A 120,448-nucleotide genomic window follows, 5' to 3' on the forward strand; every position below is an offset into this window, starting at 1 on the left:
GATGAATATTGTTGTCCATTGTGTTTTAATATTTTCATAGAACTCGCTAAATGATAAACATTGGTTTGAAATAATTAAATGATGAATATTGCTTTTCATTACTTCGCATCGATTGTAATTGAGTTGTGTTCGGATTTAATTTCATTTCTACTGTTGTTGCGTTTATTGTGAAGTTGGTTGATTGGAAGATACGTGTTGACAAATTGTATTTGTTAATCGCATACCAACTAGCGGTATTGTCTTGTAGTGTTTATTGGCATTTAATGATAGCCTTTAACCAATCGAACTTGAGTGATCGGGTGAGACAGGATAGATTATACCTAGAGTGTCGGGAGACCATTTCATTGATTTACTTTACCTTGTAGGTTTAGGGGATTGTAGAGGGTGGAGAAGAATTGTGTGAGTCGGTCTCGTGTCGAACCAAAGCCGTAACAGCAACATTTTTATTATAAAGTCTTTATTAGTTTTAATTTCACTCTTTTATTATTTGCATTTAGTTTGTTTAGTTTCATTAATCAATTGCCAATTTCATTTCCACTACTCAAAATACATTAGGTTGTTAGTCTTGCTCCATGTGGATTCGGCCCTGCTTACTGCTAACTACGGTATTTAGGTTTAATTTTGTGACTATGATGACCGGTTCAACACTTACCAATAGCTCCTAGTTGTGCTGCTAGTTGCTTTGCTGAACCCAGGTAAGCTGCACACTTCATGGAACCTTGATTCAACATTTGGAGGAGCTGCTTCAAGTGGTTAATGCGAGATCGAGATGGAGAAGCAAATTTGTTGGCCAAGGCAAGGCAAGCCAAGCAAGGTGGGCTGAATTGAGACCATACACAAATGGTGCCACTTTATCAGAAAGAGTAGCATTAATCCAGCCTAAAACAAATTTATCCTTCCGATTCCATAGGAGATACTCAGGATTGAGAGTAGTTGTTGGTTTCCCTTGATCATCAATAAGAAACTGAGAGGGGCACGATAGAGAACCATCCATGAAGCCCATTAGATCATGACTTTTGAGAACTAGAACAATTTGAGACAACCACATCAGATAGTTGGTCTCATTCAACTTAGCCGAAACAAGTTGACTAAGATTGGGGGCAATAAAGTTGAGAGATGATGAGGTAGCCATTTAGACAAAAAAAAAAAAAACTAAAATTGAAGGATCAATGTAAACGTGCATGAGCAAAGTGGCTCTGATACCATGAAAGAAATAAGATATGAAAAAGGGTTCTGGCTTCAATGCAAAATCAGTCTGTGTATTGGTTTATTTATATAGCTCAGGTTGTTGTACAATGATAAGAATACATTTGAAATAACCAATAGATCAAGTACAAGATATGCAGAAGCAGAGTTTAAAATGGAATCAAGTTGTTGGAGTCAATAAGGTTGTTGCAGATGTCAAATTTGCTAAACCTGCACGAATAAAAAGAAAACCAAAAACGAGAGAAGAAATAGAATTTGGAAAGCATGTAGAAAATACCGGATGATTGTAACTATTGGTTGTCATTAATATTACCTAGTGAATTAAGAGAACCACTCATTCCATTATCTGCCATATTCAACTCTTCCAAGTTTTTCAAATATTTTAAACTTGCATGAAGAAGAGAGAAAGTAAAATATAACTCTTACTGCCTTGGGCCAACTACTAAACTACCTATTGATATGTTTGCTACGTGATTGTAATGTCATCTATTTTAATTTTTATTTGCATGATTGATAATTCATTCATTTTTAATTTTCCTTTGCATTTTTGATAATTCATTCCTTTTTAATTTTCCTTTGTATGCATTATTTTATATATGCACTTGATCTAACTTCTAACTTCTCTAAGTTTTCCAAATATTTTAATAGGCTGAATGACATTTTCTGACCCCCAAAGTTTGGTGAATCTACATTTTCCCACCCATGATCTTATAAAAAACCATTTCCCACCCATTATTAAAATTCTTACGTTAGTTTTAATGGTTAAAAGACATTCTTGTCAGTCTGCACAAATTTTATTACAGAGTTAATATTACTTACACCCCTAAAATACAAATAGATGGCAATTACCTTCATTAACTTGGAAATTAGCCACTTAAACACCTATCTTCAATTTCTGTTAAAAAATATATTTTTATTAAAAATCAGGTTATTAAATAAAAGAAAAGTTAAGTTTTATAAACAAAAGAAAAAATGTATAAATTAATAAATAACTAGTTTTTAATAATTAAGAAAAAAATCAAATTTAAAAAAAATATATATATAAAAAAATTGCCCCAGCCCCTATTATCTTTCTCCCACACACCACCGTCACAAAATCCTCCACCCCCAATATTCTATCATGAGTAATACTTGTTAGAGTAGATGCCCTAGAGCCAATCAATTATTGTAGAATTTACTTTTTGTAATAATATTTATTAATCAATAAAAGACATTTTATTCTATACCGTATAAATCATTATTATTGCAATAAGTACTGATATATGTCCTTAGAATGGTAGAACCGTGATGAGGGTATCAAGTGTTTCAAATCTTGATAGTGAGAACCTTATGAGCATATATGGTGGCCATTCTAGAAACGTCCGTAGCCCTAGTATTATTCTGAAGTAAGGGCACAGATAATACGGAAATGCTATCATAGTGTTGAATGACTTTGTTGAAAGGCAGTGACTGATCTCACTTGTCAAGGTTGTTTGGTGACAACCTGGTGCAACACATGGGTACTTGTAGGTGAATACACCGTAGCAAGTTCACTGGACTGACCCACCAAAGGATTCCATATGGATGGTAATCCCAGTGTCTATGGAACAAATCCTCTAACAAATGGTGGTGCATGTGATCCTTAGACTTGAGATCACCGGAGTGTCTTGTGCACCGATTGGCGCAGTTTGACACTAGCCTAACGTAATTCTATTCAAAGCTGTCAATACGATGGTGATTGGCTGCATCAAGGAGTGTATCAAGACTATGGTGGATTGACAGAGGATTCATCACTCCCGGGTATGGAAGAAGTTATCTCGTGGCACAATTCAGTATATGGCAATGACACTAAAACTATGGCCACAGTGGGATTGAGTTGTTGCTCTATTCGAATTATAATACAGGTCATTGGTCCAGAAACTGAATACATAATATCGAGAGTAACCGGAGGTTGACACTATTTCTATGCCTTCGTCTCGTCGAGATACAGTATGATGAAAGGATCGAATTGTACGGTAACCATATTATTGACAAGTAACTATTTTGCTGAATCCGAATCTATCGGGTGGCCATGATGTCTTGCTAGGGGCCAATCTTGGTCTGTGTATTAGTGAGACGATTAATTGGTGTTAATCACGATACTATACACTACCAGTATGATGAGGAGCCTATGGGTCACACACATAAAAGATAATTTAAGAGCCAAGAAGAAAGAAGGGCGTTTTCGTCTTTTTAGGCGAAAGGGTATTTTGGTAATTTTACAGTGTAATTAAATTTTCCGAGGTCGTAGCCTTTATTTAATTTATTAGAAAAATTAAATAAGTGAAATTACGTTTAAATATGTGTTCGCATATATTTAAATAAATTATCATTATTGTTAAATGTTAATATATATATTAATTATATATTAATTGATTTTAATTGAAGATAATGATGAATTAAAATAAATATCTAATTAGGGGGTGTTTGGAAACATGGGGTGTTTGGGTTGGAGCCCAAGCCCGTTCCATATGGGAATAGGGCAAGTAAAATAACACTATAAAAGAAAAGTGTTAATTGAAAAATGGAGAGAGTTTTTATTCATTCATATCATTGAAAAGTGAAAAAACCTACAGCCCCTTTTCTCTCCCACGCCAGATTTGGTTTAGCCAAAATCAAATACTCATTTCTTCTTTTTTAAGGCAAGGAGGATCTAGCAAATCCCTCTTTAGTTCCTTGCGATTATCTTTGTGTGGACAACGTCGGTTCGATTCTACACTGGGTGACAGCAAAATGTTGAAGGACAAAGTTGGAGGAGCCTCCAAACATGTGTAAGATTATTGAACCTTGAATCTGATTTTCTGCAGATTTAATTTATATATATTGTATAAACTATGATATTATACCCAAATCTTGGTTCTAAGGATCGATCCAATCATTTATGTTTGTTTTCCACGCGTAAGTGGGTCGTTACTAACAGTGGTATCAGAGCCTCGAGTATTAATTTCTACAGTTTATTGTATGATTTATAACATTTATTTGGTTGATAACATGTATTTTTGTAAAATCTGAAAAAATCTGCAAAATCTGCTTTTAGATGAATGATTCAAATGTAAATTGGTTTAATAATGGTTGATAGATGTTATATTGGTTGGTTGATGTCTTGGTTGAACGTTGTGCGTTCGATTCGATGGATTCGTGTTATTACACAAAAACTACAAAAAAACGTGAACTGTTCATATTGGGGATTTTCAGGTTTCGCTGCGGCGAAGTGCTCATTGGAATTTTTCGCCCTGGCGAAGATAAAACCTTCGCCGCGGTGAAGTCTATAGCTTTCCCAATTCTGTATTTTTCGTGAAGGGACCAATCTGCAGTTTTTAATAACCTTAAAGCCAATAATCACTCTGCACATAAGAGGGTAATTAATTAATAAACCCACCCAATTCAAAAAGATTGTTGTTTTGAAATGCATGCTATGTACTTTTTTCTATATTGATGGTGCGCGGTACATGAGCCTTAGACCTATGGTGAATGTATTAAAATTTTTAGGTATGTATGGTTGTAAATTTATTAAATAGGGTCTGCTGTCCGCCTCTATCTCCTCTTCTCAATACATCTCTTCTACATCTCATTCCCCTCGAAGTAAATCGAGGTTTCTAAATTGTTGATGTAAATTAGTTTAATATTAGTTTTATGTAAATTTAGAATGATATTTATGTAATGTACTGAAGGCGGAACAAAGGACTAGGCCAGCATACTTAAGACTTAAGATATTATTACGGACCCCTATGATACCCACCGATCCTCTAGGCTCGAGGAAATCGGTTTTAGTTGGGCCATGTACTGGCAATTTAATATTGTGTTTAGAATGCATGCTAAGGTTGAATGTTGAAAAACATGCCAAACAATGTCATTCTAACAAAAGAAATAATCTAGTGAGACATTAAAACAAACCCTAATTAAAGTATATAAGTCATGTAAGCCTTCCATCACCATGGTTTTAATCAACCACTGTTCGTCGAAACCTTGTTCACCAAAGTGAAGGGTACACTTCTACCAGTGGGAGGTAAAATGCATTGGAGTTTTCCTTAATGGTGATGGGTCGACTTAAAATGATGGTTTTGCTTGTTCGCCAAAGCCAAGGTTAAAACGTGTCATAGGCATAGTAGAGAGTAACACATATTATGTGTACGTGGTGACATGTAGTGTCCACTCTACTGATATTGAGAATCACACTTGAGGACAATGGTTGGAGCCATTGGATTGTGTGATTGGCTTGTTGGCTTTTTCACATTTGAGGTTGATAGTGGGTGCTATCAACTGGTGCGGATTAAGTTGTTGGCCTACCTAATTAATTCATTTTGGCTTGTTCACCAAAGCGAAGGTTTGAAATAGGTAGGATGGGATCTCGGTCACTAGGAAAGTCAACGGGCTTTCCCGAGTTAATAGTGAGGGCTATTGGCTTGAGTAAAATAATGGGAGCATCGTTTAATAAAAGACCATATTAAATAATAATGAACTTTATAATAACTTTATCTTTTCGCAAATGTAGATTCACCCAAATGAGCATTATGAACCTGCGATCGATAATCGAGAAAGAAAACAAGTTGGATGGATCAATTTCTCAAACTGGTATCGTAATCTTCGAATATTACTTAAGTCATAAAAGAAATTGTATATCCTTGAAAAGCCATACATGGCTGAGCCTGATCCAATGCATCAAGAAGTAAAGGATACTTATCAAAAGTTCCCTAATGATGCTAATAAGTACAATGCTTGATCTTAGCATCGAGAACCTATGCTGCAAAAGCAGCATGAGAATATGGATGCTTTTCCATTATTCTACACCTCAAGGAGCTTTACGAAACAAATGCTCGACATGAGAGGTACAAGGTGTCAAAGCACTGTTTAGGAGTCGTCTAACTAAGGGAGCCCAAGTTGGTCCTCATGTGCTCAAGATGATCGAGCACATAGAGAGGCTTGAGACTTTAGGATGTGGCTTGGATGTAAAATTACAAATGGATTAAGTCTGCAATCCTTGCTTGACTCTTATGCTCTGTTCATAATGAATTTCAATATGAACACGATGAAGAAAACCCTGTTAGAACTTTTGAACATGCTAGGACTGTAGAGTAGGACTTGAAAAAGTCCAAGTCTGTTTACTGGTTACTGCTAGTAAAGCAAAGGGTAACGGCAAGGGTAAGGCCAAGGCCAAACCAAGCCCAAGCCCAAGCACAAGCCCAAAGGACACGTAGCTCTTGGCCTGAGAGTGGCATAGGCAAGGGCAAGGTAGTCTGCTTCTTTTGTGGCAAGCCTGGCCACTAGAGGAAACACTACAAGGCTTTCTTCGCAAGCAAGAAAAAGTCAAAGGCTACGACTTCAAGTATTTTATGATTGAGATTAACTTCCTCCCTCAATATCTTGGGTCAGTGGTACTCACATTTATACTGATGTGCGGGACTAAGGCAGAGTAGAGTGCCGCCAGGGAGAGGTGGACCTTGAGTTGGAAATTGAGCACATGGGCTGTATTGGCTGTAAGGACTTATTGTTTATCTTTGCCTACGAGCTTGTTATGGAACTACATAACTATTATCACGTACCTTCTATTTCTAGAAATATTATTTCAGCATCCGCTTTGGATAATATAGGTTCTTTTGAAATATCTATGGATTGTTGTCCTTTGTGTGAATGGTATTCTATTTGGAATGCAAGGTTATATAATGGATTATATGTTCTTGATTTAACAATAAAGATATTCTCAATATTGAAATCAAGAAAGCTAACACATAGCGAACAAAACACAGCATATCTCTGGCACTGTAGTTGTGTCATGTAATAAGACCGCATTACAAAACTTCAAAGGAATGGAGTTTTGGACCCTTTTGACTTCAGTCATTTGAGGTGCGAGTCATGCCTGTTAGGCAAGATGACCAAGTCTCCTTTCACAGGACAAAGTGAAAGGGTTGTTGAGCTGTTAGGCATCATCCATAGTGATGTATATGGTCCATTAACAGTTGAGGCCAGAGTGGATATTCATACTTCATCACATTTACTGATGATTTCAGTAGATATGGCTATGTCTACCTTATGAGACATAAATCTGAAGCCTTTGATAAATTCAAGGAATTCATGAATGAAGTACAAAATATGTTGGGCAAAAGTATTAAAGCTCTTCGGTAGATCGAGGAGATGAATACTTAAGCTCAGGGTTTTCAGAGTACCTGAAGGAATGTGGGATAGTATCACAACAACCCCTCCTTATACACCCCAACACAATGGAGTGTCAGAAAAAGAACATGACTTTACTTGACATGGTTAGGTTCATGATGGTTTTAGTGATTACTGTATCGTTTCGGGTTAGCCTAGAGACTACGACTCACGTTTTGAACCGTGTGCCACAAAGTCTGTAGATAAGACCCATATGAGCTATGGAGTGGCGAAAGCCCATGTCTTATCTAAGGATTTGGGGTTGCAAAGCTTATGTTAAGAAATTGACTTCGAACAAGTTGGGCCCAAAATCTTGTAAATGTATATTGTGGGGTATCAAAGGAGACCAAAAGATACTATTTCTACCACCCAGAAGAGCGCAAAATTTTGGTTGCTGATCTAGTGTCTTCCTAGAAAAGGAATATTTTCTAAAAAGTCCTAGTGGGAGAAAAGTATAACTCAATGAAGTTCTAGAACCACAAGATATACTAGAGGAAGGACGGGATGATGTGCCATAGGAAGTGGTGAGCATCATAAGAAGGTTACTCCACAACTTGTGGAACAAAGTGAACACCTCAGGTAGCACAAGAACTATGTAGATCTGGGAGAGTATGCCATGAGCCTGAGAGATGCGGTTTTCGGACTCAACATGGTGACATACTAGTCTACCAAGACAATGAACCCAGAACGATGAAGATGCTAATTGATCCAGATTCCGTTAAATGGCTTAAAGCCATGAAATCTGAGATGGACTCCATGTACCATAACCAATTGTGGTCTCTGGAGGAACCACTTGAAGGGGTAAAACCCATAGGGTGTAAATGGGTCTTCAAGAGAAGACTGACATGGATGGCAACGTGCATACTATAAGCACGACTAGTTGCAAAAGGTTTCAAACAAATTCATGGCATTGACTATGAGAAACCTTTTCGTTGATTTCCATGATTAAATCCATCAGGATTATGCTTGCAATTGCTGCATATCATGACTATGAGATTTGACAAATGGATGTCAAAACTGTTTTCCTGAATGGAAATCTTGAGGAGGATGTGTATATGACACAACCTGATGGTTTCGTTCTTGATAGTCAAGCTAATAAGGTATGCAAGTTACAGAGATCCATTTATGGACTCAAGCAAGCTTTAAGGAGTTGGAACATTTGTTTTGATGAAACCATAAAAGAATTTAGTTTATCAGAACAACGATGAGAGCCCTGTGTTTACAAGAAAGTGAGTGGGAGCGCAGTAGCATTCCTAGTGTTGTATGTCGATGACATACTTCTGATCGGGAATGATATACCGAACTTGCAGTCGGTAAAGACTTGGTTATCCAAGTGCTTCTCCATGAAGGACTTAGGGGAAGTAGCCTACATCCTTGGAATAAAGATCTATCGTGATAGATCGCGTAGGTTGCTTGGGCTAAGTCAAAGTGCGTATATTGACAAGGTACTGAAAAAATTCAATATGGAAGAATCCAAGAAGGGATTTCTTCCAATGTCACATGGTGTTTATCTCTCTAAGGAATTGTGTCCTAAAACACAAGATGAGAGAGATAGGATGAAGAGGATCCCATATGCATCAGCAGTTGGATCCATCATGTATGCCATACTATGTACTTGGATTGATGTCTCATGTGCTTTAAGCACTTGTAGTAGATATCAATAGGATCCAAGTGAGCATCACTAGATGGCTGTCAAGAACATTCTTAAGTACCTGAAGAGGACTAAAGACATGTTCTTGGTTTATAGAGGGGAAGATGTGCTCATTGTAAGAGAATACAGTGATGCTAGTTTCCAAACTGACAAAGATGATTATCGATCGCAATTAGGGTTTGTATTTTGTCTCAATGGTGGTGCAGTGAGCTAGAAGAGCTCCAAGCAAAGCACTGTAGTAGACTCTACAAGGGAGGCTGAGTATATTGCATTATCAGATGCGGCCAAGGAGACAGTCTGGATTAAGAAGTTCATTACTGAACTTAGTGTGGTTCCTATGATTGTTGATCCTATAGACATCTATTATGACAACAATGGAGCAGTTGCTCAAACCAGGGAACCACGGTCTCATCAGAAGTCCAGACACATACTCAGACGATTCCATCTCATCAGAAAGATAGTTGAGAGGAAAGACATACAGATTAGTAAAGTGCATACTGACGACAATCTCGCAGATCCACTGACAAAGCCTCTGTCGCAACAGAAGCATGAAAGGCACTTGAGATCATTTGGTATTAAATACATGAATGATTGGCTATAGTGCAAGTGGGGAGATTGTTAGAGTAGATGCCCTAGAGCCAATCAATTATTGTAGAATTGACTCTTTGTAATAATGTTCATTAATCAATAAAATGCATTTTATTCTATATCGCGTAAATCATTATTATTGCAATATGTATTGATATATGTCTTTAGAATGGTAAAGTCGTGACGAAGGTATCAAGTGTTTCAAATCTTGATAGTGAGAAACCTATGAGCACATATAGTGGCCATTCTAGAAACGTCCGTAGCCCCAATATTATTCTGAAGTAAGGGCACAGATAATACGGCAAGGCTATCATAGTGTTGAATGACCTTGTCGAAAGGTAGTGACTGATCTCACTTGTCAAGGTTGTTTGGTGATAACTTGGTGCAACAAATGGATGCCTGTTGTAGGCGAATATACTGCAGCAAGTTCACTTGACTGACCCACCAGAGGATTCCATATGGATGGTAACCCTAGTGTCTATGGAACAACTCCTCTAACGAATGATGGTGCATGTGATCCTTAGACTTGAGATCATCAGAGCGTCTTGTGCACTGATTGGTGCAGTTTGACACTAGCCTAATGCAGTTCTATTTAGAGCTATAAATACAATGGTGATTGGTTGCATCAAGGAGTGTATCAAGAGTATGGTGGATTGACAGAGGATTCATCACTCCCGGGTACAGAAGAAGTTATCTCATGGCGCAATTCAGTAAATGGCAATGACACTAAAACTGTGGCCACAGTGGGATTGAGTGGTTTCTCTATCCGGATTATAATACAGGTCATTGGTCTAGAAACTGAATACGTAATATCGAGAGTAACCGGAGGTTGACACTATTTATATGCCTTCGTCTTGTCGAGATACAGTATGATGAAAGGATTGAATTGTATAGTAACCATATCATTGACAGGTAGCTACTTTGTTGAATTTGAATCTATCGGGTGGCCATGATGCCTTACTAGGGGCCAATCTTGGTCTGTGTATTAGTAAGACGATTAATTGGTGTTAATCACGATACTATACACTGCCGGTATGATAAGGAGCCTATGGGTCACACACATAGAAGATAATTTAAGAGCCAAGAAGAAAGAAGGGCGTTTTCGTCTTTTTAGGTGAAAGGGTATTTTGGTAATTTTACAGTGCAATTAAATTTGCTGAGGTCGTAGCCTTTATTTAATTTATTAGAAAAATTAAATAAGTGAAATTACGTTTAAATATGTATTCGCATATATTTAAATAAATTATCATTATTGTTAAATGTTAATATATATATTAAATATATATTAATTGGTTTTAATTGAAGATAATGATGAATTAAAATAAATATCTAATTAGGTGGTGTTTGGAAACAAGGATGTTTGGGTTGGAGCCTAAGCCCATTCCATATGGGAATAGGGCAAGTAAAATAACACTATAAAAGAAAAGTGTTAATTGAAAAATAGAGAGAGTTTTTATTCATTCACTATTCATTGAAAAGTGAAAAACCCTACAGCCCCATTTTCTCTCCCATAATCAAATACTCATTTTCTTCTTTTTTTCTTAAGGCTAAGGAGGATCTAGCAAATCCCTCCTTCGTTCCTTGCAATTATCTTCGTGTGGACTACGTCGGTTCGATCCTACACTTGGGTCGGTAGCAAAACGTTCAAGGACAAAGTTGGAGGAGCCTCCAAACATGCGTAAGATTATTGAACCTTGAATCTGATTTTCTGTATATTTAATTTATATATATTGTATAAACTGTGATATTATACCCGGATCTTGGTTCTAAGGAAGGTTCCATGTCATTTATGTTTTTTTTTTTTTTCCGCTGCGTAAGTGGGTCGTTCACTAACAATACTACACCCACAACCTCTTTTCATAAACTTTCTCTCACAACCCCGACGTAACAGCTTGCGATTGGTTAGCCATATTTTATTAGGAGGGACCCAAGTAAAACCCATTACGAGTTGACCAATTGCTAGTTGCCACATAGGGGTTGTGAGAGAAAGTTTGTGAGAATAGGTTGTGGGTGTAGTATTACTCTTCTTTCATAATTCATACCTACTTCTCACTTTCCTTCATCCCCAAAATCTAACAACCTCCCACAAGCCGAGCGCCCCACCTTCATCGTCTTTCGAAACCACTATGAACTCTAACAGGGCCACCTTCTTTAATTTATTTTCTTCTTTCTCTTCATTCTTGTTTTCCCTCTCTCGTTATTTGTTTAATGTTTTCATGGATTTATTCATTTTCAAGGTGAATTTGATGGTTGTTTGGGGCGCACTGGTTGCTTTCGTTGGGTTAATATCATGTTTAGCTTGAGGATTTTTGTTTGTTGTGGTAATGGTTTAAGGGTGCATTGGTTGCCAAAATCGCACCTGGCTTGGTGCTATTCCAAGCCAAGTGCAAACTGGATGGGTGGTGGAGGTTATGGCGACGGCAGTGGGTATGGAGGCTGACGAGGAAGGGGTGGTGGCGGAGGGACTTGTTACAACTGTGAACAGAGTAGTCAACTGGCTAGGGATTGTCACCAGGGAGGCAACAGCGGTGTAAAAGGGTACGGTGGTGGCGACAGATCTCTTTAATTGGTAAGATATCCTACTCTCTTTTATTATAAAATCTCTAGATGGGACAAAGTATTGGCATTTAGATAAATCATTTAGTTATATAAAATCTTTTAAATAAATTAATTGATATGTTTGTTATGTGATTGTTATGCCATCTATTTAATTTTTAATTTTATGCAAGAATACTTGTAATTATACTTTTTTCAAAAGTGATATTTATAGCATATCTAATATGTTACATACCTAAACTTTCTAGAGAGCTATTGATTTGATTACCACATAGATCCAAGCTTTTCAAGTTTGTCAAATTTGCTAAACCTGTACAAATAAAAACAAAACAAAAAACGAGAGAAGAAACAGAAAAATAGGTAGAAAATACAGAAGAAAAAAACTAAATAATTAAGGTAATATCTAAATATAAAATTGAAGCAATTGGAGAAGATGATTGTAACTTAATATTTTGATAGTTTCAGTTATTGTTACCTAGCAATGTTAGAGAGCCGTTCATTCCATTCTCACTCAAATCCAACTTTTCCAAGTTTCTCAACATTTTTAATCTTGCGCCAACAGAAACAATTAGATTTTAAATTGAATAATTAATTTTTAGATTTTAATTAATTTTTAATTTTTATTCATATGTTATCATATTGCAAAGAGTGCTTCGAAAATTTAATAGATATTGCATACTTAGGCTTGATAGAAAGTTGTTGATTTGATTCCAACCGAGATTAAATACTTTTAAGTTTGCTAAATTTGCTAAACCTATGCCAAACAATAAAAGAGATTTAGGGGGTATTTGTCTAAGCTTATAAGCTGGTTAAACTAACTTATAAGCTCTAAAATTAAGCTGACTTGTTTATTTATAATTTTTTTGGGCTTATAAGTTGAGCTTATAAAACAAAAAAAATAAGTTGGGGGGTAGATACTTTTTTGTTTTTTTTTTTTTTTTTTTTTTTTTTTTGTTTATAGCACTCTACTTAAGTTAATTTGACCAGTATGTTACCACATTATCCTTGTTTAATTTTAAAATTTCATAGTATACCCTATTTATGTAGTACCCTTTTAGTCATTTATAATAAAATGTACTTATAAGCCATATTTATCAAACACGTCAACTACTGATCAGTCACTTATAAATACTTTAACCAAACACGTAATTGCTTAAAATTTCAAATGCTTATAAGCTAATTTCATAAGCTCAGACTACCCATTTAGAGTTATTAAAAGCAAGATTAATGGAAAATTTAAGAAAAGGAAACCGATTTTAGAAATGTTATCTTATATATAAAACATTAATGTAAAATTAAAATATTTGGGCACTCCAACATGAACATTTATAATTTTATCTAAATTGAGTACATATTATCTTCCGATTGTCACTATATATCAATCATGTCATTATATATAAAAATTGTAAATTATTATATGTCATCAAACTCAAGAATTTTAATTACTTGGAAGAGAATTTAGGAAAATGACCCAATTCAAATATCATAAATTCATTCAACTATTTAAAAAACATATCTCAAGAAAATGATTATAATATCTACAAGGAAAATCCTCTAATATCAAGGTGAAGTTTCTAAACCCAATTTAAATTAGAATTTTAACTTTGAATAATTAAATATAATATAATTGCTTCATGGGAGGTACCTAGACTTGAAGGGACCATATATTTGATTACCGCTTAATCCAATACTCTCCAAATTTTTCAAATTTGCTAAATCATATATAAAAATTTAAAAAAAAAAAAAAAAAAAAGATAAATAGAAGTTAAAAAGTCATACATGAATCAATGATTGGAAGAAAAACATTAACCATATGTTCTCAAAGATTTTAGAGTAGTGATAAAAAGATGGTAACAATTTGATATATTGGTTAAAACTTTACAAATTCGAACATAATTTTTACACAACAAATTGAACAAATTGTAATATTACTTCCTTTATTCTTCTCTTTAAATCTATTAATCACCATAATTAGAGAAAAATATTCTCTTTGTTTATCACCTAAATTCTTTCTATAATATTTTACACATCATTATACAACTTTCATTGAGAAATATTATTATTATTAATATTTTAATATAAGAGTATATTAGTAATAAATTTAAACGCTTAGTTTAGAAACACATTATGTATCTAATAATTACTAGTTGTTAGTATTTAGAGGAAAAAAAAAAAAAAGGGCCCCTAAGTATACCTGCACCAATAAAAGAGTTTTTTTTTTTTTTTTTAATAATATAAAAAAAATTAAATTAATTAATAAGAATAACAATAATACTTAAACATATATACCTTGTTTGGCCGATTTTAGACCTTCTCCCATATTATTCCAATGAAGATCCAAAGTGATAAGTGAAGTTAGGATTTCAAGTAAGATAAAAGAGAGGCATTGAACCAACTGTCACTAATATCCAAGATCTTAGTTGTTTCAAACACTTGAAGTTATCATATGTTGTAAAGGTCGTGTTAATGCATTATCGACTCATATATTTTTATTTACTCAACATATTTATTCATTATCCAAAAATAAATAAAAAATTATGCATCAACATACATTATAGCTCAGAATAATTTGCATAGCTTATATAATCTATTTTTATCATCAAAACAGTACTTTAACAATTATACAAGTTAATAAGCATGTTTGTATTTAATTAAGGGTGTCAACAATGACTAAATTTTTTGTATGGCCCATATACTGAATGTAAACTATGAAAAAGTTTTTAAAATAATAAATATATATTGCTAGACTATTGCAAGTAATTTAATTGGAGCATATATTTTAAGCTAACTACTTAATAATATACATATCTTTATTCTATGCCAACCTTCAAAGTAATTGTAAGATAAATAAACGATTTTCAACTCTTCAAAGGATGAAACAAAGATAAATTTAGAGTTGGAAGTGTCATCAAGAGAGTAATATGAATTGAATTGCCTTGTTATTAAGGGAATTTGATGACATCCAGTAATAGAGTTGCATTGAACTCTCTTACAATCACAACAATTAGATATTTTACATCAACCCATAAACAAGAACTTTTTCCGCTTGAAAATCACTGACTTCTTTTATGAGGACTTTAAATCTAACAAACCAATCCTCTCATTCTCCAAACAACTATTGAATCAGATTTATGAACCAAAACTAATACAACCCAAAATGACACTTATTAAACACCCTTTCCATATAACAATTCTCTCTCTCAATACCTATCAATTTGCTTGTCACCCTGCTTTAAGTTTTTCTTTATTCCCCTTTGTGTTGATTTATATAGAACCAAATTGAAATCTCTATCAACTTTTGTGTTTCTAGTCATGACAATCTCAATCACTAATGAAGAATTAGATGCCATAATACTATTAATATGGTCGACAATCTCAACCAATTATGGGTCAACAGTTTTTTGTTTGTTTAGTTTACCTCAAACTTGAAAGGTCAAATCATTATTTATTAAGTAATATTAAACAAAAATGATTAATTTTTTATTTTTTATTTTTAATCAAATTATATGAAACAAAGGCTCGTTTGTTGGATTTTGGGAATACTACTTTAGTATTCCCAAAAAAGTTAAACAGTAAAATACCCAAAAACTCACAATATTATTCAACTTTATTCAACATTTTTTAAACCCCCAAATTTGTTAATCAATTAAATACCCCTAAATATTTTTAATGTTTTTGTTACGACCATCCAGCTACCCTCCGACGTGGTGCCGGCTGTCCGTATTTGAGGGTGGATTGGGGTGTTTTTGTTAACTTTTAATGTTTTATTATAGGTTGTTTTGTAAAAAAACAAATATAGGGGGTATTTATAATTTGTAAATCCTATATCGTAATACCCGCCCAATTCAACTTTTTTTTTAACTTTTTTCAAAAAACTTTTCTCAAAAACACAAAATTGTGAACCAAACAAAGCCAAAGTTTTTTTAAAATTTTTTTATTAAGGGGTAAACTTTTTTTTTTTTTTTTTTAGTCATGACAACATCAATCAAGCGGCGGAATAAATGGAATGGCCAATAATTTTAGTTTTGTTTTTCCTAACTAATTTGCCAAAACATTAATAGAAATTATTAGGCTTTTAAAAATTTTATGTAAAAAAATTATCAATGATGATGATATGGCAATAATTATTGATTAAATCAATTTATTACAATATATATGCACTCACTCACACACATGCAGGGCTTAATTACTTGACATTAAACATTAAACTTATATATCATAGAGAATTTTGATAACCATTATATTTATTATATATCAATTGATATTAAAATCACAAGGCAATTACTATTTTAGTCTTAACAATCTCAATCAATTGATGGGCCACACTTTTTTGTTCTTTCGTTTACCATAAATTTGAAAGCTCAGCTAAAGACTATCACATTATTCACACATCAACTTTTATTTTTTGTCATGACAATTTCAATCAAATAATTAATGGAATAAATTGAATGGTCAACAATTTTTCTTCCTCTAATTTTCAATAAAAAGGGAAAATTTTTCTATAACCCCATGGGTTTCATATAATTATCTAAGCACCCATTGGTTTTTGAAATAAATAATTATCTAAGCACCCATTGGTTTTTGAAATAATTTTTGTTCAACTACTAAAAGACATTTTTACCCTTTAAACTAAAACTAAGAATCTAAATTTATCCCAATCTTTTAAATGTCATCAAATTTTCACAAAATTTATCAAATTTTATTTTTACCTAAAAAAGCTTTAAAAATATTCCCTTTTACCCAATAATCTTAAAATCCAATTAAAATTATTAAATTCAACGTCTTTCTTCTCCTTCCATATCCAAACCCACCACAAAATCCGCCATATACCATTGACAAAGTCACATGCAAAACCACCATATATCATCATCACCATGTATCTTCGCCAAAACATTTCATGTAATATTTCACTTATAAATGGAAGTTGCTTTAACAAGACAACTGTGGTTTAACAATTCAAAGATAGGACAAAAAATTAAAAAGAAAACAATGGAAGTTGTCGTGTGGCCATGGCCATCACCGGAGTAGTAAAATTTGGCCGTTAACGTGGTCACATGTATGAAAATGAAGGGAGAATATAAAAAAAAAAAAAAAAAATTATGGTTCTTTTAGAAGTTGAAAGTCAAATTTACCTTTTTCAAAGAGATATATCAATTATACTTGTCTCAGTCCTAGTTTGAAAATAAGACCTATCATTTACCCTTTAACGGAATGAGAGTTAGGGTCCTATTTTCAAAACGTGGTGCTTGCTTAAACCATCTCCAACCCATTGCACCAAATTGTATTGGTGCAAGTTTCACACCAAATTGGTGTGATTTTTTGTTGAAACACTATGCATCTCCAACTCACTACACCAAATATTACACTAAAATGAATATTCTTTAGAAATTCTCTTTCTTTTATTGTAATAATCAACAATTAATCTATTTCATTCATTATTTTTGTATATATTAATTAAATTTGGGAATGATATTTTTATTAAATAATAATTACTTTGAAAATTATACTATTTAATAAATTAAGCCTTTATTTAATCAAATAACATAGATTAATAATACAGAAACATTACATCAATATAAATGTACCAAAAAAAAAAAAAAAAAAAAAAAAAAAAAAAAACAAGACACGACAACACAAAAGTAAAATTCCATATTGATAGTAATTTAATTTTTTGAATTAGTATATTCTTCCCACAAATGATCAATTAATGCATTTCGAAAAGCATGGTGAGCTTTTGCATTCTTGATTTGTCTATGTCGAGCAAGAAAATTTTGAAATCGGACATTTTCATCTGCGAAAATTTAAACTTTGGGAGAATTGTCCATTCAAGCTTTTAAGATTTGTGGCTTATTCAAAAAGATGTATTGTCCATTCAAGCTTTTAATTTTAGTGTTTTTAAATTAGTGTTAATTTTTATTTTGAGTTATTGTAGTTTAATATTTGCATTGAATAAAATTTTGTTTTTAATTTTTCATCATTTTCTGAATTATATAATTATTATGAATTTATTATTATAAATATTAATATAAATAATAATCAAATTAACTTAAATACAAATAACAAAATTTAAATTTTAAAAAAAAAAAATTTATTGTATGAACAGTGCCATGCCAAATTGGTATGCATGAACAGTGCTACACCAAATTTGGCGTGGCACTGTAGCGCTACACCAAATTGGTGCAAAAAATGGCTCTGGGTTGGAGCTAAAATTCAATGTTATTTTGGTGTTTTTACACCAAAATAACGTGGGTTGGAGATGCCCTAATAGTTAAAACACACGAAAAAAAATGTTAATAGTCAAGTCTTGCATAAGAAGAAAAAGAGGAAGATCATTGAAATCTATTCAAAGGAAAATATTTTTTGGCAAATTAAACAGAGAAAAATCATAGGTTGTTCAAATCACTTCATGAGTATGATAAAAAGAGATGACTTTAAGTGATCCATTTATCATTCATACAAATTGTTGTTTTGTATAATATAAGATTTCAAGCATAATTTAACGGTGAATAAATGGTCCAGCTTAATGTTGTTTTGAAAATAGTTTCCACTTAACTATAAAGGTCTCTATAAAAGTAAATTATTAGGCTTATGCTCTTAATCAATTGATGGAGTAAATTCAAGAGCCAACTATTTGTGTTTATTTAGTTTACCTAAAATTTACAAAGTTAATCAACTACTTTCATATTTTAGTCATGTCAATCTTAGTTAATTAAATATTGGAATTTAACAATCATTGAAATTTAAATAAATTTTTAAACATAATAATAAATATTGAAATTTTAATAACTTTATTCAATACAACAAAAATTATCCTCAATGAAATTTGATTTTTTTAAAGTGATTATTTCAATATGGTTAATCACATTAAATAAAAGAAATCAGACTAACATAATGAAACCCATATAAAATAATAATTTTCTAAAAGTAATCTAAATTAAACAAATCAATTAGAAGAGGATTTATATGGTAATAAGATATTTTTCCTACATTAAAAACATAATAATCAAGTTTAGGGAAAAATATAAACTTTATAATTTTTTTAATTCAATTAAATTTGTATAACATGGACCTTATTTATTTGTAATCTATGTATTGCATTTATCTTGTTTTTGAGTTTGACGATTGATTTAGTAATTTAGAAATTATATAAATTGATTAAGGTGTAATTGCAAATTTAAAAAACCTTGTAGATGTTTTTGAAAATTTCAAGGAGGGCACTGGCCCACCCTAGGTCAGTGCTGGTTGTGTCACTAGGAATTATTGTTTTTGATTTAAATTAAATGGAATCTCAATCAAACAATAGAAAAAATTGAATGGCCAACAACTTTTTATCCTTCAATTTGTGATAACACTAGTAGTCAAGTCTTTCAAAAAAAACAAAAAAATATTATTAGAGTCTGATTAAAGGAAAATATATCTTGATAAATTAAACAAAGAAATATCATATCTTGTAAATTTATCATTTAAATTACGAAAATGTAAATAATCAAGTCTTTTGTTAAAAGACAGAGAAAAATGGGAATCATATGTCAATACATATATTAACCATATATATCTTGAATGGACAAAAGAAGTAATATATTATCAACCCTACCTAATTGGAGGGTTTCTAAATGTTGAAATGTGAATATATAATGACAAATTAAACAAAGAAATATCAAATGTTATTCAATTCACATTATTAATTGAAAGTTCATTAAGATTTCAAGACTAAATAAAAAATTAGGTTTGAGATTTCAATTTTGTAGCTATGATTAAACAAATATAGAAATCATATATAACCTCAACATATATATATATATATATATATATATTAGTTGTATCATCAAAATCAAGTAAATAATGGAATTTGACAACCACTGAATCTTTGTTGTTAATTTGTGAAAATGTTAGTTTTTGTATTTTTTATTTGAAGACAAAGGAGGATATTTATATATAGACTCCTTATTGACAAAAAATTTTAAGTTTTTTTTAACCTACGTATTTGAAGGGCTTCCAAATGTTGAAATGTCAACATATATCTCAACAAACTAGATAAAGAAATATCATAAACCTCGAGGTGATGGATTCCTTATGAGTCACTCGCAAATTTCCTTCTTTTGGTCACAAAAATCTCAATCAAATAATGGAAAAAATTGAATGGCCAAAAACTTTTCATCCTTATATATGTGATAAAATTAGCTGTCAAGTCTTTCATTTAAAAAAAAAAAATGACATATCTTGCAAATTTGTCATTTAAATTACAAAAAATGATAATGGTCAAGTCTTTTATTAAAAGACAAAGAAAAACAAGAACCATATGTCAAATATATACTTTGAATAGACGAAAGAAGAAATATGTTTTCAACTCTACGTAATTGAAGGGTTTTTAAATGTTGAAATGTGAATATATATTGACAAATTAAACAAGGAAAAATCAAATGTCGTTTAATTTACGCTATTAATTGAAAGCTCATTAAGATTTCAAGACTAAATAAAAAATTAGGTTTGAGATTTCAATTTTGTAGTTATGATTAAACAAAAATAGAAATCATATATAACCTTAATATATATAAGCTGGTTGCATCGTCTAATTCAAGTAAATAAAAGAATTTGACAACCACTTAATCTTTGTTGTTTAATTTGTGAAAATATTAGTTTTTGTGTATATCTATATATATATATATATATAGGGCTTCTAAATGTTGAAATATCAACATATATCTCGACAAAGTAGATAAAGAAATATCATAAACCTCAAGCCGATGGATTCCTTATGGGTCACTCGCAAATTTCCTTTTTTTGGTCACAAAAATCTCTATTAAATAATGGAATAAATTGAATTGCCAAAAAAATTTCATCCTTTAATTTGTGATAAGATTAGTTGTCAAGTCTTTCATATATATATAAAAAAAAAAAAGATGTATCTTGCAAATTTTTCGTTTAAATTACGAAAATGATAATGGTCAAGTCTAACTATCAAGACCTTTATTAAAAGATAGAGAAAAAAGGGAACCATATGTCAATACATATCATAACAATATGTACCTTGAATGGACAAAAGAAGGAATTTATTTTCAACCCTTCGTAATTGAAGGGTTTTTAAATGTTGAAATGCGAATATATATTGGCAAATTAAACAAAGAAAAATCAAATGTCATTCACTTCACGCTATTAATTGAAAGCTCATTAAGATTTCAAGACTAAATAAAAAATTAGGTTTGAGATTCCAAGACTAAATAAAAAATTAGATTTGAGATTTCAATTTTGTAGTTATGATTAAACAAAAATAGAAATCATATATAACCTTAATATATATAAATTGGTTGCATCGTTAAATTCAAGTAAATAATGAAATTTGACAACCACTGAATTTTTGTTGTTTAATTTGTGAAAATGTTAGTTTTCGTGTCTTTTATTTGAAGACTAAGGAGCAGAAAGATATGTCAATATATATATAATGTATTGATAGAAAAATAAATATCTTCTTAACCTACATATTTGAAGGGCTTTTAAATGTTTTTTAACATATATCTCGACAAACTCGATAAAGACAGATCACAAATTTAGAGGTGATGAATTCCTCATGGCGTACTCGCCAATTTCCTTTTTTTTTTTTTTTTTTTTCTCACGAAAATCTCAATCAAATAATGGAATAAATTGAATGGTTAACAGCTTTTCATACTTTAATTTACGATAAGATTAGCTGTCAAGTCTTTCATTAAAAAAAATAAAAAAAATAAAAAAAAAGAGAGAGAGAGAAGAGAAGACATATGCTGCAAATTTATTGTTTAAATTACGAAAATGTATGTATTGCATTTATCTTGTTTTTGAGTTTGATGATTGATTTAGTAATTTAGAAATTATATAAACTGATTAAGGTGTAATTGCAAATTTAAAAAACCTTGTAGATGTTTTTGAAAATTTCAGGGAGGGCACTGGCCCACCCTAGGCCAGTGCTGGTTGTGTCACTAGGAATTATTGTTTCTGATTTAAATTGAATGGAATCTCAATCAAACAATATAATAAATTGAATGGCCAACAACTTTCTATCCTTCAATTTGTGATAACACTAGTAGTAAAATCTTTCAAAAAAAAAAAAAATATATATATATATATATATCATTGGAGTCTGATTAGAGGAAAATATATCTTGACAAATTAAACAAAGAAATATCATATCTTATAAATTTATCATTTAAATTACAAAAATGTAAATAATCAAGTCTTTTATTAAAAGACAGAGAAAAAAAGGAATCATATGTCAATACATATTTTAACCATATATATCTTGAATGGACAAAAGAAGTAATATATTTTCAACCCTACCTAATTGGAGGTTTCTAAATGTTGAAATGTGAATATATAATGACAAATTAAACAAAGAAATATCAAATGTTGCTCAATTCACGCTATTAATTGAAAGTTCATTAAGATTTCAAGACTAAATAAAAAATTAGGTTTGAGATTTCAATTTTGTAGCTATGATTAAACAAATATAGAAATCATATATAACCTCAATATATATATATATATTAGTTGTATCGTCAAATTCAAGTAAATAATGGAATTTGACAACCACTGAATCTTTGTTGTTAATTTGTAAAAATGTTAGTTTTTGTATCTTTTATTTGAAGACAAAGGAGGAGATATATATATATATATACACCTTATTGACAAAAAAAAAAAAAAAATCTCTTTTTAACCTACGTATTTGAAGGGCTTCCAAATGTTGAAATATAAACATATATCTCGACAAACTAGATAAAGAAATATCATAAATCTCGAGGTGATGGATTCCTTATGGGTCACTCGCAAATTTCCTTCTTTTGGTCACAAAATCTCAATCAAATAATGGAACAAATTGAATGGCCAAAAACTTTTCATCCTTAAATTTGTAATAAAATTAGTTGTCAAGTCTTTCGTTTTAAAAAAAAAAATGACATATCTTGCAAATTTGTCATTTAGATTACAAAAAAAATAATGGTCAAGTCTTTTATTGAAAGACAAAGAAAAAAATGAATCATATGTCAATATATATCTTAACAATATATAATTTGAATAGACAAAGAAGAAATATGTTTTCAACCCTACGTAATTGAAGGGTTTCTAAATGCTGAAATGTGAATATATATTGACAAATTAAACAAAGAAAAATCAAATGTCGTTTAATTCACGCTATTAATTGAAAGCTCATTAAGATTTCAAGACTAAATAAAAAATTAGGTTTGAGATTTCAATTTTGTAGTTATGATTAAACAAAAATAGAAATCATATATAACCTTAATATATATAAGCTGGTTGCATCATCTAATTCAAGTAAATAATAAAATTTGACAACCACTTAATCTTTGTTGTTTAATTTGTGAAAATGTTAGTTTTTGTGTATATATATATATAGGGCTTCTAAATGTTGAAATATCAACATATATCTCGACAAAGTAGATAAAGAAATATCATAAACCTCAAGCCGATGGATTCCTTATGGGTCACTTGCAAATTTCCTTCTTTTGGTTACAAAAATCTCTATTAAATAATGGAATAAATTGAATGGCCAAAAACTTTTCATCCTTTAATTTGTGATAAGATTAGTTGTCAAGTCTTTCATATATATATATAAGACATCTTGCAAATTTTTCCTTTAAATTACGAAAATGATAGTGGTCAAGTCTAACTATCAAGTCTTCTATTAAAAGATAGAGAAAAAAGGGAACCATATGTCAATATATACCTTGAATGGACAAAAGAAGGAATTTGTTTTCAACCCTACGTAATTGAAGGGTTTTTAAATGTTGAAATGCGAATATATATTGACAAATTAAACAAAGAAAAATCAAATGTCGTTCAATTCACACTATTAATTGAAAGCTCATTAAGATTTTAAGACTAAATAAAAAATTAGATTTGAGATTTCAATTTTGTAGTTATGATTAAACAAAAATAGAAATCATATATGACCTCAATATATATAAATTGGTTGCATCGTCAAATTCAAGTAAATAATGAAATTTGACAACCACTGAATCTTTGTTGTTTAATTTGTGAAAAAGTTAGTTTTCGTGTCTTTTATTTGAAGACAAAGAAGCAGAAAGATATGTCAATATATATATAATGTATTGATAGAAAAATAAATCTCTTTTTAACCTACATATTTGAAGAGCTTTTAAATGTTTTTTAAAATATATCTTGACAAACTCGATAAAGATAGATCACAAACTTAGAGGTGATGAATTCCTCATGGATTACTCGCCAATTTCTTTTTTTTTTTAGTCACAAAAATCTCAATCAAAAAATGGAATAAATTGAATGGCCAACAACTTTTCATCCTTTAATTTACGATAAAATTAGTTGTCAAGTCTTTCATTGAAAAAAAAAAAAGAAAAAAAAAAGACATATGCTGTAAATTTATTGTTTAAATTACAAAAATGTAAATAGTCTCGTCTTTTATTAAAAGACAGAGAAAAAAGGGAATCATATGTCAATTCATATCTTAATAATATATATCTTGTATGAATAAAAAGAAGGAATTTGTTTTCAGTCCTACGTAATTGAAGGGTTTCTAAATGTTGAAATGTAAATACATATTGACAAATTAAACAAAGAAATATCAAATGTGGTTCATGCTATTAATTAAAAACTCATTAAGATCTCAAGACTAAATAAAATAATGAAGTTTGAATTTTCAATTTTGTAGTTATGATTAAACAAAAACGGAAATCATATACAATTGAATCAAAACACGACTATAAACATTAATGTAGGCGGGACCTATTCCATACTTGGTGGTTAGCCTTTTTTTCGAATGAAAGATAACATTTTTTCTTTCCTTACAAATAGTTTAGTTTTTTTTCTTTTTCTTTGTCATTTTATGAAAGATTGTCTTCACAAAGTAAACTAAGAAAAATAAGTGGAGACATTCAATTTACAGGCAACCGGTCACAAACAAGAGCTTTGGCCCCCAACTGAAATAATTCTATCATTCTCTCCAAAGGAGTCCCAAAATTCATTGAATTCTACACAACTCTCTAGTACTGCCAACACGGCACGCCAATGTTTTCAATGCGAAAGCAATGATTTAGTGAACAAATACTAAGGCTTGTTTGTTACACCTGTTTAAAAAATGTTAATGTGAAAAAGTATTTTAAGTTGAGTTCAGATAAATCAAATCGAATTGGATTTGAATTTGAAAATATGTTTGGTAAAATATTTAAAAATTATATCAAAATTAGATAAAAAACCGAATAGTTGTTTAGTATATTTTAAAAAAAATATTTTTAAGACAGAATAATTGTTTGGTACATTTTCTGAGAATGTTTATTATTTGATTCGAAAACTTTTTTGTTTTTCAGTTTAAATAATATTAAATAGTTTGGTAATTTTTTTATCACTAAATTTTAAAAAAAAATCTCCATAATAATTTCAACTATTTAAAAACTAGATATTGAGTACATTACCATTTCGGTGCCATAAAGGAGTCAAAATAAGAAAGATACTCATACTGTATTATAATAATGATTACAATTGAAAATGAAAATGAGTTGATAATAATCATACTATATTATAATTATCATTACTTAGTACTTACAATCATTGGGATGTATAAAGATGAATATATCAAGGATCATATTCATATACAATACTAACCAATCCAATGGAAATTTGTGATTAATATTTTAGCCCATTTTTAACTACTGATGCCAATTCAAACAGTCAACCCTGTTAAAACCATTCGCATATCTATAATCCATCCATGAAGACAGCACCATGACCACTGGATTTCATAAACTTCTTCAGCAAAAGAACCAAAATTGCAATAGTAAGTCCACTAGCAGCCCACGTGAACAGGCGATCATCAGCAGGTTTTTGAACCGTCATCTCTGCCCTTGGCGGCAGAAGATGATCACTTGAGCCTCTAGCATAAATCTCTCCTGATGCTTTAACTCCTGAAGGGCTGGGATTAGCATTGGCAGGAGCCTCTTGTGATGCTCTAGCTACTGTCGGGCTGGGATTAGCATCGGCAGGAACGTCCTGAATTTCTTCAGTAATCCTTTCACCCACAGCAGGATTTGGAAGCCCTTGCTGGGAGGGCATACCCCCAGCATCTTGGGAACTTTCTTGGGCTTCTTCAGAGCAGTGTAGAAGGCTGAGTTGAGGAACAGGGGGTGCCTTTGCTTAACATATATTCATGAATCTGTCATCCAAAAGTTAATTAGACCAAATCATGCATAATGTTAAAAACACACAAGAAAGATTTAGCTAAAATATACCTCATCAATGAGCTTCTGACGTTCAGGAGTCCCAAATCTTTGGGCAGCTTCACGAGATTTGATAGCCAAAACACACCTCTCTTCCTTCTTATAAGCGAGTGATCCCCATGCACCATTTGGGTTGGTAGGCATGAATGCAATTAGTGCTACAAGGGCAGTACGCACAACAAAAAGACAATTTCTTTAGCCCAGAGCAAAAATTAAGAATAAACAGATGTGTGTGCATATGCCAAGTTGAAAAATCTGAGGCAGATATCTAACCAATCTGCTAGGAATTGTTTCTAAAGAAGCAGCAATATTCAATGGTTTTTTAAACAAAATTCTATCCAGGCTAACAATGGTCTACAGTCCGAATATATCAAGCTAAATGATTGACTGCATGAAAATGAGCACCACTAATAAAATGAATGCTACGTAACTTCACAAGACTTTAGAGAAAGTGGTATTTGCTAAGCTACTTCAAATGTAAGCTGTATAAGATACAAGAAGCACAGATATATCTTTATTCAAAATAGTTGCAAAAGGAAACACTGTTGCTTGAACTGCTTTCAATTGTTTATACTGCTTTTCAAAAGATATATACTCAAAGATATAAAACTTTGACAATAGATCCAACTTCATGATATTGTACACAGAATGGATCTTCGAAAAGACCACTCAAAATCACATCCACAAAAAGCCAAGAAAAATAAAATTTACCACTTCATGATGGTTGCCAGTGCTTTGGATGGTGATTTGAAATGCTTAAGCATATCTTAGTCCGGGTTTCAAAGCGCCCATTAGGCTGAAAAACAAAAAGCATATAAAAGGTAACTAGCACAGAATAACCAGGAGATGAGGAGCAATGCTTTTTAAGAGGGCAATATCCGTACAGTCAACAGCATAAATGATGGGGGCTTAAATGGATATTCAGCAGGCAACTGAATCCGTTCATGATAGATTCCACCTTCAAATTCAGTATCACGCGGACCCCTGATGGCGAATTGCCATTCAAATATATTCTCCTGTGAACAAAAACCATAAGCTTAACAAAACCAAAACCTTGCATAAAGCACAGAAACAACCAAAATTGAAAGGGAAGACTCCCTTTCAAAAGAAAACTTCACCAATCAAATTACGTATATTTTTAAGAAAAATGCTATGGACACCGACGCTTTGCATCAAATTTTTACACCGAACGACGTATCCATTGAATCAGACAAGCCACGTATTACATTAACAAATATTTCGTGAATGAACGGTCGTCCATCAAATATGGACGACCGTCCATTGTTATTGGACGGTCGTTCATTTGAAATAGACTCCCGTCCATATTATATGGACGATCGTCCACCTAGAATGGATGCCCGTTCATAGTTTAAACTAAAAAAAAATTGGCCTAAATAGTTTATGGACGCCCGTTCTCCTATGAGGACGGGCGTCTACACTGTAAAGTTTAAAAAAAAAATTATGGACGCCCGTCCAATATTCAATGGACGGGCGTCCCTCACTGCTTAAATGGACTAAGAATCTGCTTAAACGATCATTGCATAAACATGTTTGTTCAGTTTGGAATCTGCTTATGACCCACATTATTTGGAATCTGCTTATGACCCACCTACTAACTGGACTATAGAATCTGCACTGCAATTAGTCAATTTTCATCTTTCTTCTAACCATTTTCATTAATTCTGGTGCAATTACATATCCAATCATGTTTATCCTATGTATATATAACATACATGGCAATAAAATTTGCAGCATGAACTTTTTAATACACATGAGACTGCCAATGAGAGTGTCTTGTAACAACTGAGCAATCCTTATATACAGTTTTGAGCTACTTTTGAAAATCAAGAAACTCAAAAATCATTGATCCAGTTGAGGCTGTGGACATAAGTTATGAGCCATATGGAGCTGATGTTGCTACCTTCCGTGACCCAGAAGTGTCATGACTGGCAACAGGTTTGTTGGCCAATCGACGTTTGCAGCGTTTGAGAACAGATGCCAGATTCTCTTTTCCCTTTGGGAAAGCCACATCACTAGCAACAATGTATGTTCGTCCCTCTCGACAAGATATAGCAATCTCTACGTCCTTAATGATGTCTAGATCCATCGCTGTAGTTGTGCATTTCCCTCTTCTTGGTTTTGCAGAAGGGGACAACATGTTTGTTCAGTTTGGAATAAACAGGCTCTCATCCCTCATTGCAATGCATATCCTCTTGAAGTACTCTGTTTTAATCAATTTTGCTTGCTTTTGAGTAATAAAGAATAAATCACTCGTAATTAAGAGTAATGCTACGGACACCAAAATTTTACACCGAATTTTTGTACTGAAGGACATGGTAACCAGTCAGACTCGATCACGCTGGAGTCTTTTGTGAATAAACGGCCGTCCAATATTTATGGACGCCTGCCCATATTTAATGGACTCCGGTTCATATTGTATGGACGGGTGTCCATTTGCGTCCAAAAAATTTTAAAGAAAAAATAATGAAATTAGCATTACTCAAAAGCGAGCAAAACTGATTAAAATAGAGTACCTCAAGAGGATCTACACTGCAATGAGGGAGGGGAGCCCGTTTGCTCCAAACTGAACAAACATGTTGCTCTCTACTGCAAAACCAAGAAGAGGGAAATGCACAACTGCAACGATGCTTCTAGACATCATTAAGGACGTAGAGACTGCTATATCTTGTCGAAAGGGACGAACAGGCACTATTGCTGGTGATGTGGCTTTCCCAAAGGGAAAAGAGAATCTGGCATCTGTTCTCAAACGCTACAAACATCGATTGGCCAACAAACCTGTTGCCAGTCATGACACTTCTGGGTCACGGAAGGTAGCAACATCAGCTCCATATGGCTCATAACTTATGTCCACAGCCTCAACTGGATCAATGATTTTTGAGTTTCTTGATTTTCAAAAGTAGCTCAAAACTGTATATAAGGATTGCTCAGTTGTTACAAGACACTCTCATTGGCAATCTCATGTGTATTAAAAAGTTCATGCTGCAAATTTTATTGCCATGTATGTTATATATACATAGGATAAACATGATTGGATATGTAATTGCAGCATAATTAATGAAAATGGTTAGAAGAAAGATGGAAATTGACTAATTGCAGTGCAGATTCTATAGTCCAGTTAGTAGGTGGGTCATAAGCAGATTCCAAATAACGTGGGTCATACGCAGATTCCAAATAACGTGGGTCATACGCAGATTCCAAACTGAACAAACATGTTTTTGCAATGATCATTTAAGCAGATTCTTAGTCCATTTAAGCAGTGACGGACGCCCGTCCACTGAATAATGGACGGGCATCCATAAATTTTTTTTAATTTTTTTTTTTTAAACTTTACAGTGTGGACGCCAGTCCTCTTATGAGGACGGGCGTCCATAAACAATTTAGGCCAATTTTTTTTAGTTTAAACTATGAATGGACGTCCATTCTAGGTGGACGACCATCCATATAATATGGACGGGAGTCCATTTCAAATGAACGAACATCCAATAACAATGGACAGTCATCCATATTTGATGGACAACCGTTCATTCGTGAAATATTTGTTAACGTGATACGTGGCTTGTCTAATTCAGTAGATACATCGTTCGGTGTAAAAATTCGGTGCAAAACGTCAGTGTCCGTAGCATTTTTCATAAATAAATTATGCATGGAAGACTCCAATTTTTCAATTCAACAATAATCAAAACATCAACAAAAACACATTTCCAAAAAATCCAAATTTATTTAATAAATCTATAAAAATTTGAAATAAACAACAAAATTAAGTAATCCATACAAGCCACTGAAACTGAACAAATAGATCTCTATGCTAATTATTTTTTAAAAACCAAGAACATTTTAAAAAAAAAATACTGAAAATATATAAAATTTATACGAAATAGTCATACGATCCTTGAATGGAAGGCTCATGAAATCATCTGATGGATTAGATTGCATCTCTTTAACCTCCTGTGAGACTCTTCACAGCCGGATTCTTCAAATTGTACTTATCGTCCGCCATTGGATTTCGATCTTATTTATGATTGATCAACCACCACCATTTGATTTGAAGACTAAACTCTTCTCTACAACGAGAGAAAAGGAGAGGAGAGGGGAACTTATTTGTTGGCTGATTTTTTAAGCTCCCAAGATCAATTAATATTTTGTGAGTGAGAAAGTAAAGCTCAGACTAGTAATTTTAGTGGGTCTTGTGGGATTGAGTGTAACTACAAAGGATAAATAAATGAGTAATGATAAGTTCATAACCCAATCTCATAACTTTCTCTCACAATCTTTAACATGACAGTTGCCTGAACTCAAAATTGTATATAATAATATATATTCTTTATTCTATTTTTCCTTTAAGCACATTTAGACCTAACTTGATTGGTCCATTTGGCACTATGTTTGCCTAGTCCATAGCTCATCAAGTAAGGTCACTGCACAAGAATATTACCTTGTAAGTAATGACAGTCATTAAGACTGTAATCTGTTTTTATTATCTATAGTATAATTGCATTAAATTCATTTATTATTATTATTATTATTATTATTACTATTATTATATATATATGGAAAGACCACAATTAACATAACAAGCAAAAGTAATTAGATGTGTATCAATGATATTGTTCCATGAGTTACAAAACTAGCTAGCTACTTCGTCTTAATTTTTGAATGGGCGAGGTAGATTTAAACTTTCCAATTTCACTTCTAAAGGCTCAACGGATGGGGCAAGAGCTTTATAACACACATCATCATGAAGAGTCTGAGTCGACCCCTCTGGAGATTGTGGAGAGGGGGTAGGAGCTTTATAATACACATCATCATGAAGAGACTCAGTCGACCCATCTATAGATTGTGGAGAGGGGGCAAGAACCTTATCATGATGATGATGATGATGATGATGATGATGATGATGGCGGCGGCGGTGGTGGTGGTGGTGGTGGTGGTGGTGGTGTTTATTATAACATCTTGACCCCTCTAGAGAGTTCGCAAAAGAAGCAGAATATTCTTCATCAGCAGCTTCAAGTGTAATCATTATTATATATAATGGTTATGTATAAACAACATTTGAAATGCATGCATAAATTAACACTCACCAAAGTTACATTAAGATTAGTTCATTCTTACCAGAAAGCAAGAGGACCAAGAGCAAGAGCATGAATGAAAGCGGCTTTATCTCCATGATTAAGACTAAATTTGACTACGCAATAAGCAGTGGACAGGGGTATGGTTCATGATATGGAACAGACCCAGTATCTACAGGCATAAATGACATACTCTAATTGACATTATATTTATATATGGATACAGTAACGGATCCAGAAATTTCTGTTAGGGTGAATCAAAATAAAAACTAATTGTACATTAATATTTTTGTCCATTAATATTTTCTTTAGGGTGGGTCAAAATCTAGAAATTGTATATATTAATATTTTCAAAAAAAAAATTTGAGGGTAGGCCAAACTAGGCTAGATCCACCCCAGCATGGATAATTAATTAATTAATGTGCTATTAAGACTGTAATATGTGTTCTAGATTTTTTATTATCTACTACTTCATGACTGCATTAAATTCATTTCCATGTTAGTGTAACCTTATTTTTGAACTTTAATAAGAGATATATGTTTTTTTTTTTGTTAGTGACCGTAGTGTCCAAACCAATTTGTACATACCTTAACTAATCTCAGAGTTTATTGAATATCCTATAAGCTCAATATCATTGTATTTATTAATTTACTATTTAAAGAAACAATTCCTCAATAAATTACTTATATTTTTGTAGAAAATAAATAAATAATTAATATTACTATTTTTGTTTTCTCATCTAAATGCTTCTTATGACTGAGCACGTGTACAGCACGTGATATTAACCCATTCAGTTATCGTCCCACTACTGCTACAGTGCCACTACTGCATCGTTTTGGGCCTACTAAGTTAATGGCCCACTCAAAAGCCCATGAAGCTTTCATGAGCCCATTACATTAAATAATTAGGGGAAGTTTCAAATAATCAACAACTACAAATTAAACAAAAAAAAAAAAAAAAAATTTATTTGGACTGACTCGCTTCATTAGATGCCCTCATTTGAGGAGAACTCGATGATCTCAGGAATTCTTTGGGCGTATCCAAAGTATAGTCAGTGGGGATAGTTGACCCCACTGAAATTATTAAAAATATGTATATATTTTATAGTAATTAATAATTTTGATCCCATTCAAATTTATGTTGATTCGTTAAAATTATTCATATTTTATTGATCCTATTAAGATATTTTTATATTTTATTAATCCTGATATTCGAAAATACTTATATTTGTTTTTTTTACCAATTTAGATCTTTTAACCCCCATTAACTATAAATCCTTGTTATATTTATACGGACATTTTTTCAGAGACGATAAGGCCTTGGAGTCTGATTTTTTCAGAGACGATAAGGCCTTGGAGTCTGATTTCAACACCAATCCCAATTTCCAATACCAGATCATCATCAGTTTTTCTTGTAAATGAGGGAAATATTTGTGCATATAATCTGAACAGGCACCGTATGTTTATTTTGATTTTTGATTATCATTTTAAATTGTAAACAAAAACAGAGAAAATTTGTGGTCTCAATTCTGTTACAATCAGCATTACTCAGCTAGCTACTTCAACCTGAATTCATTAATCAAAACATGGTGGTGTGTGCAAGAATTGGAGGCCCAATATAATTCTTAAAGAAGCAGGAAGGTCGAAGGGAAGGATTGCTCCTGTGTTCATTCGACATCTTCAAACTCCTAAGTCCCAACTAGCAGGATTCCGCATGCTCATGTTCCGGGAGTTTTCTCTAATTCTATTTCAGCATCAAAAGCAATCTCACTCCATCCACTTTCATCTTCCAGTCATCCTGAAACATTATAATTAATCATTAACTTGATATCAGTTGCTAGTTCATTAAGAAAACTCATACAATGATGTGAAGGGTAAGGGTGTTTGCATCTGGTAAATCGCTAATCCTATTATGACAAAACTCATCAAATTCTGTGTTGCTTCTTTGATTGGAATTGTTACTGAGGAGGATGAACAGCTTGGAAAAGATAGAGAATGAAGCTCCATCATAGAGCTCAAAAGAAATGAGTTTAATGGTTAATGTAATTGAGATGCAATGGTGAATCTAGAGGGGACGAGTATTTATAGTGGCATTGATATGTTATGCCATTAATACTAATACTATATGTTAGATTATGCAATTCGGAGATCCATTTCTGGGAAATGTTTTGCCGACGACGTCCCACCATAAGTAACAATAGGAGATTATAGGGTCTAGGGTTTGGGATTAATGTTACCTTACTTGGATCATGGAATCATAATCTAATCAACTTTTTTTTTTTTTTTTTTTAACCAAAGTGTCCGGGCCAATTTACGCATACCTCAACTAATCCTCGAAGGAGATTAGAATATCAACCCACCGCCATGCAATCTCACTTAAAACCGCGGATGCTTAGATGGAAAATCGAACTTGAGACTGCTTAATCAACTTTCTTGAATCTCATCTACCTTTTACTCTCCACCGTCCTTGTTTTTAGGTATTGTAGGAAAAATGTCTTCTTCTGACAACATCTCTACCAACATAGACGAGAAACGATAGAAAACAAAATTTACTTGGACAAAAATAGTGTCGCAATCTTAACATTATTTTCTCTTGAAAATAATATCCGTAAACAACAACAACCCAACCTTACCATAGATTCAAAGTTTTGGTCTTACACTAATGTTCTAAATTCGTTTTAATGTTACAAATCAAAAGGCTTATTTTGGGAAGGTTATATGTTTTAAATTATTTAATTATATAGTCTTTATTTATTTTTCTTAAACACATGTAGACAAAGCTTGATTGGTTCGTTTGGACAAATAATTTGCCTAGTCCTAAGCTCATTAAACTGAGATGGAATTAGAGGATTACAACCTTGTAATATTAATGCCATTAAGTATGTAATTTGGCTTAGATTCTTTGTTATCTAATAATTTATTAAATATACTGAATTTACTTCCATCTTTAACCTAAATAATTAATAATTATTGAATTTACTGCCGTATAAGAAATTCAAAAGTTAAATGTACTAAATTTACTTCCATATTAGCTAACAACTTCCATCTTTAATATAAATAATTAACAATTATTGAATTTATTGCCATATATATAAATCATTAAATATACTATACTGGATTAGTATCTTATAATAAATGTAATTAATACAGTAATCTGTTGTGTAGATTCTTTATAAGAAATATATTAAATGCGCTTCCATATTTGGTGAAGACTTCTATTTTTAACAAATATAATTTATAATGTTCATATTAGGTAAAAACTTCAATTTCTTTTAAACCTAAGTAATAATATTGCACATATGATATATGTATACCATCTCTTGAATATGAAAACTGATTATGATTAATTACATTAATCACTCTGTGTTTTTAAGTCAATATTGTCAGGGACCTTAAAATAATTAACTTATAAAAGCTAATATAACATAACACACATAAATAGATTAAATCAATTGAAGAAGAAAAATTTATAAACTATTCAAAATAAATAAATAATTTTTAATGAATACTATCACAATAAATTAAGCATAGTAATTAGGGGTGGGTGGATTTGGGAACCCAGCCCAAACCCTTGGAATCGGAACCAGAATCTACAGGTTCCTAAGATTTAGGAACTAGAATCAAAACTCATCAGTTCCACCTCGGGTATCCGGACCTCGGTTCTGGTTCTGGTTCCTAAAGTGTGGAACCAAAACTAGAGTTGTACAGTATCGATTCCACCAAATTTGGAATTGGAATCTGAACCTACACCCCAACTAACTGTTGGTTGCAATTCTAGCCTGAAAATTTACACACCCTTAATAATAATACAATTTATCGGACCGACTATTGCTATTATACAGCCATATAAAAATACATTTTACAAGTGTTACGTTTTTAGTTTACAGATTTCATATCATGAGGTTAGAAATTTTACGTTAATGTATTTATTACAACACTATACTATAATAAAATCATATCTAACCATCTCATCATATTCTATAAAAGCCCATCTTGTGGAAGGACTTATTCACACACACAAAACAAAAAAAAAAATTGGTTTCAGTTAGTTTAGGAGGAGAAAATCTAGAAGACAAATGATGAAGAGGAAGAAAAAAATCAAGTATTTTTCTTTTATCGGATCAATGATTTACCAGATTAATCCACCAAACAAGGTTAAGTTCCTATCAATAATGGAAATAGTTGGACCGGCTAGCTTCCTGGGATGCCCAGTTTGAGGAAGATCTTGATCATCTCAAGGTTGGTGGGATACTCCTCCGAAGGTTTTTCTAGAGACTAGAAAAGACCCTGGAGTCAAACTTCAACTATGATAATTAAACTTATACCTTCCTCTACAGGCTTCAAGGTTTTTGATATAAATTCAATAGTTCTTCTGTTCATGATCAAGAGTTGAGGATAAGATGTCAAGAGTGTAGCTAGTCATAAGTAATCAATTCGATTTTCGAATTCGAGATCATTAGTTTAATTTTCTGATAAACGGGAAATTTATTTGTGCATATAAATTGCATTTTTTGTGAAGTGTGAAAGCCATATGTTATCACATACTATTATTAATGAAAATAATAATCCAATTCTACAGTCAACATTACTGAGCAAGCTAATTTAATATTTGAACTATGTTAAGTATCCTGAATTTTACAAATAAAATCAGAACTCTCTTGACTCTAAGAGTCTGTTCTTTAGAGTTTAAAAATAAAGAAGCAGGAAATTTAAAAGTCAATACAACGAAAAGATCTGTTTATTCATCCCTCACATTCTCAATGCTGAAACTTTGTTGAGGAAAAGACCAACCATACATCCTTGGCGAAGCTTTCTGTTTCGTTAATTTTAGTCCCACATACTTCCTAGAATCTTCCCTTTCAAGTTGTATATCTAATAAGTGTTGGACATGAACAGCAGGTGGATGGATGTGGATGGAAGGGTAGCAAAACTCTGGTAAGTTACTAATCTGATTACAACAAAACTCACATTCTTCGTTGCTTCTCTCATTGGAATAGGATTTGAGAATGAAGAACCCGGAGAAGATAGAGAAAGAAGATCCATGGAGCTTCTTGAGATGTGTAGTGGAGACATATTGGGCTTGTATTTATAGGCATATTGAAGCCTATTGAGTATTGACAACATGTTAGATGATTATTTGATGTCTAAAGATGCATTTCTTGGATAGGTTCCACCGATAATGCTCCGTGGTAAGGTACGGTGGAAGATCATCAGTCTGTAGATTCATTTATGGGAAATATTCTTCCGGTGACGCTCCGCAACAGGATGATGGTATTACAACTAAAGAGAGTGTTTTAAATAATAAGTAGATTTTCCATTTTGATCATAAACTAATGTTCTAAGTTTATTAATTTTGAATAAAGAAACTTATTTCAGGAATGTAATGTTCATTTTTAAGTCTGTTGCAACTTGCAATATGAAAGAAGACTTTCATCTTCAATTTTCACTTGAAGTTATAGCCTTAAGTTTTATTAATATTACATTAATACTTAATGGTCATAATTAGGGTATCTTAAGAACACAAGTAATTACAAGAACAATGACAGAAAAATAACAAAGTTGATAGCTAATAAAAAACGGGGTTAAGCACTTAATGAAGCTGACCTGATACTTAGACAAAAAAAAAAAAAAAAATGCTGACCTAATAACTAAACAATATATCGATTCACATTTGCTTGTGCCCTTTAATTTCATGGCGAAGAATTGAGGTGGTTCTGCTGCAACTTTGCGTAGGCGATGGATTTCGGACAGGTAAATGTAAAGGCTTTCGTCGCCGATGCATTTGGTAAATATAGATAATTATGTTGTAGTGAGCCGATAAGAGGTCGAATATGCATGCATGGCTCAATATCAAAATTGCATAAGGCCGGAATAAATATATGTTTGTTATTATGAAACTAGCCAGCTACTTCATCTCCATGAGTTACAAAACTAGCCAGCTACTTCATCTTAATTTTAATGGACGAGGTAGATTTAAACTTTTCAATTTGACTTCTGGAGGTTCAACTGATGGGACAGGAGCTTTATAACACACATCATCATGAAGAGATTAAGTCGACCCCTCTATAGAATATGGAGATGGGGCAGGAGCTTTATAACCCTCATCCTCATGAAGAGACTGAGTTGACCTCTCTAGAGATCGTGGAGCGGGGGCAAGAGCTTTATAACACGTATCATCATGAAAAGACTGAGTCGACCCCTCTAGAGATTGTGGAGTGGGGGCAGGAGCCTTACCATGATGATGATGGTGATGATGGTGATGGTGATGATGGTGATGATGATGATGATGATGTTTATTATAACATCTTGATCCCTCTAGAGATTTCGCAGAAGAAGTAGAATATTCTTCATCAGCAGCTTCAGCTGTAACCAATGTTATATATAATGGTTATATATAAAGAGCTTTGAAATGCATGCATAAATTAATACATTCCATAGTGAGATTAAGATTAGTTCATTCTTACCGGAAAGCAATAGGACCAAGAGCAAGAGAACGAATGAGAGCGACTTTATCTCCATGATTAAGACTAAACTTGATTGTGCAACAAGTTGCGGTTGATGGTTTATAACATGGAAGAGACCCAGTATTTATAGGCATAGATGACATACTCTAATTGACATTATATTTATATATGGATATATAATTAATTAATTAATGTGTAATTAAGACTGTAATCTGTGTTCTAGATTCTTATTATCTACTTCATAATTGCATTAATTTCATTTATATGTTAGTTTAAAACGTATTTTTGAACTTTAATAAGAGATTATGTTTTTTTTTTTTTTTTTTTTTTTTGGTGACTTAACCAGTTTGTATAAATCTAACTAATTCTTGGGATCTATAACACTCTACAAAACCTAATAAATCACTTATACTTTTCTAGAAAATAAATAAATAATTTAGGTTTTTATTATTATTTTTGGTTGTACGTTTTGTTCAGCTCATCTAAATTCTTCCTACTTTAGAATAGAATGACGGGCGCCCATGAACTTTCATGTGCGCATAACATAAAATAATTAGGGGAAATTTCAATAAATTAACAACTACAAATAAAAAATTATTTGAATATTAAAAATATTAACATATAATTCAAAAATCAATTAGATCAGAATACTCATTTTTCTACTACAAATATAAATAAAATAATATTTTATGCAAATCATTTATTACAAACTAATATGTTTTACTGTTTATTTTGTCTGAAGAAAACATTGGTTCAGGCGACAAGTTAACAATAGACACAACACCTACGTGTAGGTTTTTCTTGGTCCGGTACTTGTCAACCACCATACACTGCACCCAAATTGATTTTCAGAAAATGCTACTTATAAAAAACTTGGAGAAAAGTATGCAGGCATTCAGAGAAAGTTCCAGGTTCACTTCTGCCCGAGCCAAAACGCCATCTCCTTCTCCTTCCTCCATGGCTCCCATAGCTTCAGCCCAAAGTTATCTTCTGAAGGATTTGGTTTTGATGCCATAGATTCTGAGAAGTTAATCTTGAATTGATTCGGATATAGACTTCATACTCATTATTTATTAAATAGTTTTTGTTTTTTGTTTAAGACATACAATTTTACGTAAGCCACAATATCCCAAGAGAAATAGCATTAATTTTGAGAGACAGTTAATCCATAAGACGTTATGATGATGGGTCCTTGGGAGTACCTGAGAAACACACATCCAAACCCAATCCACTTTTCCACTACTCTTCTTTTCTTCTATGGCATGGGGACGCGGAAGATATCACATCCAAAACTTATCACTTTTATCCTCTTCTTAGAATTATCCTCGTAACCTATCATTGTCGCTTTTTCACCCAGTCATGCCTCAACTCTCTTTTCCTATACATTTAGTTTCTTCAATAAACTTCTCTGTTTCTTTCACTTTCGTTTAAAGTATTCAAAACCGCGTAGTTAATCATTCACTCATGCATTTTTTTCCACATTCTATACGAGGTTCGAATCTTTTGTGCTTTAGAACATTCCAGAACTTGATTGATTTCATCACTACCCAAATCCCAATAATCTTCAAAAAAAAGCAGTGAGCTCTCTATCGCCCTATGGAGACGTTTACATCTGATCAGTGCAAGTCAATCAATGAAGACTTTGAAGAACCTTACAAACATACGTGTGCTACACTCCATCGACTTGTAATTACATTAACAACTTCCTTGGAAATGACTCTTATTAGCCCAATAAGATGTTGAAACGTGTCGTCACATGGAGTTTGAACCCAGTGGGACCCAATGTCATATGCAATATGCCCATGTCAGCAAAAGCATGCCATCCAAAGGAAATTTCCTTCTACTTTCAGTTTCAGGTCACTCTGTTTAGACAAGGAAATACATAATGCCTTTAGTTAGTAATAGTGTTCCTCTTTTGTTCTATATAATACCTTACTTGATCACCATTTGATTCTCACTTGATCACCTTTGATCTCACAGAGCGAGAGAGTGTTCATTGTTTATTGATATTTCTGCAAGCACTTGTAAGTAAATTTCTTCTTAAATTCTATCTCTTCTTTCTTAATTCCTCTGCTTTACAGAAATTACTTTGTGGAATGTATAAGCTAGTTTATATGTTGCAGTGAATTTGATGCCTTTTTTTTTTATTAGAGTTCTTATGAGTCTGTTCATTTCTCTACCTTGTTAAATCAGTCTGTTAGTTCCTTTTTGTATGGGTGGTTACTGATGACTTGCTTTGGAGAACTGTTTAATGAACTTATGAATGGTTTTATCATGTTGTTTTAGATAGTACCTACAGACAAGAAATTATATTCATTTTCTACATCTTAATTACTCAAATTGCCAAAGGTTTTAGGCGTTTACCAATGATAGTATATACATAAATGTGGATATGAGTGAATGACACGTAGTTCCTTAGACTTTTTTGGCTTATAATGAAGTAACTGACAAGATTGCTTCAAAAAGTTCATTTTGTGTTCACATTGTTCTTAAGTAATATATGCCTAAATAATCTGTTAGAGTACTAACTTTTGTGCTGGATATGGACTGCAGTTGAAATAGTTTTGACGAAATGGCTAAGACAATCAAGTTGTTTGGGTTTGCTTCAATTAAGCCTGCAAAAGCAGTGAAGAAATTTGTGGAGGGATAACCGGTAAAGGAACAGTCTATGACGTAGTAGAAGTTGGGCAAAAACAGGGTTCAAGGGCATATGCCATAGTTGAATTCACAACCACGGAAGCCGCAAGTTGATCGTTTTATGGGCTACTGAAAAACGTATATGGGATGGGGATTCTTATCTGAAAGCTTGTTATTTGGACCGTGATGCAATTCACCAAAAGCGACACACCCTCAGCACAGATTGACAATGCAAGGTTGAACTTTGGCTGCCAGATATCAGAGGAGAAGTTTTCTGTGCTCTGGTCCAGGAAAATGTTTCTGTGAAATTTGACTCGGATCTCAGAAACTTTAGCTTCTTGCTATCATATTATCTGAGGATTATAAGGTCGAGGTTTCTTACGAGACAATTTGGCAGATTGACTAAAACGCCCACGCGATCAATCTGTGAAGTTTTTGTCATCCAGGTTTGCTATCAAAACTTATTATTATGATTATTTGCTATAGCATCTGATAAACCTTGTGAGACTTCCTGAAATGGCTTTCTTCTAAATAAACTCTACTTATTTTCTGATAGTTACTTTAATTAAATGTCATCTGGTACAATTAACGTAAAAAATTGTTGCAACATGTATCTATTTCTTTGCTTCTTTTGGATGTTATATGTCAACTTGTTTTCTTTACTTCAAATTAGCAATGTCTTTCTTTTAATTAATAAACTAATTTCCTTGTCTTTTTTTTTTTAATAGTTATTGTGCTCCTCTTATTTATAAGAGATATCCACTGGACCGGACAATTGATTTTACTCCATCCTCCTGCATTGGACAATCATCTGCTATGTTTGTTTGGCTTCCGGCAGGGGCCATTTTCCAAAAGTTCTGAAAGATTTCTTTTTCTACAAGGAAAGTTCAGGGAAGTTCATCCAGAGGCTTTACTTCTCCTGCATTCTGATCTTGTCCCAACGTAGTCCACCTCAAGGTATTGACTTGCCATTTAGGATCTTGTTCAAAATCAATTCCTTGATTCAGCACGGTTGTATTCCTGGGCCAGCACTTGATGTGAAGTTCTTTCGCTTCGTTGATCCAAGCAGAATAGATATAGCATTCATAGAACATGCTTTGGAAAAGCTGTTTAATCTAAGAGAATGCTGCTAGACCCTGTAAGTTGCTCAAAGATCAATATGGAAACTATGCTAAGTCTCAGCCACTCCTTGATCGCCTGCTATTGCCTTGGATGATGGGTTAGTTACGTGCACAAGGTTTTGGTAACCCCACTAAAATATACTTTTGTGGTCCAGAAATCAGTCTCTCCAATTGGTCTTACGTAGTTATCCTACGACATTGATAATTTTCTTCGTGTTTCTTTCGTTGATGAGTATGGATAAATTGTTTTCAACAGTTTTATCTCCTAGAAAATCAGAAGAAAGGCGTACTGGAATATACAAAGGATATTGTCAACTCTCCGAAATGGCATAGTCATCGGAGACAAGAAGTTTGAAACTCTTGCTTTCTCAAATAGTCAGTAAGAGAGAATACTTTTGGATGTTTGCATCTAGACCTGGGCTTACTGCAGCAGATATTAGAGAGACTTGGGTGATTTTCATGAGATAAAAATGTGGCAAAATATGCAGCCAGACTTGGTCAGTCTTTGAGTGCATCCAGGGTAGCTGTGCATGTTGATAGGAAGGACATCAAATAAATTCCTGATGTAGAAGTCAAAAGAATGGAATTAAATATGTCTTCTCTGATGGGATCGGGAAAATATCTTCCCAATTTGCACAAGAAGTGGCTAAAAAATGTGGTTTCACAAGCTATACTCCATCTGCATTCCAAATTCGATATGGTGGGTTCAAAGGTGTTGTAGCTATTGATCAAATTCTCCAGTGAAGTTTCATTAAGACACAGTATGTTAAAATACGAATCAACAGCACCAGTCTAGATATTTTGGAAAATAGCAAATATCAGTCTTATTTTCTAAATCGTCAATTGATCACACTCTTGTCGACTCTTGGTATTAACGATGATGTTTTTGAAAGGAAGCAGAGAGACCATAGCTCAATTAGATGCTATTTTGACAGACCCTTCAAGGGCACTTGAGGCACTTGGATTGATGTCTTCAGGGGAGAGTACAAATGTTCTCAAGGAAATGCTTAAGTGTGATTACAGGCCAGATGCAGACCGTTTCTCTCACTGATGCTACAGACATTCCGAGCGTTAAGTCTGCAGGACTTGCGAACTAAAGCAAGGATATTTCTTCCCAAAGGACGGCTATGATGGGAACTCTGGATGAGACAGGCCGTTAGATATGGACAGGTCTTTGTGCAATATCTCACTCCAGATATAGTCAATTTTCTGATAGTTCTCCCCCCAGTCTCGTGGAAATGAATCAGGTCAACGTAGTGTTTGTAAGGGAAAGGTGGTGGTTGCTAAAAATCCATGTCTTCATCCAGAGATATGCGTGTTTTAAAGCAGTGGACTTGCCACCTTTGCACCATATGGTTGATTGTGTGTTTTCCCAGCGAAAGGAAAAAGGTAAAGCCCGTTTTTCAAAAAGTCTTATATTTCATGTTAGATTTTCTGAAACTGAAATGCTTGGATAATTTTAAGGCATATAGATTCTTTATGTTTAGTATAGTGTTGAATCCTAGATTACATGAAATACATTTTGTATGCATGTATTTACTAATATTTGTTCGTTCTCTTTCTCTCTCGGTGAGTTCATAAATTTGTACAGTGCAAGCTCAGAAATTCTTAAATCATATACCTGTTATCCGAATTCTATTTTACAACCTTTTTTTTTAATGGATATACCATCATTATCCTGATTATCAATTTAGAAACTGACACTAGTTTCATTATTGATTAGGCCCCATCCGATGAATGTTCAGGGAGTGATCTTGACGGAGACAATTATTTTGTATGTTGGATAATGATCTCATTCCTCCTTGTCAGTTTCAACCAATGGATTATAACCCAGGACCACCTAAGGTTTTGCATCGTGATGTTATGATTGAGGTATTGATCAATCTTTTAGCCATGTTAAGATTTATTTAGTCACATTCTTGATTCAACTCTTACTTCTAGTTGTTTTATTTGATTTTAATTTCCCCAAGTACACTACAATTAGATAGACATCACAAACAATAAGTCCTATGATATTCAAATATTTTTTCTGTCATTGCAGTTCTGCCCTGTAATTTTCATATGAAATTGCATCGAAACAATATCATCTTGTCCTCACCATTGATTTGTTAGATTAAATTTTCTCTGTTTCTAGCAAGCACATTGTGTACACTTAGTTTCTCTTGGCTGCTGTCTTGACATTTTCTCATAAAGTGTTCTATAACAAATGAACTAGTATATAATTCCTAAATCTGTTAATGCTGGATGTGTAGCTCAATAGCTTCATAGAGTGCATGATGGGTAATTAGGATACTCCTAAGAAACATTTCTGAGTTTGACCTTGAATTCTATTTCAGTAGGCATCAGATTAGAACTTTAATAATACATGTGGTGTTTGATCAATGCTGTAATCTGTTGTGGTCTTTTCCTTTGCCTTAACAATATATTGTTATGTTGCAGGATGTTGAGAGTACTTCGGTGACTTTATGTCAATGACACGTTGGGCATAATCAGTAATGCCCATGTTGTCTTTGCAGATAAAGAACCAAAGAAGGCAAGGAGTAGCAGTTGTCTTCAGCTCGCCCAACTATCCTCCATTGCCGTGGATTTTCAGAAAACTGTGTGGCAGCCGAAATACCAGGTGAACTACGTTGTCAAGAAATATCCAACTTCATGGATAAGCCTGACCATATGACCTATCAATCAGAGCGTGTAATGGGAAGGCTGTATCGAAGTAAAGGCATTGCACCACCTCCAGCAACTATCAAAGCCTTCACTAAGGAAGTAGCAATGAGGTCTTTTGATTCCGATATGAGTAAATGGTTTTCAAGAAATATGTCAAGAAGCTCTCTATTGCAAATGCGAGTATGATAGTAGTTTGAGTAACCTGAGTGAAGCATTATGGAATCGAAACTGAGGCTGAAATAGTCAGTGGATACATCATTAAAATGGCAAAATGTTTTCATAAGAAGGGATCTGGATGCAATTACTTCTGCCACAAGGTCAATAAGAAAGGACCAGGCCTGGTTCAACAAGGCAAGTGAGTCAGGTTCTAGTAATTCGGATGTTAATGATGTATATGCAAGGCTTCAGCATGGTATTATGTCACATACCATCACAGTTATGGGGTCATTGCATCAAAAAGAATTACGCGTGTACATTTCCTCAGCTTTCCATGGTGTATTCATGACACACTCATTGAAATCAAGAAGAAAAAGAAAATGAGCGACTAAGAGCAAGTGATGGACATTATTTTTCATCGCTAGTGCGCCATTTCAGTAATGGCTTGAGCTTTTAGTTGGTGGAGCGATTTGAATGGTGTTCAGTACCTAAGTATCTGCATATGCTTGTTCCTATACAATTAAGCTGCTTGTGTATAGCGACTTTATTCCTTACTCTATGGTGGAAGTGTGTTGTTGTAATATAGGTAATTTTCAAAGTGTATTTTGATCAGTACTGAAACCTGTATTCATTCCTGTAATAAAATAACGACCGATTTGTTGTGTGATCTCCTGGATTTGTTTTTTTTTTTTTTTTTATAGATTTGTTTAAAATATTAAATTCTATTGACTATAAATGGAGGAGGATGGCTTTGAAGACAAAAGTTGGTAAAATAAAAGATTTTATATCTAAGAATTAATTATTTCCTCTCATTGATTCCTATTGTCATTTGTATTCTCTAATGTGTGAAACTATGGAGACTGTCACACTGGATCAGCCCAAGTCAATAAATAAAAGTCTTGAAGAATCTTAGGTATGACAAAAACAATAAATCAAGATTCTCACACTAGTACAAAGCTCTATTACTTCTGACAGAAGTTTTGGTGTTAAAAAGAAAACCTAGCTGGCCCATGTCCATGTCCATGTCAATATTAGTTACTGTGAAACCAATAGTATCTCTCCCTTCTTTGACTCTTGTTTATGTGTTCTACTTTATCACTAACTAATCCATCTCAGTTACTTACATAATCTTGATTGAGTTAATGTTGGGAAGGGTTTCTTTAAAGACATACAATTTTACATAAACAATAAGAAGCAATATCCCAACACATCATCTCCACCTCCACCACCATTACCACGTCCCATTCCTTATAGCACTTTTATAATCAATTCTCTTACATTTCAACTTTCACCATACTCTTTTCTCAGCTTCTATATATATTACAATACATTGTGATTGAAATTCACTACAAAGTGATTATAAACTGCCAAATTTTGTAGTGACATTCGTTAACGATGATCACATAAACATAATTAAGTTGTAGTATGCAAGATCGATTAATATGGCTAAATAGAAATTACTTGCAGAAGGATATAAGTTTGAACAAGCCACAGTCAAAGAAAAAAATAGTAGCTAGTATTATTGATTTTGATTCATCAGTTACAAAACTAGCTAGCTAGTCATCTTATTTATATGGAGGAGGAAGTTTGTAATTAACCATTTCACTCTGAGCTTCTAATATACCCCTTCTGGGGTGGGCAGGAGCATTGTAACGCACATGATGATGATGATGATGATGATGATGAGGCGACCACTCTGGAGATTTCGCAGGCTGATCTCTGCCCTCTAAACCAAACATTGCTGATTCTTCATCTACACCTTCGGTTGTGATTAACTTTGTTTTGTAGGGAAATCTCCAAATGAGGGTGGTGTGTTATACGGTGGATAATCTCCACATGCAGTGTCTTTTGAACCCCTTGCACATTTTCCCTTAGAGAAACCCTCAGATATGCATGCTTTTTCACATTGATGTTTCCTGCTGATGCATACGCCTTTGAATGATTCGCTAGATGAGGAACGCCATCTTCCATGTGTTTGCTTTGCACCACCTTTTTCAAATTTTCAGGAACGTGCTCATGGATAATACTCTTCAAAATGAGATTAAAATTAGTTGTTCTTACCAGAAAGCAAGAAGATGAATGAGAAGAACTTTCTTTCCATGGTTAAGACTAAATTTGACAGTGCAAATAAGCACTGGTTGATGGCTTGTGACATGCAAGACGCCCAGTATTTTCAGGCATACATTATCTATATTATTATTAATATACATAAAATGAAGGTAAATTAAAGTCATTTACAGTTATGTTACAAGGGGCTATATCTCTTCATGGAGATCAGCTCTAGATTAATAAACATACTTTGACATGATAATTATGGATGTATAATTAACAATAATACTATTTTATTCATTCTTTTTTCATGTTTTTGTAAGATTTTTTTGTAAGTGTAGTATTACTTTACAATTAATTTATTAGGAGATCTAAGATCATTTGAATCTAAAACTATATTATGGTTTATAGTTATAAGATAATCCGAAAGCATTTTTCTAATATTAATTTACCAAATACGGCTTTAATATATAACAATATATCAAGTCAAATTTATAAAATAAAATAAAATACCAGTATTTTTAAAAGTTATAGTACTTTAATTAAGCTCAAAAATAACTTATGGGAAAAGCTTAAAATAACTTATTTGAGATTCCGCAAACACCTTGAAGATGTAAATTAAATTATTCTATATTAGAATTATAGAAAAATATCGGAAAATTTTGATTTTTCTGTAATTTAATTATAAGTATATCGCCAACAATAATGAGAGGACTAGATTTTGTAAATCACATATTAATAAAATACGATACATAAGAAACTTTATTATGATATGATATTAAAGTTTAAACAATTTATAAAAAAAAACATAAATACGATGATCATATTGTATCATTTATATTTTCATCTAATTAGTAATTATTAATATCATACCATATGAATTTTTTGTTTCATTTATCGATTCACTATCATGATTAATGAGTTCTAAAATTATTTGATGGTTATACGATGACACGGTATAACCATCTCCCTCAAATTTTTTCCGCGCTTAAAAACATATATTTTTTGAAAATACAAATTGACTATCGTTAATCTTTCATTAACTAGCCTAGTGGCTGTTGGAATTGCAAGTCCTGTTCTTGTTGGAATAGATATCAAGCCTAAAGCAAAAACTTGGAAGAGCTTCAACGCTTGTTGCCAAAAATGACAAAGTACTAAAGAGCTGAAAATAATGAAATAACATAGCATGAGGGAAGAGAAGGCTTGTCTTTTATTCCACAAGAAAATGCATATACCATATCAACAATCCCATTGGCTGGGAAAGTTGTGTACCAATTGTCAATACAGAATAAAGGTCTTGAACTAGAAGACATTTTTCGGGTTAATTAGTTTTTTTTTTTCCAAAACAAACATGAACTGATTTCACAGGGCAGCACAACTACAATCACACTAAAGAAAGATGATCACGCTTCATTGCAATATTCACCAGAGCAGTAGTTCATCATCGCGATTGCGANTTGGGATCTATTAAACACTCTACAAAACCTAATAAATCACTTATACTTTTCTAGAAAATAAATAAATAATTTAGGTTTTTTATTATTATTTTTGGTTGTTACGTTTTGTTCAGCTCATCTAAATTCTTCCTACTTTAGAATATAGAATGACGGGCGCCCATGAAACTTTCATGTGCGCATAACATTAAAATAATTAGGGGAAATTTCAATAAATTAACAACTACAAATAAAAAAATTATTTGAATATTAAAAATATTAACATATAATTCAAAAATCAATTAGATCAAGAATACTCATTTTTCTACTACAAATATAAATAAAATAATATTTTATGCAAATCATTTATTACAAACTAATATGTTTTACTGTTTATTTTGTCTGAAGAAAACATTGGTTCAGGCGACAAGTTACAAAATTAGACACAAATCACCTACGGTAGAGGTTTTCTTGGTCCGGTACTTGTCAAGCCACCAATACACTGCACCCAAATTGATTTTCAAGAAAATGCTACTTATAAAATAACTTGGAGAAAAGTATGCAGGCAATTCAGAGAAAGGTCCAGGTTCACTTATGCACCAGAGCCAAATACGCCATCTCCTTCTCCTTCCTCCATGGCTCCCATAGCTTTCAGCCCAAAGTTATCTTCTGAAGGAGTTGGTTTTGATGCCATAGATTCTTGAGAAGTTAATCTTGAATTGATTCGGATATAGACTCTCATACTCATTATTTATTAAATAGTTTTTTGTTTTTTGTTTAAGACATACAATTTTACGTAAAAGCCACAATATCCCAAGAGAAATAGCATTTAATTTTGGAAGAGACAGTTAATCCATAAGACGTTATGATGATGGGTCCTTTGGGAGTAACTGAGAAACACACATCCAAATCCAATCCACTTTTCCACTACTCTTCTTTTCTTCTATGGCATGGGGACGCGGAAGATATCACATCCAAAACTTATCACTTTTATCCTCTTCTTAGAATTATCCTCGTAACCTCATTTGTCGCTTTTTCAACCAGTCAATGCCTCAACTCTCTTTTCCATATACATTTAGTTTCTTCAATAAACTTCTCTGTTTCTTTCACTTTCGTTTAAAGTATTCAAAACCGCGTAGTTAATCATTCACTCATGCATTTTTTTCCACATTCTATACGAGGTTCGAATCTTTTGTGCTTTAGAACATTCCAGAACTTGATTGATTTCATCAGCTACCCAAATCCCAATAATCTTCAAAAAAAAGCAAGTGAGGCTCTCTAGTCCTACTATGGAGTCGTTTACATCTGATCAGTGCAAGTCAATCAATGAAGACTTTGAAGAACCTTACAAACATACTGTTGCTACACTCCCATCGACTTGTAATTACATTAACAACTTCCTAGGAAATGACTCTTATTAGCCAATAAGATGTTGAAACGTGTCAGTCACATGGGAGTTTGAGACCCAGTGGGACCCAAATGTCATATGCAATATGCCCATGTCAGCAAAAGCATGCCATCCAAAAGGAAAATTTCCTTCTACTTTCAGTTTCAGGTCACTCTTGTTAGACAAGGAAATACATATATGCCTTTAGTTAGTAATAGTGTTCCTCTTTTGTTCTATATAATACCTTACTTGATCACCATTTGATTCTCACTTGATCACCATTTGATTCTCACAGAGCGAGAGAGTGTTCATTGTTTATTGATATTTCTGCAAGCACTTGTAAGTAAATTTCTTCTTAAATTCTATCTCTTTCTTTCATTAATTCCTCTGCTTTACAGATAATTACTTTGTGGAATGTATAAGCTAGTTTATATGTTGCAGTGAATTTGATGCCTTTTTTTTTATTAAGAGTTCTTATGAGTCTTGTTCATTTCTCTACCTTGTTAAATCAGTCTGTTAGTTCCTTTTTGTATGGGTGGTTACTGATGACTTGCTTTGGAGAACTGTTTATATGAAACTTATGAATGGTTTTATCATGTTGTTTTAGATAGTACCTACAGACAAGAAATTATATTCTATTTTCTACATCTTAATTAGCTCAAATTGACAAAGGTTTTAGGCGTTTACCAATGATTAGTATATACATAAATGTGGATATGAAGTGAATGACACGTAGTTCCTTAGACTTTTTTGGCTTATAATGAAGTAACTGACAAGATATGGCTTCAAAAAGTTCATTTTGTGTTCAACATTGTTCTTAAGTAATATATATGCCTGAAATAACTCTGTTAGAGTACTAACTTTTGTGCTGGATATGGAACTGCAGTTGAAATAGTTTTGACGAAATGGCTAAGACAATCAAGTTGTTTGGGTTTGCTTCAATTAAGCGTGCAAAAGCAGTGAAGAAATTTGTGGAGGGATATACCGGTAAAGGAACAGTCTATGACGTAGTAGAAGTTGGGCAAAAACAAGGTTCAAGGGCATATGCCATAGTTGAATTCACAACCACGGAAGCCGCAGAGTTGATCGTTTTATGGGCTGCTGAAAAACGTATATGGGATGGGGATTCTTATCTGAAAGCTTGTTATTTGGACCGTGATAGCAATTCACCAAAAGACACTTAAATCATATGGTTTTGTATGAAAAGACCATTATACCCTTGGTTACCGTTTATGCCATTTAACCTTATCAATCAACTTTATAACCATTCTACCCTCATTTCTCTTCAATGACATCATCCTTTACACTTTATAATGGCCACATCTTGAAATACATGTGAATTGACCATTTTACCCTTCCATTCAAAAAAAGAAAATTACATGAAAAGGTAAATTTCATACCTTAAGGCATCGGAATAATAACGTGGGGTTTACAGAGCAGGCATTAAAAGATATTTTCAACTCAACAATGGGCCCTAAAATGCTAAATGCAGTCATTCTACATAGAAAAGTCTCCACTTCAAGGATAAATTTAGCCATTAAAAGATCCGGTACATACCCAATAACTTTAGTTGTGAATGGCAAAATCTGAAGATTTAAACAAAGTGCTAATGACCATAATGGACATTGTGAGGTAATACTTTCTCTAAGGACAGATAGTAAAATTTACTATTGTATATATTAATTAAAGGATACTTCAAGAACTGCACATATCATTTTTGAATTACTGAGATATTCATTAATATAAAAAATTACAAAAATAATCTAAATATATTCCATAGGCTTACACACACATAGCAAAGTCCGACCCCTACCCCCACTGCATCCTAATTAATTTTCACCCTAGCTATAAAGTAATTAGTTCAAGCAAAAAGTACTCTTCATTGCCTTAGTTAATTAATTCTTTAATGGCAAAAATTCAAAAAACTGGTAAGGTGTCAAGTTCCCATCAAATGGGAGATATGAACTGGTCAACTTATAAAAACTATTACTGATTGGAAAGAGAGACAGAGATGGGAAACTGCGGTAAAAAAACAAAGAGATCACTAACCTGAGAAGAAGAACAGAAAGATTTTCAATTAGGTCCAAATGTCGAATCTGAGGTGTTGACGACAAAATGGGAGATATAAGCTGAGTTGTATCTAGATCTGAAAGGAACTAGAAACGCAGCAACAATTCTTGACGGCAAGATGGAGAAAGTGTTCTATGGGTTTGGGTTGAGTCTGAAATTTTGTTGTATGATTTGAAATTTTCAGTGAAGAAGGAGAAGAAGAAAAATGGGTGCTTTGTGCTTGGTTGATGGACCGAGAGAGGGGAAGGGATTCACAGCTCTGCTTTGGTGGAGAATAGTGGAGTAAATAAAGAGAAGAAGGAAATGAAAAGCTCAGTAGCAGTTGGGCGAGAAGGAGGAAAAGTTATTTCAGTGTGTTTTGTGCTTGGTTGATAGATTGAGCAAGAGGAAGTCACGGGTGTGTGCAGTAAATAAAAAGAAGATGTCAGTTGTTGTTGGGAGAAATAATAGCGAAAAATCCACAAATGTACAAACGGTCAAAAAAATACTGAGTAATATTGAGAATCTTTTGATGGATATCTAAACCAAACGCAATTTTTACTGTACCCTTTATTGAGAAAAGCACTGATAGTTTTTTACAAACCGAACCAAACAGAGCCTAAAAGTCAAAAGTTTCTTACCCATCAAAAGTTAAAAACTAAAAGTCAAAAGTTTTCCGCCCCACTTCCCCTCTTCTTCTTCTACCCCCAATTCACCGTCTCCTCCTTCAACACTATTTCAAATGGGACACTCCCTTTGGCGGTGGTCACAATTTTACCAATAATCGTAAAATTAGGGTCGAAATTAACTAAAGAATTATCAGTTTCGGCTAGAAATAAATGTTGTAGGAATAAATGGTGTCTATCTCTATTACATCCTAAAACTCTCTCTAAATGCACGGAGCCACTGTAACAAAAACTTCTAAATCATTCCATTCCACCATTTACCCTCCACTCTACACTTCTCTTTCAAAACACAGGAAAAAAAGCAACCACCCGGTTCTCTAGTACACCTTTTTTAACATACCACTCTTCACTTCTCCCTCCTCATTTCACTCTCATTTTCACCTCAAATACCTACTTCCTCATCTCCCTTCTAGTGCCTCATTCACCATGCTTTTTTCTTGGCTTTCGTTATGCGTCTTATTGCTTTTGTTCTTAATAAACTCCGTGAGTTCGAAGTATGTGAAATACAAGGACGCGAAGCAGCCGGCGGCTGCTCGGGTTAAAGACTTGATGAGTAGAATGACACTGGAAGAGAAGATTGGTTAGATGGTTCAGACTAATCGGACTGTTGCCATTGCTGAGACAATGAAGGATTACTCCATTGGTTAGTAAACTTCATTGATAGCTTGAGCTCTTTGGAAAGAAGTTTGTTTTTTTTTTTTTTAAGTACTTTTATTAAGTTTTCATGGTTTATAGAAATGGGTAATCTTTGTTTTGCGTAGGGAGTGTGTTGAGTGGTGGCGGGAGTACGCCGCTTCCTCAGGCGAGTGCTGAAAGATTGGGTCAATATGGTTAACGATTTTCAAAAAAGGTCTTTGGCTAGTCGTTCGAGGATCCCAATGATCTATGGCATTGATGTCGTTCATGGCCACAACAACGTTTATGATGCTACTATTTTTCCTCACATTGTTGGCCTTGGACCTACCAAGCAAGTATCTTTATCTGTATTGAGCAAATTTTTAATGGGTATGTTGAGGTTAGGTGATGTGATGTGATGTGTAAATGTATATGTGTTGAACACAATGATGATGGGATTATAGTATGGCCTCACATTGGCCACTGTTACTTTTGGACATCTTGAGCAACTTATTGAAAAAGCCCTTCTTGGGCTTTGCAACAAATGGAACTTCATGAACCAGTTTCACCAAACCGACTGCAAAATTGAGAAATCATGCCAACGGCCCGACTTACTTCTCAAATGCTTTCACAATGATCCCATTTGTCATTGTCCTACCAAAAAGAAAAAGCATTTCAAGCGATTCAAAAAGTTCAAGCCCTTCAAATCACACGATCAACCCTTTAGAAAGAAATCCAAGTCCCGCTTTCGCAAAAAAAAGGGATCTTACTTTTAGAAAAAGACAAAGGGCTCTGCCAAAGGTCGTCGATGCTTCTTTTGTAAGTAGCTTGGCCATTTTGCCAAAATTTTTCCAAAAAACAAACAGTCTGCTCATCAGTTGATCACCATGGATCCCGCTCTTGTAGACCATGATTTAGAATCTTTGTATTCTGAAACAGAAGAACAAACACTTACCACTGTTTTTCCTGTTGATCTTTTGACTATCCCAACAATGGAAGATGTTTCTTCCTTTTCCTTTGATGACTACTCTAGCAGTAGTACTCTCCAGTACAACTATTTTCCTATGAATCTCTCTTTTCAGGTTCCAGTGGTCAAGCTTACTTTATACCTCTACTCCAAGTATGACCGACCCATCAAGGTTATGGCCTTCTTTGACACTGGAGCTACCTCGACAATCTTGAATCCAAATGTATTTCCTACAACATTCTGGCGCCCTCATGTTCAATGGTTTACTATTGCCAATGGAGAACACTTCTCTACTAACCTTATCGGTAAACCTATCCACATACAAATTTTCCCTAATCTCATCCTTACCCATGAATGCCTTGGTTCCCATCATCCTAAAAAAGATATGGTTGTTGGATGGGATCTCCTCAATCAACTTCTCAAGGCCAAATTCACCTTTACCCCCCAGGGACTGAAACACAAATCCTACTTCCAACCCTACAAACAGTCCCATAACCATTTCACCACAGTTTCCACATCTGTTCCTGATATTGATGTAACCAAACAATTGGTTACTGAATGTGCAGCCCAATCCTACATTGACTTCCTCACCAAATGTTCCAACCTTTTATGGCTAAATCCTGACTTCTTTGTCAATCTTCCCTTTAAAAAGAATGAGGATATCAATCCTACCAAAGCCACTCATCCTGGCATGAACCCTGAACATTTAGCCTTGGCCCAAGACGAATCAGCCCAACTTGAAAAAGAAGGATTGATTGAACCAACCCAATCTCCCTGGGCTTGTCAAGCCTTCTATGTGAATAAACAAGCAAAACAAGTCTGAGGAAAACTTCGTCTCGTCATCAATTATAAACCATTAAATTGGTTTTTTGCAGATATTAAGTTTCCTCTCCCTCGCAAAGACTTTTTGTTTGGTTATCCAACCAATGCTCGAGTCTTTTCTAAGTTTGATTTTAAGGCTAGATTTTGGCAACTTGGCCTCAACTCTATGGACCGAGAAAAAAATAGGGTTTTGCATTCCGAACCTCCACTACTATTGGACTGTCCTTCCATTTGGACTCAAAACAGCTCCGTCCATATTTCAAAAGGCTATGATTCGTATTTTCCAACCTATCTTAAAACAGGCCTTGGTCTACATCGATGATATTCTACTTTACTCTCTAGACCACTCTAGTCATCTAGCCCTTTTACATCAGTTTTACTCCCTCTTAAAGAAATACGGAGTCATAATCTCTGAAAAGAAAATGGTTCTCAATACCACAAAAATTGACTTCATTGGCATGCACATAGCCAATGGCCAATATCAGCTCCAACCTCATATCGGCCAAGAATTGCTCAAGTTTCCCGCTTCACACCTCTCTCTTAAAGAGGTCCAACAGTTTCTTGGCATCATCAATTATATGGCTCCCTTCATCAAGAAATTATCCCCATTGGTACAACCTCTCCAAGCCATGCTTAAAAAGAATTCACCTCCGTGGGGCCTTTCACAGACTAATGCTGTTACAAAATTAAAAGAAGTAGCCACCAAGCTCCCTCTCTTACAGATTCCTTCCAATGGCAAAAGAATTCTTCAAACTGATGCTAGTGATTCTCACTGGTCAGCCATTCTCTTAGAAGAAATTGATGGAATCAGAAAGATTTGTGGCTATAAGAGCGGACATTTCAAGCCGAGTGAAGAACACTACCATTCCACTTATAAAGAGATCCTTGTTGTTCGTCATGGCATTGAAAAGTTTGAATTCCATCTGGTCAGCCATCAGTTTCTTGTCGAAATGGACATGTAAGCATTCCCCCGCATGCTTGAATTTAAACAAAAGGAAATTCCTGACAGTCAATGACTTTGCTGGGCTTAGTGGTTTTCCCATTACTAGTTTGAGGTTAAACACATCAAGGGCAAACACAACACCCTTGCCGATTTACTCTCCCAACCCAAAAAAGCCAAGCAACATTTTCATATCTAGCCCATTCGGCCCATTCTCCACTTACCATCCATTCCTATTATCAGTACAATGGACCCCTTCTCGGACTAACCTCTTGAAGTACCAACCCTCCTCGAGTCTGGCACTCTCAAAAAACAGCTTCCTACCCTTATTCGCCAATACCAAATCCAAACAATCCATTCTACAGGCTTACAGACCCTTGGTGGTTTACATTATCACCATGAATACCCTTTCTTACACTATTCCAAATCACTGAGGACACTATCATTTCCACACCTCTACTATACTTGTTATGGTGCCTCCTATACCAGTACATCATTGCCATAGAATTCCCCATCCACTACATGGAGGCCTACCTGCAACCTTATGTTCCCTATCACACACCAACCAGTTTCTCAGACTATCTATTTTGCACATTCCTTGAATGGTTTCACCCACTCTCCTACTGGAAATCTCTTTTTGGAGGGAGAATCAAACTCAGTATCTTGGTAACAGGCATCACTATCACAGAGATCCCAATATTTGTGATCAGTAGTAGGATCTGAGAAGGCATAAACAGGAGCACCCTTACTGTCAAAATAATTGACAGGGACATCATCATACTCTCATTGGGGCGGCGGAGAGATATGAAGAGGAGTGTTGATGGGAAGCTGGAAGGAAAACAAGAGGGCGTATCTTGCGGAGGAGTTTCCCTTTCATAGCGGGTTTCAACAGTACCATTAGGAAGAGTCCTGAAAGTACATGTAGTTGTTTATATGGGTTGATTCTTTTTCGTAGTAGGATGGGGGTCTCATAGGCTATAAGCTATTTTTCAGGCATCAAAGTTAGTAGCTTTGGGCGAGGGATTTGCTGGGGAACATATGTGCAACTAGGAGCACATGGGCTATCAACTTTGAGAAATAAAGCCTTATCAACCAAATTTGGATCCTGGGGTGAAGCAAGATCAAAAGCATGATTATGAACTCGGTGAACCAATTGGTAATGAAGGGTGGCCATGAATTCACTGGTTTTGGGAATTTCACCAGCGACTTGAACTTGGACTTTAAGAGCTTCCAACAGGGCATGGTCCTTCAAGAGCATGTTGAAATTAGGATAAAAGGTAACCATTACAGTGCCAGCATTAAGTGTGGTTTCCATGCTGCCAATACAGGCACTGATATATGTGGGGAATCTGGTATCTAGGAGAGCAAGGTAAGCAGAGGTTGGGAGTCCCTTGCGGCCATGAAAGGTGAGAGCTAGGCAAACAGCACCAAAGTAGAGATGTGTATAGTTCTCATGAAGCCATTGTTGTACTAACTGTGGAGGAAAATAAAATGGGAAAAATTGTTTGGACATGGTAGTAGGAATACCATGCTGATCAAACCGGGAACTGTATACATATTATTTTGTGTGATAATTGGTTGGGGGGGGGGGTGTATAGGAAGATTATCCAATAGAGTGGAATCACCTTTAGGGATATATGAGAGTTCATAAAGGGATTTGACTTTATCTTTAAGATCAATACGAAGGAAGGCGGTTGAAGAGCTAGAAGATGAACAGAAGTTTCTAGGAGAGGAGAAAGAAGGTGTTCGTGAAAACACAGGTCTTGGAAGCTTGTTACTCATGATAAAGAGACTACATTAATTCTGATAAAGACAATACACTGGCGAGATAAATATAGAGGAGCAATTCATAGAGCAAAGATTACTGGACCATATTACACTGTGGCATGGGCATAAGAAAGTAAGATACTATAATGTCTACACTGAGAAATGAGTCATAAAAATATCAGAAAAGTCTCCAGGTAGGCTGGTGCGGCACAAAAGACCATCTTAAATACCAGCTACCTTAGACACACAATCTGGTTGACAAGAATTTTCTGATATAATATGAATCAATCCATCGTTCTGCAATGTAAAGTAGTATACAAACTTTACCTACAATTATTCATAGGTTTTATGGCATATGGCTTTGATACCATATATGCGGCAAGAGAGTTAAGACGTACATGGCGTTGTTATATTAGAGGTCGCCAAATGCTGCCAGACAGCTTTTAAGGCAGTTATTGGTTTTCAGCCTAGATACTCTTAAAGTCGTCGAATAAACCAGAGATGAACAGTTGCTACAGAGAGATATGAAGCATAAAAGTCACTGCATCCAGGATCACAAAGGTATTCTAAACCTAATAGACAACCACGGCTAAGTCGAACTGAGAGTCTATTAAGAGAAGAAACTTCTGTGAAGGATGAGGGAGTCTCGGCCAGTGTAATGCTTACTAGAACTAATGCAGATAAAAGTTTAGCTAGAGAGAGACATTGAGAGAGAAGTGAAAATTTTATTTCTGAGGGATCTACCTTCCAAGAGAAGGGAAGCCTCCTTTTATAGTGAATGAGGGGTGCTTACATTTGTTACACATATTACATCGAGATAAGAAAGAACAAAATCTAAAGCGACACATGAAAGGCCAGGATGTGGCCGACAAAACAATAAAACACGCGTTGCAAACAAAATAAAAGTTACAAATGAAGGGTCAAGATGTTGCCGACAAAATAGTGATGCCACATGTGATAATCTTGTGAGTGCTGAGTTCATTTAGCTGGCGTCATCTGAAGAGGATTCTATTTGATCTGGGTTTTCTTCTGAGTCCACCGGGTTATGGGTGTACCCGAGAGTCTTCCACCAATTTGGATTAGGGGAATATGGATTTTGAAAGTCTTGGAACTGTCCGTGAGAGACCTGGAATTGGAGATACTCTAGACTGTTGAGAACCTTGTCAAGATCAAGGTCATCGATCTGTATTTCTGGAATGGTAACGGCAAAGTTAGCGCTATACTCTAAGGGGTACAGAGTTTGGGGTGGACTATGGGTAATGAGTTAGGTATATTGTTGAACAGGGACTGTGTCTTTGAATTTGGGCCTGGGCCTAGAGGAAGAAGCTCCTCTAGTTTCTGCATGTTGGGTTACAGCCTGAAGGAGGGTTTGGCAATAATCATGTGTAAGGGAATTTTAGGGTGGCGAGTCTGGATCATGTCTGGGCCATAAGGAGGGGAGAATGTATTTGTTGAGATGACACATGTAGGTTTGGAAGTGTTTAAGTTGGGTAAGGTGGAATGACCAATTGGAGTGTAAGGAGAATGGGTGGTTGACATATGCTTTGGTTGTGCCAATATGGGTAAGGTCAGTTAGTTCATATGGGGTTCTTTCAAAGGTAAAAATAATGTGGGAAGTAGGAAGGGTGGTTTGTGTTTGGAAGATTTCCAGAGTATCTCCAATTCTAGGTCTCTCACAGACAGTTTCAAGACTCTCAGAATCCATATTCCCTTAATCCAAATTGGTGGAAGACTCTCGAGTACACCCATAACCCGATGGACTCAGAAGAAGGCCCGAATCGAATAGAATCCTATTCAGATGACGCCAGCTAAATGACCTCAGCACTCACAAGATTATCACATGTGGCATCACTATTATGTCGGCAACATATTGACCCTTCATTTGTAACTTTTATTTTGTTTGTAACGCATGTTTTACTGTTTTGTCAGCCACATCCTGGCCTTCCATGTGTCGCTTTAGATTTTGTTATTTCTTATCTCGATGTAATATGTGTAACAAATGTAAGCACCCCTCCTTCACCATAAAAGGAGTCTTCCCTTCTCTTGGAAGGTAGATCCCTCAGAAATAAAATTTTCATTTCTCTCTCTATGCCTCTCTCTAGCTAAACTTTTATCTGCATTAGTTCTGGTAAGCGTTACACTGGCCGAGACTCCCTCATCCTTCACAGAAGTTTCTTCTCTTAATAGACTCTTAGTTTGGTTCTGTCGCAGTTGTCTATTAGGTTTAGAATGCCTTTGTGATCCTGGATGCGGTGACTTTTATGCTTCATATCTCTCTGTAGCAACACTGTTCATCTCCGGTTTATTCAATGAGTTTAAGAGTATCTAGGCTGGAAACTAGTAACTACCTTAAAAGCTGTCTGGCAGCACTTGGCGACCTCTGGTATAACAACGCTATGTACGTCTTAACTCTCTCGCCGAAGAAAATCTGACTGGAAGCTCCCTTGAAATGCAGGGATCCTGATTTGGTGAAGAATATTAAGGCTGCAACTGCTGCTGAGACTAGAGCTACATGGATTCCTTATGTTTTTGCGCCTTGCATTGCGGTAAAAGATATGCTACACATCAGTTGATTAAAATCAGATGATTTCATCACTGTATTATTAAGTTGGATGTATGGACTGTGTAATTTATGTCACTTCTTTTTCATAGATTTGTAGAGATCCAAGATGGGGTCGGTGTTATGAAAGCTACAACGAGGATCACAAAGTTGTGCAAGCAATGACAGAGATTATACTTGGATTACAAGGAGATATACCTTCTGATTCTCGAAAAGGACTTCCATATGTGGGTGGAAAGTAAGAACCCCATCAAAGTCAAACAAATACTTTATAGGATAATACTTGCTGTTGGGTTTTTTGACATTTTATACTTATTATTCGCATATCTCATTCTTGCCTTGGCGTTAGTATTTTGATGGGTTAAATTTATATAAATAAGCTTGCCAAATCGAGCTTTTACATTTCTTATTCCGTTGAGGTTTTCCAATTAACATAATTTTTAAATGGTATACATCCCAAGACTCTGATATGGTGAAATTTAGTGCTTTTGTCATCTCTCTCAATCATCTAACGGTGCATTTTTTATTTGCTTTGTTGGTTATCATAGATAGTATAGTATCTTATCACTCTTAAAGTTTTTATCTAGAAAAGGAAAGTTTTCGTCGGCTGAAATGTCTATACTATGTGGTGTTTTTCACTTGTTAGCTTGTGTTCTTTCTTTGTATCCTTTGGTTAATTTCAAATTTTTGATAGGGACAAGGTTGCAGCCTGCACTAAGCACTTTGTGGGTGATGGTGGGACAACCAATGGCATCAATGAGAACAACACTGTGATTGACTTGCATGAATTGCTGAGCATCCACATGCCTGCTTATTCTGATTTGATTATTAAAGGTGTTTCAATAATCATGGTTTCCTATTCCAGCTGGAATGGGGTAAAGATGCACACAAACCGTGAGTTAGTTACTGGTTTCCCGAAGAACATCCTCAAGTTTAAAGTAAGTTCACCTTGCTTTTATCGTCCTCATAGTAATTGCACAACCAAGACGTGGTTGCATTGTTTAAATGTAGATTTGGCAATATGCTTTCTTTGTGAAATAAGTGCTTTATTTAGTCAATCAACTTTGACTTTATAACGCTAGCGACCATATTTAAACTTTGTGTGTGATTTCTCATTCTTTTTGCTTCTATTTGACCTCTTAGTTATTGGTGACCTCATTTGCTAGTGATTTTCTAATTTGGCATGTATGCATCTGAATTCAATGTTTAAGTAGCTCAACAAGGGATCGTGTATATTGATGAAGTTGATAAAATAACTAAGAAGGTCCTTTACAATTTGCCTGAGTGATATTATATCGTTTTGTAGATTTCTTTTTGACCCAAGGTTTCCTAAATATTTAAGTTCTTTTGCAGGTTGAGAGCTTAAATATTAGTAGAGATGTTTCTGGTGAGGGTGTACAATAGGCATTATTGAGCAAGTCTCTGTATGTATACTGAATTTATTAGACTTGGCAAAAGGGCGGGTTGGATGGGTATGGATCGGGTAGCAACGGGTCGTGGGTGAAACGGGTACGGATTCATGGGTAAAATTTCTTGACGGGTTGATATATACATGATCCGTACCCGCCCGTGCAGGTACAGGTCACCTGTGGAAAATGACATTTTCTGTATTTTCCATATTTCTGTTGGCATTCTAAGTGAAAACTTATCACTCGCGGGTCACCCGTGGAAAATAGCTCACTGTATTTCTTGTTTGATATAGAAGCTAAATACAATTTCTCGTTTTTCTAAAGAACAGTAATATTATAGTGGTGTGACTGGTTCATATGAGTTGAAATGTTTTCGGAAACAATTTTCAATTACGATTTTAAAAACTGTTGTAAAATCAGAATAATTTGTATTCCCAGTTTTTGTTAGGTTTTTCAGTCTTGCATAATGTAATATAAACCTGTTCTGATTCTTTGTAATTTCTTTCCAGGTTCGTGTCTCCGGGGTGCTGACAAATGCACCATTCCTGCTGAACTTGGACTGTGACCATTATGTAAACAACAGCAAGGCTGTGAGAGAAGCAATGTGTTTCCTGATGGATCCACAGGTTGGAAAGAGGGTTAGTTTTGTTCAATTCCCTCAAAGATTCGATGGCATCGATAAACTCGGTCGTTATGCCAACAAAAATAGAATCTGCTGTTGCCGTGAGAGAAGAGAGCTAACTGAGATGAGTGCTGTTGACTTGCTGCTGCGTGAGAGAAGAGACCTGCAGTTGTCGTCGTGCTGTTGCCGTGCTGCTGCTGCCGTGAGAGAAGAGAGTTGACTGATGTGCTGTTTCTATTGCCATGAGAGAGTGAGGGAGTGTAGCTGCTGTGAGAGTGAGAGAGTGAGGGAGTGGAGCTGTTGTGAGAGGAGTGGAGCTGCGTTTTTTGTCTTTTATCAATGATAAGTTTTCACTTAGATTAGGGTTTTGGTTTTGTTTTCTTTAGTTTTTACTTTTTAGAACATTTAAATTTTTTTTTTTTATTTCAAATTGCGGGTTTGCAGGTACCCACGGGTATTACCCGGTCTACCTGCAAATGTCACCGGCGGGCCGGGTACGGGTCAAATTTATGCGAGTTGACTTATGTGTTACCTTTACTTGCCCGTTGGGTACGGGTACAGGTGGGTGATTGCCAGGTCTAGAATTTATATACTTTTTATCTTTTACAGTTGTTTTTGCAATATTTTGAAACTTTCAATTTTGTATAATAAGAGCAACAATATTATATGTACCATTCAATAAATTAATTGACAAATTGTTGGATGTTTAAATTTATTATTGAATTGTGATAATTGTTGTTGGAAGGATAAATATTATGAATAATTTCGTTGCACTATTCCATAATTTAATTGGTAATAATCGGAAAAATAAACTAATTATAAAAAAAAATATTAATAATAATAACAAAAAAAATCTTGACAATTTTAAGATTGTCAAGAATTTGGTTAAAATTCGAAAAATAAAACCAAATCTTGACAATTCAAAAACTATTAAGAATTTGGTTAAAATTTGGCTAAATTTTTAATAGTTTTGAATGGTTAAGAATCCGTCAAGAGATCCTTTCTTGATAGGGGTTATAATGAAGGTTCAAAAACTGAAAAAAAGTTTTTGTAGTAGCGTGGATCAGTCCAAGTCACCGAATAAAAGTCTTTGAAGAATCTTACAGTCCTTGAGGACCTTGACATAAAACTAAATAAAATCAAGATTCTCAGAGTCACATAGTACAAGGCTCATATTACTTCTGATAGAAGTTTTGGTGTTAAAAAGACAACTTAGCTGGCCCCCAATTACATTATGTCCATATCAAATGTTATGTTACTGTGAAAACCAATAGTATCTCTCCCTTCTTTGACTCTTGTTCATGTGTTTGATCAGCTAACTGATCTATCTCTGCTCACTCTTGTACTATGAGTCTCTTCATTAACTCCTTTATTTCCTTAATTTGATTGTTAAATACTTGGAAATTGGGAGAATTCGTTAATGTAGGAAAGGATTGTAGTAGATATTCTTGATTATTAACAGGTTGTGTTGGCTAGCTTTTCTGTTATTACTGTTAATTGTTTATCATTATTATAAGATTCAAATGTGTTCATATCATATCAGGTTTGGTTCATAAGCACATATCTCAAACTATTGAATGGAGGTTTTGTTAGAAAATTCAAGTCGAAAAGAACTTCTGTGCAAAATTTATATGTATATTTGGTCAATCAAGATAAGCCAAATTAGCGTACATGCATGAAACGCTCTAAGAATTGACTAAATACATGTGCAGATACTGCATCAAAGACTCTATGGACAAATGAAAGAGGACATCTGAGCTTTTTAATTAGAATTATAAAATATGAAATATGTCGACCTTAAACGATAACTTGATACTTTAATCTTTGTTATATAATACTTGTGTTATTCACATCTTCGTAATTTCCTTTCTAATTCTGTTTATGATTGAAAGTCTTGACAAGCTTGTAAAATGACTCTTACTAACATCATCATGTAGGCTAAATCGTAATTTACACATAATTAATGAGATTTTTTTTCCTTAATGAGAGTCTACGCCTAGTACTATGTTGTGTTTTTATATCCGGACTGGGCATTCACTCGGTCAATGGGCTAGTCCCTTGGTTGGACGATTCGACTTGTCGGTCGAATCGTTGTTGTCAGCATGAAACTTAACAGATATATCCTTGAGAAATTACATATTAGTCTATGCAGGTTTGAAATTTAGCAAACACACCTTTGCGATCTAGCCAGGAAACCCTACCCATCGTAACTGCAATCCACCCCATATCAACCCAGCATCGGACAAACCACCACTAAGCCACCATAAAACATCATCTGCCACAACAAAACCCATCACAAACTAGGGGAGCCATTGCGAAGAGGAGATGAAGGTTGAATGGGCGAAGAGGGACCACATGACCTGCGACTCGGAGGCAGAGCGGACTACAATCTAGATCGGAGATTAGAAGATTTCGAAGGAGTGTAGATGAAGAAATGAAATTGAAGAATATAATTTAGGGATATTAATTTTATGTTTATGTTTATGTTTATATCAATTTCTTTTGCCATTAAATTTAGAAAAAAAAATTAAAAAACCAAAAAACATATCATATCATATCTATAATGCTTTCGTGAATTTACGATCCTTTTGAATTTTTTTTTCTTTCATCAATTTTAACATTAATTGTGATTGGTAATTAGAAATTGTATTAATAACTTAATTGGATACATACATTAACTTGTGAGAACACATATGATAGGATTAAACATGAACAATATCTTTTTTAAACCAAAAGAATTTGTCTTTATTACTCATACTTTGATTGAAACATTGTTCAACTAGAAATAGCATTGGAAGACGCTGGCATGAAACACGCATCCAATCCACACCCACTACTCTTCTTCCCTTCTATAGCACGGGGAAGCGTCTTCATTTGTTTGTGGGGTATCGCTTTTTCAACCAGTCAATGCCAGGCTCTCTTTTCCATATATTTGGAATAACTTCTTTCTTTCCTTCACTTTCGTTTAAAGTATTCAAAACCGCGTAGTTAATCATTCATTCATGCAATTTTTCACATTCAGTATATAAAATATTTGTAATTGTATTAACAACTTCATAGGAAAGGTCTATTATTAGTCAATAAGATGTTGAAACGTGTCAGTCACATGGGAGTTTGAGACCCAACTTGTCATATACAGTATGCCCATGTCAGCAAAAGCATGTCTTCCAAAAGGAAAATTTCCTTCTACTCACAGTTTCTTTCAGGTCACTCTTGTAAGACGAGGAAATATATAGACACACATTTTGTTAGTAATAGTGTTTACTGTTTTTGTTCTATACATATACCTTACTTGATCATCCATTTGATTCTCATAGAGCAAGAGAGTCTACATTGATTATTGATATTTCTGCAAGCACTTGTAAGTAAATCTCTTCTTAAATTCTCTCTCTTTCTTTCATTAATTTCTTTACTTCACATAAAATTACTTTGTTGAATGTATGAGCTAGTTTATATGTTGCAGTGAATTTTATGCCTTCTTTTTTGTTTTAAGAGTTCTTCTGAGTCTTGTTCATTTCTCTACCTTGTTAAATCAGTCTGTTAGTTCCTTTTTGTATGGGTGCGGCATAGATGAATTGCTTTGGAAAACTGGTTAAATGAAACTCGAGAATGTTTCTATCATGTTGTTTTAGATAAAACCTACAGACAAGAAATGATGTTCTTTTTTCTACAATTAGCTCAAATTGACAAGGTTTTTAAGTGGTAGTTTATAAATAAATGTGGAAATGAAGTGGATAACATGTAGTTCCTAGGACTTTGATGGCTTATAAGAAAGCAACTACTAGGATATGGCTTCAGAAAGTTCATTTTGGATTCAACATTGTTCATGTGTAATATATATGCCTAGAATAACTTTATTAGAGTTGCTAACTTTTGTTTTGGATATGGAACTGCAGTTGAAATTGTTTCGACGAAATGGATAAGACAATCAAATTGTTTGGGTTTGCTTCCTTTAAGCCTGCAAAAGAAGTGAAGGAATTTGTGGAGAGATTTACGGGTAAAGGAACAGTCTCTGATGTAGTAGAAGTTGGGCAAAATAAAGGTTCAAGGGCATATGCCATAGTTGAATTCACAACCATGGAAGCCGCAGAGTTGATCATCTTTAAGGCTGATAAAAGAGTTATATGGTATGAGAATTCTTATCTGCAAGCTTGGTATTTGGACCGTGATAGCAATTCACCTCAGCACAGGATTGACAATGCAACGTTGAACTTTGGCTGCCAAATTTCAGAGGAGAAGTTTTTTGTGCTCTGGTCACAGAAAAATGTTTCTGTAAAATTGGACTCGGATCTCAGAAATTTTAGCTTCTTTCTATCATATGATTCTGTGGATTATAAGCTCAAGGTTTCTTATGAGACAATTTTGCAGATTGAGCTAAAACGCCCTCGTGGTCAATCTATGAAATTTCTTGTCATCTAGGTTTGCTACCTAAAACTTATTATTGTGATTATTTGTTTTAGCATATGATAAGACATGAGTAGAGCTACCTTAATGTTCACCATGTCTATTGCACACGTAAACCTTTGTGAGACTTTCTGAACATGGCCTTCTTCTAAAATAACTCTACTTATCTTCTAATAGTTACTGTAATTAAAATGTCACCTGGTACACTTAAATGTAAAATTTTGTTCCGTCATGTCTCTATTTTCTTGGCTTCTTTTGGATGTTATATGTCAAAACTTGTTTTCTTTGCATTAAATTAGCAATGTCTTTCTTTTAATTAGTAAACCAATTTCCATGTCTCTGTTTTTTTTTTTAGTTATATGGTTCACCACTTATTTATGAGAGACATATCTACTGGGACCGGACAATTGATTTTACTCCATCCTCCTGCATTGGACAATCATCTGCAATGTGTTTGGAGCTTCCAGGGAGGGGCCATGTTCCAAAAGTTCTGAAAGATTTCTTTTTCTACAAGGAAAGTCCAGGGAAGTTCAGTCTACAGGAAGGTTCTACTTTCTCCTGCAATTCTGATATTGTCTCGATTTTAAGTCCACCCCAAGGTATTGACTTGCCATTTAGGATCTTGTTCAAAATCAATTCTTTGATTCAGCATGGTTGTATTCCCGGGCCAGCACTTGATATCAAGTTCTTTCGCTTCGTTAGCGGAATAGATATAGCATTCATAGAACATGCTTTGGAGAAGCTGTTAAATCTAAGAGAATGCTGCTATGACCCTGTAAGTTGGCTCAAAGATCAATACAGAAACTACTCTAAGTCTAAGCCAGTTCTTGGATCGCCTACCGTTGCCTTGGACGATGGGTTAGTATACGTGCACAAGGTTTTGGTAACCCCCACCAAAATATACTTTTATGGTCCAGAAGTTAGTCTCTCCAATCGTGTCTTACGCAGTTATTCTGATGACATTGACAATTTTCTTCGAGTTTCTTTCGTTGATGAGGATATGGGTAAATTGTTTTCAACAGTTTTATCTCCTAGGACATCAGAAGAAAGGCGTACAGGAATATATCAAAGGATACTAACAATTCTCCGAAATGGCATAGTCATAGGAGACAAGAAGTTTGAAACTCTTGCTTTCTCAAATAGTCAAGTAAGAGAGAATACTTTATGGATGTTTGCATCTAGACCTGGGCTTACTGCAGCAGATATTAGAGAGAGCCTGGGTGATTTTCGTAAGATGAAGAACGTGGCAGAATATGCAGCCAGACTTGGTCAGTCTTTGAGTGCATCCATCCAGGGTAGCTGTGCATGTTGACAGGAAGGACACCGAAAGTATTCCTGATGTGAAAGATGAAAGAAATGGAATTAAATATGTTTTCTCCGATGGGATCGGGAAAATATCTTCCGAATTAGCACAAGAAGTGGCTAAAAAATGTGGTTTCACAAGCTATACTCCATCTGCATTCCAAATTCGATATGGTGGGTTCAAAGGTGTTGTAGCTATTGATCCAAATTCTCCAGTGAAGTTATCATTAAGACCCAGTATGTTCAAATACGAATCAGACAGCACTAGTCTAGATATTTTGGAAAATAGCAAATATCAGTCTTATTTTCTAAATCGCCAATTGATCACACTCTTGTCGACTCTTGGTATTAAAGATGATGTTTTGGAAAGGAAGCAGAGAGAGGCCATAGCTCAATTAGATGCTATTTTAACAGACCCTTCAAGGGCACTTGAGGCACTTGGATTGATGTCTACAGGGGAGAGTGCAAATGTTCTCAAGGAAATGCTTAAGTGTGATTATAGGCCAGATGCAGAACCGTTTCTCTCACTGATGCTACAGACATTCCGCGCATCAAGTCTACAGGACTTGCGAACTAAAGCAAGGATATTTCTTCCCAAAGGACGAAATATGATGGGAACTTTGGATGAGACAAAGACGTTAGAATATGGACAGGTCTTTATACAATATTCTCACTCAAGATGTAGTCAATTTTCTGATAGTTCCTCCCCCCAGCCTCGTGGACATGAATCAGGTCAACGTAGTGTTTGTGAGGGAGAGGTGGTAGTCGCTAAAAATCCATGTCTCCATCCAGGAGATATGCGTGTTTTAAAAGCTGTAAACGTGCCAGCTTTGCACCACATGGTCGATTGCGTGGTTTTCCCAGCAAAAGGAGAAAGGTAAGCCTGTTTTTCAAAAAGTCTTTTATTTCATGTTATGATATTCCTGAAACTGATTTGCATGGATAATTTTAAGGGATATAGATTCTTTATGTTCAGTATAGTGTTGTATCCTAGATTACATGAAATACATTTTGCATGCATGTATTTACTAATATATGTTATGTTCTCTTTTCCTGCTCGGTGAGTTTAATTTATACAGTGCAAGCTCAAGAAATTCTTAAATCATCCTATATCTGTTAAAGGTGTTTTGGCCAGAGTATTCTAAAGAAAAGAAAGGGAGAAACTGAAACAGAGAGAAGGTTCATCCTAACATTGCATTAAGCTTTGAATTTATACAAGAAGGCAGCCCAAAATATCCACTGTTACAACAACTTCTGCAAGGATATTTTATATATTTGAATTTGAACTTAAACATCCAACTAATACATACACAAAAACTTTCAATGACAAGTCTTAATCACACCTAAACATATCAACAAAACATACCAAATACTGCAGCTCAAACACGTCAGCCTCACTGCAGAAACAAAGATCAGTTGGCGCCAAAAACCTTTCAAACTCCTAACTGAAATTTCAATGTATTTCTAGCAAAATATCACTGCATCAACACTCCTTCTTGATATTTTTTCTAGAAACACCAAGTTTGAGCCTAAGATTTTTAAACTTGGCTTTGGACAATGTTTTGATCATAATATCATAAAGAAACCTTATTGCAATAATGTAATGGATTCAAATGTTTTTGAATTCCGTCTGTTGTAGTATAAATGTTGACACTTCCGTTGTAAACTTCAAGTTTTGGAGAAAGTTTTTAGAAAGTTTTTAGAAGTCAAAAAAATTTAAGTTTTAAGTTTTCAAACACTTTGAGAAGAGAGTGTTCCTCTCGGTTACAAATTATCAAAGCAATAAAGTTGTAAGTTTCTTCAACACATTCATTGTTTTACTTGACTTATTTTTCTTTGCATTTATTTACAATAGTCTTTGCATTTACTTTGTTTTATTAACTTGACTTCAAGTCTTTCAATTACTTTTCTATTACTCAATGAATATTAAAAAGATTTGACAAACCCACACAAGTCTTTCAATGAGTGAGTCTTCACAAGACTCTGATAATGTTGATTGCATGGGGCCATGCTACTGTGCAATGAAATCAATAATATGATATCAACATCTAGACCTAAGTCAATAAACGTTATCACCAAATCAAAAGAATTTTTATTAGATATTATTGACAAAATACAAGATGAAACATTAAAAGAGAATATTTATTAAAACTCAAAGAATTAATTTTATCCGAAGAAAAACAAAAATGTAGATTCTTATAACTTAAAAGACATATTAAAAAGATTTGACAAACCCACACAGTTACTCTAAGTGATTTACAAGAAGAAATTAATATTCTGAAAAATCAAGTTAAAGAATTGCAAAACGATAATATTGAAATCACAAACATATTTATTATGTTTAAAAGCCTCAAAAGAAACTGTAGGACAACCATCAACCTCAAAATCAGGATTACAGATTAAAGAAACTGAAGAAGCATTTATTAATGAAATCTCAAGAATTCAATTTCAAAAATGGCATGTTTACATTAGGATCAATATTAATCACGAATTAGATATTATTACACAAGCCCTAGTAGACACTGGAGCAGATCAAAACTGTATAAGAGAAGGATTAATTCCAACAAAATATTATGAAAAGACAAAAGAAAGATTATATGGAGCAAATGGTCAACAATTAAACATTAATTATAAATTATCTAATGCTCATATTTGTATACAAAATTTTTGCATTAAAAATACCTTTATTTTAGCAAAAGATTTAGATCAAGACGTTATTTTAGGTACACCTTTTATCACTCAAATTTACCCTTTTAGTGTAACCAATAAAGGAATTACAACCAATATTTTAGGACAAGAAGTAACATTTGAATTTGTCAATCCACCATTAATAAAAGATATTAGTAAATTAAAAAACATTTCAATATCCAAGATAAATACTATTACCAAATTAAAGAGTCTAGAAATTGTCCCTACCAAAGAATGGCTCGATTATCACAAAATTTTGGATGCTTGCATTACAAAAACTTGTTTTCAAAACAACTATAAATTTTTACACATAGGATTAGTACAAGTAGCAGTAAAACCATTATTTAGATTAGGACAAAACATTCCAATATTAGTAATTTTGAGAGACGCAAGAAATTTAAACTTCAATAACTCTTTATTAGCAGTATTAAATTCTAACGTTAATAAAGTAATTAATTCTTTATTTATGTGGCTGAAATAAGTCAAGTAAAACAATGAATTTTAAGGGATATAGATTCTTTATGTTCAGTATAGTGTTGTATCCTAGATTACATGAAATACATTTTGCATGCATGTATTTACTAATATATGTTATGTTCTCTTTTCCTGCTCGGTGAGTTTAATTTATACAGTGCAAGCTCAAGAAATTCTTAAATCATCCTATATCTGTTAAAGGTGTTTTGGCCGGAGTATTCTAAAGAAAGGAAAGGGAGAAACTGAAACAGAGAGAAGGTTCATCTAACATTGCATTAAGCTTTGAATTTATACAAGAAGACAGCCCAAAATATCCACTGTTACAACAACTTCTGCAAGGATATTTTATATATTTGAATTTGAACTTAAACATCCAACTAATACATACACAAAAACTTTCAATGACAAGTCTTAATCACACCTAAACATATCAACAAAACATACCAAATACTGCAGCTCAAACACGTCAGCCTCACTGCAGAAACAAAGATCAGTTGGCGCCAAAAACCTTTCAAACTCCTAACTGAAATTTCAATGTATTTCTAGCAAAATATCACTGCATCAACACTCCTCCTTGATATTTTTTCTAGAAACACCAAGTTTGAGCCTAAGATTTTTAAACTTGGCTTTGGACAATGTTTTGATCATAATATCAGCAATTTGATTTTCACCCCTACAATGGACTAAACTAACTTCACTATTATATTCTGCTTCCCTCACAGCGTGAAATTTTATTTTAATGTGCTTGGTTCTATCGTGAAGTACAAGATTTTTTGCCTTGGCAACTGTAGATTGGTTGTCACACACAATTAGAGTTGAACTTCCTTGGTTTTGTTTTAAGTCAACAAGAATTTTCCTAAGCCATATGGCTTGATTCACGGTTGTAGCAACATATATATACTCTGCTTTTGCTGTGGACTGAGCCACAGTCTCTTGTTTCTTTGACAACTAACAAATTGCACCAGAGTTTATGTAAAACAAATAACTAGAGGTGCTCTTCATGTCATCAAGAGATCCACTCCAATCACTATCAGTATAGCCCAACAACTTCAACTTTTCTGATTTTTTGAACCAAATACCAAGCATGGTACTTCCTTTCACATACCTCAATACCCTCTTGGCTACCTTGAAATGCAACTCACTCGGATTACTCATGAACCTGGAAAGATAACTAGAGGCAAATATGAGGTCAGGTCATGTAGCTGTCAAGTATAGCAAGCATCGAATTAAGCTTATAAATAGCCTCTCTCATCCACTCTCATTGCACCATCATCTTTGCTTAACTTCAGATTGGGAACCAATGGATTGTCCACTGGTTTGCAATTCTCCATGCCAAACTTCTTAAGAACTTCATTTGCATACCTTTCTTGGCACACAAAAATCCCATCATTGGACTAATTTATCTCCATACCAAGGAAGTATGTATGTCATTTCCCCTAAATCAGTCATCTCAAATTCACTTTGCATTGACTTCTTAAACTGATTCAATTACTCAACATTACTCCCTGTAATCAACAGATCATCTACATACAAAGAGACTACATTCAAGTCACCTTCAGTCTTCCTAACATAAAATGTATGCTTATTAGAACTTCTAGTATATCGTAGGCTGCATAGATAGTCATTTATTCAGCTGTACCAGGCTCTAGGAGCCTGCTTCAAGCCATATAAAACCTTCTTCAGTAGATACACTTTATCTTTTTTACCCTTGACTTGAGAGCCTTCAGGTTGCTCCACAAATATTTCGTCACTCAGCCAGACATTTAGAAATGCTGATTTAACATCAAGCTGGAAAATTTTCTAGCCAAATTGGGCTGCTAAAGCAAGGAGTAACCTGATAGTGTCATGCCTGGCCACCGGAGCAAAGGTATCTGAAAAATCCACCCTTTGTTGTTGTGCAAACCCCTTAACCACAAGCCTTGCCTTCTGTTTGTGGACCGATCCATTAGGATTGAGTTTCTTCTTGAAAAGTCACTTCACTTGGATCACTTTTCTATTTCCAGGTCTATCAACAAGTTCACAGGTGCTATTCTTTTCTATAATTGACATCTCCTCCTGCATTGCATTTCTCTAGGCTTTTGACTTAGCAGCTTCGGTGTAGTTCCTTGGTTCAAGCACAATCATATTACTCCTTGCATAAACATCAACCAAGGTTCTGGTTCGTCTAACCGAGAACTCTTCATCCTCTTCAGTTCACCTCATCAATCAGGTCTTCGATTGGCTGCTATGATCTGAATTCTTCATCAATCTTTTTCTCTTCCCAGTTCCAGATTGCTCTCTCATCAACCCTTACATCTCTTGTAATCACAATTCTCTTAGAGTCTGGTATGTAAATCCTATAGCCCTTGGATTGACTGCTGTACCCTATAAAGATTCCCACTTCTGATTTTTCATCCAACTTGGTCCTCTTGTTTGCTGGAATCATCACATAGCAAATACTCCCAAACACTTTGAGATTACTCACTGCTGGAGTGCTTCAAATGGAGTTTGATTCTTAACAGCCTTGGTTGGGAGTCTATTGAGAATATAGACCCATGTGTTGACAGCTTCAGCCCAAAACATCTTTGGCAACTTTGTCTCTACAATTATACACTTGGCCATCTCCATGAGTGTTCTATTCTTCCTTTCACTAGCTCCATTTTGTTATGGAGTATATGGAGTAGTAAATTGATGCTTGATCCTTGATTCTTTGCAAATTGAATCAAATTCATTTGATATGTATTCGGTCCCATTGTCGCTCCTTATAGCCTTGATACTCAACCTTGTTTGATCTCCACCAGTAACTTAAAACTCTTAAACACAGCGGCAACTTCATTCTTTTGCTTCAGGAAGTACACCCAAGTCATCCGTGTGAGGTCATTAATAAACAACACAAAATACCTGCTTCCACTCAAGGATTCAGCTTGCATAGGGCTGCATACATCAGTGTGGATCAGTTGGAGTTTTCGGTTGCTCTCCAGACCTAATCCGTAGGAAAAAATGGCCTGTTAAGCTTACCAAGTTGGCGAGCACTGCAAAGACTCTTCTTCTCTTCAATCTCAGGCAGGTCCTAAACCATATTTTTGCTCCTAAGTTCTTTGAAGCCATTATAACGAAAGTGGCCAAACCTTTTATGCCAAAGTTCTGATTCTTCCAGCCTAGATGTTAATGCTAAATCATTAGGTTTCTTCCACTCAATCGGGAAGCCTTTTCCCATCATTTTCACACTTATCAATTCATTTCCCTCACCATCTAATATAACACAAGACTAATTTTGAAAATGTAAAGAATAACCCTTCTCTAACATTTGTCCAACACTTAACAAGTTTTTACTAATTTCAGGTACATACAAGACATTAGGGATGATTTTAGTACCTGATTGTGTTTGGACAACAACATCTCCTATGCCTTTGTCCAGCTTGATGAATTTTTGCAGGTCTACAACCAAGTGGTTGGTGCAACCACTGTCAATTAGCCAAGTTTCATTGCTAATTTGTGATGCATAACAAGAGGCCACAAAGAGCTGTTCAACCTCTTAACTTTGCGGTTGATCTTCTCTAACTTGTGCCTGTTGTGGTGGCTAACTTCCCTTGTTCTTGCAGACATTTTCTATGTGCCTAAACTACTTGCAACCTTTGCATTGTATCCCTGGCCTGAACCAGCACCTCTTCTCAGAATGCCCTTTCTTTTTGCAGTGAGAGCAAGGTGGATACTCCTTCATCTCACCTGGTTTTTCCCACTGACCATTACTCATTTCTTTCCCCTTTTTATCTGCAGCATATCTCCTATTATGTCTTTGTGCAGGCTTGCCTTTGTGATTTGCCATCATTGCAACCTCACTTGTGTCTTCTTGCCTCAAGAGTCTTCTTTGCTCTTGAGCTTGCAAGACATGGACTAACTCAGTAAGTGTAATCTTAGACACGTCCTTTGAGTCCTCAAGAAAAGAAATTTTGGACTCAAACATTTCGAGCAAGCTTACCAAAACCTTCTCCACAACTATCTTATCTGTTAGCTCCATTCCAAGCAACCTTATTTTGTTGACTATACTCATTAGCCTATCAACACACTCCTTCACTTTCTCTGATTCTTTCATCTTTAACATCTCAAACTCCCTTCTTAAGTTCAGCACCTGCATATTCTTTGTTGTGTCACTTCCCACAAATTCCTCTCTCAACTTGTCCCACCCCTCCTTTGGAGTTTTATATGCCATTATCCTTGTGAATACAAAGTATGTTACAGTAGCATGAATATGGGACAAGGCTCTTGGAGCCTTAGCAGCTTCTTCTTCAAAGATTCTAATCTGATTCAGAGTTGGATTTGGTCCCAACTGTGATGGCTACCTATTCTCTTCTACATACTGCCACAAGCCTTGACCCTGGAGGAACGCCTTCATTTTTACAGCCCATATGTGATAGTGTTCACCATTAAAAACTGGCAGTGACATCAAGGCTGATTGAGCAGCCATCGGTTTAAGTAAATGGTCTGAAACAAGGGAGTTCTTGGAGGTAAAATGGAGTTCTTGGAGACAAAGTAAAGGGCTGATTGTGTGAGGAAGAGTTTTTCAGGTTTTTAAGCTGGCTCTGATACCATTTGAAGGTGTTTTGGTTGGAGTATTCTAAGGAAAAGAAAGGGAGAAACTGAAATAGAGAGAAGGTTCATCCTAACATTGCATTAAGCTTTGACTTTATACAACAAGATAGCCCAAAATATCCACTGTTACAACAACTTCTGCAAGGATATTTTACATATTTGAATTTGAACTTAAACATCCAACTAATACATACACAAAGCCTTTCAATTACAAGTCTTAATCACACCTAAACATATCAGCAAAACATACCAAATTCTGCAGCTCCAACACGTCGGCCTCACTGTAGAAACAAAGATCAATTGGCGCCGAAAACCTTTCAAACTCCTAACTGAAATTTTGATACATTTCCAGCAAAATATCACTGCATCAACATCTGTGTATCCAAATTCTATTTTACAACCCCCTTTTTTTTTTGTGGTTATACCAATTGTTGTCCGTGATTATCAATTTAGAAACTGACACTGGTTTCATTATTGATTAGGCCCCATCCATTTGAATGTTCGGGGAGTGATCTTGATGGAGACAATTATTTTGTATGTTGGGATCCTGATCTCATTCCTCCACAGCAGTTTCCACCCATGGATTATAATCCAGGACTAGCTAAGGTTTTGCGTCGTGATTTTACGATTGAGGTATTGCTCAATCTTTTAGCATCATGCATGTTAAGATTTATTTAGTCAACATTCTTGAATCAACTCTTACTTCTAGTTGTTCTATGTGATTTTAATTTCCACAGGCACACTACAATTAGATAGGCATCACAACAATAAATCCTATTAATTTAAAGTGTTCTGTAATACCATGAACTAGTATATAATTTAGCTAAATCTGCTATTGCTACATGTGTAGCTCAATAGCTTCAGAGAGTCTATGATTGGTAATTAGGATCCTGCTAATAAACATTTCATGAGATTGACCTTGAATTCTATTTCAGTATGCATCAGATTAGAGCTTTAATACAACTGGTGTTTGATCAATGCTGTAATCTGTTGTGGTCTTTTCCTTTGCCTTAACATATATATTGTTATGTTGTAGGATGTTGAGGAGTACTTCGTTGACTTTATTGTCAATGACACGTTGGGCAGACTCAGTAATGCCCATGTTGCGTTCGCAGATAAAGAACAAATGAAGGCAAGGAGTAAGCAATGTCTTCAGCTCGCCCGGCTATCCTCTATTGCTGTGGATTTTCTGAAAACAGGTGTGGCAGCAGAAATACCAGATGAACTACGGGTCAAGAAATTTCCAGACTTCATGGATAAGCCTGACCATATGACCTATCAATCAGAGCGTGTGATGGGAAGGCTGTATCGAGAGGTAAAAGGCATTGCACCACCTACAGCAGCAATCAAGTCCTTCACTAAGGAAGTAGCAATGACGTCTTTTGATTATGATATGTTAGTAGATGGTTTCAAGAAATATGTCAGTGAAGCTCTCTACTACAAATGCGAGTATGATAGTAGGTTGAGTAACCTGATGAAGCATTACGGAATCAAAACTGAGGCTGAAATAGTCAGTTGATACATCATTAAAATGGCAAAATGTTTTGATAAGAGAAGAGATCTGGATGCAATTACTTTTGCCACAAGGTCCATAAGAAAGGAAGCCAGGGCCTGGTTCAACAAGGCAAGTGAGTCAGGTTCTAGTAATTCTGATGCTAAAGATGTATATGCAAAGGCTTCAGCATGGTATTATGTCGCATACCATCATAGTTATTGGGGTCATTGCATCGAAGAAGGAATTACGCCTGAACATTTCCTCAGCTTTCCATGGTGTATTCACGACACTCTCATTGAAATCAAGAAGAAAAAGAAAAATGAGCGACTAAAAGCAAGTGATGGACATTATTTTTCATCGCTAGTGAACCATTTTAGTAATGACTTGCGCTTTTAGTTGGTGAAGCGATTTGAATGGTGTTCAGCACCTGGCTATCTGCATTCTGCATATGATGCTTGTTCCTATATAATTAAGCTGCTTGTGTAATAACAACTGTAGTTCCTTTACTCTATGGTGGAAGTGTATTGTTGTAATATACTCCCTCTGTTTCATATTAAGTGACGTTTTAAGACCTTGCACAATTTTTAAAGAAACAAATTTCTCTCTCTTCATATGACTCTTTCACTGAAATTACAATGGGAAAATTTTGATTCTCCTACTACTCTTCACCTGCATTTGAAAAAGAAAGAGAGAGAGGAGATAAGAGGCAGAGATGGAGAAAGAGAGAAAGAGGAGATGAGGGTAGAGAAAAAGTGGAATATAGAGAACAGGAGAATTCATCAAGAAAGAGAGAGAGGATAGAATGGTCAAACGATTTTTATTTTGGCAAAAAATACTTTTATAAAACGTCTATTAATATGAAATGGAGGGAATATGTATGGAGGGAGTATGTATATTTTCAAAGTGTGTTGTGATCACTGATCAGTACTGGAAACTTGTATTAAGTTCATGTAATAAATAAATGACCGATTTGTTGTGTGATCTCTTAGATTTGGTTTTTTGTTTTTAATCATATTTGTTTAAAAAATTAAATTCCAAATTGATTATGAAATGAAGGAGGATGGCTTTGAAGACAAGAAGTTGGAAAACCTGTGATGAAATAGAAACAATTTCTAATTACTAATTCAAACATTTTTAATTATAAAAATTAATATCTAAAGCTTTTCTTATATCTAAGAATTAATTATTTCCTCTCATTGATTCCTATCGTCAATTTGTATCAATAAACTAATGCCTACTGTAATAAAAGACTATGGAGACTGTCACACTGGATCAGCCCCAGTCAACAAAGGAAAGTCTTCGAAGAATTATAGGCTGCGTTTGTTTCACATTTGGGAATACTACTTTTAGTATTCCCAAAAAAGTTAAATAGTAAGATACCCAAAATTTTAGATTTTTGGGAATATTACTCCCAAAATTATTCAACTTTTTTTAAACCCTTTAAATTTGATAATTTAATTAAATACCCCTAAATATTTTTTTTAAACTATAAAAACACCCTAATAATCCAAATTTACCAGATTCTGGCCACCACCACCGAAAAATGATCAAAATCTGATAGAATGATATACTAAATCTGATCAACAATGCCCCGATATAGCCTTTTTGGTCAGATCCAAAAAGGCCTGATCTAAGGCCAAAGAAGCTTTGGTGTTAAAAAGAAAACTTAGCTGGCCCCAATTACATCATGTCCATGTCAAATCTTATGTTACTGTGAAAGCCAATAGTATCTCTCCCTTCTTTGACTCTTTGTTTATGTGTTTGATCAGCTAACGAATGTATCTCTGCTCAGTCTTGTACTGTGAGTCTCTTCATTAACTCCTTTGTTTATATGTTGTGTCATACTTAGAATTTGGGAGAATTCGTTAATGTTGGGAAGGGTTTTTGTAGATATTCTTGATTATTAACCGGTTGTGTCAGCTAGCTAAATGTGCAACTGAAACTGAGAAGAAAATCTACTACTGAACGACAAGGTTTTGTGTGTTTGTTATCATTTCATTTCATGAAAAAACTGAATAATAATGGCTATTATAACATGGCTTTCTTCTTATTTAAGATAATCTTTGTAAACTAGCAGGAGCTGACTCCATTTCTTGAGTAACCATGGTTCCATGTTGAAGTTTTTTCACTTTATTAAACTGGGCTTTCATCTGTTTTACTTGCTAACATCTTCATTGCTTTCACCAGTTGCATTGCAATGTGTTTACTTACATAATGCAATTGATTTGAGTTTCTAGCTTAGTACTGCAGACAAAATGGAGAAGACAATCAGGTTTTTGGATTTCGCGGTTGTCAATGTCCGGCAGCCATAAAGGAGTTTCAAGAGGGACGTTCAGGTGAAGGAACTGTTTATTATGTGCAGCTTGCCACAAACAAAAAATCAGGGAGTATTTGCTAAACTTGAATTCACCACCATGGAAGCTGCGAAAGTTATCAAGACCTTAGCTGATGAAGAACGTCTATTCTATGACGATTCTTATCTGAAAAGTCATAAAGATAAAGGCCAACCATCTGCAAAATCTGATGTGAAAGGTTGTGATTCTGTACCAAAGACAACAAAATTAAAGAAGCGAACAAAGAAAGGGAGATCTAAGCACATGAACGGAACATTAAACTTTGGATGCCATATTTCAAAGGGAAAGTTCTCTGTGCTCTTAACACAAGAAACCGTTTCTGTGAAATTTTTGGATAGCGGAAATATCCTCTTCTATCTATTTTATCAGTCCGTGAACTATAGACTTAATGTTTCCCATGAGAGCATTTCGCAGATTGAGCTATACTGTCCACGTGGTCAAACTTCCAAGTTCCTTGTCATTCAGGTTTGCCTTTTAAATCTTAATATCGTAAACCCAATTTATATGCAAATGATTAAAAAGTAGGAAGAAGTCACAAATCTGCTAGTTAATTTCTTACAAAGGATAGGGGTTTACTAGTTTTGTTAAATGCTTGAATTCTGCAAGCTATCGACCATTAAAATGTGGCTATCTTTTTCATAACTATGGCTCCATTATTCTGAACTAAATTGTGGTGTGAAACTTATTTTCTTTGCTTAAAAATAGAATTTTTAACGATTTTCATTCTTTCATTCTTTTGCTAGTTACTCCATGGTCCTCAGATTTATGGCAAACATGGCAGATGGGTAAGGGAAGTTGATTTTACTCCATCCTCTTGCATTGGGCAGTCTTCGGCTTTATGTTTGGAACTTCAATGGGGGGCTCGTGTTTCAGATATTAGTAGAGCGTTTCCTTCTTATAAAAGACGAGGAGAGCTATTCGTTCTAGAGCCAGGTTCAACTTTCTCTTCCAACTCTGATTTTGCTCCAATCATTAGTCCACCCCAAGGCTTTGACATGCCATTCAAGATCTTGTTTAAAATTAATTCCTTGGTTCAGTACGGTTGTCTTCCTGGGCCAGCACTCAATGCCAATTTCTTTTGCTTGGTTGATCCAAACAGAATAAATATGGCATACATAGAACATGCATTGGACAAACTATCTCATCTACAGAAATGTTGCTATGACCCTACAAATTGGTTGAGTGAGCAATATGAAAAGTACCTCATGTCTGGGAGACTTCCTAAATCTCCAGCTATTGCCTTAGATAATGAATTAGTATATGTACGAAAGGTTTTGGTAACTCCATCTAAGATATACTTTCGTGGTCCAGAGATTAGACTTTCCAATCGTGTCTTACGCAGTTATCCTAATGAAATTGATAATTTTATTTGTGTTTCTTTTGTGGATGAGAATCTGGATAAATTAAACGTGAAAACATTATGTCCCTGGATATTTGATAGAAATGAAGAATTGCATACTCAGCGTACTAGAGTTTATCAAAGAATAATATCCACTCTAAGAAATGGCATAGCTATTGGTGACAAGAAGTTTGAAACTCTTGCCTTTTCAAATAGTCAATTGAAAAATAATTCTTTGTGGATGTTTGCATCTAGACCTGGCCTTACTTCAGCAGATATCAGGGAGCAGATGGGTGATTTTCGCGAGATAAAGAATGTGGGGAGATATGCAGCTAGACTGGGTCTGCCTTTCGGTGCAACCATTGAAGCATTGCATGTTGATAACAAAGAAATTGAAATCATTCCTGATGTAGAAACTGAGAGAGATGGAATTACATATGTTTTCTCTGATGGAATTGGAAAGATATCTGCTGAATTGGCTCAGATAGTGGCTAGAAAATGTGGCATAAAAAGCTCTACTCCTTCTGCCTTTCAGATTCGATATGGTGGATATAAAGGTGTTGTTGCTGTGGATCCAAATTCATCAGTAAAACTGTCATTTAGAAAGAGTATGTTGAAATTCAAATCGAAAAGCACTAGCCTGGATGTTTTGGCATGGAGCATGTATCAACCTTGTTTTCTTAATCGTCAGTTGATAACCCTTTTGTCTGCCCTCGGTATTCAAGATTGTGTTTTCAAAAGGAAGCAGAAAGAGTTTATATCTAAACTAAATGCTATTTTAAGAGATCCCTTAAGGGCACATGCGGCACTGGAATTGATCTCTTCATGGGAGAACACAAATTTTCTCAAGGAAATGCTTATTTGTGGTTATAGGCCAGATGAAGAACCGTTTCTTTCAATGATGCTACAAACATTTAGAGCATCAGCTTTGTTGGACTTGCGAACCAAAACAAAGATATTTGTTCAAGATGGACTAGCTATGATGGGATGTCTTGATGAAACGGGGACTTTGGAATATGGTGAGGTATTTGTGCAATATTCTGGCACTAGTACTCAGCTTTCTGACAACTCCTCTTATATGATTAGTGGCAATGGATCAGTTCAACATAAGATTGTTGAGGGAAAGTTATTAGTTTCAAAAAATCCATGTTTACATCCAGGAGATGTGCGCGTTTTAAGGGCTGTGAATGTGCCGGCTTTGCATCACATGGTGAATTGCATTGTTTTCCCATCAAAAGGAAAGAGGTAAGACTTTTCTAGCTATAATACTTTTTGATATCAGATGTTTATAAAGGTGAAATGATTGGATTTATAATGTTAAGAATACATATGTTTAAATCTAATTCTCGCTAAGTTTGTGGGTTGTATAGATGCATGCGTACGCAAATACACATATTCGCTTACAATAAGCTTCTTTGAATGGACATTTAGAATGTTGTTTTATATACAATTGTTAGTTTTAGAACTGGTGGATTAATCATGTGGTATGTGTATCTTCATTTTCTTCCCTGCTTGGCAAGATTCTATATCAGTGCTATTCTCATGAAATTTTCTTGGATTCTGTTTGTGTTTTATGCATTGTTTTTTCTTTGTTATACTGATTCACCAATGGCTATGCGTAACCTTTCTATATGTCATCTGCAACATTATTAATCAGACCACATCCAAATGAATGTTCGGGGAGCGATCTGGATGGAGATATCTACTTTGTTTGCTGGGATCCTGATCTCATTCCTCCTTGCCAGTTTCCACCCATGGAGTATACACCAGCACCAACTAAGAATTTGGATGATGATGTTACAATAGAGGTACTACTTAACCATAGATGTTCTGCAAATCATTTCTCGCTTTTAATCATTTAATTTCTCTTTTAATTTTCACAAGCATTAGATCACAACAGCAAGAATGAGTCCAATGAGATTTAATCATGCATATTTCCTGTACCCCTTTGAGGATTAAGTACATAGTTTTCCCTCTGCCCTGTGTTATCTTGCACTTAAATATATATATTCATCATATGCATGTATTAGGACTTAGTTAATTTGTGTTACTAATTAATAAGCAAATATTCATGAGACCTATCTACATTTGAGCCATTAATCGGAAAAATTGTGACAAAAAACTCTTGAATTCTGTTTCAATAGTAAGCATCAAACTATGACTGCAAACTAAGTGGAGTTTGATCTTTTTTCTGTGACTTTAACATATTAATTACTGCCATATTGCAGGACATTGAGGAATTCTTCGCTGACTATACCATCAATGACAACATAGGGGTCATTTGCAATACACATGTCGTCTTTGCAGATAAAGAGCCTGACAAGGCAATAAGTAATCAATGCCTTGAGCTTGCTGCATTATTTTCCATTGCTGTAGATTTCTTAAAAACCACTGTGCATGCCAGAATGCCTCAACATCTACGCGTCAGTAAATATCCAGATTTTATGGATAAAGCAGATAATATTACTTATAAATCACAAAGTGTCATTGGAAAGCCTTACCGACAAGTAAAAGCCAAAGCTTCCATAAAACCCTTCACTGAGGAAATGGCGAAACGATCATATGATGATGAAATGGAAGTGGATGGTTTCAAGGACTACATAAATGATGCTTTTTACTATAAGAGTATGTATGATAGCAGGTTGGGGAGCCTAATGCATCATTACGGGATCAAAATGGAGGCTGAAATACTCAGTGGATGTGTGTTGGAAATGGCAAGCTCGCTTGATAAGTAAGGATTGGGAAGCAGTTGCTTGGGCTGTAAGTAGCCTGATAAGTGAAGCCAGGGCGTGGTTCAACAATAATAAGAGAAGTGAGTCAGATTCTAGTTGTGATGCTGATAATTTGTATGCAAAAGCTTCAGCTTGGTATTATGTCACTTACCATCCGAGTTACTGGGGACGCCATAATGAAGAAATGAATGGAGCCCATTTCATTAGCTTTCCGTGGTGTACGATTCATGACAAACTCATGGCGATCAAGAGGGCAAAACTGACAAAATACAGGTATTGAAATTGTTGTAAATGTCTGATGTTATTGTAAAATGCAAGTGCTGTGATTTTCTCTCTCTTGGAATTTTTCAACCCATTGATTCTTGTAATAAAGTGTATAAAATAAGTATCTATCTGGGTTTGTGTGTCAGCCTCTTTGTCTTTTCTGTTATTACTGTTAATTGTTTGTCATTATTATAAGATTCAAATGTGTTCATATCACATCAGTTTTGGTTCATAAGCACATATCTCCATGAATTGAATGGAGGTTTTGTTGTAAAATTCAAGTCGAAAAGAACTTCTATGCAATATTTATGTATATTTGGTCAATCAGGATGCGCCAAATTAGCGTACATGCATGAAACGCTCTAAGAATTGACTAAATACATGTGCATATACTGCATCAAAGATTCATCAAAGGAGTTTTTAAAAAGTTCATTCCATCTTAAAATGCTGAGAAATAACTTGGAAATGTTGCAGAACTCGATGCTTGAACCAAATTTAATCTATGTGAACTCTTTCATGAAGACTATTATTGGTTTTTCAAACTTTTGGTGATATTTATAGTTAACAGCATAAAGGGTAAAACAGAGAAGTGAGAGCAAAACCGAACAGTTGGGTGACAAATTCTGGGACTCTGTTCATTTAGATAAACATTTCTCAATCTTATTGCCTTGTGAAGAAGGTTTCAGAATAGAATTCTTTTACTAATTTAACTTGGGATTCTTCACATTTTTCAAATTGTAAATTCGGCTGGCAGTCTAGTCATAGCAGAAGCAGAGCCAGGGCCAGGGCCAGGCTAAGTTAGTAAAACAGAGAAGCCAGAGCAAAACAGAACACCTTATCGTTTAAATCTCCTCTCCCAGTCTCATTGGACTAATATTTCATCTGCAGTAGATTTTAAATTGCAAATGAACAACTGTATTAATAATGTCACTTGTTTGTATCTACTCACATTTTATAAACGTAAATTGAGTCGTGACTCCTCCAACTCCAAGGCCACAAATTAATAAGTTTTGCTTCCCCTGTCATCAGCCTATGTTCTAGAGCTAGTACTGATTAAAAATTCTTCAAACAGTTGATAACCCACATGGCCATTAAAGGCTTCCATCTGTCAATCAGTTGAAAGTTTTTAAATGCTGCGAAGTTGCTTGGAAATTTAGCGATGGTGCAGAACTCGATGCTCCAAGCAAATTTAATTTATTTATTACGTAACCGAGCTACCTCAAACCTTCCGTTAGACCGGATAATATTCTAAATGTCTCAATTTGATTTTATTCTCAGATTCCGATGCTGCTTTAATGGTGTAAATTATATCAGGAATCTTAGAAAGCTAACTACTGACAAGCCAACCATACAGAAGTATACACAAGATACTTTTACATTCTGTAAAATCAAAACTATGCTTGTTCTGAATATTTTTATATGTAATGAGAATGTTCATCCATTTTCATTTTTAATATTAACTGCAATAGAAAATTATTGATGTCTGACACAATTACAATATGTATTTTAAACAGCTTTTGGGGTACCAAATGAAATGAATTAAGCAAATATAATTTGATTTAATTAACACAAAATAATAACTATAAATAATAATAATAAAAAAAGAAATGTTAGTCTTACAAAAATAAATACAAAAAGACATACAAAATAACCGATCTTCGTAATTTCTTCCCCTCTTTCTCTTTTTCTTTGTATAAGTCTTGATAGCATTTTTCTTAAAAAAAAAAAAAAAAATCATTCTTGTTTTGAATAGAAAATTTGGCAATGACTGTGGACTCGACAGCCCATAACGTTTTAAGTCTTCCTTTCAAATGGAAAATTTTTAAGTCAAGGTCGCTCACTGACAAACTGTGATAGTTTATTTAATGAAGAAATTAAATATGCACCAGAGTCATGAGTACTTCTTTATTACTTTACTTTCAAAGTTAAAAAGTTAAGAGTTAAGAAATGGGGTTGAAATTTCAAGTCTTGGGTTTTCAGCTACTGGTTTAAGCGATCTCGGATCTTCACACAGTTCTCATTCGCATCTGGTAAGTGCTAATTAATTGACACTTTCTGGTCTGATTTCACTACTTTTGTGTTGGAGTTGAGAATATATTATTGTTTGCTTGAAAAAAATATTATTTTCACACTACAAATTTCTAAAACTTTCATCAGCGTTCCATTTGGGTTAATGGGTTGATCGATATAGCTCTATATATTTATTTACCCTTTTGAAGTCAAATACTTTGCTACTTAACAACCCAAACGAAGAGGGAATTAAACTAATCTTGTAGAATTATTTGTTTCATGGTTTCAACTTTCAATGATATAATGGGAAAGTATTACTGTTGTGGGATTCTTTTCACACCTTGCTTTGCTGACTTGGTGTTTGATACCAACGTTTAATCAAATAATATTATGTATCATAGCAAATTATGTTAATTCTTAAACTATTATGAATTATGTGATTCTCGTGGGTGTGGATAATGACATATAGAATCTAATATTTTGTTTATAGTGTTCTTCACACTTAACTTCTTTTTTATTTGCAGTCGTTTTTCACCAACATCAGCCCATTCTTAATGAATAATTAATTAAATTAACTATGGTTGTTTAGGAGATAGAGACTTGACATTGAATATATGGCTCTGACTTTACATGTGGTAGCCTCTGGTGACTGGAAATACCGTCTGCCCTCTGAGTCTTGATTATTCACAAAGTTAAACATTATTCTCACGCAATTAAGCATCTTCTTCCCCTTCATAGCAAGCAAGAAATCGCTTTTGTACCTTCATGGCAAGAGCTTCCCTTCCCCTTTGAATCTTGTTCTTTTACCTTTAGTCATCTATATCATCTCTGTTTTTGTGTTATTTGAAGTTTTTGTATGTGAAGATGATATGGGCGGCGTTATTACCTACCTTAAGCATAACCGACCATTTACGAGCAGAGAGATCAGCATCAGAGACGGTAACTCCAACTTAACTGGCAGAACAAGTAGCAGTCGTGCAATTTCTAGAGTTGGTTCTGGAATTATTAGCAGAAATCGCAGCATGTCAAGGCAAGCATCGACCTCAGTAACTGTGAATGGTAGCGGCAGTAGCAATCAAGATCAAAAGAAGAAGAAGATTAACAGCATCAAGAAAAAGTATTCTTTCATCCCTGACAATTTCAAAACCCTTGAAGAGGTTCATAATTCTTTTCCTTATTTTTCATTTTTGGTTTCTGCGATTTCTTCAATTTTGTATCCTTTTCATGCATTTAATAATACAATTTGACATATTAGTCGTATGTATATGGATGACGTGATATTCTATGCTCACCAAATGCTTTCATCTTCAACCTAATCTCTTTGTTTGATAGTTGAGTGGTGGGTAGTAACATATATGGTGGCATTCAATTAGTTGAAAGGACTAATGAGATTTTTGGATAATATGGGTATTGTGAGAGGTGGGAGAGATTTATCAATAAAGTGATGGACAGAAATAAATATGAAAAAGTAAATACGATAAGTTTAAATTTTTATATTTATTTTTTTATTATTTTTTATTACGTTATTTGTACAAAAATATTTATAAGATTTATTTAATGGAAGGACCACGTGTTTCACCCGAGGTTTGGTGAAATGACACTTTCTCCACCGACCGTTACGTTCCACCGACTGTTATGATCCGTTGGGAAAATCCGTTATGTAAACAATGTAAAGACAAAAACACCCTTCTCTATTCTTCTTCTTCTTCTCTTTTCTTGTTTCTCCTTTGTCGGAATCTCTTCTTCGCCGGAATCGCACCTGCCTTCCTTCTCACACAAAATCTCCATCCTTATCCAAATCAACACACACCATCATCACCCTTATCCAAATCAAAAAAATTAAAAATCTGGGAAAAAAAAAAGTTGACCTCTGCAAACTCTCTCGGCCGTCGCCACCACCACCAATCTCCGGTAAGTTTAAACTCTCAACTTGCCTTTATAATACAAACCTCTGGCTCTTCTCCCTTACATGGTCAAAAACATTCCTTCTTTACTCTTTTAATCTCAATCTGCGTCCTTTAGATTTCACAAGCTCTTCTCTTTCTTTCTCTAATAACTCTCTTTATAATCCCTCATCTCTATCTTTTCACCTCCATATTAAGGCCTTTATTTTTTGGAAAAAACATGGATCAAAAGAGCTCGTCAATAACACTTCATCAACATCTGTAATTCAAATCTTTTGGGACCTCTCTCTTGCTAAATTGAGATCGAGACCCGAACCTCATTCTGGGTTTGAATGGTCATGTGGAGGGAGCCGGTGATTTTGGTGCCCTTGAAGGGCTAAGGAGGGCCGAACTCTCGGTACGGCAAGCCATGAGACCAGGCATTTCGAGTTCGGCCAACTCGATCTCGATACGATTGAAGTCGACCTGAGACATATCCTTGACCTTGCACTCACGGCCGAAGGTGGTTTTCTTGACGAGCAAAGCCATGGTGAAGATTGGATGGCGGGTGCCATTCCGGCCAATTAATGGGTTGGAGGATTTTGGGGTAGTGGAGGTGTTTTTTTTTTTTTAAGTTTATATCGAAAAAATTACATAATTATCCTTTAATTATTTTTTGAATTTATCATTTTGTCCTTCTGTTTAAGTTAACAGGCGGTGGATGGGAAAGTGTCCTTTGGAAACTTCACGGGTGGGCAACTGTCGTTTGGCCAAACCTCTGGTGGGAATCTGTCCTTGTTTAATTGGCCAAATTTTTGCTAAACTCCAACAACTTGTTTTTGTTCGCTACAGTTCTAATAATAATTGGTTAAACAGGAAACACATTTTTAGTCAAGTCAACTTTTTTGGTTTTGGGAAAAGAAAGGCACCTTTGACGCTAGCAAACAAGAACAATAATTAATTCTTATCTAAAGTTCTAGTGCATGGGCCACTCGTTTGGTAATGGTGGATCACGTGGGAGCCATATTTTCTGGATATTCTCCTCTTGAATTCTTGTGTAAGTAGTGAGAGAATAGAAACTTTCATAAAGAAATAGATAGTGGGATGAAATTATGGAGGTGGACCAGTAGGTTGGCATGAGAGCTAAACTAAAGCCTTTAATTTAGTTCACCCTTAGTTTGAAGGAGTAGATGGATGATACTTTAAGTCTTTAACTACTTTGATTCTAAGATAGAAAACCTTCTTTTTTAATCTTTTTTTGTGATAACTAAAACCTCAGGGATAATAATTTCAAGATATGTGCAGTCAAAATGCTTAAATGAAGGGAAGCTAAAGTTCCACATGAAACCAAAGTCAGAGTTGCTATCTTGACTTTTAGATAAGCAGCCTAAGATTAAAAGTCTATGAACTTAATCTAAGTTTAAAGAATATTCTAAAAAATATCCCATGACAAGAATGCTCTTCCATTTTAGTCCCTGCTACATGTCCTTGTGTAGAGCTCACTTATCATTGGATAACTTTGGACTCACTGCCTAGGAGAATCTATGTTACTTACACTGGAAATTCCTTCTCCTTTTACTAATCATTTATCATTCTGGTTACCCACAATTATTATGTTACTTACATATGTTATGTTAATAAGTATTATGGATTTTTTTAGGATGCTAACTTTTAGTTATAATTTTATACATGTTGCCAATGCCATATAACATCACAGAATTTTGTTTTGTACAAGTATTTGTAATCTTTCTTGTCAAATTTACTGAGTTTCTGAAGCTTGGGAAATGGTATTTCCCGTTTTCAGGTAACAGCAGCCTTGAGAGAAGCTGGTTTAGAATCATCCAATCTCATTCTTGGAATTGATTTCACTAAAAGCAATGAATGGACTGGTATACATTATTGTTCTCGGAATATAATTAACTTGAGTGAAATTGAAGTCCTTTCAGTTAAACAAGAGACCATGCATATCTCTTTCTCATATTCATGCATTATATTGGTTTTAGTCAACCTTGAGAGGAACTCAACATTTAAACTTGGAAAAAAACTAGAATTGCTGCATGACAACCACCAATGAGGACACGCCACGCTAGCATGCCTGACATTTTACGCGTCTCATAGTTGATTGGTTACATGTGCAACTGATTCTAAAGTTTGACACTAGCTCTTATGTAATATTTTTAGCAGGTTGTGCATTTACTATGTAGTTTTATTTAGATTTAAGAAGCAATGTGAATTGAGATGTATATTGGTTGAAGAATGATATATGCTTTATGATTATTGAAACTAATGCATTCATGTTATGATTGAAGGCAAAGTCTCCTTCAATAATCGGAGCCTTCATTTCATTGGAGACACCCCTAATCCATATGAAAAAGCAATCTCTATAATTGGAAAGACAATTGCCCCCTTTGATGAAGACAACTTGATCCCTTGTTTCGGCTTTGGTGATGGTAAGCTCTGATGTTTACTTCTTCTACAAGTTTAATCTGTTGTCTCCTTCTTTCACAATCAATAGGATGATTCTAATTTTTTATTTTCTCATAACAGCTACAACACATGATAATGAAGTGTTTAGTTTTCACACTGATCATACTCCTTGCCATGGTTTTGAAGAAGTATTATCCTGCTATAGAAAGATAGTTCCAAACTTGCGACTTTCTGGTTAGTTCTCAATGATCAAATGAATACAATGTTTTGCTTATCTGAAAAATGACAGCTTTTTAAGTATAATGTATTTGTTTTAAGGGCCAACTTCTTATGCTCCGGTGATTGAAGCTGCAATCGACATTGTAGAGAAGAGTGGTGGGCAGTACCATGTATTAGTTATAGTTGCAGATGGCCAGGTTGAATCTGAAGTCCCCTATCTCTGCCTGTCTCACAGAAATGTACACCCACTTGCATCATATTTATCAATGTGTTTTCTTTTACTGTGAAGGTTACAAGGAGCGTCGATACACATGCTGGAGAGCTGAGTCCACAAGAACAGAAAACAATCCAGGCTATTGTTGATGCAAGGTAGAGTCTTGCCTGGAAGAACAAATTGTGTAATTATTAAACTTCAGTTTGTTTAATTAATATGGAATATGTTTGATAATCTGTAACCAGTTCATATCCACTCTCTATTATTCTTGTTGGAGTTGGGGATGGACCTTGGGAAGACATGAAGAAATTTGATGACAAAATCCCATCACGCGAGTTTGATAATTTTCAGGTACTGCTTTGCTCCACTGACAGCAGACAACTAAGCTCGAAAGCTTTCTAATATTATATCAGGCTTTGTATTTAAGTTTTCTTTTTGCTTGCAGTTTGTTAATTTCACAGCCATTATGTCAAAACAATCAAGTCCTGAAGAGAAAGAAACAGCTTTTGCTCTTGCTGCCCTCATGGAGATTCCCTTTCAATACAGAGCAACCATTGAATTCGGTTTACTCAAGTAAGGATCACTAAATCTTTAATATTCAATCCACAAATGCAGAATGAATATTGTTTTATAGAAGCTTTGCATCAAAGACACTATAAGAATGACGTTCTGGCTTTTGCTTATGTTGTATTGCATTGGACAATAGGCGTAGAACAGGGAGAGCACCGAAGATAGTTCCTCGCCCTCCTCCAATTCCTTACAGTCGTCGTCCTCCACCAGAGCATGTAGTAAGCAACATTGCATCATCACCTGCGATAGATGATCGAACCCAGGTATGATAATGAGAAGATATGAGGATATAAATTGTTACATGAGTAATTTGATCGTAGGAAATTATGTTTTAATCAACTGGAAGAAGGGGAATCAGCTAACTTCCTTTGTATTCTGAATCAGCATGGATTTTTTCAATCTTTCATGTACTGATAATGCTAAATTGTAGGCTTGTCCAATTTGCTTGACTAGTCCAAAGGACTTGGCCTTCGGTTGTGGACACATGGTGAGTTGCAGTACCACAGCTTTTTGATTTTGGTTTCTCTTACTTGATAACATGTCTTAATTTTGAGTTAAAATTTACTTGAACTCAGACTTGTAGAGACTGTGGGTCAAGAGTAACAAACTGTCCCATATGCCGCCAAAGGATCAACAACCGTCTGAGGCTGTATTCTTGATGGCTGATCCAAAGGAAGTTCATGTTTCAAACACATCGACTACCTGTATTATTACGTTTAGGTTTGAGAGAAAACAGTGTGCTTTCAGGTTTTCACAATTGTGTATTTTTTTACATTGTAAATCTCTGTTTTCCAAGCCTGATTTGTGCACTTGTAATAACTATATCCGTGTTCTTTCTTTCATCTCCTCGAAGGGTTCTGCTGTCTTTATCTTCAATAAAAGATTTGTTTATATTATCAGGTTCCATGTTCAAAACTAAATAAGACAAAAAGAAGAAAAAAATTGCAGAATGAAGTATCAAGAAAAGCTCTCAAACTTGTTTACAAAATGCTTCATTTAAAGAAGAAGGATGCAGCAAATGCTATATATTACAGATGCCATTGAATTACAGAAAATTGTCCTCCAAACCACTTCATGAGTCATCTGGTTATAGCACATACATTAAACATTTCATACTTGTAAAGCTTGATGGAAGTTCGCAAGTCCTGGAATATCAGCTAACGAGCTTAAAGCTTCACCACTGCATAGCATTTGAAAGCAGAAAATGCATACTATATCAAAAATATCGCCATATAAAGACAGATTACTCTCGAGGAAAAGACGTTACCTGTAAACAAAAAAGAAAAAAACACTGCCAATAAAGGCCAAACCTTGAATTATTCCATCACAAGCACAACCCACAAAATTTAGCATAACGTTCACAAATTAACCTTTAGGTTTTCAATCAAGGTATCTGAATCCCTAAAATCAGAAAGCATTTGCACAAACAGTAGATCCCATCTCGGAATCTACTTCTTTGGAGCTTTGTCAGTTTTGGAATCCCTGTCAGCTTCCGTAGTATTTTCCTTTCGGATTGGTTGAATTCTCACATAAGGTTTCCTAGTAAGTGTCTCTCCTCTCAGAGCAGCTACATATCTGTCATTTGTATCCTCTTTCCGCTGCAGCTCCCCAAGGTACTCCGCTAGTCTCTCTTGATTTACCTTTCCCATCATCTAATTCACAAGTGAGATAATACAACTGTCAAGACATTTTCATTTGAAGAAAGAACTTGCATTCAGAAAGAAGAAATAGATCCAAATTAAAACCAAGTTTAAATAACAAACTCGAATAAGCACGAATAGTAGTTAGAGAACCAAAAATGGTTGAACATGAGCAACGGAGTAAGACATTAGATCAGTAAGTTAAGAAAGAAAGAAAATAATCTCTTTTCTGCTTCCACAGTTGAATCCACTGTTAGTGAACTCAATATTAATGTTAGACCCATATTGAAGTCCCAAGTTTCTGGATCATATTATTGTAGTTGATCACTAAGAAACAGTGAGTCTTTCTGAGTCAAATGGTAAACTAACATTCACAATCTCAAAATTTCCAATAAAGAAAAGCAAAATAAATTTCAAAATTCAATACTTTTACATACCAATAATACGTAATTAATCTTCAAATATCCCTTAACGAAGGGTAGACTAACGACATCATCATTTGAATAAAGACCATGCTTTTAGAAAGAAAAAGAAAATTAAAAAAAAAAAAAAATTAAAACCAATTCCAAACAACTAACTTGGAGAAGGATGATGGTTAAATAAGAGCAATCCAACAAACAATTATATCAATAAGTCCAAAACAAATATCTCTTTTCTGCTTCTACAGTTGAATCCACTGTTAGAGAGCTGAATACAAGTATAAAACCCTTACTTGATCACTTGAGTTTTTATTTAACTTAACATGATACTATCCATATTTGGCTGTCAAATACCAGTGTATCCTTACTCAACTACGTCCACAATCATGAAAACAATGTTTCAACTACGTCCACAATCATGAAAACAATGTTACACATACAAAACACATAACCTGACTTCAAAAACAAACTCTGTTCTTACTGTACCATTAATCCTATTAATTGCTTCAAGGTTTTAACTTTTGAATACAAAGTTTGTAAATGTAGTATTATTCATCTCATAATCTCGAATTATGGAAACCAAAACTAGATAAACAATTCTATTTCTTCACGTCCCAATCGAATCAAGTTATCACCTTTTTCCCTTTAGCAAAACACTTCCCTCATTCAATGAAAAACCCTAATTCCAATTTTTTTTTTCTTTTTTGTGGGTTCACATCTCCGCCTTAACTACCGTTTGTTTAATTCATCGAATAATTAACGGCTGAAAATTTAATGAATAAATAAGAGGTGATATTTTGATGGAATGAAAATGAAACGTACGAGGGAATCGGGGCGGGCGGTCTGGCGGAGTTGGGCTTCGAGCTGGGGGTTACGAGAGTTGGTAAGCTGCATGACGCAGTAGCCGATCACACCTGGAACGACACCGCATACGGTGGCGAATGCGAAAAAGAAGGGCTTTGAGTCCCTAGTCTTTCTTACTATCCACCTCCATGTCTCACTCTTCTCCCACAGTATCGACATCTCTCTCTCTCAGTTTCCCTAACTCAGTAAGTCGCCATCAATTAATCATTTCTTTTCAAGAGATTGGGCCGCCATTTTATTAATGTAAAGCCCAATACTAAAGCTTGTAAAATGGGCTCGAAAAACCCTACCCAATATAAAGTATTATTTCTTAAACCCAGACATCATTGATGTTTCTCCAAGTAATGTAAAAGGTTATACATTGGTGGGAGTTATGGATAAGCTCCTCGGAAATTGTAATATGAGCCTACAAGTGATGACCAAATATATATATAAATAAGCAGATATTTTTGACTTATTTAATTATTGGCATTGCGGCCATTTCCAGGACCAATATTTGACCAGATCCTATGGTCTCCTCACTCTCAAAGCCACTTCTCACGCTAACAATAAAAACTATTTATCATCATCAACCTTTTCTCTCTTTTCTATACACACACCCACATACTATATGTAAATACACAAGCCACATTTTAATTGACTTAATATTTTTGTATTTTGTATTTATACATGCTATATTAACAAATCGAAGTTAAATTTGACAAACACTTCTCACAAACTTGTTTCTCTAACATTGATATGATGGTTCGCAATTAATCAGCTCGTATATTTATCTGGTGAAATCTATTATAAACTGATCAATTATGAGTTGATACGTTGTGTTGAGAAAAAAGTTATAAAATAGATTTATAAGTATAGTATTACCAAAAAATACACAGCTCATAATTTTTTTTTGAATATGTATAACTATATATACTAACTCCTTTTCATGGATTACCCAACTGACTGGAGCTACCATTTACAGCCTAGCTATCTCATCATCAAATTCATCATCATCGCCCTTTAACCTTTGGCCTTTGCTTTATTATGGTGTGAAAGGTTGCATGGCTTTAGGACTCCAATATTTAACATATATTTGTATTTATTACTTTTAATTCTCTCTAGAGGAATAGTTTATGGAGAAAAAGGATGAAACCCATGTGATATATGGAGCTAAAATGTGAGAGTTTAATTGATGAAGATGATAAAAATATGAGTGGATTCTCTCCTAGTCCTAGCTAGCTAGTATGTTTAGTTAGAGGTTTGAGTTGAGTTGATTATATTAGTGATCGAGTTTGCTTTTTCTGATGGAGCGTATTGGGAAAAAAGAAAGAGTGTTGGAATCTCTTTATGCAAATCAAAACAAAAGCTTCTTAAATGTTCTCCTTCACAACACAGTACTCACATACATAAGGTTGAAGTTATTGTTCTTGTTATCAAATATTGTGCAGGACGATTGGTAAAGACAATAAAAGGGTCTTTCGGCAAAAGAAACCTACATCTCTCTCCCTCGCCGCCTCTCTATCTCTCAAAGTAACTACTGAAATACATAGAGCATAACTCAACTCATCCCATTGTTGATGTGTAAAAATCGTAAAAGCCATCTAAAGATAGCAAACAGAATAAAAGATTGTTACTTATTTCTGAATATTCTGTTTTTATCTACAGTAATTCCTCTGACTCTCTATATTCTTGTATAAGCCTTGTTTCAGTTGCCATCTTTCTCTGATGCAATAGTCTATTTCATGCCAAGCAATACTTAAATACAAAATTTTAAGTCTTTCTTTATATGTTTTCATGTAAATTAAACTATCTAGCTTCTCACAGATCCATGTGTTTTTGATCAAGTATATATTAGAATTGGGGTGTGCAAAAATGAAGTTGTGAATGAGCATAGAGAGAGACCAGTCAAAGATTTTGTGTTTGTAATCATTAAAGTGGTGAGTATGTCTTTACTGATATGAAAATGATATTTTAAGGAAAGGAACTAAAGGAGAGAGCACAACATAGAACAAAATATAACAGTAAAGAAAAAGTAGTTTGGATGGCAGGAAAATTTAAAGTTAACAAAAGAAAAAGCAGACTGTGACGGTGTGCCAGGTAGATTTTCTCAGATGATGATGCTGGGGCCTATCTTCAAGCCATCACCTGTTGAATGATAAAAGTGCTCTTTTTCTCTTTGAGATTAAAAATAAAAGTACAGAGAATCCTCCATATGGACCCATCATCCCATTTAATTCTCCTATACGTGTCCTTTCATACCATCATCCGATCAACCATTTTTATCACCAACACCAATTCACATTCTCATCTTCTATACCTCAGACTCAGTTCGACAGTTTTCCTTTTCTTTATGTAATGCAGTTTGGATAAGAACATGAAATTAACAATACTGGGAAAGAGTCACTCAGAATCATGAAATGGAACTGATGCTAAAGGGTTATAATAAGAGTGAAATATACACCAGAATTCGAGACTGGTCCCCTTGTCAGTTATCAGCCGTTAGATTGAATAACATATTCAAAATATACTAAAGAGTATATGAATGTCGGGGAGCATACACCACCGTCAAGGAAAAGTAACGAATGATTGTATTATTCTATGATTTGATCTATGTACGTATTAAATTAAGTATTCATTTGTTTAATTATTTCCTAAAAGATTATATCTTCTGACAATAAACTATAGGGTTGTCTAGATCATGTCCCTATATGTTTATATTATAATATGTAATTGGATAATCTTTACATCTCCTCTCTTCGTAATCTTCAACTATACAAGTTCGATGATCTCTTTCGAAGCTGCCAGGGGACGGGTTCAATTTATACACATGTGAATTGAATTGGTTTGTTTAATTTGTATGATCTTATTGCATGAGAATGTATTAATGGACTGCCCCACAGCCATCCATCTTCAATTATTGGTCATTTATGATGATATTAAACCGCTGATTAAGAGACGCATTTACAGATTTACATTAACCAACTATATATGCATGCATGCATGCTTGAATGAGAATATCAGTTTCAATTCCAAGAGATTTTACAATTTGATAATATCGCGATAGATTCGGAAAGGGTAATTTCCCAATCAGGGAAGGATAATTTCAACTTTGGTAAGGAGATATATCATGCGATACAGACTCCAAAATTAAAGTCAAAGATCAAGTTGTTTTCCTACTTCTAAGGGTTCAATGTTTATTTCCAATTCAAATTTGTAATGGGTGCTATATAAACCCAACTCTAATATGTTTGGAGGGACGGCAATATCTACACATAACAGGACGACTAGGCTGAGAAAAGAGAGAACTTGAGTCCACTCTAAATGTCTTTAAAGTCCTTTTGCTTCTTTTTATTGTTATTCATATACAATTGTTTTTTTTCCATTATTGATCCATCAGAATTATGTAAACAATTACGTATCTCTCGTTGTTGAGATTTCTTGCATCAACATAACCTAATTAATTTTGCTAAGTAGGTATTCTTGCATTTCAAATGTTGCTTACAGTGTCGTTGGTATGTTGTTCGTAGCTTGCTGGCCATATTACATAATATGCCAAGAGTACAAGGGTGGAAATGCAAATACATGTTGATATACTGTTAATTAATTATAATATTAAACAAATACATTGTGATTAAAATAAGAGGAAGAGACTAGTATTGCGTGTTATAGGGTGTGGACGGCCAGTGGCCCACACAGCCTTTTGAGAGGGCGTCTTATATTTTGTTAGTTTGTGAGCAGGCAAAAGCAGATGAGAGAAGCTTCTTATCCTCCCTGTGGGTTTTCACACAAATCGTTAGACATAGAATCTTTTAAAGCCAAAGTTGTTCTTATTATCATATGATCTATATATTCTCCTTCTTCATCTTAATCCTCCATCATCAACTTAATTACAATTCACCCTCTCCTTAATCCTTATTTCATCTTAAGATTATTATATAATGGCAACCATGTGATAGACTGAAATCTTAAGGGTTAATATTTTGCCCATGGTCCCAATAGTGGCCTATATAGTTCATTATCGTACAAGCCGGTTTAGTACAGGTCCTGTTACATCAATATTTACTCTCTCTCTCTCTTTCTCTCTTTCTCTCCTTCTCTCTTCCTCTAGCTCTCTGATATCTATCTCTTGGCTAGCTTCAATGGCACCTATGAGCCTCCCTCCTGGTTTCAGGTTCCATCCAACAGACGAAGAGCTTGTTGCTTACTATCTTGATCGAAAAATTACAGGCCGCACTATTGAGCTTGAAATTATCCCAGAGATTGATCTTTACAAGCATGAACCATGGGACTTACCAGGTATTTCTTTTTTATATATTTGAATTTTCCTTAGTGATCGAATAAAATGATATGTACCTATATGTTCTTATAGTTATATTAATGATGATGGATGATTTATTATATATATGTATTTATTTGAACAGACAAGTCATATTTGCCTGGGAAAGATATGGAGTGGTATTTCTTTAGCCCTAGGGATAAAAAATATCCAAATGGGTCAAGAACTAACAGAGCAACGAGAGCCGGTTACTGGAAAGCCACCGGAAAAGACAGACCGGTACATTCTCATAAGCGGTCGGTTGGGATGAAGAAGACTTTGGTTTATTATAGAGGTAGGGCTCCCCATGGCATTAGAACTAATTGGGTCATGCATGAGTATCGGTTGCTTGACTCCTTGTGCGGCACTGCTTCCTCTGCTTTAAAGGTATGCTACTAACTTATTACACCTTCTGCAATACTATTTTGTAAATTCTTCTTCTTCTTTTGACATAGATCTATTAGGGTTTAGATAATTCTATGTTCTTGATCAAATGAATTAATGATGCAATCAGATCATTAATTAGTTTTCATTGGATCTCTCTCTATTTGACACTGTTTAGCAAATCTCCATCTTTAGAAAGAATCATTTTGCGAGCATGCATGATCTATGTAGCTCTTTCTTTTTAATCTTTCTCTTTACTAAAGAAGAAATATAGCTTATCACCATGATGATGAAAGACTCTTTGTTCTAGACTTTAGTGTGTAGTTACTCTCATATTTCTTCTGTTTCTGATTCCATTTTTTCTTTCTTTTTGTTTTTCCATCTTTCTTAGCTTGCTTTTAGATCTTTGTATGATACTCTTTTGCCTCATGAGTGAGTGGTTGTGCAAACTTGATGACATTAACAGAGAATTTAATTAATTAATTTAACAATTTTGTACTGCTACAGGATTCTTATGCATTGTGTCGCGTGTTCAAGAAAACAATACAAATTTCTAAAACAAAAGAAGGAAATAATGAAGTACAGAAGGAAACAATGGCGGGGGTCTCAGATGAACAAATGTTAGGAGATGACACAAGTGGGGTTGAAAGTTCCCACGGAAGAGAAGCCGAAGATGAAAATTTCAATTACTCTAATAATAAATTCCCATCTGATACTTCTTCTTCTGATTTCACTCGAGGGACTCCCACTGAAACTGCTGGCACAACAGATGATTTACAAGCTCCATTTGTCTCCGATGAAGCTAACAGTGCAGCTAATATGTATTCCCTTGGCGTCGACTTCTCTTCCAATCTAATTCAGGTACACTAAAAGCACATATATATTCATCATCAAATTCAGGGTTTTTATCAAAGTTCATAAAATATTCATTGAACATGACGTAAGATGATATTTTACAAAACGATTGGTGACATAAGTCAGCATTAGGTCACTTCATTTCTCCAAGATGGGGCCTCACAATTTTTATATTGCAGTAATTTCTGTCTTTATTTGTTCATGATGACATGATTATCTCCTTTACCAAGGCTACATTTCCAGCAAATTTTGCTTTGTTGTTGCTCTATTACCAAGGGGCGCTTGACCTTGACGCTCAAGATTTTAACAACAATTAAATCACTCTTCCTTTAAACACCATCGATCACCCTGTTTGCATTCACACAAAAATGAAAGTACAAATCGATTGGGCGATGCCGATGCGTTGGAAATGGCCCACACTACAATTTTCTTTTGATCTTAAAGTAACAAAAGTTACATGTAATGAAACTCCTTATCTTTTCCAGCATAAAGCTAGCTTCCCATAGCTTCTAAAAATCTCTTAGGCTGACTCAAATATGTCTTTCTTCACCATCTTCTATAACTTCTTTTGACTGACTCAAACCCTCTTTTCTTTTCCATTTTCCTCACTCTCTAGCTCTTCACTGTCACTATCTCCAATGACACATTTCCTTTTTCTCATCTAATTGCAACTAAAATTCAACTCTCATTTCCCCAGTCAAAATAATCTGCCATAATTTCTTTCTGTATAAGATTTACATGGCATTAACCTATATATCACATGCCAGTTTGAACCATTTCCATTTTGATGTTTACTATTATTATATTCGTCAAAGAACGTGACACAACAAAAGTGATTGCTTATCTTGTGTAGTTAATAATTTCAACCTCCTTTTGTGAATGCAGGAAATGCAAATGCCGAACATTTATGCAGACCTTCAATATCCATGTCCATACCCACCATTAGAAGTAGAAGACTTCCCACAAATAAACATAGCGGAGGAGACGAAGCCATCAAAGCCTGAAAATTTGGAGGAGATTTTGATGTATGATAAATACTACAGGGATTACATGAACGGGACACTGGAAGAGATTTTTTATTTGTGTGCTTCTCAAGACAATTCCATGGCGCTCACCATGCGAGAATGATCATCAGATTACTAACAAATTAAATGATACAGCTTTTATACCTGTTTCTTAATTCTCACATATAAATATAAATATATATGTATGCTACTTAATTTTATACTTACAATTCATTGACGACACAAATTAAAGGTTAGAATTAATATTGTATTGGGGCATTAATAACCCAAAATGGGGGATTATTTTGCTAACCACGAGGCAAGTCAAGTCTGTTTTCCAATATTTGCTTTTGCTTCAAGAGAATTGAATTGTACCACTTATACAATCATGGACCCATGGCATGGGCATACCATTATTTCTTTGTTTCTTTCATTTTTTTTTTTTTTTTCTCCTTTTTATTATAATGTTGTTGTAATTGCTGGGTCATTTTTGAAAAAGAAATGGAAAGTATACTTTATTTAAATTTTCTTTTTATTTATTATTGTTAATTTTCTCCAATCATACATATAATTGATCAATAGGTGTAATACTCATTAAAATTTCTTTACAGAACCCACCCATGGGTAGCCCAATGATAAGGGCGAACCAAGGGACCATGCATGATTTTAACCTATAGTTTTAGGTTCAATCCCACACTTATATTTTACTCACGATTTACCTTTGTTTATGATTTATTTGGGGGTTACGTTTCAGTGATGGGTTATTGTGGGATAACTTTACTTAAAGAATAAGAACACCTTAAATAAAGAAAAAAAAAAAAAAGGGCAATTTAATTGATTGCAAACATAATTTCTACTAATGAATAAAAATACAAAATTAGCAATGAAAATTAAATTATATAAAAATAGGTCAATAATTGCTCAGGATATAGCTAGTTAAAATAAATTAACCAAACACTAAGAACTCCCTTAATTACAGGAAATTCCTACGTTTCTGGTCGGTAAGGTTACCAAGAAGAAAGGGTGATCAGTGGGGGTAACCTTACGTTAACGGTATCCTAGTTGGACCCTTAATTAAAGGCTGTCATGTTGTAGGTTTTCGGCCCAACTATGGCTGAAGCAAACACAACACAGTATTGGGATTAAGCTCCAATCACACCATCTTAAACAATTAATCAGAAATGGGTTATGATTGCCTTAATAACAATGCACGCTTCGATGGATTATTGGGCTTTTTTCTTTCGGCATTCTGGGCCTTTACTTGGCCGGCCCATTATCCGGCCACTAAGCCATATGGGTTTAACACCAAGCTCTATTTGACATGTGTTAGTTTGATTTTTTATAGGGTGCGTTTGGTTTACTATTCCTATCCATATTCCAAATCCTATTCCCAAAATACTTGTTTGTTTAATTATTTGGGAAATATTATTATATTTTTTAATTACTTTTAGACCCTTTAAGTTTATTAATTTCATTAAATACCCCAGGAAAAAAGTTTAAAAATTAACAAAAACACCCCTACTCACCCATAGTTGTCAGATTCTGGCAACCACCGTCAATGGTTGCTGAAATTTGTCACAACTACCTAAAAACCACCGGAACTGGCCGATAAGTCGCCGATCTGGTCTTTTCTGGCCGTTGACAGTTGGAAAAGGCTAGATCGACACACGTGCGGCCAGATCCTATCGATCTGAGTCATAACGCCAGATTTAGACCAGATTCTGGCGGTGATGACTGGAATCTGGCACTGTGGTTAGGTGAGGGTGTTTTTGTCATTTTACAAAAAATTTATATATTGGGGTATTTAGTTAAATTAGTAAACTTAGGGAGTTTTTTTTTTTTTTTTTTTTGTAAATTTTTAAATTTTACCTCATAATAATAATCATATCCAACTATCCAATACTATCCCTAAAATCCTATCCAAAATAATAAACCAAACGCACCCTAATTATTCTAAAGAAAATTTCAACTCTTATATTCATGGTATAACAAGATTTTTAGAACTAATGCTTCTTTCATGTTAGTTGTGAAGGAGACAATGTGAGAGCTCAATTAACTAATGCTGATTTAATTATCCCATTTGAAACCATATCTAGTGTCAGAAATTGTATTTGTCTATCATTCACCTTTCCTCATGCTAGGCGTGCATGGGTTAGGGTCCAAACCTAGACCTCTTATTATCCCAAACAAACGTGATTATGGTACCATGATAAATAAGTTTGGGTAAAATTCACTCTAAAAAACTAACTCAAATGAGAAGGCTACCAAATTAGTGATGTGAGACAAATACAACTTCTAACATATGGGATAATAGATATCTTAATCATTGTTTGGTTTGAATGAGTAAATACAAAAATTCAAAGGCAAAATACGCAAAATACTGAATAGTAAAGTGAAGTTCCTAAAATTTAGAGACGTTCTTTATGTAATGTCTAGGAGATTAGCTGCTTCTAATGACATCTTAAAACATTGATTTAGTTCTAATTTCAAATCATAAAAATGTTCATCATCATTAATTGCAAAGATTAATTAATTAAATATGTAACTGATTAAGCACCAATACCAAATTTTGAATGACTTGAAAAAGTTGCTATTTGTTTATTGGAATTGAACACAAAAGGGAGAGGTGAATATTGGTGAGTGGTGATGTCTCATTCCACCCTGATTGAGGACAGCATCCATAAAAAGACGATAAATCTATTTTCTTTTTCTTTTTTAAACTAATCACTAATTAATTAATTACCATATGCTAATTGTATTTATAATTGTAAATACTTTTATATGTAGAGTTACAATTTCATATTTTGAGTTGAGGAGGTCAATACTAACACTTTGTAAATTAACATTATATTAGACAACATTATTTCAACAAATTACATTATAAATATATATATTTAATAATGTGGTAATGTATAATTCAATTACTTCAACCAAATATTTTTAAAATATAATATTCTAAATAATTTTATAACTTTATTGTCAATTACTCTTACTAAATGTAGTTGTTGATGATTACCATACTGATTATTTTGAGATTAATATTGTTGTTCTCTGTTAAAAAAAAAACATGTCTATTTAATTAAAATTTATAAAATAGTCTCAACTTGTCTTCATGTTAGCGTATAATATGTGTCAATATTCAACTCATTTTTACTTACTAGAGTAACTTAAAATTTGTAAAAATCATTCTAGACTATGTCTTTGTATTAACCGTATTACATGCGTCAATTAAATATTTGACTCTATCTCCCTCATTCTTTCTTGTTATTTTCTCTTGTTCTATCGTAACTATCATGGAAAAACAATTATACATTTAATATTTGACTTATATATTTTGAGAGTAACACAATTGTTATATATATATATTAAAAATATGTCTGCTTAATAGAATAAATAGACTTAATGTTGTCTTCGTCTTAAACCTGGTCCTCGTTTTAGCGTATAATATATGTCAATATTCAACTCATTTACTCAAAGGAGTGCTTAAATTAGACTGCGTCTTTACTTTAACCGTATCAAATATTTACTCTCTCGTCTCTTTCTTATTATGTTAGGATATTTGATAATCAATTGACGTATATACATTTGAATTCGTAAACTACTTGAGTCTTAATTATTTGTATTTATTTTATTTGTCATTTATTTTATTTAAATGACAAATCTAGCTGTAAAATCTACTGACTTATCAATTATATACTTAATTAAATGGCAAAGATACACTCCTGATATATAACACTAGATGTACTTGACTTGAGAGACTACTAGGCTCCGTTTGACAGGCTTTTTAGAATAGCATTCTTTTTTAGAATGTTATTTAATGAAATAAAATAGGATTCTAAGAATATGTTTTAGAAAATATTTTCTAAAAATATTTAGACTCTTTTTAACCCCTTATATTTGTTAATTTAATAAACACCCCCCACAATAAAAGTTCATAAATTAACAAAAACACCCCAACCAACTATTACTAGCCGTTGGGCACCACCGTCAAACGATGGCTAGAATGGCTAGATCTGGCCAGTCGTGGGTCGATCTGGCTATAAATAGCTAGATCGCGGCCAAAGATCTAGCTTTTGATATCCAGATCTAGTTGTTGACGATGACCATATCTTGGCCATTGTTGATGGCTAAACGAAGACCATCGTTGACAGCCAGATTTCTGGTTGTCATTTGGTTGTCAACGGCGGCCAAGATATGACCATCGTTTAGCTAGAAATTGACAGATTGACGCATGATTCAGTCGGATCCAGAAGATCATGCGTCGTTACGACGCCATCGTCTAGGGGCGACGGTGGCTAGTGGGTGATAGTGGCTTGGGTGTGTGGGGGTGTTTTTGTTAATTTTAAAACTTTTATTGAGAAATGTAATTGTTAAATATTTTAAGTTGAATAGAATATGATTGGATTTTGAGTTGAATAAAAAAACAATTATTTCATTTCCTTTGGATGGAATGGTAGAATAGGATAGGGAAAATGTTGTACCAAACAGACCCCTAGATTTTAACTCTATGGTTGAACAGTCTAATTAAAGTATGTTAGATAGGTTAAATCATGTGATTTGATGGTTTCATATGTCCTTTAAACAAAACCTTGACATTTTGGAAATTAAGATTGGGTTATATATGAGAATATTTATTTATTAAATAATGAATTTGGTCAATTCATTTAGTTATACGTATGAAGGGGAGTCGTTCTTGATTACATCTCAATTTATCCCGACACAAAGGAATCACCAATTTCATAATTTTATTAGCTTTCTAATACTTTTGGGATCTCTCGTTTTCAAATCATCATCTTGTTAGCAACAGAAGTTTTCCTTGTAAATAAGTAATTTGTACAACCTTAAATTAATTAGACCACCCAGCAAAAAGTACAACAAAAAAAGAGAGAGAAAATTAAAAATTACAACCTGATGAGCAATTAATTAAAGAAATACTAATTTAATTGTAATACAAATTAACGTATATATTAAAAGTTCCATGCAAAATCATCAATGGAGATTGAGCTTAGATCACGACACATTGCACCAGACATGAATGTCGATTCCACAAATTCAAGGTCAAAACTAGAGCTGTCAAATGAACAATCTATGTCCTGATGAACACTGTTGTTTGCTTCATAGATATTATCGTTCATCTTCTCCTTCTCTTGAAGTTCTTGTTCTTGTTCTTGAAGTTGCAGTCCTTCGACTCTTGTAACTCTATAGGGTTCAACCATTGTATTGTTACCCCAGATGGAATATAACTCTCATCTAAAGACCAAATCCTGATGGGTTCACTGAAGAAGTTGTGGAAGAAAAATGGGTCGGCTCTCAATGAGGAGACACTAGGGAAAGTAGTAGTATTAGTGATGGAGTCATGAGAATTTTGACCACAATTTACAGTCCAAACATTAGGGTTTTGAATTTGATATTGAGAGGTTGGTGTTGGTGTTTTGAGGCGCCATACTGGTTGAAGCAATGGAGCATTTTGAAGAGGAGGTGAAGGTAAGGTAACGTTAGAATTGGAGGTCGAATCTCCATCTGCACATTGTCATTAATTGGCGTCATTTGTCCATTATTGACTGTGAAAACGGGAATGGATGGATCAAAGGAGGTTTGTGAGATTTTGCGTGAAAGCTTTTTAGAAGCTCTTTGATGAGAAGGGATCAAATTGAGTCCTTGGGTCCAAACCTTGTGAGATCAACTTCTTTTTAATGCATGAATCCAGTAATTTTCACTTCATTGTCAGTTCTTCCTGGCAAAGCTTAGCTATCTGGGCCCATCTGTCAAAACCATGCAATAGTAAATATAAGCTAATGTATCGTATTGGTTGTATATATATATTATATAAAATTATACAGAATAAAAAAATTTTATAAAATTTTGTTTTTTAATATCATGACTGTAATGTTCATGTATTTTTGTACTTTATATATTAATATTCTTTTTTTGTGGTGAAATTGAATTGGGTTTACCTGTTGCCTAAATTCTGTGGCAATCAATGATTATCTGTTCTTCTTCTTCAGAAAAGGAACCTCTCCTGAGGTCTGTTCTCAGGTAGTTTATCCATCTCAATCTGCAACTCTTTCCGCACCTTTGCAAACCTGCACGCATTCATCGATTAATAACCCATCAACTATATACAATACTTTCAGGGGAAAGGAGAGAGAGAGAAGCTTGCTATATATCATACCAGAAGTTTTGGAACAGAACTCCAGCTGCCATGGCCATGAGTAGTGAGTGTTTTAAGAGCTTTTCATCTTCTTCAGGCGACCACAATCCCTTCTTCACTTTCTGTTTGCTGCAGCACCTGTGACCCTATTCTCATGTAGTTAATTTCCGTGCTGCTCCCTCCCCCTCCCCTTATTTATATAACAATAAACTTTGACTCAGCTCATCCGTAAATAAACCTAACTTTAATTCACTCTTCCAACTGACTGGTTTCACTGTTTAAACGCTGAAAGCGCTAGCTACCTCATGAGGTGGGCGATTATTCAAATAAATATATGAATAAATGTTGAAGGGTATCAAATTAGAAGCATCAAGAAATGAAGTGGGGACTCAGGTAACTGAAATGCATGAAAATCTGAGTAATATAGGCCAAGTGGCAACACATTTAGCATGATGTTAAGCCAATTGTAGTGGTGTAGATGTTTGTTTTAATAGAAATTTTGGCCAATCTTTCAAACCATATTTCCCTAGAAGCAGATCCCCTCATGGTGACTCAGGTCCCACTCCCACAAATATAATAATTCACACAATGAGAAACGTTTTGTCATTTGAGTGTGGAGGGGTTACTTATACAACTCTTAAATTTGAATGCCTCACTTATATTTCTATACATATGTACTTCACTTCACTTGATTGTGTAAACCAACAATGTGCTGTTATTTGCAGACTTTGAGCTATTATTGTCCCAACTAAAAAACAAAGATTACGACAAAACAAACTATAGTACTTTAATTAATACTACAATTTAACTTCTACAATCTGATAATATAATAATTCTAGGCACTAAAGGAACTTGAATTCATAGAGGACCCCATATTAATTGGTGACAAGGCCATTCCATTTGAGAAATGTGCTGGAAATTTAACGTCGGGTTCACTCATAGTGAGAGGACCACAAGGTCTAATTGAGTGCTTTGTGGGCATTAGTTTTATACAAAAAGATTATATAGATTTTGTTTTCATGAAAAGAAGTACAGTTCTATCAAGTCATCAAGGGAATTATATATATAACGAAGTATACCCTACGATGTAATTGTAACAGTATGAACATATTGTCTCATGTGCATGTACTTTAGATTTTTGAGCTGACAATATATGACACAATAATGGGTGTCATGCCATGAGAGAGGCATTATTAATTTAATCATAGAGTAGAGTATGAAAAATACTGATATCGAAACATGAGAAAAATGAGCTGCTTGTTTGGAGAGCAAATGATTGCATTTTCATTTTCAATTAGAATACGAGGAAGGTCATGATTATGATTAAAGAAACTTAATTATATATTATTAATTAATTTCCTTCTAATCACTCTATTTATGGAGATAGAGCTGTAGTTTTCTCAAGTTGCCGTTAAATCTATCTCACTCTCACAGTACATTGATATTTTGAAGTGTGTAATTCAATTTATTAGCTAGTTTTCTCTCTCTCTGTCAATACTTGACATTTTATGAAGCTTAATTTCCAAGGAAAGAATAATTAAGCTCTTAAAAATCAAACTTGAAGCTTTAATTTTAAATTAAACTTTGGGGATAGCAGGATTTATCAGAAAATTAATTGTATGAAAAGGAACCTTTTATGCAATATCCTTTTACAAAGACTTGGAAGTATGTCTTAAAAGTATAATACAATACAATATTATCTTTTCTCTTTGTTTGGATCGATCTTTTGCTTGTACATGTAAATATGTTGCCCTTGGGTCATCATCTAGGAGTCATACTTTGATGGCTACCAACCTTAGTAACATTAGAAGGTAAAGAATTTAAACCTTGTATGTTTGACCTATTTTTTTTTATTCTCTTTGATCTTTGTCAAGGGGCCATTTTTGTTAGCTTTTCATAGCTTGTAGTCTTACCTATATATATATATATATATACACTATAGAATATGTATCCTCGAGTACACATTTTCTCATATAATTAACCTATGGTAATTTTTTCTCTAATCAAATAACCTTGGTCACCTTATGACGTGTATGCATTAATGTATGCTTTTAATCAACCAATGAGAGAAAATTAATAATTTAAAACACAACTTTATGAATAATTTCAATTGTCTCCCTGCAGCAATATTTCATTCGAAAATTTATGATTTCAATCATCTTTAGTACAATAAAATACCTTAGTGAATGGCTAACTCGATGATTCATGGCAGCAGCAGCAATGTCAATGAATAAAATGATAAAAGGAAAATTAAAGCATGAAAAGTATTATCACGACACATGCTATATATTAATTATTTTAATCAGTATGATAAAACAAATTAATAATGATTTAACTGGCTTTTATTTGTCTTAATAATCATGATTTATAGCACAAGCTTCCAAGACCAAGGGGTTTCTCCTATTAGGCCAAAGAAATTGTTGCCCAATGTGCTGATAAAGTAAGCAAAGCAATTGACAAATAAATAAAGGAGAAAGCTTTTTGAAAACACCATTCTTTTGTTCCATAAATTACGAATTATTTTTTAACAATAAATTTAACTTTGGGTTAGAGATAATTAATCTTGTGAATGATTCAATATTAATAAAATTTTTAATTTGTGTTGGTGAAGCTTTTAGTTGCCTTGACAATTAGATACATGATGTACCAATCATTCAATTCATCCGGTTACTTGTTTATCGTATCTATGTTTTAATTAAATAATCATATGGTCTTGATAACCCCATTTACGGGTAATAGGTAGAGTGGCCCATATCTAATCTTCTGTTAGACTTAATTTAATATAAATTACAAACACCATTGTCCATGGTGATCGTTTATCTCTCACATCATTAGACTGTATGGATGTTGTCCATTGATGGACCTCTTCTTTTATGCCTCCTTGATGTCCCCTCTTCTAATTTACGCTGAAACTAATTAAAACTTTACTTAATCATGTTTCTTTAAGAATTAGCAATTAAATCGTTACTATCCAATTGAATGTTTTCTTGTACAACTAATCAGAGTTTTTCAAGCAATTAATGTAGAGTATCATAACACTTCTTGCTCTCTTAGTCATCTTATTAATTAAACCCTAAGGATGAATTAATTTCAATTTCTTGATGCAAATATCTACAACGGATGTAATGGATGTGACGTATTTACGAAGCTTGAAGATGATATATATGAACTAGTTAGAGAAAAAGAAGTTAGTACAAGTATATAAGGTTTTGGGAAGATGAAGATAAATACCCAATTTTCAACCTTTGTGCGTGAAGAAATGCAGGCAAGGCAATGAAGTATGGTGGTGGATAATCAAGTTTTACACTTCAAATTAACTTCAAAATAATTCTTATTTTAAAGCTAAATGGTGGACATTAATTGACTAATTTGACTAATTCACAATTAACATTGACCACTGCCTCCGCTACATATTATGTCAGCTTGTCTTGGCCTTCTTGGAACCTCTCTCTGTCTCTTTCCATTGTCCATAAGAGTTACCAATTAAGAAAAATTATTTCAATAGATTTGACGAAATGGGTCTGATTAATTTTACTAATTAAGTTTGTTTATACTATTGAAATTTAATACTGTTAGTATATATCGGTCTCTAATTACAAAAAATAAATAAAATCATCTCATAATAAAATTTAATATCATAATGAAATAATGTAGTAAAGAAGGAACAAAAAAGTTAGTCAAAATTATTGGGAAACGAAAGTTAAAAGGAACTGGGCTAAACGAAAATTAGCAAGATCAATAGTGGGCTGGCGGGTATTTGTGCCGTGAGTCCCAGCCCTCATTTTCATTTTTCACACAGATTTTAGAATTGATGTAATGAAAGTGTCTTCTTGTAAATTGTGCTTAGAACCATCATTTTATTTTATTTTATATTTGTTGCTCTTCTTAGTTGAAACTGTGAAGTCAAATTTATTCAAATTAGTATTGCATTAGACATGAATTTTCCAAATATATTTTGTTTTCTTTAGGAATATTTAAGAATAAGAATATAATTATATTAGGAATTAACTGATTAGAATAGAAGGTAAAACTATAATTAGAGAGTGAGAGCTACCAAAATGTTTATTAAGAGAGTGTAAATGGATGTAGCTCTCAATGAAAGTAAAACACTATAAATTTTGTCGTTTGCTATCTTTCACTTTCATAAACATTTACTATTGGTTAGTATTCGATGAAATTCCACCGACATAAAATGAATCATTTTTCATTTTCTTGGTGGATCATCTTTCACTTTCTTGGTGGCTAACCCCTCTTGTCATCAAGAATCTCGGAAAGCTCAAGAAACTGACGCTTAGTAACAGTATGCATGTACGTGCTCAAAACAAAGGCTTTACAAAAGTTGGTGGGGCGGGGCATACATCCAAGGACCAAGATTGGAAACTAAACAAGGGAGCATGAATTTAATTATAAAGCTATGAGACTTTCTTGAGCAGATTACTTTTCTTCAAGAATTTTTAGATATCTGTTTCCTATATATACTGTACTAGCAATAAGTGTGATAAAATTTTTACCGAACTATTTGATAGGAATGAATTAATATATTCTATTCCTAGAATATAAAGATTTAAACCCTTTTCTTCTTGGTACAATGTTATTGTAGTGACTAACTAGAGTTATCAACTAAGCTGATCAAATCAATCAATGAGCTAACACAACTTATCAATCAACATGGAATCAATTTAGAGATTAAGCAAAGCATGAAAGAACTGAATAGAAATTGACACAGGGTATTTATAGTGGTTCAGCTAAGGTAGCCTACATCCACTCTTCAAGGCACACTATAGGGTATTTCATTGATCAAGAGAACCAAGATTATAAAGAGTAACAACCAAAGAAATACAAGAAAGAACACACCCGATTAACCGCTCTCACTGCTCTGTTTTCTCTCGCACATATTGGTCTGATTTTATACACATCAAGACTCTGTTGATCATTCTTCAGCTGTCCAATATGATCTGCAATCCATTGGAGAAGATAGGCACTAGAATCTTCTGTCATGAGCAAAGAACTAGGGCTAGAATAGGACCAGAGAGAAAGAGAGATGAGCTGTGAATCTGTTGCAACAAAATGGGTTTCAAGTGCCAGATAGGGCACTTAAGTTTGATAGCCAAAACGACGCCGTCTTAGTTAGATTGTGAATATGCTTTCTTTAACTAATGTTGACTCCACCGTGGCAATTTCAAGCCACATAATCATCACAATTCTCCACCTTGGCTTGTGAATTGACACCCTGAGTGGCCTTGGCAAAACTGAACTATGCTTGAATATGTAATAGGCTCATACAGAGCCTATGTTTATCTGCAGTTACTGGTTTGGTGAGCATGTCTGCAGGGTTGTGTGTACCTCTTATCTTCTCAATCTTGACTTCTTCTTTTTCAATCATTTCTTTGATGAAATGCAGCCTAACATCGATGTGTTTTGTCCTCTCGTGGAAGACTTGTTCTTGGACAGATGTATTGCACTCTGACTGTCACTTTGGATCTCCATAGTTTTCTCCTCCAGCTCCAGTTCATTCACAAAACCCTTGAGCCATACAACTTCTTTTGATGATTCTGTCAGGGCTACATACTCATATTCTGTTGATGAAAGTGTAACCATATGCTGAAGCTTTGATTTCCAGCTAGTCACATTTCCCTACAATGTAAAAACAAAGCCCGAAGTGGACTTTCTCTTATCAAAGTCCCTTGCATAATCAGCTTCAACATACCCTCTAATACAATATTTTTCTTCTTTGTTCTTATTGAATACTATCCCCACTAATTTTGATCCTTTAAGTATCTTAGAATCCATTTGAGTGCAGACCAATGTAGTCTTCCCGGATTGCTCATGAATCTACTTAGTAAACTCACAGAATATGCTAGATCTGGCTTGGTGCACACCATTAGGTACATTAAGTTGCCCAGGGCATTTGCATATGGAATGGTGGACATTTCCTTTTGCTCTTCTTCTATTTTTGGGCACTGATCATGAGATAGTTTGATGTGCTGCCCTAGGAGAATTTGGACAGTCTTAGCATTCTGCATGTTGAACTTCTGCAGAATTTTCTCTACATATTCTTCTTGAACCAGCTTCAAGCTTCCCTGCATTCTGTCTTTTATAATGGTAATACCAAGGATCTTTTGAGCCTGACCCAGCTCCTTTATTTCAAACTTGGTATTGAGGATTTTCTTTAATCAAGTAAGCTCAATTTTGTCATGGCAAGCAACCAACATGTCATCCACATAAAGTAACAAGTAAGTATGAGTCAAATCAGAATTTCTTTTAAAATAAAAATAGTTATCAAACTAACATCTATTAAAGCCAATTTCAATCATTAAAGAATCAAATTTCTTGTACCACTGTCGTGGTGATTGTTTCAGGCGATAAAGTGATTTTCTTAAAAGACAAACTTTACCTGGTGGTCCTGAATATCCCTCTGGCTGCTCTATCAGAATATTCTCTTCCAAGTCACCATGTAAAAATGCTGTTTTTACATCCAGTTTCTCTAGTTCCAGATTGAACTGTACAACTAGAGAAATCAGAATTTTGATTGATGCATGCTTTAGAACTAGGGAGAATATTTCATTATAGTCTATGCCTTCCACTTGAGTGAATCCCTTTGCAACCAGTCTAGCCTTGTACCTAGGTGAATCTTTTGAGGTTAGACCTAGTTTCCTTTTGAAGATCCACTTACACTTAACCACCCTGCAGTTTTCTGGTTTATCAACCAGGGTCCATGTATTGTTTTTCATTAAGGAGCTGAATTCATCCTCGATTTCCCTTTTCCACTCTGATTTATTAGGTCCTAGTATAGCTTCCTGAAATGTTTTAGGCTCATCATTCAGCTCTTCTTCTACTTGAAGTGCATAAGCTACCAGGTCTACATATCATAGTCTATTGGGAGGTTTAATGACTTTCCTAGTTCTATATGTTCTTATAGTTATATTAATGATGAATTAAAACATATTGGTCTGATTTTATACATATCAAGACTCCGTTGATCATTCTCCAGCTATCCAATATGATCTGCAATCCATTGGAGAAGATAGGCACTAGAATCTTCTGTCATGAGCAAAGAACTAGGGCTAGAATAGGACCAGAGAGAAAGAGAGATGAGTTGTGAATCTGTTGCAACAAAATGGGTTTCGAGTGCCAGATAGGGCACTTAAGTTTGATAGCCAAAATGACGCCGTCTTAGTTAGATTATGAATCTATTTTCTTTAATTAATGTTGACTCCACCGTGGCAATTTCAATCCACATAATCATCACAATTCTCCACCTTGGCTTGTGAATTGACACCCTAGGTGGCCTTGGCAAAACTGAACTATGCTTGAACATGTAATAGGCTCATACAGAGCCTATGTTTATCTGCAGTTACTGGTTTGGTGAGCATGTCTACAGGTTTGTGTGTACCTCTTATCTTCTCAATCTTGACTTCTCCTTTTTCAATCATTTCTCTGATGAAATGCAGCCTGACATTGATGTGTTTTGTCCTCTCGTGGAAGACTTGTTCTTGGACAGATGTATTGCACTCTGACTGTCACTTTTGATCTCTATAGTTTTCTGCTCCAACTCCAGTTCATTCACAAAACCCTTGAGCCATACAACTTCCTTTAATGCTTCTATTAGGGCTACATACTCAGATTCTGTTGATGAGAGTGCAACCATATGCTGAAGCTTTGATTTCCAGCTAATCACATTTCCCCACAATGTAAAAACAAAGCCCGAAGTGGACTTTCTCTTATCAAAGTCCCTTGCATAATCAGCATCAATATACCCTCTAATACAATATTTTTCTTCTTTGTTCTTATTGAATACTATGCCCACTAATTTTGATCCTTTAAGTATCTTAGAATCCATTTAAGTACAGACCAATGTAGTCTTCCCGGATTGCTCATGAATCTACTTAGTAAACTCACAGAATATGCCAGATCTGGCCTGGTGCAAACCATTAGGTACATTAGGTTGCCCACGGCATTTGCATATGGAATGGTGGACATTTCCTTTTGCTCTTCTTCTGTTTTCGGGCACTGATCATGAGATAGTTTGATGTGCTGCCTTAGGAGAGTTTGGATAGCCTTAGCATTCTGTATGTTAAACTTCTGCAGAATTTTCTCTGCATATTCTTCTTGAACCAGCTTCAAGCTTCCCTGCATTCTGTCTCTTATAATGGTAATACCAAGGATCTTTTGAGCCTGACCCAGCTCCTTCATTTCAAACTTGGTATTGAGGATTTTCTTCAATCAAGTAAGCTCAGTTTTGTCATGGCAAGCAACCAACATGTCATCTATATAAAGCAACAAGTAAGTATGAGTCAAATCAGAATTTCTTTTAAATAAAAACAGTTATCAAACTGACATCTATTAAAGCCAATTTCAATCATAAAAGAATCAAATTTCTTGTACCACTATCGTGGTGATTGTTTCAAGCCATAAAGTGATTTTCTTAAAAGACAAACTTTACCTGCTGGTCCTGAATATCCCTCTAGTTGCTCTATCAGAATATTCTCTTCCAAGTCACCATGTAAAAAGGCTGTTTTTACATCCAGTTTCTCCAATTCCAGATTGAACTATACAACCAGAGAAATCAGAATTCTGATTGATGCATGCTTTACAACTGGGGAGAATATTTCATTATAGTATATGCCTTCCACTTGAGTGAATCCCTTTGCAACCAGTCTAGCTTTGTACCTAGGTGAATCTTTTGAGGTTAAACCTAGTTTCCCTTTGAAGATCCACTTGCACTTAACCACCCTACAATTTTCTGGTTTATCAACCAGGGTCCAGGTATTGTTTTTCATTAAGGAGCTGAATTCATCCTCGATTGCCCTTTTCCACTCTGATTTATCAGGTCCTAGTATAGCTTTCTGAAATGTTTTAGGCTCATCATTCAGCTCTTCTTCTACTTGAAGCGCATAAGCTACTAGGTCTACATATCCTAGTCTGTTGGGAGGTTTAATGACTTTCCTAGTTCTATCCTTAGCTAGCTGATAGTTTATCAAGTCTGGCTCCTGTTCTCTTTGTTCTTCTTGCTCATCCAATTCATCTGTATTAGGATTTTCAGGATTCTCCTCTGTCTCATCAGCTCCACCTTGATGATTAGGAACTACATCCCGAATTTTCAGTTCTAGAAGATCTGATCCTGAGGCATTGTCAACTGATTTTCTAGGTTCACATTCTAGTCCAGGAAGGACCTATTCCCTAAAAACCACATCCTTACTGATTATACACTTCTTGGTTTCTAGATTCCAGAACTTATAACCTTTTACTCCCTGTGGATATCCAAGAAACAGGCACTTTATAGCTCTAGGTTTTAATTTATCATCCTTTACATGAACATAAGATAGACACCCGAAAACTCTTAAGTTGTCCAGCTTTATAGGGTGTCCAATCCATTTTTCTAAGGGTATCTTGAAACCTATGGCAGATGAAGGGGTTCTATTAATCAAATACACCACAGTATGTGCAGCTTCTACCCAAAATTTTACAGGTAGCTTAGAGTTTGATAGGATGCTCCTAACTTTGTCTAGGATTGTCCTATTCATTCTTTCATAAAGGCCATTCTATTGTGGGGTATTTCTAACAGTTTTGTGCCTAACTATTCCATGGTTTTTGCATAAACTATTGAATTCATCATTCACAAACTCAAGACCATTATCAGTCCTAAGCCTTTTAAGTTTCTTCCCAAATTGAGTTTCAACCATTGTTTTCCATTCTTTAAACCTAAGAAATGTCTCATCCTTAGTCTTGAGAAAGTATATCCAGACATGCCTAGAATAATCATCTACAAAGCTAATGAAATACCTACAGCCCCCTAGTGAGTAGTGTCTAGCTGGCCCCCATACATCTGAGTGAACAAACTCAAGTGGTGAGCTTGAGTAATGTTTACCAGATTCAAATTTCACCCTACATATCTTGCCAAAAATACAATGCTCATAGAAGGTTAAGTTTCCAGTTTTGTCCCCTTTTAACAAATTCTGCTTACTCAGCTCATCTAATCCTCTTTCACTAACATGTGCCAACCTTTGATGCCACAATAAGGTTTTGACTGTGTTAGTAGAGACCCTATAGCAGCTATGCCATAATCTGTTCTACCCTTTAACACAGAGACCATTTTTCTTTTCACATTTCATCATTATTAATGACCCTTTCATTACACTAAGACTTCCACTTAAAGCCTTGTAACTCAATCTTATTAAGTCTAGGGTGCCTAGTGATATTAGATTCCTCTTGAGGTCAGTAATATATTGTAACACCTGCTCTCTACTACTATTCTTATAATACATACTATGTAAATTATAGATATACATAGCGTATGAAAGACAGTGGACTCAAATTTTTTCTTTACTCATAAAATACAATTCTTTACAAATACCAAAGACTATGTATTAAAAACTTTCTAATTAATACAAAATATCAAAGCTGGTGGACAGTGGCGCCAATACTCTCCGCTCCTCGACGTCCATCCGACTGCTGCTCCTATTTCCTACAAAACAGGGAAGAACAACAGGGTGAGCACAATAATGCTCAGTAAGTAAATCCTCTACTACCTGTCCCCGTAACTCACTCTTTGGTTCTTTCCTTACTCTATCGTTCTTCTATTTCGAATTCTCACTGTTTTTCTCTTTCTTTCTAATATTTTTATTCTCCTTTAACTCTGTTTTGCTCTTTTTATTCTTTCTTTCTCTCTGTTGTTCTTCTCTTATTCTTACTCACCATGAAGGAAAATCATGGTTCTCTCTTGTTCTCATCATACTCACCATGAAGGAAAATCATGGTTCTCTATCTTATTCTCGTCATACTCTCACTAACCATGGAAGAAATCATGGTGCATGCATGTATGAGATGTACATGCAACTAATGCAAAAGAACTATATGTTTCTTTCTTCTACTTTCTATTCTTACTAGCTCAAACTCTCTCATTCTTTCTCATACTCTCTCTCTTTCTATCTCATTCTTTCTCAAGCTTTCTCATTCTTTAATTATCTCTATTATCTCATTCTCATTTCACACAATTCATTTATACTAACTCGCTCTTTGAATGTCACGGCCCCATCTTACAGGAAGCACAGCCGGGACTTCTCCTGCTCTACATGACTTTTATTGATTCTCTTTCTGTCTCTCTTTCTCATAACTCTTTTCTGTTAACTTTCTGTTGTAGGTCACGGCCTCATCTTACCGGAGGCACGGCTGGGTACTTATCCCACTCTTCGTAACCCTACTCATTGTCTCTCTTTATTCTCTCCCATGTTTGCTCATTCTTCCTCACTTGCATGTCACGGCCTCATCTTACTGGAGACACGCTGGGTGGAGATCACAAAGCACCAACCCACTCTTCGTGACTTCTACTCATTCTCTGCCGATTGGACTCGGTCATGCATGGATTCGGAACTCTTGGCCACGTGAGTGTATTCTCTCTCTCTCTCTGAATGTCACGGACTCACGGCCCCATCTAACTGGAGGCACGGCTGGGGATCACAAAGCACCCATTCTCATGACTTTACTCATCACTCACGGGTTCCCCATCGCACAACCTACTATATTCTCTTCTTTTCCTCTTAGAGTAGTTTATTTACAAAGATTTCTACTCTTGCTCGAGCTAATACTCATCTCCTTCTCAAGCTAGTACTCATAGTATAACTTAACTCTTAGAGTAGTCCATTCACAAGGTTCTCTACTCTTTCTCAAGCTATTACTCATAGTGTAGCTTATACTCAAAATTCTCTACTCTTTCTCAAGCTATTACTCATAGTATAGCTTATACTAAAAATTCTTTACTCTTTCTCAAGCTACTTCTCAAATGCATAACTAATGCATATGGATGGTTTATGCTCATTAATGCTCTTATGAAAAGCACAAATACAATGTTGCATCAAAGATAGTCATTCTGCACAGGTCACACTCAAGAAGGCATAACTTGAGTTATACACATCAGATTGCTACAATTTTTGTCTCGTTTTAAAGCTTAGAGACAGGGCTATAACTTTTATATCTTAGTCTAAACCTAGTTCAATCCGTAAGATATCCAAAAATCACTCAAAAAGTTACGGCTGTGACAGGGCAGTTTGGTAACATGTTTTCACTTAGGCATTTCATCAAGCAACTCATGTGCATAAAAACCTCTTCTCTAACTACAACTATACTTCTCTTTTTAACCATCCAAAATGGGAGGAAACTCCCTTCTATGGACATGGTTCCTATCATAGAAGAACACTCCCAAAATATCTACTCAATCTCCTCCAACTTCATCTCAAACTCATCACACATCAACACTTCCCATAAAGGAAATATCCAACAAACATAACATAAATACTCTTCTCAACGTAATTTCTCAACAAGTAGAAATATATCTCTACTCAATTTCTCAACAAGCATCATATATACATACATAAATAAATCTCTACTCAAGAATTTCTTAAATTTTAGCTTGAGTTGGATTTACTTACCTCATACTTGAGTAGTCTTCAATAAAACTCTCTACTCTTATTGAACCTTAGCTTTCCCTCATTTCTTAAGCATAAACTTAGTAAGAACTTAACCCTTACATAAATAAAACTCATATCTAGAGTAGGGATTCTTACCTCTTCTTGCTTAGGATAAATTCTTTGTCAAATACAAACTCAAAACTCTCAAAAATCCCTTGGAAGATTGAGTGAGGAATTGAGAGAAAATGAGAGATGAAGAGGCGATGGAAATGGGTGAAATGAAGGGGTTTAGAGAACTAAACTCTTATTAGCTCATATAATAAACACTCTTTCCCATTTTGCCCTTACTCTTTCTTAAAAATTCCACCTTTATCCTTTGATTCATTACACTCACACCCCTACACTAACCTATTCTCCATGAAATTTCCTTGCATTTTACTCCCCACTTTTCTTGCTAATTAGGGGTAGAATGGTCATTTTGCCCTTAGGAAAGAATTCTCTAGAAACTAAAAAAAAAAACTTAGCCGGCCCTTCGCCGCGGCAAAGGATTCTCTGTCGCCTCGACAAAGAATTACAGAACCGACACCGCCATACACAAAACCAACATCGCCACAGCAAAGACTATTCTTCACTCCGGCGAAGACTGTAACTCCAAAATCTGCTAAGTTTTGATCAATTCCAGGGTAAACACTAAACCAAACCCAAAACATAAACTCAACCAAGGGCCAATCAAACAACATGAACAATATACAAACTCATTTAGGGGCAATTCAATAACCCTTTAGGCCATACCATAAACAATGCCTACATATCTCAAGTGGGGCGTTACATATATCTTACATCGGTGAGGGTTTTGGTTAGACCATTGTGAAGGCTTAGCTTAACAGTACCTATGACCTTAATGCCACATACTGCATTATTTCCCATCACAACTTTTCCACCATCTACAGTTTGAAAAGAGCTAAACCACTCCCTATTTGGTGTCATGTGGTAGGTACATCCTATGTCTAAGATCCATTCCTCACTATTTCTACCTTCAGAGATGACTAGTATCTCTGAACTTTTATAACCTTCAAACACAACACCAGCACTGCCTTTCTCTTCCTCCTTTCCATACTTCTTCTTATTTTTCCTCTTAGGACAATCTCTCCTAAGATGGCCTTCTTTGTGATAGAAGAAGCACTTCCATTTCCCAGTTTTGGACTTAGATCTATTCCTATTGCGTCCCCCTTTTTTCCAGTTTCTCTTCTCTGATGTACCCCTTATCATGAGACCTTCCCCATCACTGCCTAAAGTCATTTTGTTCTCTCTATTCTTAGCTGTAATGGCTTCTACAACCTCTTCTAATTTTAGGGTCTGCCTACCATATTTTAATGTTTGTACAAAATTGGAGTAAGGTTGTGGTAGGGAATTTAGAAGGATTACAGCCTGGTCTTCATTACCAACCTCTACTGATATGCTTTCTAAATCCTGTATAAGTTTCAGAAAATCATCCTTATTGTCTTTTAAAGATTTTTGCTCATCCATTTTAAACCTAAACAGTCTTTGTTTTAAAAACAATCTATTAGGGACAACTTTAGATTGATACAGAGAGTCTAACCTGTTCCAGATCTCAGTAGCAGTTTTCTCCTTCTTCACTTCTCGAAGGACT

The 120,448-nt window shown here is 34.5% G+C and overlaps 5 protein-coding genes and 3 pseudogenes across 11 annotated transcripts; 6 read left to right on the plus strand and 2 right to left on the minus strand.

The window, feature by feature from the left end:
- Positions 1-25,725: 25,725 nt before the first annotated feature.
- On the minus strand, positions 25,726-28,507 carry LOC116146206 (annotated as a pseudogene).
- A 12,267-nt stretch (positions 28,508-40,774) lies between these two features.
- On the plus strand, positions 40,775-44,921 carry LOC116146207 (annotated as a pseudogene).
- Positions 44,922-52,559: 7,638 nt separating this feature from the next.
- LOC116146208 lies at positions 52,560-62,055 on the plus strand (annotated as a pseudogene).
- A 3,695-nt stretch (positions 62,056-65,750) lies between these two features.
- LOC116146209 (probable RNA-dependent RNA polymerase 1) lies at positions 65,751-77,163 on the plus strand. Its single transcript, XM_031431614.1, is given in 5 exon segments — positions 65,751-66,254; positions 66,595-67,524; positions 67,526-68,418; positions 75,755-75,905; positions 76,309-77,163. Coding segments are annotated over 5 exon segments (3,333 nt in total).
- Positions 77,164-78,505: 1,342 nt separating this feature from the next.
- Positions 78,506-83,699, plus strand: LOC116146188 (probable RNA-dependent RNA polymerase 1). The gene is given in 5 exon segments (XM_031431599.1): positions 78,506-79,586; positions 79,865-81,705; positions 82,118-82,268; positions 82,689-83,191; positions 83,193-83,699. Coding segments are annotated over 5 exon segments (3,240 nt in total). The 5' UTR covers positions 78,506-79,121; the 3' UTR covers positions 83,473-83,699.
- A 1,658-nt stretch (positions 83,700-85,357) lies between these two features.
- LOC116146230 (E3 ubiquitin-protein ligase RGLG4) lies at positions 85,358-91,621 on the plus strand. 7 transcript variants are annotated; one of them, XM_031431632.1, is made up of 12 exons: positions 85,358-85,486; positions 86,316-86,623; positions 89,154-89,238; positions 89,659-89,799; positions 89,897-90,010; positions 90,095-90,192; positions 90,285-90,364; positions 90,455-90,560; positions 90,655-90,782; positions 90,916-91,042; positions 91,210-91,266; positions 91,355-91,621. In XM_031431632.1, the coding sequence occupies exons 2-12, from the start codon at positions 86,336-86,338 to the stop codon at positions 91,436-91,438; spliced, it is 1,308 nt and encodes a 435-aa protein (XP_031287492.1). In that variant the 5' UTR covers positions 85,358-85,486; positions 86,316-86,335; the 3' UTR covers positions 91,439-91,621. The 7 variants fall into 7 exon arrangements, with proteins under 7 accessions (XP_031287492.1, XP_031287489.1, XP_031287491.1 ...); XM_031431629.1 differs by having other exon boundaries at positions 85,371-85,486; positions 86,106-86,623; XM_031431631.1 differs by lacking the exon at positions 85,358-85,486 and adding an exon at positions 86,063-86,234.
- Positions 91,622-92,060: 439 nt separating this feature from the next.
- On the minus strand, positions 92,061-93,902 carry LOC116146231. Its single transcript, XM_031431637.1, has 2 exons — positions 93,661-93,902; positions 92,061-92,431 (listed from the first exon to the last, which is right to left on the minus strand). Exons 1-2 carry the CDS (start codon positions 93,859-93,861, stop codon positions 92,228-92,230), a joined length of 405 nt encoding a protein of 134 aa, XP_031287497.1. The 5' UTR covers positions 93,862-93,902; the 3' UTR covers positions 92,061-92,227.
- A 3,841-nt stretch (positions 93,903-97,743) lies between these two features.
- LOC116146228 (NAC domain-containing protein 45) lies at positions 97,744-100,685 on the plus strand. The gene is made up of 4 exons (XM_031431628.1): positions 97,744-97,980; positions 98,106-98,386; positions 98,891-99,244; positions 100,124-100,685. The coding sequence occupies exons 1-4, from the start codon at positions 97,824-97,826 to the stop codon at positions 100,364-100,366; spliced, it is 1,035 nt and encodes a 344-aa protein (XP_031287488.1). The 5' UTR covers positions 97,744-97,823; the 3' UTR covers positions 100,367-100,685.
- The last annotated feature ends 19,763 nt before the right edge of the window (positions 100,686-120,448 follow it).

This window comes from Pistacia vera, unplaced genomic scaffold (genome assembly GCF_008641045.1).
Source record: "Pistacia vera cultivar Batoury unplaced genomic scaffold, PisVer_v2 Contig474, whole genome shotgun sequence".
NCBI lineage: Eukaryota > Viridiplantae > Streptophyta > Magnoliopsida > Sapindales > Anacardiaceae > Pistacia > Pistacia vera.

Bases quoted from the DNA above. Each gene is read 5' to 3' on its own strand.
- LOC116146230 (XM_031431632.1), top strand. From the start codon at position 86,336: ATGGGCGGCGTTATTACCTACCTTAAGCATAACCGACCATTTACGAGC. The intron at 86,624-89,153 runs GTTCATAATTCT...TCCCGTTTTCAG, and splicing joins ATTTCAAAACCCTTGAAGAG to GTAACAGCAGCCTTGAGAGA. The intron at 89,800-89,896 runs GTAAGCTCTGAT...TTCTCATAACAG, and splicing joins TTGTTTCGGCTTTGGTGATG to CTACAACACATGATAATGAA.
- LOC116146231 (XM_031431637.1), bottom strand. From the start codon at position 93,861: ATGTCGATACTGTGGGAGAAGAGTGAGACATGGAGGTGGATAGTAAGA. The intron at 92,432-93,660 runs GTACGTTTCATT...CTTGTGAATTAG, and splicing joins CCGCCCGCCCCGATTCCCTC to ATGATGGGAAAGGTAAATCA.
- LOC116146228 (XM_031431628.1), top strand. From the start codon at position 97,824: ATGGCACCTATGAGCCTCCCTCCTGGTTTCAGGTTCCATCCAACAGAC. The intron at 98,387-98,890 runs GTATGCTACTAA...GTACTGCTACAG, and splicing joins CTGCTTCCTCTGCTTTAAAG to GATTCTTATGCATTGTGTCG. The intron at 99,245-100,123 runs GTACACTAAAAG...TTGTGAATGCAG, and splicing joins TCTCTTCCAATCTAATTCAG to GAAATGCAAATGCCGAACAT.